The sequence below is a fragment of the Sminthopsis crassicaudata genome, chromosome 4 (assembly GCF_048593235.1).
Source record: "Sminthopsis crassicaudata isolate SCR6 chromosome 4, ASM4859323v1, whole genome shotgun sequence".
Classification (NCBI taxonomy): Eukaryota; Metazoa; Chordata; class Mammalia; order Dasyuromorphia; family Dasyuridae; genus Sminthopsis; species Sminthopsis crassicaudata.
This window is the reverse complement of record NC_133620.1, coordinates 131,982,727-132,126,292: the sequence shown is the minus strand read 5'-3', so window position 1 is coordinate 132,126,292 and position 143,566 is coordinate 131,982,727. Positions and strand designations below refer to the sequence as shown.

General features: G+C 37.4%; 5 protein-coding genes, 1 long non-coding RNA gene and 3 other non-coding genes across 14 annotated transcripts; 4 read left to right on the top strand and 5 right to left on the bottom strand.

The window, feature by feature from the left end:
• Positions 1–4,397: 4,397 nt before the first annotated feature.
• On the top strand, positions 4,398–36,227 carry WTAP (WT1 associated protein). Of its 4 annotated transcripts, none has more exons than XR_012489140.1 (8): positions 4,398–4,757; positions 14,683–14,720; positions 16,129–16,184; positions 19,441–19,499; positions 22,049–22,176; positions 28,774–29,517; positions 33,843–33,997; positions 34,971–36,227. XR_012489140.1 is itself a non-coding variant. In XM_074309399.1 (8 exons), the coding sequence occupies exons 2-8, from the start codon at positions 14,691–14,693 to the stop codon at positions 35,549–35,551; spliced, it is 1,188 nt and encodes a 395-aa protein (XP_074165500.1). In that variant the 5' UTR covers positions 4,398–4,757; positions 14,683–14,690; the 3' UTR covers positions 35,552–36,227. The 4 variants fall into 4 exon arrangements, 2 of the variants coding, with proteins under 2 accessions (XP_074165500.1, XP_074165499.1); XM_074309399.1 differs by having other exon boundaries at positions 28,774–28,952; XM_074309398.1 differs by lacking the exon at positions 4,398–4,757 and adding an exon at positions 4,879–5,161 and having other exon boundaries at positions 28,774–28,952.
• Positions 36,228–50,878: 14,651 nt separating this feature from the next.
• Positions 50,879–65,935, top strand: ACAT2 (acetyl-CoA acetyltransferase 2). The gene is made up of 9 exons (XM_074309397.1): positions 50,879–51,309; positions 52,956–53,090; positions 58,685–58,866; positions 60,293–60,410; positions 61,551–61,694; positions 63,244–63,366; positions 64,671–64,825; positions 65,187–65,297; positions 65,582–65,935. The coding sequence occupies exons 1-9, from the start codon at positions 51,255–51,257 to the stop codon at positions 65,750–65,752; spliced, it is 1,194 nt and encodes a 397-aa protein (XP_074165498.1). The 5' UTR covers positions 50,879–51,254; the 3' UTR covers positions 65,753–65,935.
• TCP1 (t-complex 1) lies at positions 65,880–84,903 on the bottom strand. Of its 2 annotated transcripts, none has more exons than XM_074309395.1 (12): positions 84,243–84,903; positions 81,953–82,038; positions 81,615–81,743; positions 80,328–80,425; positions 79,684–79,794; positions 71,551–71,732; positions 69,489–69,615; positions 67,996–68,171; positions 67,555–67,678; positions 66,714–66,906; positions 66,457–66,620; positions 65,880–66,262 (listed from the first exon to the last, which is right to left on the bottom strand). In XM_074309395.1, exons 1-12 carry the CDS (start codon positions 84,304–84,306, stop codon positions 66,037–66,039), a joined length of 1,680 nt encoding a protein of 559 aa, XP_074165496.1. In that variant the 5' UTR covers positions 84,307–84,903; the 3' UTR covers positions 65,880–66,036. The 2 variants fall into 2 exon arrangements, with proteins under 2 accessions (XP_074165496.1, XP_074165497.1); XM_074309396.1 differs by lacking the exon at positions 84,243–84,903 and adding an exon at positions 83,070–83,214.
• On the bottom strand, positions 67,373–67,495 carry LOC141542048 (small nucleolar RNA SNORA20). Its single transcript, XR_012482052.1, has one exon. It is a non-coding gene; the product is annotated as a small nucleolar RNA SNORA20 (small nucleolar RNA).
• Positions 79,901–80,037, bottom strand: LOC141542057 (small nucleolar RNA SNORA29). Its single transcript, XR_012482061.1, has one exon. It is a non-coding gene; the product is annotated as a small nucleolar RNA SNORA29 (small nucleolar RNA).
• On the bottom strand, positions 80,665–80,800 carry LOC141542058 (small nucleolar RNA SNORA29). The gene has a single exon (XR_012482062.1). It is a non-coding gene; the product is annotated as a small nucleolar RNA SNORA29 (small nucleolar RNA).
• Positions 84,904–90,431: 5,528 nt separating the features above from the next.
• On the top strand, positions 90,432–93,212 carry MRPL18 (mitochondrial ribosomal protein L18). Its single transcript, XM_074309392.1, has 4 exons — positions 90,432–90,580; positions 90,894–91,080; positions 92,041–92,272; positions 93,030–93,212. The coding sequence occupies exons 1-4, from the start codon at positions 90,529–90,531 to the stop codon at positions 93,099–93,101; spliced, it is 543 nt and encodes a 180-aa protein (XP_074165493.1). The 5' UTR covers positions 90,432–90,528; the 3' UTR covers positions 93,102–93,212.
• A 1,309-nt stretch (positions 93,213–94,521) lies between these two features.
• Positions 94,522–115,946, top strand: PNLDC1 (PARN like ribonuclease domain containing exonuclease 1). Of its 2 annotated transcripts, none has more exons than XM_074309391.1 (19): positions 94,522–94,628; positions 97,145–97,202; positions 97,921–97,994; positions 100,382–100,421; positions 101,645–101,768; positions 101,978–102,066; positions 103,901–104,001; positions 104,956–105,032; positions 105,349–105,492; positions 106,589–106,658; positions 107,619–107,704; positions 108,903–108,958; positions 109,696–109,760; positions 110,259–110,312; positions 111,920–111,962; positions 113,430–113,526; positions 114,464–114,639; positions 114,803–114,901; positions 115,413–115,946. In XM_074309391.1, the coding sequence occupies exons 4-19, from the start codon at positions 100,390–100,392 to the stop codon at positions 115,480–115,482; spliced, it is 1,383 nt and encodes a 460-aa protein (XP_074165492.1). In that variant the 5' UTR covers positions 94,522–94,628; positions 97,145–97,202; positions 97,921–97,994; positions 100,382–100,389; the 3' UTR covers positions 115,483–115,946. The 2 variants fall into 2 exon arrangements, with proteins under 2 accessions (XP_074165492.1, XP_074165491.1); XM_074309390.1 differs by lacking the exon at positions 94,522–94,628 and adding an exon at positions 95,791–95,992.
• Positions 100,229–125,336, bottom strand: LOC141565803 (uncharacterized). Its single transcript, XR_012489136.1, has 5 exons — positions 125,094–125,336; positions 121,097–121,177; positions 118,261–118,373; positions 107,068–107,151; positions 100,229–101,368 (listed from the first exon to the last, which is right to left on the bottom strand). It is a non-coding gene; the product is annotated as an uncharacterized LOC141565803 (long non-coding RNA).
• Positions 125,337–143,566: the final 18,230 nt, after the last annotated feature.

Sequence of the window (143,566 nt, the reverse complement as noted above, 5' to 3'; positions counted from 1 at the left end):
ACTGTTGCTCCTAGGACTGGGGCCACAGATGCTGGAATCTTTCTCTGATGCATGCTTTTTTAGGAAGTTTTCCTTCTTTCAATAGAAGTCTAGATTCTTAAATTCTTGAACCTGGGATTATCTTTAAAGCCATCGCTGAGATGGGCATTGCCCAAGAAATCCCTCTCCTGCTAGATTACTACTTGGTACTCATTCCTCAGAGAGTCTCACCACATAATTAAATGATTGCCCTCAGCAAGACTGCCATGTGATTGAAAGGCTTTTGCCTTTTTGAGGGTGGGACCAACAAGTGATTACTGACAAGGAACCATTCTTTTGGCCCACAAAGGTAAGAACATGGTCTATCTTTGCTATATGTCTCTCCAGCAACTCTGAAAGCAGCATAGTATAATGGAAAGATCATTGAACTTAAAATCACAGGATCTGAGTTTGAATCCTAACCACCTTGGCAAGTAGCAAAATCCCTTTGGGCTCAGTTTCATCATCTATAAAATAAAGTTAGTTGGGCTCCATAATTTCTAAAGTCCCTTTTAGTTTTAGAGCTAGGATCCTCATTACACACTGCCAAAATTCCAGTTGCTACTCATTTTTTTTTTTTTTTTTTGGCATAAAGGCTTACATCTCTGGGCTGAGGTAAAGTGGGATCCTGGTGTCCAGGATTTTTCTTCCCAGGCACATCATATCATAATGTACCTAATGCCTCTTCTCCAAAACATCCACTAACATCTTGAGCACTCTTAGTTCTGCTGTAGTCTTAGGTCTCTCCAGAAGAAAGGAAGAAAAAAAAAAAAAAAAAAAGGAAAGCTCTGGTCAAGTTCTCACTGAAAACTCACTTTCAAAAGCTGGTTATTCTGAACAACTTATTCCATCATAACTCATTTTCTGTCCCTGTAAAGCTCTTCACCAATATGTCCATCGAACAGGGGTCCAAGCCAACAAGTTTTGTTAGTAAAACATGCCCTTCAGGAGATGCCTCTATGAGAAGATACAATTAAAATTTGATAAGCTTACCTTCCCATAACCTCACCAAGGTTATAAGAAAATGCAAAATCAAACCTTTACAAAGTGAATTTTTAAAAAATACATAGCTAATCAATAGTTAAGTGTGGGAACAGAAAAAATTTTGATCAAGAAAATTCTCTTTAGATTAATATATTTTAAAAGTTCTTTAAAAATCACTTTAAAGGATTTAAAGACAACTAGGTAGAAAAGTGGATAGGGTACCAGGTCGGAAGTCAGGAAAACTCCTGAGGTCAAATCTGACTCAGAAAATTATTAGCTATGTAACCCTGGACAAGTCACTTAACCCTGTTCGACTCAGTTTCCTCATCTAGAAAATAAGCTAAAAAAGGAAACGGGAAATGACTTCAATATTTTTTCCTCAGAAAAATCCAAAATGGGGTCATGAAGAATGAGACAACTATTTTGAGTTTTGTTTTTAAGTAGGAAGTATTTATTTAACAAAGAAGATACTGTCTTCAAAGAATTTCTCTACTTGTGAGAAATCCTCTCCCTATTGAGAACCCTTTAATTTTGCTAGTAACTGACAGATGTAAAAAGACATGTTGAGAGGGAATCATTTTTAGCTTTCATGGCAACATGACAAATTCAATGGCAAATTCATCTACAAATACTTATATTTGGTCATCTAAACAAAAATTATAAAAAAATTCACATTTTTATAACATTTTAGAAATGGGAAAAAAAAAAACAACCTGTTTCCTCTTTGTGACAGTCATTTCAATATTTGGAAGTAGTAACCCTCTCTCCAAGTAGTTTACTAACCAATTCTTGTCAACTAAATTTTATGTAAGACAATATCAGTATCAATTTGGAACTCACCAAATAAGAGTAGTACCTTCTCTCTTTTACCATGTAATTGGTTTTCACTTCAGTTTACCTTAATGGGTATCTTCTAAGTGATTGCTGTATGCCCAAGGCACTGTCCTTGGTGCTGGGAGTAAAAAGAAGTATAGGAATCAAGAAATCCTGAATTTAAATTCTAACTCAAACACAAGCTGTGTGATCTTTAATCCTTAGCTTTTTATTTTTTTAAGTTTTTTTTATGTTTACATTTTTTTTTCTGACTATACATGTACATTAATTTTTAAAATACAAATTTCTTTATGAAACAACTATGTTTAAAGTGAATTTCCTGTTATGGCAGAAGCCAAATGAAAATATCTAAGAAAGGAAGAAGGGTTGAAAAAAAAGAGAGAGAGAGAGATTTATTCAGTACTTCTTACCCACTGAGCACTAAGGTAGACCTTTGGGATTTTGTTTATTTCATTGCTCTATTTATGGGGTTTTTGTTGTCTCAAGGGTATTTAAGTAGTTTGCCAATTCTTTCTTCAACTCATTTTACAGATGAGCAACTGAGGCAAACAGGATCACACCGATATTATTTGAGGCTTGATTTGAACTGAAGTCTTTCTGATTCTAGGTCTTCTATCCCTGGTACCTCCTATCTCCACTTGGGGGTATTGATGTAATTCATCAACTTTTAAAAAAGCATCCATTGACATTTCAGTGATGTCTTGATTAGCATGTGAATTGTATTTCAGTGAGCACAAAGTGTGTCAAACTCTCCCTTCCAGGATCATTAAAGTGAGGCAGGCCATGGCAGTGAGTGCAGGAGATGACCATGGCAAATTCTAAGCACTACACAGCACCTTTGGTAGTTCTCATCTGACCACTTCAGCAGGAGAAATCTTCACATACTTGGGGTAGACATACCCCTAAACACACAAACCCACTAACCCTGGTCCGTACTCAATCTGGTTTATCCTATCTGCCAGAACCGTTTTTTGTTGTTTACACGTGTGTAGCATAAACAGGCCACAGCTTCTTGGAGCCACAGGTAAGAATTCAGTGACAAGGTGATGACAAAGGTGGAATGAGCTCAACAAGCCCTCACACCAGACGTACTACTGGTCCTCCTTGAACACATCATCTACTCCTAGAAGAGTATTCTTGAAAGTCCAAAAAAAAAAAAAAAAAATTCCCAACAATGCTGCTCAAAAGAAATTTACATTCTAATGGAGAGAGAATATAGAGTGAATAAATATAAAGAATACAAATTCAAGAGTTTGAGCGGGCACTAGCAACGGGGGAATCAGAAACTTTTATGTACTTGAATTGCATCTGGAAGAAAGAAATTCCATTAAACTGAGGTGGAAAGGATGTGCATTCCATTCCTGGGGAACAAGCAGCACAAAAATAGAGACGCGTGACAGACAGAGATGGCCAGTTTAGTTTGATCACAGAGCACAAGGGGGCTGGTAATGTCCAATGAGTCTGGAAAAATAGGTTGGAGTCAGGTGGCAAAGAGCTATATAATAGGAAAGGACTTTCCCAATCTCAGCTTCAAAACTATGACATGCCAAGAATTCGAGACTTTTAAAAACATAATGCCCTAAAAAGTTCCCCAGATTAGTTAATACGAAAATGTTGGGGAAAACTGTACGCTAAAGCTAAAGAAATGCGTTTCACTCTAATCGCTACTTTTCGGCAATATCGACAGATTTTATCGTTCCTTTCGGCTTTTCACAGGGACTTCCTCCATCTCCAGCAAAGCGCAACTTCCCTTTAATTTTATCCCGAGTAAACACAGGAGGCCAGTTTCCTTTAAAGTCAGCGCACTGAATTTTTGTGCACACCCCCACAACAGAAAATGATTTTATAAATACAAAGTACAGTACAGTGTGTGGTTCTACTTGGGGCTTTTTGGATTCTACTCTGGAAAGAAAAAGCACAAAAAAGGAGGGTAGGGGTCGGGATGTCGCTGATTTCTCACTTGGTTCGTTTCTCCTTAATGAGCTTTATTTCAGGGAATTTGGAACGACACAATACAATTAAATCGGAAAGCCTGTAGCTTCTGGGGAGCGCTGGGAAGTACACCCTCTTATTAGTGTTAATTTCCCCAGCCGTCGAGAGTCCGCCCGACATCTCGGGACTGCAATCAAGTCCCGATGAAAACAATGGCCCCTCCACCTTCCCCCGGGAGACTCGGTCTCTAGACTCCAGAAACAAGAGGTCGGAGCAGCCCAGAGGTGCAGGGCCACTTTCACGACACTGTCACGTAAGAGTGACATACGTCTCAAAGTTCTCCGAAGCATCACGAGCCGCGGCAGCAGCCAGCCTAAAGGCGGCTCGGTCTACACAGCAATTTTGCTTGCAACTAGAATAAGAGCGCACGAGCAAAGACCCATAGGCGCGGAAGGACCAAAGGTTCCTCGCGACCTTTGAGAGACAGCCAGTCAATGAGTTTCTAAGGATTCCTCCGCCGGCGGGCGCCCTCCAGCAGCAGCAGGTGGCGACCCCAGGAACGTTCCTTCTCCCCGCCGACCCGCCCGACTGGGAAGGCAAAACCCACCCCACCCTCCGCCTCCTTTCCCAGGATGCTCTGCGACTGAACTCCAACCTTCTCCCCTCCCTCGCTCTCCGCCCGCCTCCCTCCGTGACCCTATCCCTCCACGTCTGTCCTCCTCCTCCTCCTCCCCCCCACCCGTCACTGGGCAGACTGGGCGGCCGCTCCGGGCTTCTCAGTTAGGGCTCCGTGGGGGGGGGGGGGGGGCCGGGAGCTAGGTGAATCCTAAGCCGCCGCGGCCCGAGCTAGCCCCTGTTAAAGGCTGCTACCGCCGCTAGTCGTCTCTTCCCCGCCCCGCCCCCAGGCCGGGAGCGGCGAGGCGAGGGCGGGCGGCCCACCCGCGTGTAGCTGGACGCGAAGGTGACTGGTCGGCCACCAAATCCTCCGGGTGAGTGAACCCAGCCAGAACGAGACTAGAGGAGGGAGGGGGCGGGCCCGGCTCGGTCGCCGCGGTTCGGAGCCGGGGCGGGGCCGGAGCGGTGGGGGCGGAGCCGTCCGGCGGGAGGAGCGGGAAGACGAGGAAGGGAAGGGGGGGGTGACGGAGCCTCATTTCCTCCTCCAGCGCCATTTTGTAGCAGCGAGACCCGCAAATAAAGGGGAGAGCCAGTCTGCGGCGGGAGAAGGAGGAGGAGCCGTCGCTGGGGCCGAGGGCACCCAGGAGGCTTGGGGTGGTGGGGTCGCCCGAGCCTGGCCTCCCGCCGCTCCGTCCGTCTGCCCGTACGCAAGGAGCCGGCTACGGGATAGGTCTATGTGACAAGCCGGCGGCGGCAGCGGCGGCCTCGGCGTGGAGAGGTAAGTGCGGGACTCGGGGCCGCCGCCGGAACAGACCTCGCCCGCTGTGGGCCCGGAGCGACCGCGTCCCTCCTGACGCCCCCCTCGCCCCACCCGGCTAAGCCCGGTCCGTCAGGCCGCCCCTCCGGCGTAGAGGCCGCAGGCGGGAGGGGTTCGAGGAGCGGGGGCCTGCGGGGCCGCCGACTCCGTTAACTGCTTCGCCTCCTTTGAAGCGGGGACGCGGACGCCGCCGCCCGAGGCCATTTTAGCCTCTCCTCCGCCTTCTCCCGATATCTGCGAGAGAACGGACGGATCGCCGGCTCGAAGGCGCGGGAGCGGGGTCGCCGCAGGGACCGGCGCACGGAGCTCCAGCTGCCCACCGGCCGGGGCTCCAAAATGCCCCCACACTCTTAGCCCGTCCCGCTTCGTTCGGCCAGATTCTGGCTGTCTGGGGTTGAAAGAAGAAAAAAATTACGCAAAAAAAAAATTAATGTTTACGTTTTTTCCCAAGGCGACTAAATTTAGATTTATTCTAGTAAAAAATAGCTTTGGGGAGCACTAATGGACTTCTCTTTGCCCTCCCCCCCAAGGAGTTACTCCAGCCTAAAGCTAGAATGGGCTTTAACCCTTGGAAATAGTAAACAAAGTAGCTTTAAGGAAGTATTCATTTGTTTACGGCTTGAAACTTCTTCAGGATCCCATGCCTCCTCCCTCTCCCCAGTCTTTTTTAGATGAGGGTCGTTTTATATATATAAACAATTTGAACGAAGGAAAAGTAGGTGTAAGAGTGTCTTGATTTCTGATACTTTTTAATATACTTGGTCTTACAAAAAAAAAATCTATTAAACTTCCAAGTAATGTTAGTTGCATTGTGGTTTTGAGTTGTTCTGTGTACATCTTACTCTTAAAATTGATTAAAAGTAATGTTTAAATTATTTGGTTATTAGAGAGCCCAGCCTCTTAAATTGTGGGTCGAAATCCCATGTAAAGTTTCCTAATTGAATGTGAGGGTCGAAAAATTGGGATTCATTATCAGTAAATGTTTGACTTGTATATTTATTTTACATACTTGTAAATCCCGGAGTCACAAAAAATTTTCTCGGGCAAAAAAGAGGGTCTTGAGTAGAAAAAGTTTTAAAAAGCCCTGCTACCGAAGATAAATGAAAATCGTAGGATAGCTCCGCCCTCCAAGTCTCTTTTCTCCTCTCTTAAATTCCCAGCCCCTGTAGTGATAAATTAAGCATTTTCTGAGTGGTGGAGTGTTTATTAGCAACATGTAAACAGTTTTGAGAAAAATGTTCTTTAGATTGTATTCTCTGTAGTGCTTTTCAAATAGCTGGTTTAGGAAACTGTATTTGAATTTGGTTTTGAAAGACCTGAGTTTGAATCTTGGCTCTGTTACTTGTCCTTGAAAAAGTCACTTAATTTCTCTGGGCCTTAGTGTCTTGAAAATGAGAATGTCAGGCTAGTTTTCTAATTTTTTAGTTCTTTGAGTGGTACAGTTTATGAAAATGGTTTACTGTGGTCCCATTTCAAGTAGTAGGAAAGACCTATTCCATCTCATTTCACTTTTTTTCAACAAATATTTATCAAGTATTTTATGTAATGTTTTGACTGATTGCGTGAGAAACTAGTTTCATGTGGTTTTTGCAAAGTAATTTCATAAGTTTAGCTTTATTCTCAACCCAGTGGTCCCCATTTTTCCCAAATGAGGAAACTGAAGCTTAAAAGATGGTTTGGCTATTGATTTTACCCAAGGTTGGACAATTGTGATAATAGTGGAACCATAACTACTATGTTTTCTGTCTTCAAGTTCAGTATTTTTTCTACTATTTCAGGATACCTCCAGTGTAGAATTTAATCCACAGATTTTTAGACTTGGAAGAGATGTGAAAGATGAATCAAACTTCTTTTGGAAAACTGAGGCCAAAATAAAAAAGTGAATTAGAAAACAGTACAGTTCAGAACCCAATTCTTATGTTGCTTCGATGTAAAGGTTAAAATGAGGGAATATTACTTATTTCAGAATAATACTTTTACAGGTTATTTTCATTCCATGTTTTATTCAGATGAAAGAGGTAACCGAATAAGCCTTGTTCACCCTGTTGACTGATACAGAAACTGGGGGAGTTTGAGCAAATTTTTCTACATGCCCAGCACAGTGGTGAATACTTGAAAAATATTATCTGATCCTCATAACAACTTGTGAAATAGATGCTATTATATTTCCATTTTAAAATGGACAAAACTGAGGTAGAAAGGTCATGCTTCTAGTGTCTTGAGACCAGTTTTGAACTCTGGTTCAAAAGTTGAATCCAACTTTTAACTCTGTAACCATTGTGCCACTTAACCTGTCATCACAGATTCACCATCATATCATAGTTGAGCAATAACACTCCTGGATGGAAATCCATAAGATTGATCGTCTCTTCCATCTAATATTTAAACCATGCCCTACTCCCAACATGTTTAAATGAAATTCATTTGTGGGTGCAGTTATGTCTAAAAAATATGTAATAACCCTGGAATTAAAAGATCATCCTGGTACAGGCGTCCATCACTTATACTAAGTATTGTTCATAGCCTCTTAATAAGACTCCCTGAAACCAGGCAAATCCTTTTCCAGTCCAAATTTCATCCAAGTACAAAAATAGTCTTCCTGAAACAAAGACTTGAGCTTGTCAGTATCCTGCTTAAGAATTCCTTTTGACTAAAATGCATTCTTCACACTTTGGCATTTAAAACACTTTGTAGTCTGGCTCTAGTCTACCTTAACATGACTCCCTTTCATGCGCTCTTTGTTCCAACCAAACTGGTCTTCACTGTTCCTTGAACTCAGCATTCCATTCCCTGCCTCCAGATCTTTGCACAAACTCCCAAGTTCCTGAAATGCATTTTTTCCTTACTTCTCTGAGAATCCTTAACTTTCTTCTAAGTGAATTTCTAGTGCTGCCTCCCTTAAGAAAACTTTTCCATATTTACCCCCCCAATTATTTTCCTTCCTCAAATTATATACCAGTAAAATGTAATCTCCTTAAGAACATTAAGCTTTAAGGAGCATTTTAAATATTTGCAAAGATTTTTATGCATATTTATCTAACTTGATCCTTACAAAAGCTCTATAAATTTGATACAAGAATATCCTCATCTTGCACTTACAGAAATTGAGGAATGTATTGAATGATTTAGTAAAGAACATAGTTAACAACTATCAAAAGTATGTCTTGAACCCAGGTCTTTGTATTATCAACTCCAGTACTTCTGTCTATTACACTGTATTACTTGTGAAAAAGGCCCACTTTTACTTTTGTTTTGTATTCTCTTGTCTTTTACATGTATGTTATACTTAAATGCTGTTGAATGAATATATGATAACAAAATTTTATTTATGTTATTTGGTCAGTAGGATTTCTTAGCATCAGTTTTAGTTGTGGTTTTGTTTTTTGTTTGTTTTTTAACTTTACAAGTTGAATTTGAAAAGATCTATAGGTTCATAGATGAGCTGAATTACCTTTGAGGTAATGTATTCCCAACTCTCATTTTACAAATGAGGAAATTGAAGGCCCATATGGATTAAGTGACTTGCCCGAGATCATTTGGGCAAGGTAATAACAGAAATGAGGATTTAGTTCCTTTGACTTGAAATGCAATGTTTGGTGTTCTTTCTATTCTATCTTTCTACTTCATTATTTTGCCTGTGACTTGGTATACCAAACTGGATTTTTATGGTTCTTGTTTAGAAAAAAACAAAACAAAACAGAGTAGTATATTAAAGCAATAACACTTCCAGTTAAGCTTCTTTCTGTCCCAGGCATTATACTAAGGGTGTTATGGTTATCCCATTTGAACCTCAAAGCAACATTTTTGTTATCCTTATTTTATAATTGAGGAAATTGACACAAAGGTTAAGTGAATTACTCAGGGTCATATAGCTAGTTAAGTATTTGGTTCTTGATTTGAACTGGGGTCTTTCCAACTTCAGTCCCAGTGCTATCTACTGTCACCTAGCTTTCTCCAACTGAAATTGCCTTAAAATATGCTAAATATTCAGATGTTCTTTTCTCTTAGATTTCACTTTAGAGCAGTATGTGAAAAAGCCTTGAGAGAATAGGAGGTACTGTTTTCAATGATTTCTCAGAAATCTGTTTGATAATAGGGCTTAAAGAAAAAGTTTCTAATTTAAGTATATCCTTTTTGTTGTTAAAGCAAGTTTTCAATGTGAACCAGTACTAGAATTTTTCTAATTTTGCATCTAGAGGAGGAATATAAGTTGTGCTTGTCTTGAAGTTATGTTTGTGATAACAGGCATGTATTTTTATGTTTTTGTACCCTTCAACTTTGTACTCTAAGCAGGTTCCTCAGTTGACCTTTAGCGCTCTCTTGTCAAGTATAACTTTTTTTTTTTTTCTGGTTGTTGGTTGTGTTTTTTTTTTGTTTTGTTTTTGCTGAGGCAATTGGGGTTAAGTGACTTGCCCAGGATCACACAGCACTCTATTATACCATCTAGCTGCCCCAATATTATTATATTGTTATTAAAAATAATAATAACATCCTTCAGAATTGAAAGAATTTCTAAAAGTTCTGTATTTTCCCTTGAGTCTTCTAATAGGAAATCTTCTAATGGTTATATAAATATATCCATAGCATATTTTAATTATCTTTTACTAATTAGTATTTTATTTTGAAAAATGGAAATTACAGTGGGTTTCTTTCCAAATTTCTTGAGATACAGGATCAGCTTCAGTCATACAACCTTTAAAAATTCACTTACCTTGGGTCTCTGGCTTCCTTCTTACTCAAACTCAATTAAGTTGAATAGCCACTAGTCAGGTATATTATAATGGAAATTGCTTTTACAAATTGGACTTAATGAGAACCATGGAAGTACCTTCAGATTCTCAAATTTTGAGTTTTTGTGTAGTCAGTCAATCGGTATTATAATCATCAAACATGTATTAAGCACTTTCTTTGTGAGGCACAGTATATATTAGGTGATAAGAATATAAAGACAAAAAAAAGTAGAGAAAAGGACAGCTGTGAGATGTTATGGAGGTAAAAATGGCAAGTTTTGGTCACTGATTATTTCTGTGGGATGAGGGATAGTGGTAAAGTTAGGAGCTTTTGAAATTAAAAGGAGGGTTGTTGGTATATTTGACAGAGTTAGGAAAGTCCATTCTAAGAGTACTTTAGGGGGAAAGACATTGAGTTCTGTTTTTGACATGTATTTGAGCTGCCTCCTGAGCTTCAAAATGCCTGTAGAAATTTGGTATAGAACTAGGACTATCTAGAGGTGATAGCAAAATTCATGGGAATTCATGAAGTCACCAAATGAGATTTAGAGAACAGAAGAGGGCCAAGACAGGGCCTTGTGAAGGTATACCTACATTGAGTCTTAGGAGGGGCTGGCACATCCATCCACATATCACTGCTAGCCTTCCAGTTAAAAGGCAAACTTACTCCAAAGTATTATCAGAAATGTATAAACCTAATAAAATAGCCTTTTTCATAATGCATTATGCAGCCCACAAATATCCTTATATATAGTTTAACACAATTGATCTCATAAAGGTCCTTTTTTCTCTCTTTCTCTTTCTCTCCTTGCCATTCTTTATACTTCTAGAATAATCTTTTTTAACCCAGAGATTTATTTGTGTCACTCTGTTGCTCAAAAATCTTGAATGTCCATGTAGACATTCAGTAAAGTTTCTATTCTCCTGCCCAGCATTCAGATGCTCTCTCTTCATGCTAGTACCTGTCCAGCACTTTAGAACTCCAGCCAAATTTCTTTTTTCTCCAATACACAAGAGACCTTTCTTGTTATCTCTTGTTACCTTTGCACAAGCTGCTTTTTGTGGTTGAAATGTCTTCTCAGCCCATTTAATTCCTTCTCCTTGAAAGTCAAATTCAAGTGTATAACATTTTGTTTTCTAATTTCCTGGGACATTTAGATTATATAACATATTAAGGATTTTAACTATAATATAACCTTTTTATACTCTCAAGTAACTATTCTGAGCCATAGATTCCAGAATGGCCTGCTGCTTCTTTACTTTATCTCTATGCCTTTGCCTAATGTTGTCATTATTTGTGTGTTACAGAAATTAATCCCTGCTGGCTGCATATTGACTTATAAAACCACAAATTAAGTTGTCTGTTGTATTAGAGAATATTTTCATTTAATTTGTTAAACATTTCCAAATTACTTTTAATCCAGTTTGGAAGAATATGACAGATACTTCTGTTTTAGGCTTTTAAGCTTCATGGATCATTCTCAACACCTAGCATAGATCGTATGTTCTAAACATAGTCAACATGTAATCTTCAATGAATTGAATAGGAAAAAATTTTGTGGTTTGCCTTCTCCCTTCTATCCAGCTTTATTCCATTGGAGGAATTATTCCCTCTAATTGAAATAACTTGTGTCTTCTCTTACATTTGGATAGCTGTGGATGTTGTGCACATTCAAATATTCATATATATTATATGTAATGTCTTCATAGAATCTTACTGTTTTAAATTTTAATCCTTCCTTAATTTTACAGAAACTGAGAGACAGGTTAAGTGACTCTTCCAAGATTACATAGCTAATAATTGTCTGAGGGAGAATTTAAACCTGGATCTTCCTGACTTCAGTATATTTTCCACACCATGTGGCACACCTTTTGAAAGAAGTCCCATTTTGACTCAATTTATCATGTTAAGAGTAAAAGAAAACTTTATTTCCAAATGCCTGTGGTATTTGTACTCCCACCCATGAAACCTAAAAAGACAAAAAGGAAGCAATTTTGAAACAAAAATTATTTCCTTTTGATTTATAATAGCTAATAAAAGGGATTGGATTAAATTTTCACAATTTTCTTGACCAAATTTAACTTCAACAAGCATTTATTGTTATTTATTTCAGTTATGTCCAACTCCTTATAGTCTCATTTGAGTTTGTCTTGGCAAAGGTGCAGGAGTGACCTGCCATTTCCTCATTTTACAAATTAGGAAATTGAGGCAAACAGTTAAGTGGTTTGCTTAGGGTCACACAGCTAGTATGTGTGCTGAGGCCAGATTTTAACTTAAGAAGATATCTTCCATACTCAGCACTCTACTAGGAGAGATACATATATACATTAAGAAGTAGAAAGCAAGGTAGAGTGTGATGAGACAAAGGACAGTATTGAATTTGTGGTAAAATGTTTCCAGTCTGATTACTGATGATCTTAATAAGATTTTTCCCCCCAGTTTTATTTCTTTGCCCTCTATTGATGAATAGTCTTAAAACATTTTGGCAGACTAACTTATAATGGAATTTAGTCTGGTGTTTTCTTTCTTTCTTTCTTTCTTTTTTAATAATTGCTTCTTATTTTCAAAATATGTGCAAATATAGTTTTCACTATTTATACCCCTGCAAAACTTTTATGTTCCAGATTTTTCTCCCTCTCTTCCTCCTATCCACTCTTGTATACAGCCAATAATCAAATCCAATGTAGGTTTACAAATGTGCAATTCTTCTAAACATTTCCACTATTATCATGCAGTATAAGAAAAATCAGATCAATAAGGAAGGAAAAAAACAAGCAAACCAACAACAAAAAAGGTGAAAATACTATGTTGTGATCCACATTCAGTTCCCATGGGTCTCTTTCTGGATTTGACCTATTCTTAACATTTATAATTTGTATTTGTATAGTATTGTATAATTTGTATAGTATTTTCTGTATATCAAATCAAATTTTCTTCTCTTCCCTTCCATTTTAAGTAGGTGTTATTTGCTTCTAGTTAGCAAAACTTTCATTTTCAGAATTTTAATAGCTAAGAAACAATTCAAAAGAAAAAAATAAGCCTACTAATCTTTAGATATTGTATGTAGTTTTGAATACTGTTCACATAGAAACTCAATTTTGATTAACAAATAATCTGAAATAGGAGGTTTTGGGGTGGTATACCCAGTGTCTAAATTGCTGAGAGTTAAATTAGAAATTTAATCATATGACCTATTTATAAATTACTCTGTCCACCAGTAATCTTGCTGGAAGATGTTAAAATTTTAGTCTAGGTGAGTCAGCATGCTGGCAGGCTTCAGATATTTAAACTAATTTCTGACTAAAGTAGCACTAGGACTATATTTATATCAGTACTGTAATGTGTGATGGTACTTTGGAAGGAACCCTGCTGACAAAAAAAATGTTGAAGATGGATTTTCTTTTGAAAGAATCATAAGAATTCTTTAATAAATAAGGAGAAAAATTCCTTTAAGGAGTCTTAGTTAACTTCCCCCAATTCTTAAAATCACATTTCTAATGATCTGAAATTGGTGATATAAAAAAGTAAAACCAGAAGGAAAAAAAAAAGTAAGCATTCACTTCTCAAGAAAATGTCCAAGGTTGTATAATTGGAAAAGAATTGTGTCTTGGAAATGTTGCTTTGGTTTGGTTGTTACTTCTTTTGTTCATCTAGCATTAAATATAAGTGTTATTAATTACTTGAAAAATCTGAAGTTTAGGAATAACTTCTGAGTGTGAATAGATGGACCTGATGATTCCAAATCAAAATTAAGTGCCATTTTAAAAGTTCACAATACTCTCAGATATATTTCTTGGTATAGCTAACATTTTTTGTGATGTTTTTAAAGGTTAATCTTGGTCTACAGATGTTTTCCTATATTTTCCCATTTGTAGCATCAATTTAAGAACTGCAGCTTCAGATTTTTCACATCTCATGTAACTCAATAGTTAATGGAAATAAAATATTCTTTTGACCTCTGGCTTCATAATATAAAGTTTACTAACTTACATGTAAAACAGTGTAGTCAGTTTTAAAATATATCACTTGTTACATAGTTCTATTATTTTATTGGCTTTATGTTACCATTAGATGTAATTGAAAGCTCTATGAATACAAGTTTATAAATTAACTCGGAGTTGCTATAAAAGTTTCTTTTTAATTCCATATATTAAACTATCACTTGTATCATATATTGGTTGAATTTCTGTGATTGGGATATAATGTTTGAGAGAGATACCAATCTATAGTATTGATTAAAATTTCCTTAACATTTGTGTAATAGAAGACATTTGTAATATTGATATGGAAAAAAATGTGTGTTGCCATCAACCAAAAAATGTATAATACATAAATAGGAAGGAGGTGTTTAGTTTGTTGCTACCCCTATTATCTCTCTTCTGCTAGTTTGAAACCTAGATAATTACACACCTGTTTCTTAGATTTTATGCTTGCTTGTGGCTTTCAACAAGCCTAATAGAGCTATTCCTAAGGGGCTTGTGGGAATATACTGGGAAATCATCTTTTTCCCATAGCTAGAAGACTGAAGTGTTGAGAATGGATAGGTTAATAAACAATGTTAGGAGAAAGGTGCCAATGTGAGTGGGATCTTGAAAGATAAAGCAACTGATCTGTATCATGGAAGTTGAAATAGAATGAATGGGATGAATACTCCTGTAATTTAAGAATGACAATAATGAAAAAATTATTGTAATTCAAGTTCTATTAAAATGTTATATTTATTTTCTCATGTGCCTTTTTTTCTTTCCTAGAAAACAAAATGACGAACGAAGAACCTCTCCCCAAAAAGGTAAGTTTGAAACAATTTTAAAATACAGCATTTGTGATGCTATAGAGCAAAGTTTCTTCATTTTTTTGTGTGTCATGGAAGCCTTTGGCAGTCTGATAAAATGTCTGGATTTTTTCCCCCACCTCTCTCAGAAGCTCAGTTTTCTAGTCTCTGTAGCTTTGTGGAATAGTTCTTCCATAAAATCAACCCAAGATAAGTTCAGTTAAGGAAATATTTTAGATGACATAGTTGCTCAGTCTTACCCTCAAAATAGCTTTACAAAAAAACAGCTTTATCCTATAAACAAGATGTCTTCTACATTTTAAGTTTTTTTGAGCCCTATATGCTTGGTATCAATCTTAGCTTTCCTTTGTAATCTTTTTGTTCTTGTCCATCCCCTTAGATTCATGTTCACTTGGAAATACTTATATTAAGGGAAGATTCAAGAAAGGCAATCTTTTGAGACAAATAAGCTATTGTTTTTATTGGATTCTAGAAACCTGCCTTTTCACTTTTTATCTTCAGTGAATATTCCAAAATGCTTTATCCTATAATTTTGATAAGGCAAAGTTTAGTGACCATAGGACATTATACAGATGTCAAGAGGCCCCAGACGTTTCCACTTTTTAAAAACCTCTTCAGCAAAATTAAATGTAAACAAAGGAGTCATTTGTAATAAGTAATATTCAGTACTTCACCTAACATGGTGTTTCACATTTCTGTGTACTTCAAAGGGATATTTGACTGGTCATTGACAGAGGTTAACTTTCTGTAGGAATGTTTTTCCTGTTCCCCCAGCTGCTAGGACCTTCCCCTTTTTGAGATGACTTTATATGTATTTTGTATATACTTAGTTATCCCTTCCACATCACAACTTTTTCCATCTTGGTTGTAGTATATAGTGGCTTGGCATAAAAAATTAAATGAGAATTTGAGGGGAATTTTCTGGAAGCCACAGAGGGTACACAAAGGCCAGAAGATGACACAGAAAATGCTGGTTTAGAAACTCAGAAAAGCAATAAAATGTATATAGTATTGTATGATATCAATCCATTTTTTACAGTAACTAACTGGTGCTGTAAACACCCCATTAAAAAAGGGGGGGGAAATAAATTCAGATTTTTTTCTCTAGTATGAAGAGAGGGCCAAAAAATTTTACTACAATTTTCCAGATCCAGAGAGTGCCTCACCCCTTAGAATGTAAAATCCTTAAGAGCAAGGATTGTTGTTGTTGTTGTTGTTGCTTTGCCATTCTTTGGATCCTTAACATCATATGGGCTTGATAAATGCCTACCTATTTGACTGCTTGAATGAGTTTTTAGATCCAATAATAAGTTCTTAAGTGGAGCTAACACAATGTTTTTTAGGATTTAAAAATAATAATAAATGTGCATCCAGTTCACATTTTTTACTTATTTTTTGTTTAAAGGTTCGACTAAGTGAAACAGACTTCAAAGTTATGGCAAGAGATGAATTAATCCTAAGGTAAAGTAATTGATACTAGCCAACTAAATACTTGAAAGTCTTCCTAGTATCTTTTCCTCAGCCTCTGTTTCTTAATATTTTTATTCTATATTATGACTACAACCAGAACTGGTAACAGCTCAAGTTTACATGCAGCTTTAAAATAGTTCACAAAATGCTTTCCTCATGGCAACCTTGTTAATATATTAGGGTATTATATAATAGTTCCATATGGTCCTACTGTACCTTTGCCCCTCAAACTGGACTTTTTAACAATATTTAGTAGAAAAAGTACAAACCTGAATCCATTAATGCAAATTAGCAACTCATCTGTAACTTAAGTCTCAGAAAGTTGCTCCAGGACATTAAGGTTAAGCGAAATGCCTTTGGTTTGTGACAGAATCAGATCCAGGTTTTCTCAATTCTTGTCAGCTATACTTTTTTCCCCCTTTATTTTAGATTGATAAATAATGTTGGATATTTTAAAAATTATTTGAATCTTCACTTTTAAACTTACCCTGAGATAAATAAACTATTATGGGTAAGCCAAGGCTATTTCAGTGCTCTCCACCATAATAATTTCTTAGTAATGCACTTCCTCCTCCCTCCCATTTACTTTCTCCCTGCTCCTTTCGCCAAAAGGGAAAAATAAAACCAAATTCTACAACTAATGATGGGTAGCCTAAGTTACCTGCATACTATGTTGCTATTCAGGCCTTTTCCCTCATTGTTTGTTTTTAACATTTGAAAATAGGTGCCTTAAAAATACTTCTATTTATAACAACTTGATTATTCATTAATGAAAAGCTAATCAAATAGAAATATAGAGTTTATATTTGGCTCTACCACTAACTAGAATTTAACCTTGGGCAAGTCTTTTAGCTTCTCTGTATGCCAATTTCTTTTTAAAAAATAAACTAATTGGAGTAGGGGAAGTTCCAGGTCTCATGCAAAAATGTAAAGATCTGCCACAGTTAAACCAATAATGGGGTGATGGTTTGTTTTAATTTAAAATTTGAAACTGTATTGAAATTAATGTATACCTTTGTATATAAGAAATCAGTTGAACTAAATTTAATTATTTTTGATGGGCTTTCATGGTGACTTGATACTAATAAATAGTTTTTCTCAGTAACCTTGGAGGAAAGTAATTTAACCTCCCTGTTTTCTCATCTCTAGAGATTACAAGAAATCTCTTAATTGTGAAGAACTAAGCAGGTTAAAAAGGCTGAATATTAAAAGAGTGAGAGAGAGAGAGAAGGTTTGTAAACTGGAAGGATACCTAGTACCGTGTCCCATTTTTATTGCTAATCATCTTCTTGAGCCACCCTCTTTTCATATTATATGCCTATGACAGTTTCTTATTTTCCATATTTATTTTCTTGAAAATAAGTTGTAATTTGTAGTAACTTAGATCAACATCGTTCAGGAATCTACTTGTTCCTATGTAAGGAGACAACCTTAGCTATCTTTTAGGTATATTCTTGCTTCTGTCTTGGACTTCTCTTGAGTTTTTCCTAGGCATGGAGAATTAATTTACAAAAAAGGCACATCTTAGGGCTCATGATTCTTGTACCACTCATACCCTTTAAAGTCACTTTTTGTCTCTCTTTTTTTTTCCTTAGGAGAGACAATTAGGGTTATGTGACTTGAGCAGGGTCACACAACTAGTAGTTGATATTAAATGTCTGAGACTAAATTTGAACTCAGGTCCTTCTGACTCTCTCCACTGTACTGTCTAGTTGCCCTCTTAAAGTCATTTTTAAAGAATCATAGAAAAAGGAGATAATGAGATGTGTGTGTGTAATCTCTGCATGAGATATGTTGCTTTTCTTTCTCCTTTGTTTTTGGACAAGCAAAGATCAATTTGTATTTATAAAATTAAGAGAATTGGACAGAATGACTCTTAAGGACTTTTCTAGCTCTAAAATTCTTAATTTTTAAGATGTCTTAAAATTTAAAAAAAAGTTGGGGGCAGAGGAATCCTTAAAATTAAAAAAAAAAAACTGGGATTAATTTGTGCCTGATAGTTTCCCACTAGCAGTAATTTTGAAGTGCAGTTTTCTGAGTAGTCAGCTTCTAAAGCATTGCTGCTTGATTATCATCAAGGGACAGGAGATGGCATTTTCACTATTAGCAACAAAGAGATCTTTGCTACCCAACTGCTGTAACTATTCAGCATCTGTAGCAACATTAGGACAATGGTAACATTTATATTGAGCTAACATATATGAGTACGTAAATACTACTATACTATTGAATTATGATATTCACATAAGTAAATAGTATTTTATGTTCAAATGAGTTGCTGAAACTTCTAGAATTGTGCCATAGATGAGCTCAGAATAAGAATCATTTGCTCAATATACGGATCAGTATTGGGATTAGAACCCACGTTCCCCAATTTCAAATCCAGTATTTCCAGTGCATCTTTCTATCTCGGTGTATTCTCTTCCTTCTCCGCCCCCCCCCCCCCCCCCTTTAAACTAAATAATACCACTTACAGTAAACATTTCTGATTACTTTTTTGAGAGAATATTTTCCCCCAGTTTATCTATTATCTCTTATTGATAAATGTTTTGTTTTTGTTCTTGTTCAATTATTTGTCCGTTTGACACTCTGTGACTCCATTTGGGACTTTCTTGTCAGAAATGCTGTAGTGGTTTGCCATTTTTTCTTCAGCTAATTTATCAGATGGACTGAGGCAAAAAAGTTTAAATGACTTGGCCAGGGTCATACCAACCTACTAAGTATTTTGAGTACAGATTTGAACTCAGGAAGGAATCTTCCTGACTTCAGATACAGCACTCTATTCACTCTACTGCCTCACTGCTCATAAGTATATAGTACATGCCCAGCCTGTATCTACATCTTTAGTTCTTCTAAACCAGGGGTCCTATGAATTACCATTGTGATAGTAAAGTAGCTTGTCTTTTTTTGTATATTTAAATGGCATCCATACATGGTATAAAGGATTTAAGTCCCAATTCTGACATTAACTGTGTCCTTAGACAATTTATTTAATCTTCCTAGAGTTTCCTCAGTTTAAGTTGAGTTAGGTATTTAATAGTTGATCCAGGAAATATTTATTGTCTACTCAGTTCTTAGAATTGAACTTAATCTTTAATGTGAGAATATTATTTGTACTACTGTATACCTCACAAGATTGCTTTGAGGAAAGTGTTTTGTAAGTTTTTAAGTCCTATATAATATAAACTGCTATTATAAAAGCTTCTTCAACCTGTTTAATAAACCGAACAATTTGTTTTTGTAATAGGTGGAAGCAGTATGAAGCATATGTACAAGCTTTGGAGGGCAAGTACACAGACTTAAACTGTAAGTAATCAGAGTTTCAACCTCTGAGAATAAATTTCTATAATTTGAAAAACAAGATTTTGGAAATAGCAGTACAGCTATCAGTGTGACTATGCAAAGACAACATAAAATATTACACAGTGGTTCTAATTGGAACATATATTCAAATAGGTTTTAATACTTCAAAAGATCTGTGACGTAGTCTTCATATAATATAATACGCTTGTTCCAGGCCCAAACTTGAAGCTTTTGAAACATAGTGAGATCTGCCAAAGAGTTTGCATCATTGACATAGCCTTCAAAAACTGAGTCATTTTTACGCCATATTAGACATCAGAGTTAAAAATGTAGAATAGTTCTTTACCAGGGGTTCACAGACCTCTAAAGGGTCCTTGAGCTAGATTTCAAGGGATCATCAAACTTCTATCAGAAGAATACTACATCTGTATTTTCACTGACTTTTAACTTAAATTTAGCATTGTCTTCAGTCTTTTAGAAACCTTATTCTGAGAAAAACTCCCTTAGGTTCATCAAGGTGTCAAAGGAATGCATTCTCTCACATTCACATATACACATGCGCACACACATGCACACAGTTGAGACCCCCTGGTGTAACATATCATGTACTATTAAAAATTAATGCCAAAATTGGATAACCAAAAAATATTGTTGTGAATGTTTAATAGGTCACCTTAAACAAGTCAGAGTCTTCAATTCACAACAAATGGTAACCTATTTGTCCATGGTTCAGGAAGTTATATCCTAGCAACATTTATAAGTTGTAGGGTTCTAGTATATAATGTAAAATATTAGTCAGTATGTTTAAAATTTTATTTTGTCTAGAGTTTCAAAACCCAAAAAACTTAAGTTTAAGTAAAAGCTTATTTTACATGCTTCCAAAATAGTATCCATCTTAATAGCTTTTCATGCTAATAAAAAATGTATAATGACTTATTGCTAAAATTTTTAGAAATTATAAATTACTTGACAGATTTTTGATACTTCTTAGAGGCAACTGATAATGTTTTTGTTTTGTTTTGTTTTGTTTTTTTAAAGAGCATTAGAACTGGAGTTGGAAGAATCTGTTTTAAATCTCTTGAGTCCTTTATCTCCTAATCCTAAAATGAGGGTATTTAATAACTACCAATTTCATATTTGTAGAAAAACTATTTTATAAAAATTCAACAATAAATATGAGCAATTAGTGGTGTATGATGAATACAAAAGTATTTTGTTGGGGAGTGGAACTGGGATTAGATTATTGAATTTTGTTCTTTTACATTAATTATTAGGCTCCCCCCCCCCCTTTTTTTTTTTTTTTTTTTTTTTTTCTTTAAATTTATTTTATTTTATTTTTTAATAGTTTTTATTTACCAGATATCCGCATGGACAACCCCACAACATTGACAATTGCCAAACCACCTGTTCCAATTTTTCCCCTCCCCTCCATGGCAGGTCAACCCAACACATGCCAAATATGTTAGCGCACAAATCAAATACAATATATGTATACATGACCAAACAGTTGTTTTGCTGAACAAAAAGAATTGGAATTTGAAATAGTGTACATTTAGTGAAATAGTGAAGGCAATCCAAAATGCAGGCGGACAAAATTAGAGGGATTGGAAATTCTATGTAGTGGTTCATAGTCATCTCCCAGAATTCAGTTCATTACTGCTCTATTGGAACTGATTTGGTTCATCTCATTGTTGGAGAGGGCCACATACATCAGAATTGATCATCATACAGTATTGTTGTTGAAGTTCGTATAAGTCTCTCCGGGCCTTTCTGAAATCATCCTGTCGGTCATTTCTTACAGAACAATAATATTCCATAATATTTATATACCACAATTTATTCAGCCATTCTCCAATTGATGGGCATCCACGTAGTTTCCAGTTTTCGGCTGCCACAAACATTCTTGCACACACAGGTCCCTTTCCCTTCTTTAAGATCTCCTTGGGATACAAACCCAGCAGCAACACTGCTGGATCAAAGGGTATGCATAGCTTGACAACTCCTTGAGCATAGTTCCAAATTGCTCTCCAGAATGGCTGGATGTATTCGAGGTTCCACCAACAATGCACCAACGTCCCGGTTTTTCCACATCCCCTCCAACACTCTGCACTACCCTTCCCTGTCATTCCAGCCAATCTGACAGGTCTGTAGTGGCATCTCAGAGCTGTCTTAATTTGCATTTCTCGGATTATTAATGATTTGGTAGGCTCCCTTTTTTTTTGTTTGTTTGTTTCGTTTCCTTTATGAAACTATATTATATCTTTCTGAAGGTGACTTAGAGAACATATGCCCTATTTACAAATGGCACTAGGATACTAAATTTTGATTTGGAATTTTTAATCTTGTGGTTCAAGTTCTGTGTAGTTTTAAAAAGGTGTAAAGACCTGGTGGGAAATTATCCTACCTGGAATGTTGTTAGGATTCAATACTGTTGCAATATCACTAAAAGGCAAGGAGAATAAGGAATGGTCTATGTAGTGTTCAAATAATGCTTCAGGTACTACAATTTTCTTCCTCTCTCATCCCCTTTCTATTTTTACCAAAAACATTAGCTAATGATGTAACTGGCTTGAGAGAATCTGAAGAAAAGCTAAAGCAGCAACAACAAGAGTCTGCAAGAAGAGAAAATATTCTTGTGATGAGACTGGCAACCAAGGAACAAGAAATGCAAGAGTGTACTGTAAGTATTTAAAGTTTCGTGTCTTTTAAAAATAGGTTGCAAACTTTTTTAAATTCAAGTATGTATTATCTATATTAGGCTGTGTTCTGAATACTTAATATTAAATATTTTCAACATTAGAACAGATAAACTTTGCTCTGAAAATGTTAGGCAAAATTTAGACTTCCTCCAATTTAAGAATACCTTTTAACACTTTGTGGTTGGATTTTTGGTTAGTTTTGGAGTTGTTGATTGGGGTTTGTTGTTGTTTCTTCTAAAATGAATTTAAAATTCCCAACCCTAAAGAGTTAATACCCTATTTCATATTCTATCAATGATCTTATCTCAGGAGGAGATATTAAATTAAATTTCCTCTTTTTCTCTCATTCTCTGAGCCAATCATATCACTAATTTCTCTTCTGTATCCTTATGATCCTTATATATTAATTTTTTTTTCTCTTCCCTTTATCATTTCATTTTCTCACTTTTCTTTATCCGAATTAAACCAACCTACATTTTTAAAATCTTTTTTTCAGACTTAGTTTTCCACCAAATTAGCTGTATGTGGGGTTACTTTTAACTTTACCTTACTCTAGACTAGATTAGAAGAACAAGTATTATTCTGTATCCTGTACTTTACTAACTTGTCAGTGGCAAGAATCGAATGAGTCATTAGCAGAATCAAATCTAGTCCCATCTTTCTAATTCTCCTTTAAATTTCTGTAAACTGACTATAACTACTTGTTGCTTATAAGCTTTTGTCTATTTCTGTACTTCCTATACCCAGGATGATTGGACTAGTTACTGTAAGGTTTTCCCCAACCCCAATTCCTCCATTCCCACTTTACCCCCGTCCCAGTCTATGTCTTGACCATCTCCTTTCCTTCAAAACTCAACTTGAGTGTGTCTACTATTCTACAAAAAATTTTCCAGCTGATTGCCTTCCAGCAAGAGATCAGATTTTTATTTTCCTTATCTGTGATATATTTAATTATGTGCTTTAACTTTATCTGTTTTGATCTCTGACTCGCCCACTCCTTCAGTAGAATGTGAACTTAAGGGAAACAATTTTTTCACTTTTTTTTTTTTTTTTTTTTTAAATAACCCTTATATACAGAAGACATTCAGTAAATGTTCAGTAAATTTAAATTGTAGGGCTACTTTGTAGAATTGTAAATTCCTTGTCCATAGAAATCTTGACTTCTCAAATTAGAGGCTAAATCACCACTCTGAAGCTTTGATTATGAAATATATTAGATGGTTTCTGGAGTATCCTTCAACTTTTAAGATTTCTAGGATCCTCAGATTTATTCTTCATCATACAGTCCTTTACTTTGGCCCTCTTCCCTTCTGCCCATACCTGTGAGTTGTTAATAGCTTCATTTGTATCACTTTAAACAAACTTAGGAAAGATGTTTTCCTCCTTTGGAGCTTTCTGTTTTTTCTGGGCTATACCTAAATATTCTCACTTGGATTTTTCTTCATTTTTGTTTTACAAAGCAGTCACTTTATTTACAGATGTGTTTTGCTTTCAAAGAAAACATCAAAATTGCTGCTTCTTTTTTCCGTTTCTGTTCTTATTAAATCTTGGCTACAGCTTTCTCCATAAAATTATTTTTTATTCTCCTTACCTTCAGTGATAACTCTATCATCATTGCATTTTTCACTAGTTCAAAATGGCTTTGGGAATAAAGGTGAAATTTACTAGTTTTCATTATTTTGGAGTCCACCTGCCTAAAATCCTAATCTCATTCCAGGCAAGATAATTTCCCACTAATTCTTTATGCCTTTTTAAAAACCATATTTTTCCTAATAGCATAGGACCTGTTAGCCAAATTATAATTGTTAATTCAAAGTCTACCTCTTTTTAAGTGGGCTTTATATATGGAAAATTTAGGATAATGTCTGAATAGAACATCTAATCTCTACTCCCCATGCTCCAAATACAGTCAGTTTTTAAAATTTATAATAAAATATAATTGATCTGTTTAAGAAGATTCTAAATTTCTAGAATTCAGGAATAAATTTTGTTTTATTTTCTATAGCACATTGTGAATGTCTGAAGATGATGCATCTATGTATACAGAATACTATTTCTTTGTTATCCAACATAATGGTTAAAAAAATTAAACTATCCCTCAACATATGTCCTTGCTTTTAAGGAGCTTACACTCTAAATTGGGAGGAATTTATCTGAATCTGTAGGGTAGATAGGGAAATTATATTCTAACTCTAAAGAGGTAGAGAACATGAACAGTTATACTTAGAAAATTTTCTGTGGGAGATGGTCCTGAGCTGGGGTTGTAAGAAAGTAAATGAAATGACATTAAATGATAGAAGTGAGAAACATCATGAAGACAGTCCATGCAAAACAAAGCCATGGAGGAGGGAAGAGATAGAACACCCCATTTATCTAACAGCAATTAGGCTTTTTTGGGAGCATAGGTAGTGTGTAAATGGAATGGGGGGGGGGAGCTGGAGTCACTCTGTAAAGAACTTTTAGATGCCCTTAGGAAATTTGTGTTTTGTTCTAGAGATAAGAGGGAATCACTCCAGGTTTTCAATTGTTCCTACTATGGTTAGATCAATGTTTTTGGCGGCTCTGTAGAAAGATGGATTGGATTACCAGTATCTTTTCATTGACTGAGGTTTCTAATGAGACCCTATCAAATAATCCAAAATAACCTACAGTATTAGGTTCTTAGAAGTTGAATTTTTTTTTTGTTTGTTTAAATTTTATTTATTTATAAATTTTTTGACATTATATTTGCATGAGTAATTTTTTTTATAACATTATCACTTGTATTCATTTTTCCAAATTATCCCCTCCCTCCATCCCCTCCCCCTGATGACAGGCAATCCTATAAATTTTACATGTGTTACAGTATAATCTAGATACAATACATGTGTATAAATACCATTTTCTTGTTGCACATTAAATATTAGATTTAGAAGGTATAAGTAACCTGGGTAGATAGAGAGTAGTTCTGACAGTTTACATTCACTTCCCAGTGTTCCTTCTCTGGGTGTAGTTGGATCTTCTCCATGTTGAAGATATCCACCTCCATCAGAATACATCTTCATACAACATTGAAGTGTACATCGATCTAGAAGTTGAATTTTTGTCAGAATTCCATAAATACTTAGCACATTCTCAGTTCTGATTGAGATCTTGGAAAATATTTGAGATTTAAAGGCTTTTTATGCATACCTTAATTTCAGATTCCCCATCTTAAAACATTACTGTTCTATGTTGTTTGATAAGAAGCCTAAATTTCTAACTAGATAAAATTGTGGGCTAAGAAAAATGAGCTATCATACATCTGTCTCCTTCGTTTCTTGTTATTTTAAGCAAAGAATTTGATGTATATTATGTTAATCATCTGCAAAATATTTCTTTAGCTTTTTCAAGGAAAACTGAAGAGTAAATGAATTTTGTTTTTTAACTACATAAGTCTTTAAAGAGCTACTTCCAAATCATGCATTATCAGTAATCCAAAAATTTATATTTGGAAAATATTTTTGTGTTTAATTGAGTAAGAATATTAAAAACTTGACCTCAAAATGTACTTCGAAGACAATTTCATTTTCTGTTTTAAATCCTCCTTGTTTCCACTTCCAGATTAGGAAAAGATAGATAAAGTGAGGGGAGGAATTTATAACCAGACACTGTCTGAAACTTCCTTTTATGCTGTTATGAGAATTATTAATTAAATGTGTTAATTTCAGAGATTCTCCCCTGCTTTGCAGTAGTCATTCAGTGTTTGATATTGTCATTAAATGAAAATGAGTAGGTATTTAGCCTCTAAGTTCTTACAAAGAGAGATTTCACTGGCAGATGCTATAAATTATCATCATTGTTATTAAGAAGGTATGGTAACTTGTTGATACCATTAAAATGTTCAAAATGTTGTGAATGAGTTAACTGATTTTATGTTTTGAATAATTTCTTGATTGGCTTCAATATTGAGAAGCATTAGTCCAATATATTCAGGTAGTTTTGTCCTAATTGTATTTTCATATCCACAAATAAGGCAAGAATTCATTGTATCTTTCTTATTCTTTTTGTCTTAACTGATTTTTTTAAACTGTCTTTGAAATTAGACTTATCTTTTAGAATGTAAACATTCCCATAAGCAATTAATTTACAAAAACAGCACTTTTCAAACCTTTTATGAATTGTGGTTGTATGTGAATTGGCATTGTAGTTAGCAGTGGTTATGTGTTTAAAGGCTTTATGGCAGGGGATAGAGAGCCAGTTTCTGAGCCAGCAAAACCCTGTTCAACTCCCACCTTGGACACATCCTGGCCATGTGACCCTGAGTAACTCATTTAATTTCTTTGTGGTCTAAGCAACTCTTAAGACCATAAGTTGCCGAGAAGTTGCCAAACTTCATTGACAGAAGTCCCTCTTTTAGAGCACCCTTCACCAGGGAAATCATAAGTCAGTCCACCTTATCCTATTTTGGCCCTATATGTTGTACAATCCTAAATGTATGGTCAATGTGATAAAAACAGATTCCCCATAAGTATTTTTAAAGATTTAATTTTAAATACAACAAACGGGATTTAGAAGATAGCCCCAAAAGAAATGTAAAATGAAATGTTAGATGATCCCTAGAGTGTGCCACTTAAAGAAAAGAATAAAGTGTTTTTAAAAACATCTGCTATGTAATCTGTTTTTAGTTTTGGGACAGGTCACTTGAACTAATCCACTTTGGGGTAAGAGGATTAAGTTAGTAGAGTTGTATTTTATAAATTGCTAAATATAAATTTATATAGTGTGCCCTCTAAGTCTTAGTGCAGTTTTAAGCTTTGATAACTTTAGAAATATGAATACTACAAACTTACTGCCAAATAAAATATTTAAAACTTTTAAATATTTTTGTTTCATACTAAAATTTAGCATAACCATTTTATGCTACACAACTCTATTAATTTTCAAGCTTTGTAAACTTTCATCAGCTGTTGGTCAGTAAATTAAAGGATTGCATTTGTAATTTAACCTTAAAATTATCCAAAGAATGAGGTTTTGATTCATACTTTACAGTTTTGACAGTATCCCATGAAAAAAAAAATTTAATGGGGATAGATTAAGTGACTGAGGTGGCCAAATAAGTGGGCCTTATATTTATTCTCCCTCTCTTCCCCCTATGCTGATACTGTCTGAAAAAGTATTGACAAACTATCTCATGCATACATCAATGCCTAATGACATGATGCTATCTCTTAAATAATTTTTGTAGTTTGTAGCATTTATACTTCACTAGGATTTTAGGGACACCCTGGACAATGGGAATTGTACTATGCCAATAAACAGTCATGAAGTGGACAATTTGGAACTTTGTGTGCAAGTATGCTGGGGTGGGAGAGTTGGGGTGGAATATACTCTGCTGGTGGGGTGACACATGTTGATTGTATTTTTTAAAATTTATCATACCATATGTTTTGTCTGTTTGGGGTTTTTTAATCAAATTAAAAGCCAAATGTTTTCACTTTTTTTTATCTATTTCCACATTTATGTTTGAGAGACAATGTAACATAATGGGTACATGGCCACCTAAGAGTCAAGACAACCTGAATTCAAATCCTGCTTCTGTCATATACTAGTGAGGGGCAAGTCACTTAACTTCTTAGTGGCCTAGATGACTCATGTTATATAAGTTGGCAGATCAGGATTTTTAGAGAAGAATTAGTCTCACAAGAAGTTCTTTTTACTAGTGAAATCACATTGATTATCTAGCCCTTACTTCAAAAGTTTTAGTTTAATAAGTGTTTTTTAGTTATATTTTTGTACTGGGCTTTATACTTAGTAGCACAGGGGTGCGTGTGTGTGTGTGAATATATATACATACATACATACATATATATATATATTAAATTGAATTAAAATGGGGTTTTTTTGTTTGTTTTTCAAAAGACTGTGAATTCAGTCTTTACACTATTTTTATATGAGAATTATTCCACTTTAAACTGCATTCCAGTGTTAAGACACTATCCTAATTAGTTAAGGTTACATGGAAATTCTTTTTCATGTAATATAATTTTCTATAGACTTGTATTTTTCTTTCCATGATGTTACTATGTTTTGAAAACAGAAATTGCTTACTCGTTCAGAAGCTATTTAGTTTCTGTCCTATGAGTTTATAAATAGTTGAACAGCATTTTATTTCTTAATCCCAAATGTCATTGGTGTGGGTGCTTTTGAATTCAGGCTTTCTCTCTCTTATTGGGGGGAAGAGGGAGAGACAGACTGAGGCAATTGGGGTTAAGTGACTTGCCCAAGTTCACACAGCTAGGAAGGATTGAGTGAGGTTGGATTTGAACTCAGGTCCTCCTGACATCAGGGTCAGTGCTCTATCCATTATATCATCTAGCTACTCCCAGGCTTACATTTTTAATAATAAAATCAAGCTGCCTAAGAAAGATTATAGCAATTTTTTGACTTGAAAGCATTTGAAGAGACTTTTTAATGGGTTTTGTTTATTTAATCAGTATTAATTTCTATTGGGAGGAGGATGGCCATTGTTATTTATATTATTTGAATTGTGTTCTCTGACACTAACATTAGCTCTTTCTTTGATGTGGTAGTAATAATTTATTTTTTATTTTGCACAGACTCAAATCCAGTACCTCAAACAAGTTCAGCAGCCTAGTGTTGCCCAACTGAGATCAACGATGGTAGACCCAGCAATCAACTTGTTTTTCCTAAAAATGAAAGGTGAACTGGAACAGACTAAAGACAAACTGGAACAAGCCCAAAATGAACTGAGTGCCTGGAAATTTACGCCTGATAGGTAAACAAAACATACTCCCCAGTCAAGACTTCCCTGACAGTCCCACTACGAGAATGCTATGGTGGGACAGCCAAGTACTCGTTTCCACACCAAGACTCAGACGTTTTGAGCCAAAAAAGCCACATTCTTATACTGTCCAGCTTGTAATGCTTAATGTAAAACTTACCAGATGAACCTTGTGTTTCAGCTTTTTCTCTCCTCCCCCCCCTTGCTTCAGAGGCCTGACAGCGTCGGACTATTCCGAAGAAGTGGCCAACTCCGAAAAAATTCCCTTTCTAGAACATGTAGACACTTTGACAAGTGTTTCTGTTTGAAGAAAATAGAGGGAGAAACAGAAGTCTTAAGTCTGTGGCACACTGTGTCTACAGACAGTTTGGAGGAAAGAAAACCTAGAGATTTTAAATCATGAATTGAACATGTAAAATTCCAGTAAAATGTAAAAATGGAATATGCTTCGCTCTTAACCTTGAGCCTAGTGACTTAGAGACACTAGAAGTCAGTTTTGCCAATAAGACTGTGGACTTCCTGCTTATTCTTTGAACTTCTGGGTCAAAACTCAAATGAGGTGAATTTTGCTATATCTATATATCTATATATATATAAAGGGTTTATTTGCTTCAGTAGAGATGACAGGATCAAGTAACACATACCAGTCATAGTTCTTATGCTTATCTTTGGGCCCATCTAGTTCTGGGCTCTTTTGTGGTTTTAAGTAATGGTTTGTTCTTTGGATTGCAAATGATGTAGATAATTTGATTTAGGACTGTACAAAATGAAGGTGTAGTATCTATAGATATAAATTGTCTGCAGCATTTTATATATACATATATAAAAATAATTTTCACAACTAAACTGTTTAAGGTTGTTGGTTGTGATAAACCTCACTGCATTATTTTTTTTTTTGCAGTGTTATGAGAACTATTACATCTCCAATCAATTAGGCACGTTATAATGGCAACTGTTCTTCAGTGTAAATGGGGATGTGTTTTTATTTCATATTGTATTGGGGCCTTTTGTAATTATTTTCTTGACTTAAAATATGCCTTGAAATAGTTGTAATAGCTCAAGGAATTCTATTGATTTATTCTGTTGTATTTTGAATAATTGGGTATTAAGGGCAGTTGGAAGAGTATTGTTATGCTCTTCAAAATGAAGGGGAAAGGCTTTTCTCACTACTTAAAGATCTGCAATTATCCAACTGATAACCAGTCAAGGAGCTTTGTCATTGTTGGTACTTTTTGTCATTTTGTCCCAAAGACTTTGCAGTAATATTGTGGGACAACTTCACTGAATGCCTGCCTGAAGATTGGGGTGTCAATCTTGGAAATGTGGGCTGGCAGAATTTTGATGTTTTGTGGATTGGCAAAGGTCTAGTGTTCATTGCTAGCAAAATCCATTTGCTCACTTAGATAAATAAGTATTACTTCTTCATGTCTCCATCCGACTATCCTGGAGGTGAAGTTTTTTCTTCAGATCATTCTATAAATCACCAATTCAAGTTTTCATAAGGTGATATTGGATTCTAAGGTGAGTGGAAGATAAATGTTCCAGCATGTCCCAGCGTTTAAATGTAATTTTTATGAAAGGTGACCTAAGTTCTCTCTTAATCATTCAAATCAATTGTAAGTATCTTGAATGTGTATGATTTAGGGAACTGTTATGTGGGGCAGTGGGAGGGCTGGTGAAGGGGGGTTGTTTGTATTATTTTCAGCAAAAAAACCACCATGGTTCCAAACTTTTAAAAACAATCAAATCTGTGTTTGAAATTAGCCAATTGTGATAGCCATGGAGACTTTGTATGAACATTTTACCATTAAAGGTAAAGGGGAATGATTTCAATATCATAGGAAATTTTATTGGTATGTATTTACTTACAGTAATATGACTTTTTTTTTTTTAAATTGCTACACAGGTAACTAGAAAAAGGTAACTTTGAGGTATACTTTTTTAAATTGCAGAATATAAAAGAGATCTCAGATTTTATTAATTATGTGATTGCCTTTAAACAGATTATTATTGGTTTAGCAATGTCTTGTAGTTTAATAGAAATGTTTTTATATATGTAATTTAATTCTTAATTTTGAGAAGAACTTAGAAATGTTTGCAATATGTATTCATGTGAACATAAATTTTAGAAACATCTCTACTAATAAATGCCAGTTGTTTTTTTAATTAACCTTTTTAATTTAAATATTTAAGTAGCTGTCTCTCAAGTGGTCAAATTCCCTTTTTAAAAAGAAAAGAAAAAAATCAGGGAAACAATATCATAACATTATGAATCTTTTTCAAAATAACTTGTTGAATTGCTTTTTGTATTTGATTTGTGAGTTGAAAAAAGTTACTTCTGAATTGTAAAATTATTCCAGAGATAGGATTTCCTTTTTATCATATAGTCTCAAATATAATTCTTCTGAATTTAAGTTAGATCTAGTTTAATATTTTGGGTATAATTAGCACTTCATAATGGGAAGCTCAAATACAATACAATGAAAAATCTAGTAACTAGAATCATTGTACCAATATTAAAAATAGAAATGTAATTAAAACACTTCTAAAAAGATTTAAATTTCTTTTGTATATAAAACAACTCCATATTTTATAATACATGGAGTTAAATGTCATACTTAAAACTGAAGGAGAAAAAAATAATTCAGTTGATTTTATAATATCACTTTATCTTTGCATATGTTGACATCTCAGGAATAATTCACAAAATAGTCAAAAATACCAATCTTGCTCATTTCTACAGATATTACAAGGAAAGCAGGTTGCCAGAAAGTATTTGTGAAGAAAAATTTTATAGTTTCTACTTCTGTTTATGACCATAACATCCATTTCAAACAGCATTTTTATTACCATATTTTCCTGGTTAATTGTTAATTAGTAGTAAAAATTTAGGAACTATAACATTACAAATAACAGGTTACATTCTGGGTCAAGATTCTGCAAAATTTGGAGCTCTTAATGGCAGTGGTATGAGCAACAATATTAAATAAGAATCAGATCCTTTTTTTTTTTTTTTTTTTAATCCAACAGAATAATTCTGCTGCTGAGTGTTGGCTTAGTAGTTTGGCTATATAAATGTTATGTGTTTGTAATTGCTTTTGTTTTGCCTAAGCCCCAGTTGTCTAAATAATTCATCTTTCTTGAGAAAATTCAGTTAACTACTTGATATTTCACATTTGTAACTGAACATTTACTTGAACTAACTACCAGATCTGGCATTGGACATCGAATCAAGGACAGAGATCAAGCGGTTGTATAGTTCCCATTGTTAAGTTTTCAAGAATTGATTGGACCAAATGCCATTTGGAGCAACACATCTGGAAAGCATGGGAAGCCTAACAGAAAGACTAAAAAGAACAGTGTTGGCACTGATTTTTTGGAATATATAACCTGCTTTAAGTTCTTTTCAGAGAAAAAAAAAAATTGGGGGCAGCTAGGTGGCATAGTGGGTAGAAGACTAGCACTGAAGTCAGGAGGACCTGAGTTCAAATGTGGCCTCAGACACTTGACATTTCCTAGTTTTATGACTCTGGGCAAGTCACTTAACCCCAATTGCCTAAGCAAAAAAAAAAAAAAAAAAATTGCAAATTGAAATGTTTGATTTAATTTTGAAAGGGAAAAAACTTTGGATTATTTTTAATAGTTTAACTTCTCTTTTTTATTTTTCTTTGCCTAAGATTTTTATGAGTTTGAAATAATGATAGCCATACCCTTCTGCATTCAGGTTCTAAAAGATTTTTTAAAAATTTAATCATCTTTTTTTTAAAGGGATTTTGAATTTATATGATAAAAACGTTTCATATTTTTTGTTGTTGCTGCTGTTGTTGCTTTTCCTCCCAGATTGCAGACAAGCTACATTGAGGGGGATTTAGTTTTACATTTTCTGGTGCTGCATTTTGCACATAATTCCCTGTCATGGTTTTCAGAAAATATAAATAGCCCAGTTTGGCACATATCCATTTTTTCATTATTGTTTGAAAAATATATCCCCAGGTAATTAATTTTGTATGCAGAATAAGTATTTTCACAAACTCCAAATTGACCTATAGATGAGTTTTAAGTTTAGGAAGAACTAAATATACAAAAAAGTTATGTTTAAAATGGTAAGTTAGGGATCATGTGCTTCTACTACTAATAGATTTTTTTGTTTTAGGAAAGAGCCTAATGAATTTCTTTAACTGTCTTTATGAAGTGGACTCATGATCCACAAAGAAGTGTGTGTGTGTGTGTGTGTGTGTGTGTGTGTGTGTGTGTGTGTGTGTGTGTGTGTGTGTGTGTGTTCGTGTGTTCGTGTTCCTAAAAGGTCAGGTGTAAATTACTTTAGAGTAAGGGGTTTTTTATATGACTTTTTTTTTTTTACCCAATATAACCCTTTATGCAAACATGCACTTCAATGTGTGTGTTGAGACAGATTTTCACAGTTTTCTTTAAAATATTCCTGACATATACCTATTTTGAGCATCAAATTCTCCTCTTTCACTATTTAATTATTATTCACTAATCAGAATATTTTATTAAATTTCTTGGTAATATCTTCTCATTTAGATTCTCAGGTACATATTATTTTTGTTAGCAAGTTGAGGTAGAGATGAATGGTTTCCCAGTTGGATTTATTACTGTGATATGAAAGCAAGAAATGGCCATTTTAGCCATTTATATTTATTTTGCTTTCTTCTTCTGACATCAAGTAACTGAAAGCTGAAGATCAACATGCACAAGAGGAAAAAGTGGTAATTATAGGGAGATTTACTGTTGTGACATTTAGCTATAATGTATAAATTGTAATGTCTGGAAAACATTTGCTGTCGCTATTAAAGTGATGATCAAGGAAGATTACAGAAGATTTTGTCTTCATTTTGTGATGGATGGCTCTTTCCTTTGCAGCCAAACAGGCAAAAAGTTAATGGCGAAGTGTCGAATGCTTATTCAGGAGAATCAAGAACTTGGAAGACAACTGTCCCAGGGACGTATTGCACAACTTGAAGCAGAATTGGCTTTACAGAAGAAGTATAGTGAAGAACTTAAGAGCAGTCAGGATGGTAAGGGTTCACTTTCTGAACAGTGTTTGTTTAAAAATTCTGCACTGGGTTTAAAAAGCTGCCAGCTCAAATATAATAGTTCAGGTTGCAGTACAGGATCATCTTCTTTATATAATGACTATGTAGAAAGAAGTATTAGAAGGAAGGGGAAGAGAGCAGGGAGCAACAAAAGGACATTTAAATTTTAGATTTCTTATGACTACAGAGCCTGTTCCTTTGCTGTCCAAATCATTAAATGAATATACATGTATAATAAGTGCTTAAGAGAGGCAGGGCAACACAGCGGTCCTCTGACCAGTTTGTATAGTTATAGTCGTTCTAATTCTTCTTTTCTTTAGCATCTATGGAGACAGTAGAAATGAATAGTGGGAAATATCCAAGAATTGATTCTGCATACTAGAATTTCTATTTGAATTATGTATGAACTTAATTAGAATGAATTGCTCAAGTAACATCTTCAAATATATTATCTGATACTTTATTTCTAGTAAACATAATGTAGTAAGTTTTATAAAGCTGTAGTTTATGTAGCCTGCTAAAATTGAGAAAATGTTTATGAAAATATGTGTAAAATTTTCCCTTTCCCCCCTCCTTTTTTCTAAATGTGTTTTATAACTACTTTGCAATTAAATAATGTTGGTACATTTAGTGGATTTCTTAATTAGCTCTGCTTAAAAATAAAAAAGATTTTTCATGAATTGGCTTATTACTCAAAATATGTTTTTTTCTTCTAACCTACCTTTTAAGCATCTTTCTGTATGGTTTAGTAAGATAACATCAAATGGACCATCTATGTAGTATATATAAAATGTGGCTCATCTGAAATTAACCATAGATAAATTTCAAACTTCATTTGACAAGTGTTTTAATTGAATATTCTTGTTTGAATTCTAGATAATAATATTGCTATTCTACTATATGAAACTTATTTTTATGTAATATTAAAAGCAAATTTGACCTTCTCTTTGTGCAGAACTCAATGACTTCATTATTCAGCTTGACGAAGAAGTAGAGGGTATGCAGAGTACCATTCTAGTTCTTCAGCAGCAACTGAAGGAGACTCGTCAGCAGTTGGCTCAATACCAGCAGCAGTCCCAGGCCTCAGGCCCAGGTACCAGCAGGACTCCATCTTCTGAGCCTTTAGACCAGGGAGATGTCATGGGGAAAGACTGCAGCCGTCTGGCTAATGGACCAAGTAACGGCAGCTCCTCCCATCAGAGGACGTCTGGGTCTGGATTTTTTAGGGAGGGTAACACAACAGAAGATGACTTTCCTACATCTCCAGGGAATGGTAATAAGGTCTCCAACAACTCTGAAGAGAGAACTGGCAGAGGAGGTAGTAGTTACATAAACCAACTCAGTACGGGGTATGAAAGTGTAGACTCTCCCACGGGCAGTGAAAACTCTCTCACACACCACTCAAATGACACAGACTCCAATCATGATCCTCAAGAGGAAAAAGCAGTGACTGGGAAAGGTAACCGAACTGTGGGTTCCCGTCATGTTCAGAATGGTTTGGACTCAAGTGTAAATGTGCAGGGCTCAGTTTTGTAATATTTTTCCAGCAACATTTTTATACAGTGTCATTTAATTTGGGAGAGGATACTGTCCAGAAACAATTTTAATTAGTGCATCCTTTTTGTCACAATTTGCCTTTTTGTGCAGTGTGGGGTTTTTTTTTGTTTGTTTTTTTTTTTTTCCTTGCTTCAATACCTCTGCCATTTTGGAAATTGTAACAGTTAATTACGTTGAACGTTGCTAAAAGGACGTTTGTGTAGGCTCAAGTTATTTTTATATGAGTTAATGTGAAGTTGAAAACGGAAATAATTTCCACAAAGTATAACACAATGATGTCTGTACAAATCCATGTATATCTAGAACCCGTGCTGTGTAAGGGCATTCTTACTCATACTGTTCTTATCCTTATGCAACATTCAGACTTGTCATAGTAGTTGTGGGTTTATGACTGCCAAGTTTGCCCAGTACAGTAGTTTTATCACTAAAAGTTGGACTGTTGATGGAGTCCCGTAGTAGTTTCAGTGTTAATTACAATTTTTTCCACCATACATCTGTGCATTTTCTCTTTAGGTGACTGAATGTTTAAGAAATTTGTGTGCATAGTTACTCAGTTTTTATGAACTGTTGTATCCTGTTAATGCAGATTGCTCTGTGACTCCACTATATCTTACCTGTACTGACCAAACCTAAATAAAGATTTTTAATAATGTAACTCCTTCATTAGTTGTTTTTTAGTATTCAGTAGCACTGTTTTCCATGAACATCTGAATTCCAGTTTATCATGCTTCAGTTGCAAGACTGAGACTGAAGTTTGTGCTAAATCTAGGATTCTTTTAAAGAAGGGCAATTAGTGTTTATGGTTTAATTTTAGTTCAATCAAGCAAATTATGTTGTTGATGCTTGTTTTGAATATTGAATCAATGCTATTTCAATTATATTTCTGCATCATTAATATTATGGTGTATTAGAATTTGTAATTGTGTAATATGCCAGGGGGAAAAATGCCTTTTCTGGTCATAAGATCAAGCCTAAATAGTTTTTTATTTAGTAACTAGCCATCTCTGGTCACAGGTAAACATGATTTTGGAACTTTTATGTAATGGGAATGAAACATTTCTAAGAATTTAGTTATATTTGGATGATTTATTTAGGGTAACTTTAAAATGTATACTCTTAAAATATTTGATTTAGTCTTATTAGATTAACTGAAGTATTACAGAACTTGTCAGGAAAAGTTCAAATCTAATAGAAATATTAATACCTGATGATTAGCACAATGAAAGTCCATTAAAAAACAAAACAAAACTGGTATATAAGTAAGTTTTAAGTCTTAAGTGGTATGTAAAATGTTCCACTAGACTGCCTTAAAATCTTGGTATACATGTAAGATGTCAAAATGAATTATTAGTCTTCTGCACTTGTAATTTTCTTGTTTTTTGTTTTAATATTTAAAAGTAATGATTGGTTTTCCCCAAAATATCCCATCAGAATATTGTGTTTTTAAAATAATTGTACCTGTTCTTGAAATCACTGATTCCCCCTACTATATTAGTAGTGCAAACATAGTAAATGTACTAGAAACATTTGACGTGGTAAATGTTGATAATTTGTTTTTATTAGGGTTGTATGCTTATATTAATGAGTAGTATCAAATGTAGATGAACAATTCTTGAATGTTGTAGGAACTTTTCCCATGTAAATGCATCAATATAATTTCATCATATGAATTTCCTTCATATGAGCCAGAATTATCAAAAAGGTTGATCAACTTGTACAAAGTATTCCTTATTCTCTGGTATAATTTTTTAAAATTATAACTTCATGGCTTTAATTTAAAAGATTCCATTAGTAGTCTTCAAATAAGCAAAAAGGATGCTTTTTCAATGTTGTGCTTTGCTTCTCTCTGAGGATGATGGAGAACAAATGACAGTATCCTATAAAATTATTCTGTTGTGTTTCCTCTGGGAACTCATAAGGAGAAAAGGTTTTTTATTGAAGCTTCAACAAGGTTAATTCAACACATATGCATTGTAAATCATTGAAATAGAAAAAAAAAATGACATTCTGTGAAAACTTAGAGAGGTCATCTGTGTCTTTTATGTGTGCCTTTGGAGAAGTGTATTTTCCTCCTGTGATGAGCTGTTACAAATTCTACACTGGAGGTTAGTTACAAATGAACATCTATAATCAGCTAAACACTAAGGAAATTTCAGTAATGTATTTGAGGATTTACTTGGCTTTCTAATCATTATACTAAATTTTGTTTTTAACAAAGTAGTCTATGATTTCTTGTCTCCCTTATAAACATCAGCGAAAGGATTTTTTTTTTTTTACCCTAAATATCTTTTTGCAAAGTATTTCTGAATGGAAGGAAAGAATATGCCTTTGCCATATGTTTTTGCATAAGTGCTAGCATAAAGATGAGTAACAAGGTATGAGTTTAATAGGCAAGACATTTTGGAAGTTGTTAATTAAAAAAAAAAAAAATGTGTAAAATAATTGTGACCAAAGGTAGATTACTCTTTTTGTCTACTCTGTGGTATGACTTTGGTCATGGAAACCATTCAATCTCTGAACAGGTGTATTTTTCTAATGCTTTTTGTTTGACTAAAGATGCTGAGTTAAAGAAAAACAAGAGATCTAAGAGAGCCCAAACATGAAGTTAAATTTTAATATAGGTCACGGCAGATAAATGACATGGCTTGGACATGGATGGTTTTTGTAGAATAGAAAGGAAAGCTCCAGTGGCAGAATTTGAGAACTCAATGGAGAATAAGCTAAACTGGTGGTAGAGGAATCGGATGTTTAGAGGAAAAAAATGATTTTAGTATTTCCAGCAGCAACAATACTAGTTGAGATATAACCTGTAAGCTAAGCAATTGCAAATACAAATATTAGATGCTGGAAGAATCAGAAGAAGGTAGGAAATGAAACCATCAGAGGACGAATTTCCTTGAAAGGAAATAGAATGGGACCAGTATGGGACCTAGGCTTAGAATCCTGAGAATGCTCTCACAATTGGGCAAGAAGGTGAAAAATTATCAAAGACAATTAATTACTAGGGAAGTAGAATTTCATAGAACTCAAGAGAGGGAAGAAAATGGAGTGTGATGGTCAAGAAGAGTAAAAAGGCATATGTATTAGAACAGTAAAATGATAGTTTTGCAAAAAGTTGTAGAGGGAATTAGGAAATGGGACCTTTGGAATAGAACATCTAAGAATGTTATAAAAAGTACAAAGATAAGGATAATAGAGAAAATAGTATAGCCAATATATTGGTTTTTTTGAAATAAATGGATTTTTAAAGCCAGTGAGAAAAAGTAGATAGAAAAAAAGATTAAAGATGCCAAAAAGAAGTGGGTGAAATCTTTTCCAAAAATTGCAAAGGAAAATAAGGAGACTTAGCTGTGAGGGACTTAGAATGACCATTGGTTAATAGGGTCAAAAGATTTGGGGCAGATGATGGGGTGGAGTCAAGATCCTATAGATTGAGTTCATCTACGGACTGAAAGGTGTCATGGGTCAAATCTTTGTTCTGGCACTTAGTAGTGATGTGTACCATGTAGAAGCAAAGAAAATAAAAATCATGATCCTTTAATCAAAAGACCAGACTTTTGGCAATGTCTAAAGATCAGGAGGGTGAAATAAAATGCTAAGTTAAATGTTGAAATTATTAATAATGTAACATTTATGTAGTAATAAGGCTTACAAATCATCCCAAAACTCAGTAAACCTTCTGAAGTGGGTGCTGTTCCTCTCAGTAATGTTCAAAAAGTTATAGTCATACCTTGATCTAGGATATGGGAAAGTAGGCAAGCCCAGCAAATTCATTCTATGAATTATGTAGATGATTTGAAGAGTAATAATGGGAAATATTTAGTAGGATTGTTTAATTCAAGTTCTGATAAGGAATTAATCAATTAACTTTTTGATGTGATTCATAGAGAATTTTAGACAGCTGTAAGCAGGATTTGTTGCATGGTAGAGATGAAGAGACTAATTCTCAAAAAAACACAAGCTGAAGAATGGAATTGATATTGAAGGGGCAGTGGGGAGCATATTTTTAGTCATATCTCTGAGCCTTAAATTCTTCTGCAAAATGGGGGTGATCTTTGCATTATCTATCTTGGGAATTGTTGTGAGGAACCAAATGATATAACGTAAAAAAACTAAACTGAAAAGCACTACTGTTTTTCTTCCTTAAAGACATGATCACAATTTAACATTTTTAGTCTTTAAGTAAATGTTGGGGAATAATCTGTCCTGGATTGCCTTGAGTCACTTATGCTTTTCTTATTCTTTCAGTATATATAGTAAACCAAAGAACAAAATCTGTTTGAAAGTGGAACACAATTTTACTGTGAAGTACTTTGTGATTTTTTTTTTTCCAAATAAAAATCTATGAGGACAAAAAAAAAAAAAAAAAAGTCTCCATCATTGAGAGACAGTTAACAGAACAGGGGCAGAGGAAAGAAGAATAGAAAGGCATGCAGTGAATGTAAAGAAGGAATTGGAGATAGAATATCCAAAATGAAAAGGTAGGATTTGGGGGACATAAAGATGTCTATCATATACTCAATGCTATCCTATCTCTCCTCTCTTTGATGACCTAAACCCCTAGAAAAAGTTTTCTGTCTTGATTGCTTCTATTTCCTTGCTTCCCTTTTGTTTCTCCACCCCTTGAGAGGCAATAAAAGCAGAGTGGAAAGAATACTTGAGCTGAATTCAAAAGACCTGCATTCATACCCACCTGTTACCTAGACCTGCATAACCTTTAGGGAAATCTATCTCTGGGGACCTCAGTTGTTCAAGATGACCTCTGAGATCCCTTTCAGTTCTAAACTTGAGATCTGTGATGTTGATAGAGGTTTCTATTTAACTTCACTCAATGACAATTACTGTCTAAAAGAATATTTCTTAACTACTTAATCTTTCTGGATACTTTCTCTTTGATGGCTTTTTGTGATGATGCTCTATCATCAGTCTCCTTTACAGGTGATTCATAATATCTTTCTGTATTAGTATACCTTGACATTACGTCCTCAGCCCCTTCTCTATGTGGCCTACTGTGATACTATTACCAGGCCCTTTGGATTAAATTATCATTTATATAGATGGCTCCTATCAACATATCCCATCTTCCATTTCTTTCCTGCATGTCAATTCTGAATCCCTAACTGCCTGCTTCACACCTCTACCTAAGTGCCCCATAGTCTTCTCAAACTTAACATGTCCAAAACAACTCATTATCTTTACCCTAAAATCCACTCTGTCCTAACTTTTTGTGTTGAGGGTACTACCATTCTTGAAGTCATCAAGGTCCCTCAACCTAAAAGTTAACCTTTTTTTCCAATCTTAACTCACATATCCAAATAGTGACCAAGTCGTGTCAATTCTAGTATTTGACATCTCTTAGCTCCATCTCTGTTTTTATTCACAAAACCAGGTCATCACTTTTCCTTGGACAGTTGCAATAGCCCAATTAATCTCACTGCCTCCAATTTTTCCTCCTTTCTCATTTTCATCTTTAAAACTCTTCATATTCTAGCACAAAGCTGTTTTTCCAGGATAATTCAATTTTTTTCTTTGTAGCACTACTCGTATATGCTCTCTTCTAAATACTATTACCACCCTTGTGCAAACCATTATCACTTCAATAGCCTGTTGTTGGTTGGGTTCCCTCAAGTCTCTTCCTGACTCATCCATTCTCCCTTCAACTATAAAATTGATCTTCCAGGTCTGACAATGTTTTCCTCCTATTCATAAACTCCAGTGTCTCTTTATCATCTAAAGGATCAAATACAAAACTTTTGTTTTTCAAAGCCCATAATGACCTAATTCCTTCCTGATGGATCCAGTGATATTACATCCTTGCTGTTACAGTGCCTCCATCAACTAGTAAGAGTGAATAAAATATTAGACCTAAAGTCAGGAACACTCAAATTCAAATCAAATCCAGTCTTATGTGTTAGCTGTGTGACCTTGGGCAAGTCACTTAACCCTGTTTGCCTCTGTTTTCTCCTCCATAAGATGAGATGGAGAAGGAAATGGCAAACTACTCAAGTAACTGCCAAGAAAACTCCAATGTCATGAGTCAGACATGTTTAAAATGACTGAACCAAATGTACTACCAATTGGTGGTCACCGCCTCTCCTCCATCCTTGAATTGTTCTCCATCCTCAGCAAGTTTTAGCTAAAATTAAATCTTTGAGAGAAGCCCTTCCTGATACTCCTTAATGCTGGTATTTTTTTTACATGTTTCAGGAAGGGATTAGACTCAGATGATTCTGCATAACTTTTTAAGATTCTGTGATTCTAATGAACATATAAACTTTTCTCTAAGGTTCTGACCACATCTAAAGCCTATCCTCTTGTGAATTCAGAACAAATTAAGGAAATCTAGGTGGTGCGGTGGATAGAACTCCAGATCTGGAGTTAGGAAGGCCAGTTCAAATGTGCCTTCAGACACTCACTATCTGTGTAACTTGGGACAAAGCACTTCATCCTGTGTACCTCAGTTTCCTCAAGTGTCAAATGAGCAGAAGGAAATGATAAACCACTCCAGACTCTTGGCTAAAAAAAAAAAAAAAAAGTCATGAAGAATCAACTGACTGAACAATTGTACCTATTTACTTGGAAGAGGGGTAGTGAAGATCAAATGAGATGTTTTAAAAGTGTTTATCAATGTTTAGCACATAGCAAGTGTTGTGTAAATATCAGCTCCTATTGTTATCAAATATAAGAAGCTGACAAAATTATGAGAGAGTAATCCTAACTTAAATCTCTTTGGTTCTAGGCTTCTGGCTTGGGTGGAATCACTGTACTCCTAATTCAAGGAAGCATCCTAAACATATAAATACAGCTTTCCAAGGAATCAGTGCATCTGGGATATGAGGAAGGAATTGAGAGAATTTTGGAGAAGCTGATAGTTCAAAGCACTGCCTTTAAGAAAAAAAATTCAGAAATATTTTGATTAAAAATATCACCATGAAGCTTTCTAGAAAATACATTCATCCACTTTCAAATAAACTCACAAATCTTAGGTTATGATCCTTGAGAATAATTTTCTTCCATCCTCTTCTCTCACCTTCCATTCTTCACCTTCCACTCTACTCCCAAGTCCCCACTTAAAGCCAGCATTTTTGCTGCCCTTTCGTTTACCATAATTTTAAGGATATAATTAAGCCATGATAACCTTCCTGTGGCCTTGGTGGGTGAGGTACAGAGAGAATGCAAATGCTCACAGGATCACAAGTTAAGCAGTTTTATTTTTCATAGGTATATAAACATGGGACTTCTCAGTGCTACAGTCCTAAAATAGTAAAAAATGATAGCACATACAATGGAATAAGGTATCCCACTTGGAAACCTAGATCTCTGGATTTCTGCCCTTTTCTCCAATTGTGACTGAGCAGATTCATAAGAACAGGAGAGAGACCATAAGGGACAGCCAATTATCAGGAAATCTGGATTCTGACCAACCCCAACCCTTTTTATTGATAAGGACTTTGTGATTAGGAAAGTTTGCTAAACTTACATGGATTAAGGTCATTTACTAAATTGATTATTAATCAGTAGACCCTTGCATTCTTTAAATGTAGCTGGCTCAACTAGTATTGCATACTTTGGAACTTCCTGGTACATAGGTGGATCAATGGTCAAATATGAAGTTACTTCTGTGAGCTAAGGCCCAGCAACTGGCCAGTCTTCACAGGCAATTGTTGTATTTGTGGGCAGTGATTTCTTCAGGATCTATATTTTGAGTGCTACAGCTGCAACTATAACTGGAAATTAACTGAAATGTGACCCAACAAGAAGGATAAACAATTTCACAGGGAGAAGTAAGAGAAATATTTACTATGTGGCACTGCCCAGCACTTTAAAAATATAATCTCATTTAATACAAATAACTCTGTAAGGTAGGGGCTTTTATGATCCTCATTTTGTAGTTATGGAACCTGAAACAGACACCAGCTAACTGACTGACCCTGACTCGAAGCCTAGTGTCTATCCATTCTGCTACCTAGCTGACTCAATAAGCATTTAGAAAAGGATTTAAGGTCTGTCCATTCAAGTAAAAAAAAGTGACCCAGATTGCCAGAACTTATCATTTATCCAAAGTTCTAATATTCAAAACTGTTAATATCATAGTGATTTCTGAGGAGCTTGGTAATACAACAAATGTTTTAAAATTTTCAAGTATGAAAAAAGGATAATTTGCTAAAAGTCCATGGCAAGTTTCAAGGATGTTAATGGGAGGATGAATGGAATAAATTCTCACACCTGCTTGGGAGCTGATTATTACAGAGAAGAGTTCCTTTCTGGCATCAAATACATTTTTTAAAATAAAATGTTGATGTCATGACTGAAAAATTATTTGGTAACTCATTTGGCAATGAAAATTCTTCAGCCACAAAGTACTATGGACTATCAAGAAGTATGACATATACTATTATCCTGTGCCATCTTCTGTTTTTGAATTATACTATTTGTCACTACAGAGGGTACAGAAATCATTTATTTAAATTAAATTTTATTTGTTTTCAATCAGCAGAAATCTGACTTCTTTGCCTCTTCTCTCCCCTCATTAAGAAAGAAAAATCAAAATCCTTATTACAAAAATATTTACAATCAAGCAAAACAAATTTCCACACTAGCCATTCTCCATGCCATAATCCTCCCCTGCTCCCAGAAAGTCTCATTCTGATACACTGAATCTTTCATTGTTTCATATGGATAGTAAATTTCATTCTTAGTTCTCCGGAATCTTGGTCATTATATTGCTCAGAGTGCTCAAGTCTTTCAGTTTTTTGTCTTTACTGTTATCACAGAACAGATTATTTGGGATTCCTAACCTAGCTATTCGAGATCAGTACCAACTGCATTTTTACAACTGAATTGATGATGTTTTCCCCAAATCTACCCTTCTTCTAAATTTCCCTATTACTGTTGAAAAACTCACAATTCTCTCACTCAGATACAACATTATCATCCTCAGCTTTTTCTTCTCATTCTCACACTCCCCCAGTTGCCAAATCTTGCCACTGTTATCTTGATGGCATCTTTACTATATATTCTTTCTCTCCTTTTAGTCATGCTGCTCCTCTACAAAACAACTTCTTTTCAGAGTTTTTCTCGATTAAGGGGATCTCGTCTTGAAGAGAATTTAGGACTGCTAATTTCTCTTGAAGCTGGAAGCCAAGACCAGGAATTCTCTTCTCCCAAGCTTTCTTAAACTCAAATCTTAAGTAGATGTAAATGTGGTAATCAATATCCACCAATGAGGGAAGTATTAATAACTGGGCTTAAACGCCTTGTTAATTCCATTTGTTGAGCTGAATTTGCAATCTTCTTTCTAGATATGTTGCTATGATAATTGTATAAATATGTATGCATATGTTGGATTTAACATATTTCTACCATGTTTAATATATATTGGACCACTAGCCATCTAGGTGAGGGCATAGGGGAAGGGAGGGGAAATTGGAACACAAGGTTTTGCAAGGGCTAATGTTGAAGAATTGTCCATGCATATGTTTTGAAAAACAAAAAGCTTTAATAAAGAAAAAAAAATATGTTGCTAATCCAGTTGGCTTACAAAAGTTTTTTGCTTTTCCACTTTGGGCAGAACTGGTATTAAGAAATGTGTAGGAAGATAGATGACATCTGCAAATATCCTATTTGCAACTATAACTGAAACATTGATGAATCTTACCCTTGATACTTATCTTGGAGAAAACAGCAACTATAGATGTGATCAAGCTAATTAGCTAATTTTAAGTAAGTTTTAAGTTGATATATAAATGCCTTTTGTCATTGTTTAGTCAATTTGTTGGGTCTGACTCTTTGGGATCTCAGTTGGGGTTTTCTTAACAAAAATACTGCACTGATTTGCCATTTCCTTCTTCAGCTCATTTTACAGATGAAGGCAATAGTGTTAAGTTGTAAAGTTCTTGAATTGTGAGGGTCTGGTCATCTGCTCAATTATAATCCTTCTCTGGGAGGAGATCTGTAAATTCTTTTCCTCTGTGCGCAGGTTTCTTGGGAGCTCTGAATCTCCTCTAGCTCTTGTCCTTCCTCAAATCAGACTGGTCTCCTTTCAGCCTGCTTGGCGTCAAAACTCTATCCCAGAGTCGATTCTCTCAGACACCATGTTGCCCTTCTTTTATCCTCCCAGAGAATAGGCATGTGAGAATTCAACGGGGCGTGAGGAAATACTTCCACCAATGAACTTGCTCCTCTTAGAATTCCTAAGGTGTAAACTCCCTTTAAAGGCCGGAACCAAAGGTCTAAGCCAGAGAACTGTCAAGTCAACCTGAGTTCTCACCTTGTAATTGTCCAGACAACCTGAGTTCTCACCTTGTCACTGTCCAGACAACTTGAGTTCTCATCTTGTAATCCTAACATCTCCCCCTTTCTTTTGATTTAGAACATAGGGTAGTCATGACCTTGAAACATAAATCCATCAATATGGGAAATATTACACATAATTACATAGATTACATAAACACATAGTAACATAGTAACATAATACATACTAGAAGTATATAACAAATAACATGATCAAATAATCATAAATTGAGAATTTATAAATGTCCATAAGTCCATTGTCCATTATTACAAAGTAATTTTACAGATCTCCTCCCAGAGAAGGATTATAATTGAGCAGATGACCAGACCCTCACAATTCAAGAACTTTACATATTGGAACCCAACGTGGGGCAAGGACTTTTGCTTATCTTGACAAGGACTTATTCTGAGCCCTTCAGAGGAGCTAGACCGGACCTTTGCATTAAGTGATTTACTCAAGAGCACACACAACAAGTATGTGGTGGCCACATTGGAACTCAAGTCCTTTTGACTCCAGACCTAGTAATCTATCTGCTTCACCACCTAGCTGCCATAAATACTCTTAGCTTGTCTAAATACCAAAGATAGAGAACAAGGGCCATAATTTGGACAATTAAACCTGCCCTCTTCCTTTCCCTAAAAAAAGATCCCAAAATGATTAAGACAAGTATTTTATGGACTGAATTATCTAGATAATTTTCTTAATATCCAATTGACTTATGCATGGGCTATAATCAAGGGTATGCTGGAACCAGCTTGGATCTGCTGCCTAGAAGATTGTTAAATTTTCAGTGGGAACATTGACACCTCAGAAATAGGCAAACACTACAAGTCAGAGTTTTATTTGTTTTGTTGATCATCCAAATTTAACAAAATGATTTATAAAAAATTTCCCCCCAGAGAGTCTGTTATTGAATATTTACTTGGGTTCCACAAGTTATAATTTTAAGTAGAACAGCATAGGGCAGTTTCCATAAAGTTACAATTCAATCTTTACTTCCTCAATATAGATGAGAACATTTTCTATATAAATGGACTTTTTAGGAAAATACCAAAGGAAATCTTTCCGTAGAACATAAAATGCCTTGAGGACACAATAAAAAGTTAGCTGAGAACCTTTGAAAAGCAGAAAATGTAAAGGTAAATTTGATTTTACATTTCTCTTTCCTCTGTTCTCCTTCCTCAGTCCCTGGGCTTGAACTCCATGACATACTTGTCTTAGGCTTTTAAGGTCTACACAGGCATGAAATTATAGTTGTCCTCCTGTGTTTATCAATATAGGCTTCCCAGAGATAACCTTGCTGTGATCAATCAACTTATTTCCAAGTTAAGAATTAAGTGAAGGGAAAAAAAAAAAAAAAAAAAAAAAAAAAGGAATGAAGAAACTGGCTGCCTTTCAGTTAACTTTGCATGTTTGCCAATAATCATTGGTAGGAGGAGGTTTGCTGTCCTTAGGAGATACTAAGTAACCCAAGTCATACAATAGCATTCTAAACTCCTGACAATGTCCCTATATGTTAAGAATGATAACTAACATTTGCCTTTTCAATAGAGAGCCACTGAAGGCTTTAAACAAAGACATGATTCAATGAAGCCTGACAGTAATGTGGAGGATGAATTGGAAGGATGAGAGAAGGGAAACAGAATGATGAGGAGTCTATTTCAATCATCTAGGCAGGTATGTTGGAATATTGGTTATTAAAGAATAGACACTCAGATGCTATAATTGTTTGGATATGAGAAGTATAAGAGAAAAAAAGGTCAAAGCACCAAAATTTCCAACATGAAAAATAGGATAAATCCTCTCTCATGGACAGAAATGGAGATTTCAGAAGGATCAAATTTTGAGAAAACACTAATGGTATATTAACCCAGTTGAGGACATACTGAATTTTAGTAATTCACTGCCCCACTGTGGTCCTTACCCTTTACTTGAGTAAATTGAATACTACATTTCCTGTTTTTAATATTTAATTCCCATCAGCAATCTATAAAAATTATCTGCATCTCACTTTAATTGACCCCATTTTAATTATGTCTGGGGTCTTTGATACACATAACATAACCAATAAGGCAAGAATTGAGGATTTTATTCCTTGGGTATGGTATAAAGAACCCAGGAACCATGAAATGATTTTGTTTTCGAGTAATGAAGATAAGAATGACTCAGAGGTTCAAAAGCTTTCAAACAGAACCTTAAAGGTCATCTAGTCTAAATCTGAGAAAATTTAGGCTCAGAGGAATGAAGTAACCTGCCCTTTCAATTTTAGGGATGGTTAGCCTAGGAACTGATAAAAAATCCCTGAGGTGGCAAGGAGAAGGCTCTGCTAGAGATCAGGTAAGCTCCACTGTCTAGCCTTTGGAGAATCTGGCCAATCTGAAATTCCAGTTATATCATGTAAAGTTCTATTATCTCTAGATTTTGATCGTTATCTGGGAGGTTTCTTGGGAAGCTTCTGGAAGTAGCCTTAGTTTCAGTTAAGTTCAATAATCCCAAAATGCAGCCAGGAGTTAAAAGTCCAGATCCTTTATTGTGTCCTTCAAAATCCTGAATCTTTTCCTGGCCAGTTTCAGTCTCTAGCTCCCTCTGAATCGAAAGCCTCCAGCCAGCACGAAGGTAGATGTGGGAATGAATCAGACTGTGCCTCCAAGAGTGGGATTGTGGGTTTCTGTGTGCTTGGCCCTGAGAGCTTCCTGCTTATATGGTGCACACTGAGCATGCATCAATCATTTCATCACTAGGAAATCATTATTTGTTGTAGGATTAAGTCAATGCTAAATTAGACTTAATCATTGTCTCCTCACTTCCACTCAGTACCTCATTTCAAGATCTGGACCATTACATCTCCTTGTAGGATCAAATCAATTGTCTCTATTCATTCCAGTGACTTAGCATCTTGTAAAAATCCTAACAATATCAAACCCCTGAGACCCATCCTCTGCCAAGGTCTCCAACATTCCTATCTTCCCTGCCCTGTCAGGGATCTAGTCATGTCCATGAGGTTAAATTTTCCCTATAAAATCTACTTATGGGCCAAACCATGGCTGCTGCCTTCCTTTGGGTCAGTTCACCACCGCACTCTGCCTCAAGGTGTTTTTCTTACATCCTTCCCCCAAGCCAAGTGATATTGCTCCTAACTCCACTATATTCTAACCCCACTTTTCCTCCTTACAGCTAACTACATTTTTAGGGTACTAGATTCCTTTCAGGATTTAGCCTGTCCCATAAGGGAATGCTCTAACCTCATGGGATGCTCCCTTTATATTGGGTAATCTGAGGAACTTGCCTTTCCTATGATCTCCCAACTCTCATATTTACCATTGCTGGTGTTTATTGTATCCTTTCTGTTTTGCCAAACAGAATGGATATTGTGAATTCTTCCCATGACCAAACTCCAACTTTTGGTGCTCATCATCATCTGGTGTCTAAATCACCCACATCATTTTGATCCTTGAACCTCATCAGTTACACAGATAGGAAGTAGGATTTGAATCCTTCTGATATACCAAATTTAACACTTTTCCAAATAACTGCTACCTCATCTTCCAGGAAAATTCAAATCACAAGCAGAAGAAATGCTTAAGAAAAATGACTTGTCAGACTACCTGGGAGGGTAGAGATAGTTAAGAAACACCCGCTGCCTTTTACTCCTGTGAATAAATTAAGATATATTATACTTGGCAGGGGCATTATCATAGTTACCCAATCGGCAAATTAGATCAACATTAATTTAGCAATAAGGAATCAGCTATCTGTCTGGGGCCATATGAAGCACCAGGGATGCAAGAAAAGCAAAAAAACAGCCCCTTCCTTCAAGGGCTCACAATCTAAAGGGGGAAAACATGTATACAATACATACATAAAAGACGACTGGGTGAGAATCCCAGAGGGAAGGCATTAGAGGGGAATCTGAAAAGATTTCCTGTACAAAGTGGGATTTTAGGAGGCAGAGGGAATTCAAAGCCTCAGATAGAGTTGAGAGACAGCCATGATGAGAGGCTGTTTCTGGTACAAGGGTCTTTGGAACGCAAGCAGGAGAAGCGCTAGTAAGGGGGTTTTAAACCAGTTCCTCCAGCTGGAGAATAGCATTCCACTGAATCCAATAACGATATATATAGTACAGCATTTTTAACAGTTCTTGCCACTTCCTTCACCAACACAAAAGGGTGGAATAAATAAGGAAAGAGAATGAGGTTTCTGAAAAGGTAGGAAGGGATCGAGTTGGGAAGAACTTTAAAAGGCAGCTTTTTGGTTTTTCCATCGGGGCAAATACAAACCCCTCCCCCTTCCCGCCTACCTTTCCACTTTTCTTACACCTCACTCCTCTACGTGTACTCTCCAGTCACGTGGCTCGGGCCTCCAGGTTGTGCCCCAAGCAAACTAGACCCTCTACATCTGTCCCTCTGCTTTCTCTTACTGACCTCCCTGTCTTCCTCCAAATACCAACGAAAATCCCATCTCCCACAAGACCCCTTTTAATTCCAGTGTCTTCCTTCTGTCAGTCACTTCCTATTTATTCCGTGCATCGCGTCTCCTCCATTAGAATTTTTGTCTCTTTTTTTTATCCCCAGCGCGTAGCCTGGGGCATTGTAGGCGCTTATTGGCGCGTTTATTGAACTGAAATTTTATATTTGGTCCTAGAAGTAATACAGAGCGATAGAGATTATTGGATGGCAAGGTGGTGTGGTCAAATTTGACAGCTGAATTAGAGACTATTCTGGAAGGGGGAAGTTTCCTCCTATGATAATTCTATTGAACGAAATGAACACGCAATTATACAAATTTGGAAAGACTAGAAATCTTAAAAAGGAAGTCCGGGCTCAGGAATACGTAATCATCGGATGCCGCTCTTTCAAAACTCATTCCCATAAGTTTTGCATGATTTCGCACTTCGATGGACATCATCGCCTTCACAGCCGGTGGGAAGAGACAAGAGAATTTAGATCTCAAAAAAAAAAAAAAAAAAAGATAAACTTCTCCCGGCGTCCAGTTCTCCTGAAGCCTTGTCTCGTGCTCGCGATCGGGAGGTCCCAGGCTTCGTGGAGGCCGGAGCCCCGCACTGCACTAGCCTGACGCAGGTCTGCCTTCGTACATGGAGTGCGTTCAAAGAGCGGGGTAGCCCCGGAGGGCTGCGCTCCTCCTTCAGGGTTCCTCCCAGGTCCGGGTGGGCACCGCCCACCAGGAAGTGCGCACGGGTCCGGGCGGCGGGCCCGAGAGGAAGGGGCGGGGAAGGCGCGAGGAGGGGGGTCTTTCTCCCAGACCCCTCCTCCCAAGGTGCAGTATCAGCGCTCCACTCAGTCACAGAGAGTCGGGACCTGAACACGCTCCGGGCAAGGCCTCAGCCTAGCACCTCCCGCCGCCGCCGCCGCTGTCCGAAACCAGCCGAAGATGAGCGCAGGCTCGGACCCCGTGGTCATCGTCTCTGCAGCCAGGACTCCCATAGGTAAGCGGCCGTGTCCCCGCGGGGCCGGGTGGGCCCCCAGCGCCGGGGCTGGGAGCGCTTAGCTCGCTCCCCTACTCTATGCTGGGACCCTGCAGCCCAGACCCAGAGGCTGTGGGACAAGGGGTGCTTTGCGGACTTTCCGCACTACATGACTGGGTTCCACGTCCTCAGGGAAGAAGCCGGGGCCGGCGAGAACCTGCTCTCGAGGGAGGTGGCCCCGCCCCCAGCCGATTCCGGCATCTCGGGTAGGGATTGGCTCGCCGAGATAGGACCACCTCGAATGCTGACCTCACCATTGGCTAGTGAAGACATACACCCTCGGAGCCGGCCTCTGATTGGTCAGCGCCAGTAGAGCCATCGGCGTGTCACATTTTCGAGGAGCGGGGTGCTTCTGTTTTGGGGCTCGGGGAAATGTTCATCTAATTAAGAGCTGGCAATTTCCTCCTTGGGAAATAAATGTTCATTGCATCCTAGTTTTACTGGGTATTCATAAGCAAGCAAGGGTGTCATTCATGAGGAAATTAATGGAGGGTTCTTTGGATTACAGTTTTATTCGAAATGAATAGAAGCTTCATTAAATTAGTTTTACTGTGGTGTAGTAAGACAAATAAGGAATAATTGAGAAAATAAGTGGAGGTTTGTGGGAACATAATCCAGTTGGAAACAAAGTTGAGCTGATAAATGTTAACGGATTAGGGGGTAGGGAGCGTGTATGCACACTTTCAAGTTGAATGAGCGTCATTAACAAGGTCTTCCAGTTAGAACTGGTTCCTGCAAACCCTAATCAGAAGAGATTGTGAGCGGCCTAGAGAATTGTTAGTTCCATGACTTACATAAGGCCATGACTTGTAGTTAATTGCAAAACAAGATATTGAGCCACTGAACTGATAAAACCAAACAAGAAGTAGGTGAAAGGTAATTGAAAGCATGCTTAAAAAGTTGATTAATAATTAAAAGTTAATTAATAATAAATTAATATTCTCTTCTTCAAAGAAGGAGTTTTCTGACACTTTTTGAACATCGGCTGTATGATAAGGGAGGGGGAACATAGGCAGTCTATAACAGCCCATCATCCCCCACTGATGGGACGCATTCTCACCTCACCAAGGGCATTCATCCCTGAACTGTCTCCTTCTTTCAAGAATTGCAAATAAACAAATTTAGGTCATGTGAATCCTTTTTATCTCTGTAGCACATTCCTAATGGAGACCTTAAAAAAGGTCATTTTATAGATTAGGAAACTAAAGAACAGAAATTAATCAGGATTGCACAGTTATTGTCTGTGGCAGAATTTGAAAGTTGAGTCTTCCAGACTCCTAACTCCAGTGTTTTGTTTATAAGTAGAATTTTCATTTTAATGCCTCAGGAATTAGGAAACTATATAATGTATCTATTTGTAGCATCATTTGTGAACAGTTATTGAGTCATAATTTGGAACACAAGCCCTAAATAAAAACACCTAAGAGGACCAAGCTTCCTTTAAAAGAGAGTTCATTTATTGTAATTTAATGCCTAACATTGATTAACAATGGGCTGGGGTTGGAGGAGGTGACAGCACCTTTGTAGTGTGTTATCTCAAATCTACTGGTTCCCTGTGAGGAGCTCCACTAAGTTTTCAGAATTAATGTTTTAATATTTTCTTTCAGGATCCTTTAATGGTATTTTATCTACTGTACCTGTCCATGAGCTGGGTCGAACAGTCATAAAAGAAGTCCTCAAGAGAGCCAGTGTTGCTCCAGAAGAAGTATCCGAGATCATTTTTGGGCATGTTTTGTCAGCTGGTAAGCCCAACATCAAATTTCAGAAGTTTGGATTTGTTAGATATTTTGGCCTTTTAGTACCTATCTGCTCTTGTGCATTCTGCTTTGATCCACTATTGGCACCTCCATTTCAAGACTTTCAGAAAGCCATCTCAGAATTATGGCAGATTCCCTTTCCCTGATTACTCTTTCCATTAATGTTCAGGTGACACAGAGTTTCTTCTTTATAACTCTCTTTACAAATTCATAAAATTTTACATTAGAGATTCATTCTTTTATGTTTAAAAATGTTATTTTTTTCTAGAATCCTCTTTAAAATGTAATTATGCCTTGAGAGGCTAACATCTTAATCGAATAAAACTAGCAAATTAATTTTTCAAGTGTTAGGGGATTTGAGATACATAGGAGTAATTGACATTCACCACTATTCCTTTACCTTGGAGAAATAAAGGAAATGAAGCATTTAAGTATCTCTTACATACCAGGTAACATGCTGAGTGCTTTAAAAACATCTCACTTGATCCTCTTGAGGAAGGTAAGTGCTATTATTACTACCTCATTTTGCAGTTGAAAAAACTGAAGCAGGCAAAGGTTAAGTAAGTGATGTGCTCAGGGTCATGTGAGGCTAGACTTGAGCTTGAGCTTTCTTGACTGCACACCTGGGTGTTCTTTTGTAGTTTACCTAGGAGCTGCCAAACAGGCATAAAGGAAAAAAAGAGAATCTCAAATTTGACCATAGTTAAATCTGCTGTCTTGTTTTCTTTCATTTCTTTTTGTTCTTTAGTCATTCCATAGTTGATTGAATCAAATAGAAATAAAGATGGAGGCTAGATTTAGGATTTCATTGGTTAAAAAAGGAATTTCCTGATGAGCAGGATGTTCTCAGGGGTGGGGATAGGGATGGGGGAAAGCCTGGAAAGTCCTCCAAGAACTCAAGCAAAGTGAAATGTACTGTACACAAAGTAATAGCAATGTTCTGAGATAACTAACTTCAAATTACTTTGCTATTCTCAGCAGTGCAGTAATCCATTACTACTCTGAAGGACTTAAAATGAAAAATCCTATCCATATCCAGAGAAGAAACTGATTGAATATCAATTGAAACATTGTCTCTCTCTTTAAAAAAGAAATTAATTTTTCTGGAGGGTTTTTATTTCTATTAGGGTGGGAGAGTTATATTTTTTCCCACAACTTGACTTTCATGGAAATGTTTTGCATAACTTCACAAGAAGTTTCTTAATGGTGAATGGGGAAAAGGGAGAATTTTTTAAAAAACAAGTGTAAAATTTTTTTGTGTGTTTTGAATGTAATGGGAGGTTGGGGGTGAGGTTTAAATAAATAAATTAAATTAAAAGGAATTTCTGAAGGTGGAGCTAAAATATTGCCTGAGGTCTTCCTAGCTTCCCTCAGAATCAACTCTAGATCAAGCCTCTTAATGGATTTCAGAGTGACAGAACATACAAACATTTAAAGTGTAATAATTTTCCACCTTAAGATATATTGGAAGGATTTCAAGAAGCCCTGTCTCAGTTGGGCAGGGGGAAACGTGACGTAGCACAGGTGGGGAGCAGGAAGGCTTAGCAAAGGGAATCTAGCAGGAGCCTCTTAGCCAAAATACAACAGCATTTGGCTGTTCTGTCCTGCTTCAGAAAGCCAATGGATTAGCAGACTAGCTGTGAGAATTCCAGTGCAACAGCAGAAGGCAAATTGTGAGCCCCCAAACTCCAGCATAACCAACAGGACTAGGCCAGCCCCAGTGCAATCACTGAGGTACTCCTGTGTCCCTGCAGAGAAAGCTCAAGGCAGTCTTCCCTGTGCCAAAAGAACAGAGTTCAGTCTTTAAAAATGAGCAAAAACAACAAAGATCTCTGACAAAAAAGAGCTATGGAGACAGTAAAGATCAGAACACAAACTCAGAAGACAACAAAGGCAAAATGCCTTCAGGTGAAGTTTCAAAGGGGGATATGAACTGGACTCCAATACAAAAGGATCTTAAAAGAGAAATAGAAGAAAAATGGGGAAAAGAAAGAAGAGCTCTCCTGGAGAGTTAATGAAAGTGGGGGGAGGGGGAATCAACAGCTTGGAAAAGAAAGCACAGAAATTGGTTTGAAGAAAATAATGCCTTAAGTAATAAATTTGGTGAAATGGAAAAAAAAAAAAAGTATAATTGACCATATACAAAAGAGGTTTAAAAAAAGCTAACTGAAGAAAACAACCCACTAAAAATTAGAAAATGGAAGTGGATGACTCAGTAAGACATCAAGAATCAGTCCAAAGAATTGAAAAAATAGAAGAAAATGGAAAAACAACTGACCTGGAAAGTAGATCCAGAAGAGAAAATCTAAGAATTGGACTACCTGAAAACCATAATGATAAAGAGCCTAGACAACATCTTTCAAGAGATCAAGAAAAACTGCTCTTGCATCATAGAACCAGAGAGCAAAATAGTCATTGAAAGAATCTACTGATTGCCTTCTGTGATCCCAGAATGAAATCTCCAAAAAATATTGTAGCTAAATTCCAGAATTATCAGATTAAGGAGAAAATACTATAAATAGCTAAAAAGAAACAAAATTAAGCAAAATCAAGGGAAAAAGATAGACATTAAGGGAAATAGGTAATTTTCAGTCATTTCTGGTGAAAAGACCAGAGCTAAACAGAAAATTTGATCTCCAAATATAAAATTCAAAAGAAACATAAAAAATTAATGGGGGAAGAGAGGACATAGGCACTGTTTTTTAAAGATTAAAATGTTTCCATCCCTATATAAGAAGATGATATGTATAACTCTTGAGAACTATATCTTTGTCAAGGCAATTAAAAGGGGTATACTTAGAGATATAAGTTGACTTTATTGTCAACTTATTATTAGGAATAGAAAAAGAATTGTACTGGGAGGAAAAGAAAGGGAAGGTACACTGGGATAAATTTTGTCACATGAAGAGGCACAAAAGACCTATTACAGTTGAGGGAAAGAAGGGAATGGGATGAACATTGTTTGAATCTTAATCTCTCTTTTTTGTTTTTGTTTTATTAACATTTTTTTAATTTTATAATTATAAAAGTTTTTTGACAGTATATATGCATGAGTAATTTTTATAACATTATCCCTTGTATTTATTTTTCCAAATTTTCCCCTCCCTCCTTCTACTCCCTCCCCTAGATGACAGGCAATCCCATACATTTTACATGTGTTACAATATAACCTAGATACAATATATGTGTGTAAGTCCAATTTTCTTGTTGCACGTTAAGTATTGGATTCCGAAGGTATAAGTAACCTGGGCAGATAGACAGTAGTGCTAACAATTTACATTCACTTCCCAGTGTTCCTTCTCTGGGTGAAGTTGTTTCTGTCCATCATTGATCAACTGGAAGTGAGTTGGATCTTCTTTATGTGGAAGATATCCACTAACATCAGAATACATCCTCATACAGTATTGTTGTTGAAGTGTACAGTGATCTTCTGGTTCTGCTCATTTCACTCAGCATCAGTTGATGTAAGTCTCTCCAAGCCTCTCTGTATTCATCCTGTTGGTCATTTCTTACAGAGCAATAATATTCCATAACCTTCGTATACCATAATTTACCCAACCATTCTCCAATTGATGGACATCCATTCATCTTCCAGTTTCTGGCCACTACAAAAAGAGCTGCCACAAACATTTTGGCACATACAGATCCCTTTCCCCTCCTCAGTATTTCTTTGGGATATAAGCCAATAGCAGCAATGCTGGGTCAAAGTGTATACACAGTTTGATAACTTTTTGGTCATAGTTCCAAATTACTCTCCAGAATGGTTGGATTCTTTCACAACTCCACCAACAATGTATTAGTGTCCCAGTTTTCCCACATCCCCTCCAACATTCATCATTATTTGTTCCTGTCATCTTAGCCAATCTGACAGGTGTGTAGTGGTATCTCAGAGTTGCCTTAGTTTGCATTTCTCTGATCAATAGTGATTTGGAACACTTTCATATGAGTGGATAAAATTTCAATTTCATCATCTGAGAATTGTCTGTTCATATCCTTTGACCATTTATCAATTGGAGAATGGTTTGATTTCTTATAAATTAGGGTCAGTTGAACCTTAATCTCATTGGATTTGGCTAACCTACATACTTGATTTGGTATAGAAATTTGTCTCATTCTGTAGGGAAGTAAGAGGGGAAAGAAAAGGGGGAGGCTAATAGAAGAGATGGCAAATGTAGAAGAGGAAAGGGAAAAGAAAAGGTAGAGGGGCTGAAAAGGGGGCAAATAAGGGAGGTGGTGGTCAATAGCAAAATATTGGTGAGAAGAGAACGGGTGAAAGGAGAGAAAAAAGTATAACTTGTAGAAAGTAGGATGGTGGGAAATACATAGTTAATAATTTTAACTGTGAATGGGATGGACTCTCCCATAAAACAAAAGTGGCTAGCAAATTGAATTAAAAGCTAGAATCCTACAATATGTTGTTTGCCAAGATAAAGTTGAAACGGGTCCATGATTTTGACACAAAGGGTGATTGATGATATAAGCAAATTAGGAGAACAAGGGATAGTCTGCCTTTCGGATCTGTGGAGAAGGGAGGACTCTATGGCCAAAGAACTAGAGAACATTAATCTTGATTTCGTTAAATTAAAAAGGTTTTACACAAACAAAATGATGCATAGATTAGATTGGGAAGCAAAAAGCCTTATAGCCAGTGTTTCTGATAAAGGTCTTGTTTATCATTAAAGTCATTTCTAGTAATAATAATGATGGAATGTTCAAGGGAATGTGAGAAAACTGGGACACTGCTGCATTGTAGATGGAATTGTAAACTGATCCAACATTTTGGAGAGTGATTTAGAACTGTACCTAAAGTGCCGTATAACTATGGATACCCTTTGATCCAGCAGTGTTTCTTCTGTGGAGCTGTATTTCAGAGAGATCATAAAAGAGAAAAGGACTCCCAGGTGCAAAAATGTTTGTAGCAGACCTTTTTGTAATGGCAAAAAACTGGAAATTTAGTGGATACCCATCAATTGAGCAATAACTGAATAAATGGATATGAATGTAATGGAATGTTATTGTACTATAAGGAATGACAAGCATGCTGATTTCCAAAAACTTATACTTACATAAGCTGATACTAAATGAAATGAGCAGAACCAAAAGAACATTGTACACTGTTACAAGAAGATTAAATGATCATTGGATTGCTTGTTGACTTGGGGAGAGGGGAGGAAAAGGAGAAAATTTGGAACACGAAGTTTTGCAAAGGTGAATGTTGAAGACTATATGTATTTGGAAAAATAAAATACTATTCAAATAAAAATTAATTAAACAAATAAAAAAGAAGGGAATTTCCAAGTGAGGAAACTTCTTCTATCCTTGTAGGTAGGCATCTTCTCCACAACTTAGAAATTTAGGGATTGTTTAGGACACAGACTTGCTCAGTCTCAAGGTCAGTATAGAGAACAGCCACACTTCTCAGGAGGACTCTAATCAACCTCCCACTTATTCTTTCTTCTGCTGTCATTGAACACTCTGCCCATCCTGCGTCAAACCTTGCTTTCTTCAGTAGTCCCTGAGAGTGTTTACTACTTTTTCTAGTTCTAACTCTTGACTCTGGCAATCCTTCCTTTTTTTAGGGTGCGGTCAGAATCCTGTTCGACAGGCCAGTGTGGGGGCAGGCATCCCCTACCCTGTGCCAGCGTGGAGCTGTCAGATGATCTGTGGGTCAGGCCTCAAAGCTGTGTGCCTTGGGGCCCAGTCTGTTGGGACTGGGGAGTCCAGCATTGTCATAGCTGGAGGCATGGAAAGCATGAGCAAGGTATGGCCAGTGACCCTTCCCCTGACAAGGAGAAGTGCTGCTTAATCAGCAGCATGACAGACTAGCCACACTTCTTTTAAGAAAGGTTGTGAACTAACCCAAAGAGTGAATTTAGGAGGGAAGTTATGAATTGCCCTGATTTGCTGACCTCTGAATCCAACCTATTTGTTTAATTAGTTTTTGAGTAACAATCACTTGAACTGAAAGTCAAAATAATATATACACGTGTGTTTGCCCTTTTTAGGGGGTGGTGGGAAGAGACTGACTCACTTTTGAATACTGCAGGGAGAAAAGCTGTATAGCATTTCGTTTATTTGAGAGTCAGTGGTGCAAAGTATATTTGTATGTCCCATTCTGCTACTTTTGTGACTTTGAGTAAGTCAGTTGATCCCTATGGGCCTCAGTTTCCTCATCTGTAAAATGAGGGGATTAGACTAGCTGGCCTCTGGGTCCTTAAATCTGTGACCATTGTTACTTCTTGTTTGCTTGACAAAACCAGCTCCACAAATTCCTTTCTGGAAACAACTCTATTCTGACATTATTGACAACGAAAAATGAGTTATGGTCAGAAAAAAGTACAGAAATCATATAATAATCTTAAAAGCGTCATTGAATAAAAAAATTGGTATAACCTGGAAAGTAAAGGAGCCTGTTAGGTAACTTACATGTGACTTAATGGCCAAGCAGACTAAAATAGAACCATTATGATAACACTAAATATAAACTTAGTTGTAATATTTTACAGAAAGCACAAGATGTTAAAGATTATGAGAAGTAGTACCAAATAAGCAGAGGAAAGCAATGAACTGTAAAACCAGTTTAAAGAAATCTTGGAAAGACACTGCTCTAAAAGTCCTCTAGAGAGTACTTAACCTGTGAGCTAAGAACAGTTTAAAGTTGAAGATAGAAAGGAGAAGCAAAAGCAGATCTGAAGATATTACAAATAATTTTATCACAAACTTTATTCTCCATCCAGGGTCATAGAGCCAGCACACTTGAACTCAAACAGGACAAAGGGCAAAGAGATAGGGCTGACCATGGTGAATGTCCATAATCCCTGCTATTGGGGAAGCTGAGGCTGTAGGCTCTTTTGAGCTCGGATCTAATGTACAATGAATTTAAGCGGTTCAACTCTTATAACTAAGTTTGACATTAATATAGTAAATCCCTAGATTTCACTGCTGTAACTATATCTATAACACATTATGCTCTCTACACTTCTCCCAAATGGGGCCAGCTGCAGAATGTCACCTGTATTTTTATTAAGATCAGGTCATCCTTTCAGGTTTTTTCTTGTAGTGCTTCTTATACTTGTGTTCAAAAAAAGCAAGCTTATGTAGCATATGTTTGCCTAACGCCCTGAGGAAAGGACTCAGTTGGACTTTTCCAGCTCAGTCTAACTCAATGGTGTATTTCTTGTTCCCAGGCTCCTCATTTTGTTCACTTGAGAACAGGATTAAAAATGGGAGAGACCCCTTTGAAGGATTCTGTGATCTATGATGGTCTTACAGATGCATTCCACAATTATCACATGGGTATTACAGGTAAGGTAGTAAAATAGTTTTGGTTAGAAAAAATGATAGAGGGGCAGCTAGGTGGTTCAGTGGATAGAGCACCAGACCTGAAGTCAGGAGGACCCTGAGTTCAAATCTGGTATCAGACACTGAAACCATCCTAGCTGTGTGACTTTGGGCAAGTCACCTAACCCAAATTGCCTCAGCCCAAAAAAAAAAAAAAAAATGATAGAAATGTATGATTGTTGTGAATCAATTATAATTATATCCCTGTTATTATAGAGTATTGGAGATGGAAGCAACCTTAAAGATGATGTGCAGCTCCCTCATTTTACACGTGAGGAAACAGGCCTAGGGAGCTTACAGGATTTACCATAGGTTAGTCAGCTAGTGCTTCTATAGGACAATCTCTACTCATCTCCTTACCCTCTCTGTCTCTTTCTGTTTGTTAGCCCAATGAGGTTAACCAGATCTTTGGGAGGGGCATTCCTTCTACCCTACCAAAATTATGTTAGATTGGTACATGATGGTTTCAAGTTCTCAAATACATAATTTCCTTGTTTTAGGAGAATTCTTAAGTTATAGCAAGTTGTATTCAGTTTCCCTGAAACTGTTGTTCGAGGCTGCAAAGATTAATGTTAATTCACCCTGAAGTGAGTATGTCTAGTTCCTGAAGGGTTAGTGATGGTCACAGAGGCAGGGAGTAGGGAATAAGAGCAGGGAAAGAAGGACAAGTTCTCAGAGAGAAGATGCTTCCTTTTCTGATGAGCCGGGAGTCAGACTCTGGGCTCCACTGGGAAACAGAATTCCATAGACTAAATTAAATGTGTTTTACTGTGTTTCTCTCTAGACTTAGATATCCTTGGCCTCAATCCAAGCTGACTAGTCAGTCAAATCACATCTGTGCCTCCTACATGTCCCCAACATTACTTTTTCATTTTTTTGTAGGTGATGGTATAAATTGTATGGGAAGAAAATAGTTCTGATTAGACCAATTTCCAGCCTCAATGGCTTAAAAATAATATAGAGCAAGGATTAGGAGAAATGGTTTAGATAAATCTGTGTAAATGTTGCTGTTGAACAGTAGATATTTGTTTTTTAGTAGAAGACATTTCTGCTTTTAGAAGCCAGCCATGTTATGACAATATATTTTATTGCCTTCTCCAATAGCTGAAAATGTGGCTCAAAAGTGGAAAGTGAGTAGAGAAGACCAAGATGGATATGCTGTCTTGTCACAGAATAGGACAGAGAATGCTCAAAAAGCAGGCTTTTTTGACAAAGAGATTGTACCTGTTTCTGTGCCTTCCAGAAAAGGTAGGTATGAATTGCTACACATAAAACACTTTAAGGGATATTTAAATTTAGAAAGAAAATCATATAGTAAGGACATACTGGAATTTCTACAAGTACATTTTTCTTAATAGCTTTTTGTTTTTGTATCATTCCCCCTTCCTCTCCTAGACAATTATGTCATATAATAATTTTTTTTTAAATTAAAAGTGAGAGGTGGGGAAAAAATAAGATCACCTAAAAGTATTTGCAAAGTTGCACTGCTTTGGACATTTCCCCTCTGTAGAGAAGTGGAAGGAGGCCATGCTTACATAGGAATGTTTTAGAAATCCCTTAAATCAGAGAATAGAAGCTCTCTTATAGAGGATCTTAGCATCTCAATAAAGGGACCAGAAATCATTAGCTAAGTTAGACAAGCATTCGTTAAGCACCTACTAGGTTCAAAAGTAAAAGATCACTTCAGCCCATCAGTTTATCCAATACTAAAGGACTTGGTACACATAGTATGTTAGTCCAGCCTTTGATGAGGAAACAGAAGTTTAGAGATTAAATGTATAATCCCAGAGTTACACTTCTTGATTTGAAATGACAAACTTAAGTCTGCTAGTCTGTCGCAGCATCATGCTTTTTACCAGGCTCGGTAGTTTTGTCATCTGAAGCAGCTGCTGGCTGCTTTTTTGTTTTTTTGTTTTTTCCTTCCATTTTTCAAGCAGAAAAATGCACTTTTAAAAAACAGCCCTTGGAACATAATAGATTCCTCTAAAGATCACATTAATGGTTATTGAGCACATTCAGTACTGAAAATTTTTTTGATTAGGAAAAGGCAAAGGTTTTGTCTAAAGAAATTTCAAAATGGATTATAAGGAATTATACTAACTAGTCTCACTTTGTAAGCAAGCTTTCAAAAATTCTGTTTGCCAGTTGAGTGAAATTTGCAAATTCATTTGAGATTGTAGTTTTCATGTCTTTTGTCGTAAGAGGTAAGAAAATAGACCGAGAGAGAAAGTGTGGTTTATTCCCTGTCACACAGATCTCCTGTCCCCTTTAGAGAATAAAAGATGAAATTTAACTCTCACTTTTAGAACTTTTGAGATCAATTCATTAGCAGGTTGAAGCCTATGCAATAGCAGTTTGGCCCAGAGCCTTCAGCTTGTACCAAAAAAAAAAAAAAAAGGGAGGTGGGCAGGGGTATTAGCAGGCTATATAAGGAGATTGAACTGATCCCTGATTGAGTAGCTTTAAGCTTCTATGCCAGTCATTATTGAAATCTAGCACTTAGAGTATGGTCAAAATTAAAATGCTTTATCTCTTTCTCCTCTTCGAATTAAATTAGTATCTGTTCACAGTATTAATAATACTTTGTTAATTATTTTTTGTTTATTATTTTATTATTAATTAATGATATAGTATTTTAGGTTTATATACCATTTTCCTTCTATGGAAGTCTGAACTGTTTCTAATGTGGACTATATTCCCCAAAGATCACTAGGAATATGATCTGAAGTTTCTCCTCAAGCTCAGTGCCATGTCAGTTTATGAAAAACTCTCAAGAAAGTTGCTTTTCATTTTTAAGGGCCTGTGGAAGTTAAAACAGATGAATTTCCCCGCCATGGAAGCACTTTAGAAGTAATGTCTAAGTTGAAGCCTTGCTTTCTGACAGATGGATCAGGAACAGTAACTGCTGCTAATGCTTCAGGTGAGTTTTTGGGGTGAGTTGGTAGAAAAGACCCCAATATCACTGATTTTTATGGCTGTAGTCATCTATTCATTTCTTTCATTGTGTTGCTATGGTTTTAGAATCATGAGAAACTTGGGATTATTTATTACATGGCCTTGGGCCAATCACTTTGAGGTTCAGTTTAAAAATGGGTACAGTTAACATGCCATACCTATTTTGTGGTAATTGAGAAAAAACAATAAAGCATTCCCTTAAGGCAACTAAGTTTCTTGTAACTTCATTATTGGTTCCTTTCAAATATATCAGTCATTATATATTCTTCATCCAGTCCTAAAACTGAACTGTTTCTTCTAACAAAGAAAGATGATACAGTAACATTGTCCTGAAAGACCACTATCTTTCTTCCAATATTAGGAACTTTCTTCTCAGTGACCATTTTTTCAGAGTGAAAACTTTTTTTATATTTTCCTAGTCATTTAATGTGTTTTCCTTCTGATTTTGCTTATTTCTCTCCCATGTTTTTCTGTATTCATGTTTTCATTTAATACTTCTATATCCCACCATCTTCATGTTTGCTCAACTGTTCAATTGATCAGCATCCACTATAATGTTACTAATTACTTTTTTTTCAAATTTTGTTACTTTAATTTTATCATTGAAGTACCAATCCAAGTTAATAGGGTCTCTGTAATCTACTCATAGTCAACCAGCACAGATGATTTTTTCCCCCTACACAGCTTGATGGCTCAGTAGAAAGAATGCTAGGTTTTAAGCCAAGAAAATCTGAGTCCAGGTCATGCTTCATGCTTACTGACTGTATGGTTAATACTATTTCCCTAACTTTATAATGGGTAATAATATATACTTTGAAAGATTGTGAGGATAAAATGAGCCATTTGGAAAAAGTGCTTAGCATAGTGTAGTTGTTATTCCCTTCTATTTATAACTTCATTTTTTTCAGTTGGAGATTCCTAGGAATTTGGAATTTTACTCAGAGCTTTGGTTAAGGGGAAGTCAGGGTTATCTGAATACTCTGGGAATAGAGTGGCGATAATAAATGGAATAAAGTGATGCTTAGCAAACTTATATATATATATTTTTTTTAAGGGCTACTGTACTCTAGGGCATTATTATAATTGTCAGTTATCTTCCATATGTAAATTTTGGGATAAATCATCTGCAAAGCATTTCACCTGGAGATGAATCTGATAAACATTTTTTGAGAATTTATACTGTATAGCATATTCTATTAGTTGATAAGATTTGGCATGGTTTGAGAATTATATTGTTTACCTTGAAAACATCTACCTAATGTTATATAGGAATGAATGATGGAGCTGCTGCTGTGGTTCTCATGAAGAAGTCAGAAGCAGAAAGACGAGGTCTTAAACCATTAGCACAAATCGTATCCTGGTCACAAGTTGGTGTAGAACCTTCTATTATGGGATCAGGACCAATTCCAGCAATTAAGCAGGCTGTAAGTACTGATTTTCAAATTTTAATCAGGATTTTATGGGTGGAAATGACTTTAAAAGACAGTGATTGTAGTCTTAACCTTTCATTTTATTTAAGATTTAGGAGCTCACACAATTTATCCAAAATGACATACCTGACCTTAGACTCAAATCAGGTTTCAAACTAGTCCAAATCCTACTCATTCTTTTCCTTTCTGGACTAAATCTTTTTTTAACCATCTATAAACACACCTGTTCTGTGATTTATAGCTTTAAGACAACAGCATGACAGGTTAAGTCACTTGCAGTTGGAAAAAATTTTCAAGATGGGACAACGAAGGGAGACTATTCAACAATATATTCAATATTACCCTTTTCACTTAGGTTGCCAAAGCAAATTGGACACTAGAGGATGTTGATGTGTTTGAAATCAATGAGGCTTTTGCATCCCTTGCTGTGGCAGTATCAAAGGAACTTGGATTAAACCCAGAAAAGGTAAGTTCATTGTTATATATATGCTATATGGTCAAATGACAGTATTTGTAAAAAGTCCTCAAGCATGGTAGGTGCCCATACGTAAGTTCCATATACTTATTTCTTTGCCTGCTTCATGGAACAAATAAATGATCCTTCTATCAGAAGGTTATCAGAGTTAAGTTTTCTAATAATTTCTTCCATTCTTATATTATAAGAATAAGCTAAATGTTCTATTCCTCTAAGCAAATGATCTTCACTTATAGCAAATTTGGAGATTTAAAATATGTTCTTCTTTTTTAAAGGTCAACATTCAAGGTGGAGCAATAGCTTTGGGACATCCCATTGGGGCATCTGGATGTCGGATTCTCGTTACTCTGATACATACCCTGGAACGAATTGGAGGAACTCGTGGAGTTGCTGCTCTCTGCATTGGAGGAGGGATGGGAATAGCAATGTGTGTTAAAAGAGGATGAGAGGAAAAATTTTAATAATCTTAAGTCTCAACAAAGGGTTGAACATGTTGTAAAATTAACCACATTTTAACTTTTTAAGTTTTAAAATGAATTTACCTGTGAAAACATGTTTCAGGGACCAAAAAGAGCAGAGGAAAGATGTTTTATTTTCTCTTTCATCTCCCTTATAAAAACTCAAATCAACATGACAGATTGTTGTATTTTTTATGTCTATACACTAAGTGCAAGACAAAATGGTACAGGATGAAACTAATCAGTAACACGTATAAATAAAGAAAATCACATCAGTCTTCAATAGCCCCAGAGTGAACTGCATCTTCATAACTCCCTCCTCCTCCTCTTTTATCATCTTTATTTTCTGGATGTAACTTAATGAGGTCATCAATTCGAAGAATGGTAATTGCAGCTTCTGTTGCAAATTTCAAACTCTTAACTTTAACCATGGTAGGTTCAAATACACCACTCTGCCTGTTGTCTCGAGGCTTGCCATTGACTAAATCAAGACCAATCCTGTCAATTGAAAAAGTATTAAAAACAGTATTAAAGTATTAAAACAGGCTGTTTCGGTTGTTACAAAATCACCTCCCTTCCCAGTCCTACAACTATCTTGTATATTAAAACAGACTTCTGGAAAGCTATATTCACTTCCCTAAAAATTTTGGGGGTACATTCAAGGACAATGAAAGTAGAAAATTTGTACTTGCCATTTTAGGTTCTTGCGTTCTGGGTTAACCTGAGCTTCATTATGAAAAGCTCTCAACTTGGCAACCAAATCTGTGGAGTCTTGGGCAGCATTAACAGCCAATGTGTTGGGAATAATGAGAAGAGATCTGGCAAATTCTGCAATAGCAAGTTGTTCCCGTGATCCCTGAAGGAAAACAAAACCACCAAATTTTACTGAAAAAAAAACGGGAGGTTCCCCTCTAAAACACCACCTTCCCCTCCCTGCCACTCTTCTTACCATACTGGTTGCATAGTTCTCCAGATAAATGGAAAGGGCTGCCTCTACAGCACCACCACCTGGCACTACAGACTTTGACTCCAGGACTCTCTTAACCACACAAAGAGCATCGTGCAAAGAACGCTCCATCTCATCACACATGAAATCATTTGCTCCACGTAAGATAATAGAAGCCGACGTCCGAGCTCTTGTGCTGCAACAAACAGGCCTGGTTAACTAATTCTTTACAATAAACCAGAATTTAAAAAGACTTAACAGGGCAGCTATTCAATACTTCCTTCAAACTTACTGAGGTATATTATAAAGCCATTTTGCCTAACTATTAATTTATCAGTTACTCAAGACTTTTGAAAACTCAAATGAAAATGAAGGTCAACTCAGAATTCAAGTCCTATCTACAACATGCCTAATGAGTAGTTATTCACTCCCTACTTGAAGGTCTATAAAGGGGCCAGCCTCTTCACTGACCTAAACAGGCCCTTTTCTGTCACCCACTGCTGTTCTGAGCCCAAGCTAACAAGACAAACTTTGAACCATCCCCACCCTAGTCTTTGGTAGTAGTGCTCTAAACTAATTCTCATGTGACATAAACAAGATAAGGTTCCTCTCTAGATGACTTCTCGATGTCTCCTAAAATGTGTGAAAGTGTTGGCAAATAACATGTGATAGTCTCTGTAGCACAGATGAAATAATTTCATCTTAATTTACAGGACTAATCTTAATGTTTCCCATGCGTATAACTGCTCATACTACTGAAAGAATGGCAGCAAATAAATGGGAAATTAGGTGATTCCAATTTAACGAGAATAAAAAGAACTTATATAAGCTTTGGTATTCTTACTTTTTGATTAAAATTAGCTCATCATCACAAATCCTCTCTTGTACTACCTCTTCTGCTTGTCCCAACATTGAAGCTTCAAAACTTTCTTCACCTTCCAGATTAGCCAGGGTGGACAAAATGGTTGCTTTTAAATGAAAAAGAATTAAAAATTTTAATCCAATTTTCTGATTTTTCTCATACAAAAAAAGGTGAATCAAAAAGAATACTTAGCCAAAATGAAATTTTCATAAGGCCAGTATTACATTTTTATTTAGTAAAATTAATTAAAAATTAGGTTGGCAGTATTGACTTTGTAGAGTAACTTATTTCAGAAGGGCTAATAAATTTCTCATTAAAGGTTTTAGAGAGATGACAAAGCACCTTTTAAGGTCATAATTATGGAAAATCTTTTAAGTTTTAATTCCCACAGAGAAGAATTAGTCCCTAAACATTCAGACTTACCTCCAGATGCTTTAGCAATTCGCTTAAGGTCCCTTTTTAAAACTCTTCGGACTGCTATAGTTGAAGACTCAACAAAGTACTTTAGACACATATCATCAATTCCACCAGTGGTTAGAATAACATTGGCACCAGTAGCCAGTATTTTTTGAATTCTCTCCTTCGTAATATCTGATTCTCTAAAGAGACAGGATTATCACCATTAATGTAAATTTCTTTTAATATAGAAGTTTTGAATAGTTTGAAATAAACAGTTCAACAAAAATACTCATAAGCTACTTAATTTCAATAACTAAAATCACTCAACCAAATTATTCCCTCATACTTTTAAGATAGTACACTATCTACCTAAACCAACCTGCTTTGCAGAAAGTTTTAAAAGGCCCTAATAGTTTTCATGTGAAACTTTATTTCAATTTAAAATTTTCAATATCTAAAAACTGTATTTTTCAAATATTTTAGCCTTAAACTGTCAACTTTAGTCAAACTGTTCATTTGTTAGGTTTTGTACTAACAAATAATGCAATATTCTGTATATCTACCACCCAAGTTATTTGCTACAAATTGTGTGCATTTATGTGTATATATACATATGCACTATAAAAAAAACATAGCTCAAGATTTATATAAAGACAATGCTATTCCAATAAATTTCATATTTCTTCAAGTGCTTCATTTTTTACACGTAAAATTCTCCACAATAATTTTAATAATTGTGTTGGCACAGTCAAGTGTAAAGAAACAGAAAAACATGCTCAAGGCAGAAATTGTATGCTTTACAAGCCATTTGTGGTAGCAGGAAATAAGCAGGGTTTCCATGCCTTTAGGACTAATCTTAAAACAAGTGTGTCAGTTAGGATTATCCCACAATAGGGGCAGCTAGGTGGCGCAGTGGATAGAGCACCAGCCTTGAATTCAGGAGAACCCGAGTTCAAATCTGAACTCAGACACTTAACACTTCCTAGTTGTGTGACCCTGGGCAAGTCACTTAACCCCAGCCTCAGGAAAAAAAAAAAAAAAACTGCACTCAGGATTATCCCACAATCTCACTTGCTATATATTCCTTGTTGTTTTTGAGTAGCTTCTACAAGTAGCACTTGTTTTGTCTTTTCACAGAATTGGTGATTGTCACCTGCACAATTATATTTGTAGTTCAACAAAATACAAAATGCAGCTTTAATAATAATTTGAACCTCATGCATAACCAAAAAAAAAAAAAAAAAAAAAAAAAGGGGGGGGGAAAGGAATAGATAAATCTTTTGGAATGTGTTTGCTAAATTTGTACTATTTTGGTTTCTCAAAGATTTATGTAAAATAAATTATTAAATTCTAAAATACTTATTTCTTTGAAGCCTATTCTCAAATTAATTGTATAAGTTCCAGTTCAGTTTACTGAAAACTCTCATATTATCCTGCTCAGATAAAAGCAAAATATTTATATATCTGCATCCTTTAGACATTAAAAAAGAGAGGAAAGAGGGAGAACTCCAACCTACCTCTTTCTAATTTGATCCAGTTTTTCTGGGTCTGTAATAACCACCTGCACACCGAGTTTCATTTTTGTTTTCTGTAGGCTAAAGTCCAGGCAAGCAATTTTTGCATTAACTATTCTTTTGGGCATACCTACAAACAAAATGGAAAAAAAAAAAATCAGATTTTTTAAAAGACATATTTCCTCTAAACTAAGTCAATTCTAACTTTCAACTTCAACTCTAATTTTAAAAGTACAGATTTTCTAAAAATAGATATGTCTTCTACTTTAAGGAAGAATTAGACTTCTAATCCAAATCAAGAGTTTCTTTAAGAGAATTCATTAAAGCTCTTTATTGTTAAATAAAGTCATTTTCCGAATTGAATTCTCCCAACCACCAGTTCTGAAAAATAAAACACAACCATCATGACATATTAGCTTAAATTATAGCATACAAAAGAAAACACCTGACTAAAAGGGTAACCAGGCACAGAAATATACACTCAAAATGTCCATGGTGTTTTTGCTATTTTCCCTACACCTTTTAAAGAGTAAAAGCACTTCTACAGTGACCTGAAAATACACGAATGAATCAAGCATGTGCTATGATTTATATTATTTTTCTGTCAAAAATTATTTGTAATGTAATTATTTGTAATTGATCTGTTAACTGGGATCATGTTTTAAAAAGGGGGGGAGGGTAAAGAATAATGATTGCCAGTCTCCCTTACCTGAAACCATTCATTCAACAATTATTTCCCTACTACCTATTGTGGATCTGGCAGCAGAAATCCAAAACCAAAACCTCACTCAAGCTTACATTTAAACAGTAAAAGTAAAAAACAAAATAGCTATGGGGATTCAAGAGAATGAAGATCAGGTAAGATAGGAGATAGAAATAAGGATTGCCCCTCAGGTAAGAGGGCAATAACAGTCCTAGCAGCCAAAAGCACAAAAGGCAACATGGAAGTGCACAGCCAACAGTAGCATAGTTTGGCTAAATTCAGACTTTGAAGGGCTTTAGGATAGTTTTCTTTCTTATTCTATGCAACAGGAAGCCACTAGATATTCTTGAGCAAGAATTGTATGGTCTATCTTTTGATCTAGCAGTGTCACTACTGAGCTTATATCCCAAATAGATCCTAAAAAAGGAAAAGAGATCTGTATGTGCAAAAATGTTTGGCAGCCCTTTTCGGAGTAGCTAGAAACTGAAAATTGATTGGATGTCCATCAATTGGAAAATGGCTGAATAAATTGTGGTATACGAATGTTATGGAATATTATTGTTCTGTAAGAAATGACCAACAAGACGAATACAGAGAGGTTTGGAGAGACTTACATGAATTGATGATGCTAAGTGAAATGAGCAGAACCAGGAGATCATTATACACTTCAACAATACTACATGATCATCAAATTCTGATGGACATGACTCTCTTAAAAAATGAAAGGATCCAAATCAGTTCCAATTGATTTGTAATGAACAGAACCAGCTACACTCAGAGAAAGAACACTGGGAAATGAGTATGGACCACAATATAACATTTCCACTGTGTTTGCTTGCATTTTTGTTTTTTCTTCTCAGGTTATTTTTACCTTCTTTCTAAATCTAATCTCTTTTGTTCAACAAGATAACTGTATAAGTATACATAAATTGCATTTAACATATACTTTAACATATTTAACATGAATGGGACTACCTGCCATCTAGGGGAGGGGGTGAGGGAGTAGAGGGAAGGAGGGGAAAAGTTGAAACAAGTTTTTGCAAGAATCAATGTTGAAAAATTACCCATGCATCTGTTTTGTACATAAAAAGCTATAATAATTTTTTTAAAAAAGAGTTATATGTTCAGACTTAATTAGGCTCTTAGAATTTTATTTTGGCAGTAGTATGGAAGAGAAGTAGAACGAATGCTAACAATTAAGAGATGATTTTGGCCTGAGCTCAGGTGGTAGCCAAAGGAATGGAGGGGGATATGATAATACAGAAGCAGAAAGAAATATACTCAAGATGCCAAAAATGAGGGGCTAGCAGTAGAAAAAAGTGTCAAGAGTTAAAGAGATCAAACTCCTTGAAATTTACTTACCCTGCGATGCCACCACACAATTCAGAGCATAACCATTTATAAGCATACTTTCCTTCTGACTTCGCCCATGGGCCTTCAAAACATTAATAGAATTTACTGGAAACCGAGGTTGACCTTTCACATCTGTATATTTAACTGCAAGTACTGCATCTACCACCATATTGGCAAAGAAATCACCATCACTAAACCAAAAGTGTCAAGGATATAAATAATGTGCAATGAACTAACTAAAAGGGAATTTTTTTTTAAGTCTTTGCTATTCAGCTTTCCAACATCTCAAACCCCCTAATAGTAACAAGCACTAACTCATAAACCAATAAAAACTGTTTTCCATTGATGTTGTTTTGCAAGTTACAAATCATTGATTTGTATTTCTGTAAAGTATCATCACTTCCATTTTACAGATTAATTCAAGATTAAATGAGTTGCTCAAAGTTACAGGACTAACAATTGGAAGAATGAAAATTGAACATCTATTTTCTGACTCAAGTTCAGTGTATGATTATACTTGTCTTAAGAAATGGCACCTTACACATTGCATATAGGACTCAGGAAAAATGTGATCCATCTCCAGAGAAAGAACTGTTGAAGTCGGAATACAGATTAAAATATACTTTTTCTTTTCGAACTTTCTTAATTTTTCTTTCTTTTTTTGGGGGGGGGAGGGTGGGAAGGGGAAGTGTTTTTATTCTTTTTTCTTTTACATGTTTGGCTTGACTGACTATATATAATATCAAATTGCTTGCCTTCTCAATGAAAGAAGGAAAAAGAATTTGGAACCTACATTTTAAAGAAACAAATATTAAATATTAAGAGGGAAAAAAAAATCAGTTTTTGCCTTCCCAATTTTTATATCCAAAGAAATGCTTACATCTCTCTACACAGGGTCTTCAGAATTATAGACTGCTTCTTGTTCTCATCTTACCTATATTCCCTATTCCAAATTCTTTTGTCACAACTTCTCCATACCCTAAAGCAAGCTTATTGTCCAACTATTTTACTCAATATATTCCACTTGTAGAAAGAAATGGCATGACTGATGAATTAATTGTGGCAAAACAATGCTCATAATAAAGCTAAAGTACTGGTACACTCCTTTTACAAGCAATTATTAGCATTTCTAGCTCCCCTTTGGAAACATTTTTTAAGCTATGAACCTTTTTTTAGTCCCTTTGGTCTGACAAGCATTCTTCCTTATTCTAACCAGTGTAGGCCACAACTTAGTAGTAGGCAAAAAAAAAAATCTCCCCTTTTAGACAACATTCATCTAAAACTGCATATCCAAGAATAGACTCTTCAGTCTTAAAATTGTATTTCATATTAGTGTGTGGAGCAAGTATGAAGTAAGGATATGGTGAAGAACTTACAGCAAGGTTAAATTCCTTTTCTGTATTCTATCTTCTCTAGGTCTCTGTGACCTGCATAGGTATGTTCAATGTTTAGGCTACTAATTGCTTAGATTTTGAGATATGACATTCAATTAACTCGTGGGGAAGAGGGGGGCACCTATCTCTTAAATGTTCCCTAAACTCATGATGTAATCCTTTTGCAATTAAAACTATAAAAACTGTATATCTTCCCTTAATTCTTTAGCCCTTCTACCATGAGCTTTCTTTCTTTCCCTCCTCATGGTGGAATTGCTCATTCTCATGAGAATTTGTTAAATAAACAACTTTTCTGCTTTTTACTTCGAGAGGTCTCTGAGAAGTCATTTTTGGATAGGATTTTCTATCCCTCACAGTTTGGGGGCTCAGTCCGGGATGAGTCTTTGGGGGAAGATGGCTGCACATCCTGAATGGGGATAGGTGCCCATGGATAGTTTTTTTTCCACGTTCTCTGGCTCTGAGTGTGTAGCCTCCCTCTCTCTCTGACAAAAGACCTGAGGCGGAGATACTCAGGGGAAAGCAGAATTGAAGATAAAAAGGAGAAATAGAGTCCTGACGAGCCGGCGGTGGTCTAAGCAAACATGTGTTTCTCCAGGTGAGCTTAGAAATCTGGGGGTCTATTGGCTGGGTCAAGGGAGACCCGAGGGATTAGCCCTCCTAAAAATTGCTTTGTTCAGACTGCTTCTCTGACCCCAAGGGAAGGATTTCCTAAGATGATTCTCTCTGGAGTGACCACGCAGCAAGACAATTGGTCTTTGCTGACAATTTGGTTTGAGACCAAGTTGGAAAAATGGGATAGAAGCAGTCAAAAGAATTTGTCAGGACAGTAGCTAGGTATAAAAAGAAATGTAAAAGGGGAAAATAAGAGCTCTACTTGTGTCTGTATGTTTGTGCTTTGTATTGTTTTTGTCCTGTGTTAAAAGTCAGCAAGTTGGTAAGAGATAAAGAGTTCAGCCTCTGTTGCAGGCTTAGGAGAAATAGCAGGCTGAATTGCTGGGAGTTGGGATTCAGTCAGAGTAGTAATTCTTTCAGAGTGGCTCAGAATGCATTGGTCTTAAATCATGCAATATCTAGGCATTCTCTGGGAAGGCAGAGAGATGCACTAAATGGGCTTGGAAGTTTAGAGAAACTCCGTTTGGATTCTGGGAGGGAAGAATGGTCAAGGTGAAACATTCTCTCCAGGGGCAGGGGTCCTGGGAAAAGCCCCTAGTCTGTTTTGCTGATTTAAAAGCCCTGTTAAGTTGTAAGAATGTTAAGAAGTTTGGAAATTGGTTATTTGCTCGTGATTTTAAGTCTTTTTAACCTGATGTACTAATTTGTAAGTAAATGGAACTTGGCTATTTTAAACTGGTGGGGGAAGTTTTCTTTGAAAAGCAGATTTTCAAAGTCTGCTAAAGAGGAGTAACGGCAATACAATCTTATCTGCTTAATACCACATGGGAAGCTTCTTACTAGTGGCCTTGAAGCATTCAGGCAGAAGAAAGAAAAAGAAAAACTTTGGTTCGCTTCTGAAACATTGGGTAATTTGTTATCATTATGGGTTATGAATCTTGAAGTTTAAAGTTTTTTAAAAAAAAAAAGGTGATTAAAGAAAAGGGACAAAAGAGATTGATTTACAAAAGCAATTAATAGTTTAAATGAAGCATCTAGTCAGAAGAGTTATTGGTTTGGAAGTGTTTAAAGTATATCAGAGAAAGTTTGAGCAAATAGGCATTGGGAGAAGAGAAACAGAGATGGGACAGGAGAATGAAGGTGATTTAAAGAAGGATTGATTAGTGGGAGCAAATGATTTCAAGAAGAAATCAGTGGGGAAAAGAAGGAACTTATTGAAAAAGATAGTCACGGAGAGATGACTGTGAGATGGGATGTATTTTTGCAGGAGGAGAACAGCAGTGGAAAGCTGCAGCCGTTTTTTGGCTGAAGAAAGCAAACTGATTTAAAGGGTCTGGTTACTCATACAAGATGTTGAGTGAATATTTGTTTCCAAAATACATAATGGTTTTTGTGTTTAAAGAATATGATCAGAAATGTTTTATATATATATATATATATATATATATATATATATATATATATATATTCTAAAAGGGCTATTTAAAAAAATGTTTAATTAATGTTTTTAAGAACTTTTCAGATTCTTTTCTGTGAAAATAGAAAGTTTTAATTCACTATATTGATGTCAATTATTTAGAGGGACTCCAAAGAATAGTAGTTTTTGCCTTTGTCCTTTTGAAAATGTTTTTGTTATGGACAATATGTAGTTTGGGATTTTTCTGTGTATTGGGTATTAAAAAAAAAAAAAAAGCAAAATGATTGATATAATATTCAATTTATGGAACATCCACTTGAGTATGTAAGAATTGTGTGATCATTCTGGGATAAATTTCTTTTTGTTAAAAGTCTTACAATATGTAGATAATCTTCTTGTGGCAGGGAGGAAAAAGAGTGGCCTTGTCCAAGTCACTATCAGTTTGTTAAATTATTTAGGAGCACAGGGACTGAGAATTTCTTAAGACAAATTGCAATTTGTGAAATGTGAGGTAAAATATTTAGGTCATTGTATAAATGAAGGGAAAAAGAAATTAGATCCTGTAAATTACTTGAGGGAAAGAATGGGAACAGTAAAGGAAAGGGATTGGCACACAGGGCATTGGTCACTGAAATTTTGACTAATCTTATGTTGCCTAAGAATATTGCAGTGATTCATGTGCAGGGGCACTAAAGAGGAGATTCATTTGAGATAAGGAGAAACTGCTTTGCAGATGAGGAGGTGAAACGGCCTGGAGAAGAGGAATCTGTAAGTATGATGGTGCTAATTCTGGCATTTCTGCCTCCAATGCTTCCACCTTCCTTTATCCCAGAAGAGAAGCAGGAAACCCAAAGCCTTGACGCTCAGTAGGATAAAGAGGGCACTGGCTCCTCCCTGACGGCAGAGAGGTACTGACCATAGCAGGTATGAGACATGTACTCCAACATTTACATCAGGGCAGTCATTGGGGTGTCCAAGGCCTGTGTGATGTGGTGCTAAGTTTGTGGCATTGGCTTGTACATAATAGCAGGCAATTGGTCAGCGGGTGTCCTGTTTGTCAGAGGATGAATAGGGAGGCCCAATGACAAGTCCAAAAAAAGAGGAAGGCCCCCTGGTATCAGGCCTTTCCAAAAGCACACAGGCGGACTTTACCAAGCTGCCATCAGTGGGGTGTCTCAGATAAATGCTGGTCGTAGTGGACCATCTGACCTCATGGGTGGAGGCCTTTCCCCTTACATGGACAACTGCCTCAGCAGTTGTAAAAGTACTCCTTGAGCATATCATTCTGGGGTATAGGATGGTGGAGCAGGTAGATTCGGACCAAGGCACCCGTTTCATGACTAAGAACCTCCAATCTGTGGCCCAATCATGGGACTTATATACCCCATGGCATCTGCCCTCATCAGGTAAAGTGGAAAGGATGGATAAGGAAATTAAATAGCAACTGACTAAATTTGAGTTAGAGACACAATTGCCCTGGACCAAGTGCCTTCCCCTTGCCTTAAGAATTAGAACAAAACCCCGAAGGGATGTGGGATTATCACCTTATGAGTTATTGTATGGTCACCCTTATCTAAAAGGGATTCAAAATTCCTCCTTGGAGCCAATGTTTGAGACCAAGGATTTGTTTTTAGGAAAATGTCATGTCTTTATTGCAACATCTAAAAACTTTACACCTAAAAGGGCTTATTGTTCAGACTCCTCCCTTAGGATTCACAGTGCATGAGTTCCAGCTTGGAGCCAGGGTCCTGGTTTGGACATGGAAGGACAAGCTGACCCTGAGCTGGAAAGGACCGTTCCAGATTTTGTTGACTTCAGATACAGCAATACGTATCAAAAAGGAAGGTTGGATACATCACACTCGAGTCAAAGGTCCCGTGGATGCGCCAAAGAAGTGGGCAGTAGAGACTGATCCAGGAACATTGAAAGTGTGGCTGAGCAAAGACTGATGTATTGTGCATGTAAAATCTTTTTGACTTGTCTCATTTGGGGAACTGTCTTGGAACTTTTCTTGTTTGTATTAGATATTACAATTTGTTAAACTGTATTGTTAGGAATTAGGGGTATTATATACTAGTAAGGAGAATTGGGTGTGAACCAAACCCAAAGGGTTGGAGACTGTACCTTGTATATGCATATATGATTTTTATGTGGGTACATCCTTTGTACTGGTACCTCGAGAGCCGTGGAGTAAAAGCATCACTGGACCCTGACCAGTACAGTTTTAGGGAGACATTGCCTACATCAGACTGGTACAGGGCCATGGATGGGAGAAAATGAATGTACATGGACATTTACTTGCAGGTCAGAGAAGGGAGCTATCATAGACTACAGTAGGTATGTGAATAGATGGAATCAAACTAGTATAACTTGTTATGATGGATCAGCAATTTGCTGTATCCAAAGTTGTAATAGGAGTGAGGGGTGTGCAAGGAAAACGCCATCTGCCTGTTTAATCCCTGATCGAGAGGGACTCCAGATATGGACATGTATAACCTTGAATAGCATAGCAACAGGTTCAACCTACACTTCAATGGAATGGAAGTGGGAGAATAGAGAAGGCACTGTTAGGAAAATGTTTAATAATTTCTGGAACCGTCAGGATCTAACTGGAGAAAACGATTGCATCTGCCAGTGGGTAGTTGAAAGTCATCTTTGGAGATGTAATTCTAATACGGGAGAGGGGGACCTTTAAGTCTCTGAGATGTGAGGTATTTTCCACCTTCAAGTGGACCCTTCATATTTTAGTATGAAAAAATCCTTCCCTGAAGGGGCATTATTGGATCTGTAGTCAGACAGCTAATACTCATTTACCCAAAAATGGGACTGGAGTTTGTTATATAGGTATAATTAGACCTAAATTTTTCTTTCTCTCATCAAGCGTTGGCAGGTAATTGGGGATACGGTTATACAAGGATTTGGAAAGGGAAACACGAAGTGTGGACCGCTCTCTAACCTGCATTGATTCTTCTTTGACCCAAACAAATGATGCCAATGGGTGGGGAAATGCCTGGACTTCAGAGAGAATTATAAAAGAATACAGACTGGCAACATGGGCCCAGGATGGTAATCAGGGAGGTATCAAACACTGATATATGTGTTAAATCGGTTGATTAGATTACAGGCAATCCTTGAGGTAATAATTAACCAAACTGCTCAGGCCCTTGATCTATTAGTCGGTCAGGCCACCTAAACAAGGGAAGCTGTTTTATAACATAGATTAATTTTAGATTATCTGTTAGCAGAGGAAGGAGGGGTCTGTGGAAAATTAAACTTGTCCACTTGTTGCATGCAAATCAATGACAACGGACAAGTGGTAAAAGAAATTACTAAAGCATTCACAGAATAGTTCATGTGTCTGTACAGGTGTGTAAATCCCCTTGTTCTAATAGCTGGTGGTCTTGGTTTGATGGTAGCTGGTGAAAACAACTTTTATGGTATGGACTAATTGCTATCAGTGGTATTATATTGTTACCATTATGTTTACCCTATATGATTACACGAATAACCAAAATAGTCCACTGATCCCTTTCAAAATTATTGCATCCAGAGGATGCTGTTAAAATGATGATTCTCCAGAAAAGAGGTTGGAGAGTATTGGAAAGGGATAAATCTGATAGTGAACTTGATAAACAATGTGTGAGCTTGTTAACTGACTTTGATCAATGTGTAAGTTCTTCATAGAGCATGTGATAAAAATCACATTATTAGGAGTGGGGAGCTGTGTGGAGCAAGTATGAAGTAAGGATATGGTGAAGAACTTACAGCAAGGTTAAATTCCTTTTCTGTATTCTATCTTCTCTAGGTCTCTGTGACCTGCATAGGTATGTTCAATGTTTAGGCTACTAATTGCTTAGATTTTTTGTTGACATTTATGTCTGTCCAGGCTATTGATGTTTTAGGCTACTAATTGTTTAGTTTTTGAGATATATGATGACATTCAATTAACTGGTGGGGAAGGGGGGGGGCACCTATCTCTTAATGTTCCCCAAACTCATGATGTAATCCTTTTGCAATTAAACCTATAAAAACTATCTATCTTCCCTTAGTTCTTTAGCCCTTCTACCATGAGCTTTCTTTCCCCTCCTCATGGTGGAATTGCTCATTCTCATGAGAATTTGTTAAATAAACAACTTTTCTGCTTTTTACTTCGAGAGGTTTCTGAGAAGTCATTTTTGGATAGGATTTTCTATCCCTCACATTAGTATCCAGACTGCTGGAGTCTTTAGTATGTATGTTTGAATATATGTAAATACAATATTACAACTAATCTGTTTTTCTAAAAAACATGATGTATTTCTCCACCCAGTCCTTTATAAGTAGTTCAAAAGGACAGAAACTTCTAAATTCTTAAATCTATAATACTATCAATAAATAATTTCACCTTCCTTTTCCAAAAATGCAAACCACTATTCCAAGGACATCTGCCACTAGAATTCCTTTCATCTCAGGTAACAAATATCAGGTAACACTGATAGAAGAAATATTCAATGACCTTCAAATAACTGAGAAGTCTCAAGTATGAAGAAATTTTCTTCTAAATTATATCTCATTTTCAAGACAGAACTTTTCCTTGGAAATTACCTGCCAAACTCAGATATTTCCAAATATAACTTCCATATGCTAGGACCATAGAATTGAAGCATCAAAACTAACATATTAAAAGGGTTCAGTTAATTTAAATAGCTGTAAGCTACAATCAACACTACAAAAGGATACATTCCAATGATCTTAGAAGACATGGACGTTTTTGCAGCACTGATGAGACAATCTTTTCCAAGTTCATCTGTGTTAATGATGAGGTTTTCATTGATATACCGCACTGCTTCCCTATTTAAAACATTTTTAAAATACAGAAATCAATACTTATCAATTTTGACAAGGATATCAGTAGTAAGTAGTTGTGATTAACAAAACCATTTTTATATGAAATACAACTATATTGTTCTGCCATTTCATATAGGAAAAAAAGACATGGCCACTCTTTTTCCATCAGACCATGGCAGCTGTATTTTATCCCATAAGCATAGCCACTGAATCTATTAAGTGAAAAAGTGGTAGTCAAATGGGAAGATACTAATTTGTTCTCTGAGTTATTCAAATATGACAACTGCCAACACCATAACTTTTTCATCTTATCCTAAAGTAAAATTAACAAGACAACTAAAATTAACTAGTCAAGTTTTCAATGAAAATTTTAAGATTCTTTTTCCTTTTCATCTTATCCATAAAGTATTTCTCAAAATCAGCCTCTGAAGGAGTTGAAGATATCACATAGTATAAGAACTATCATGTTTTACAGACAAGCAAAGGGAGATTAATGAGACATTTCAATTAATATGAATTTTTTTATGAATGCATACTTGCAAGCAAGTCGATAGCCACCAATAATTGATGTAGGGTGAATTTTCTGCTTGACTAATTCATCTGCATTTTTCAGAAGTTCTGCTGCAATAATAACCTGTTGAAAGAAAAAAATGTCCATAGCACATCTTTTAATATTAACTATATAAGGGAAACATGGAAAGTTTTTGTTCTACACCATTAACATATCTCTCTTAAATCATAGGAAGAATTCTTGAGCTTTTCTGTTTTCAGCTACTCAATCAAAAGATTGTCTCTATTTTTAAGGTTGCCAAGGATATTACTGTAATGGTGGTTAATTAAACATTATTTTTTATTTGTATAACATATGGTAGAGCTAGACTGTTCTGCCATTTCATATAGGAAAAAAGGTAAGGCCACCCTTTCTCCATCAGATAATGGCAGCTATATTTTATCCCATAAGCATAGCCACTCAATCTATGAAGTGAAAAAGTGGTAGTCAGATGGGAAGACACTAATCTGGTATCAGCTGGTCTCCTTTTAAATTGCTCCAATGTAATGACTGCCAACAGTTGCCCTGTTCAGGTTTTTGATCTCTTCTCTATTAGAGAAGACCAATTTTGTGAAAGATGGGTCATCAAAAGTTTTAACTCACATGCCCAAAAAATATCTTAGGAAATATCATGGCTCCAGAAAAAAACTAGATGACCCTGACTTTATTTAGGTTGTCCTGAGATTGAAAACTAATGCCCCACCAATGTCCTTTTTTTCTCCTTGAAAGATCATAAACTCATCTGGCTCCTTAAATTGGGACTAAGTCCTAATCCAAATTTGAGGATCTCCAAACTATCATAGTAAACATGGTAAAACAAAAGGATTAATGTAAGCAAATTACAATCACTTATATAAAGTTGTCCAAAATTTCATGAATTCTTAGTACCGGGGGAAATAAGCAAATTCTAAACGCTGGCATTTGAAAATTCTTCAGAATCCAAAACAGACACCTTCTATATGCTAATCCAATTATCACATCTAAGAAACTAACCATTTGAAAAACTTATAAAATGACTCAAAAATCATACAATGATATAAGTAAAATTTGATTCCAAGACTTTCGCAACCAGCAACCCAGAAATTAAACCAAATTGATTTTCCATTTCTTTTTCGTACTATGTAATTAATACTTATCTCTCTTCCCAACTTTTATTTCAGATTCAATACATCAAGATGATGTATTTATTTAATTTGCAAAAAAAAAAAAAAATAAACAAACAAAAATCACAACTTTTTGATCCAAGTACCACAAATTTTTAGTGTCTACCTACCACAGATGTAGTCCCATCTCCAACTTCTTTGTCTTGCAAATCAGCCAATTCACAGAGCACTTTAGCTGCAGGATGTTCTACCTCTAGCAATTTCAGAATGGTTGCCCCATCATTAGTAATAGTCACATCCTATTTTGGAAATTTAAAAAAAAATGTTAAAAGAAATTAGCATTTAATGTGCCCATGACACAACATTTAAACCTTTTTAAGGAATTTCTCATAAACATATATGTAGTTCCACAGTACTAAAGCATTTATGTGACAATCTATTGAACAAAACCCTACAAAATATCTTATTGAAAACCACCAGAGTGTTTTAAAACTTTATCTGTACTTACACCAATATCATCCACCAACATTTTATCCAAGCCAACTGGGCCAAGAGAACTTTTTACAATATTGGCAATGGAAGCTGCAGCCATAACTGTAAAAATATCAAAACAAGATAATTAAGTGAGGTACACCTCCATTATTTCAAATGTTATCTGTTGCTAGTATAATGCTGGCTTCAACTGGCCTTTTCACAAGAAAAAATACCTATGAGAAAGAAAAATCTTAATAATCTCAGAAGCTCCCATGTATAGCAAGAATTAGGATACAATTATTTTCTCCTAGAAATAGATTGGTATAAAATATGTATAAATAAAATGCTGAACCTGGGATTAAGATGTGAATTCAAATTCAGTCTCCCATACTACCTAGTTCTATGTAAAATGAGGATAAATAGTATCTACCCACTAATTGTGATATTAGTAAAGCCCTTAGCAAAGATCCTGGCATTTAATAGGTGCTTAAGAAATACTTGTGGGTCAGCTAAATGGTTCACTGACCCTGAAGTCAGCAGCAGACAGTTAATATTTCCTAGCTGTGTGACCCTGAGCAAGTCACTTACTCCAATTGCCTAAGGGGAAAAAAAATTAAATGCTTGTTCCTTTTCCTCTTTACATCCCATAGTATATCAGATAGGCAGTTATTGTTACACCAATTATATTATATTTGTATTGCACTTTAAAATAAGTCAATCAATATAACCCACACTTCCTAAAATACAATCATTTCAAGCATTTCTGTTGAAAATTAGACCCATGAAGCTTACTAAGCCAACCTTAAATCTATTCTCTGGAGAAAAAAATGTTAACTGTTCAGTTATTCAATCAAAATATATTTACTATGTGAAGAAGCTTTGATTAACATTGCCTGTTTATTATAGTCTACAATTTCACATAGAAAAAAAAAAATAAGAATTAGCTTTCTCCTCCAAACTTTGGGAATTAAGGAATTATACCATTAGCAGATCCTCAATGTAGAAAAAGCTTTTTAAAAAGTTTCACTGATAAAGGATCTTTACAATTTATACTTGTCGTTTATGTAAATGTACTCCTTTTAGCATTCTAAACTGAAACTGCTTGCGCTTTGCTTTGAGTAATAAAAACTAGACAAAAACAAAAGACATACAGTATCAAAGACTGGCAATCGCCTTGTCTTCCTTCTTCTCTTAAAAGATAGGAGTATTTTTTAAAATCACCAGTTCTCTAAACTTTCATTCAAAATTTATCATAGGTCCCATTCAGACATCTTCAGAATACTTCATCAAGCAGCTCTGCGTAAAATGAATTATGTGGTAAGCAACTTTACAAGTCCGTAGTTAGAGAAATAAATTAACAAAGTTATCCAATTAACTAAAACTAGTTCCTTTACTCATAACTCTTGGAAATCAATAAAACTTGTCACCCAATGTTAAATTTCGGGCATTTTTAAAATGAAAAGCTTACAAAGTTAAGAGAAATCGAAGGGAGGTGGGTAGGGCTGCCCTGGACTGGGCAAACAAGGCATGGGAGTCCACAATCGATACCATCCCGTCCTCAATCACCTGGCTTTAGGAACCCCACTCTCACTCTAGGCCTTTCCCAAACGTGTTGAGAGTTGTGGAAGAAAGACTCGGAGCCACGCTTTCTCCGGGTTTCCCTTCTGGAGAGTAAGTCCCGAGAAGCTGGGGAGGGGGAAGGGATCGGCCGTCCCAGAGCGCTACCACGTTCTCCGCCTCTCGGAAATCAGAAATGCAGTCCCCCAGTTCTAACTCTGGCCGTACTCTTAACTAAGGGCAACCATGGGGGTGAAAGCCACCGGCGTCCATTCGCCCAGAACTAACTGGCTGATTAGTCTTGATCAGGTTTCGGTCCAACATCGGGGAGTAAGACAAGATAGCGGAGGGAATAGGACGAGACGCGCGCCACCTCCTCGTGCCCCCAACAAAATGTACATAGGTTCACGTTCCAATTTAGATACCTAAGAGGCTCGGCCTAGTTCGGCAAAAGCGTGCGCGCTTCGCAGGCCACGGCTATCTCCGGGCAGGGCCGCGCTTCCCCCGCTTAGAAAACGTGGCCGCCGGCGGCTCCCGGGCCTCCCGCCCTGCCAGGCCCAGCTAGGTCCTGGAAGCTTTTCCTTGAGATTGGAATTCACCCCTTCCTTCCCCCCACCGCAGGCTGACGGACCGGGCCTTCACGGAGTGGGGGGTTAGGGGTGGGGCCCGTTCGGCTCCGCAGGCTAGGCCTTAGGCTGCGCCGACCCCGGGAAGCGCGCTGCCCCTCCGAGTAGGCCTTCCCCACCACCCCCCCAGCTCGCCCTCACCGTTCTGGGAGCGGATAGACTCTCCGGTAGTCCGTTCCCCGAATACGGACAAGGGCCCCTCCATCTTCCCTGCCAGACACACACGCCCGCGAAGCGGAGAAGCTGCAACAGCGTGGAAACAGGGAGCGGGGCAGGAATGGTGAACGGCGCCGCAGGAGCTGCTGGGTAACCCTCTTTCCCCGCCCCCTCCTTTCTCCGGTCTCGGAAGAGGGGAGGGGGGGGAGCGGAAGCGAGCGAAGTCACCCAGCCTAAGGGAATTGACTCCACGAAGTAGAGAGGGTGGAGAAAGCCATCTAGTGACGCGGGGGAAGTTTTGGTCCAATTAGAGATAGGATGTGAAGTCAAGCGCTCGAGGATGGGAGGAGTTGGTTTCTAGTGCTAGCGGAAGAAGGAAGGACAGTTCGGTTAGGACCGTGGGCGCGCATGCGGGCTCGGAAATTCTAGTGGTTTCTAGAAAGCGGTTGCTGGGTGGGGCACGTAAGCTTAAGATCAGAGTTAGAGTGAAGCTTAAGGTTATAGTGAAGATGTGTGGGTTTTTTTCCCCGCATTTTCTATATTTACAAATTTTGGATTAATGGAGCACATTCCAGTATTGTAATAAAAACTCCCCAAGGGCAAAGAAGTGCATCCTCTTGCGTGTGTCCCGGGGTCGGCGGGTGCCTGGTCCCTAAATGGAACGAGGAGCTCGCCCCTTTGTGAGGGCCTGGGAGCTGAAGCCCAGAAGAGCTTTGCCTCCGACTCCTAAATCACCAATATTACACTCGGTGATGCAATGAAAGAGCTATTGCATTTGGAGGAGTTGGTTCAAATCTTGCCTGGATCCAAGCACTGGGGAGGGGTTACACAAAAGAAAGGAGTGCATTGTGGACCCTTCCCCATCTCCCCCACTTGAGGAGGGAGACCTTCTTGGTGCTCCTCCACTTCGTCCTCCCCTTCCCTGCTTTTCCCTGACTACCTCCTCTTCGGCTCTTAGGAAGGCTCCGAGCTCTCCCTCCTCCCTCCCGAGGAGCCTGAGATTTTACCATGTAACTGTCCAACAACTCTGGTGCTCTTTGACGGACTACTTTCTCTATGGGTTCCTGGATCTTAGTGTAATGTCTGGAACACAGTCAGTGCAGAAGCACTGAAGGCCTGTTGGCTGTGGAGGCTTGTTGGGATTTAGAGGATCAAGAGCTTTGAGTCTCTCATTCCTAATATCTGAATACTTTAAGAGTATCTGTGGTAAGAGTATTTACGGGCTAGCGAATGTCCAATGTCACCTCTCCAAGAAAGCCTTTCCTGATTACACCAGGCATGATCAGCCTCACACACTTTTAAGATAATTTTAGGGGTAGAATGTTCTGGAGCTGGAAGAGATCTCAAAAGTCATTGTATTCTCTAGAATAATGCTAAAAAAAAAAATCGCATCACAGATTTTGATCCAGGAATCCCACTGCTAGGCATAGTCAACAGGCATTCCCTAAGTGCCCATTATGTGGCAGGCACTGTGCTAGGAGCTAGGGATTCAAGGAAAGTCAAAAACTATTTTCTTTCAAGAAATTCACAATCCAATGGGGCAAACAACCTATAAATAACTATGTACAGGCAATTATATAAAGAAAAAATGAAAAATAATCAAAGAGAAGGCACTAGAATCAAGAAGCAGGCAAGTCTCCCTGCAGATGGGATTTTAATAGAGAACTGAGGGAAACCCGAAGGCATAGATGAAGAGAGAATTCCAGGCATGGGAAAGGACAGAATACCCAAAACTGGGAGATGCAAATTCCTGTTTGAGAAACAACCAGGAAACCAATGTCCGCAATCAATGGGTTAGGCATAGGCTGAGATAAATGATCTCTTCAGGAGACCAAGAAACTCCAAGGGACAGGATTGCAAAGGACCCCAAGCCAAGCAGAGAGCTTTGTATTCTATCATGGAGGTGACATGGAGTCACTGCACTTTTACTGAATATGGAGGGAGACCACACTTCAGGAATCCTACTGGCTCGGGAGTGGAGGGTGACTGGAGTGAGGGGCTCCTCATAGGCAGGCCAACCAGCAGGTTATTACAATGGTTTAGGTGGAAGGAGGTGACGGGCCTGTGTCTGGGTGGTGGCAGTATCAGAGAAGAGAAGGCGTATAACATTATATATATACATGTGTATATGTATATATAATGTTACTAAGATAAAATTGACAGGCCTGGGAAACAGATGGTACATGGAAGGCAACTGAAAATGAATATTCTTGAGAATATTAAATGAGTCATTAAGAATTGCACATAGCTTCTCCAATTGATAAATGGTCAAAGGATAAGAACAGACAATTTTCAGATAAAGAAATTGAAACTATTTCTAGTCATATGAAAAGATGCTCCAAGTCATTATTTGTCAAGTCCTGATTGTCTCTCAGTTGTAATCCTTCTCTGGGAGGAGGTTTCTTTTCTCTGTGAATCTTTTTCTCTGTCCTCTTCACTTGTGAATCCACAGGACCTCTTCTCCTTGACCCAATCCACAACTGCTCCTCCAGGCCACAGTCCCAACTCTGGCCCAGACTCCACTCACTCCTTGCTCAATGGTGTCTTCTTTTATCCTCCCAGAGAATGGGCGTGTGAGAACGCAAGGGCTTGTGGAAAATTACTTCTACCAATGAACTTGCTCCTCTTAAACATGCAGGCTCCTCCCCAGAAGTTCAAAGGGGTAAAATCCCCTTAAAGGCTGGAACTAGAGAATTGTTAAGTACTGACTTAGCACTTAGTAAGAACCTAATATCACATTATCTCATTAGCATTTAGAAGCTAACAATTATTAATCAGAGAAATGCAAATTAAGACAACTCTGAGATACTACTACACACCTGTAGTGGTCAGATTGGCTAGAATGACAGGGAAAGATAATGTGCAATGTTGGAGGGGATGTGGGAAAACAGGGACACTGATACATTGTTAATGGAATTGTAAATATATGCAGCCATTCTGGAGAGCAATTTGGAACTATGCTCAAAAAGTTATTCAACTGTGCATACCCTTTGACCCAGCATTGCTGCTTATTGGGCTTATATCCCAAAGAGATCTTAAAGAATGGAAAGGGACCTGTATGTGCAAGAATGTTTGTGGCAGTCCTCTTTGTAGTGGACAGAAACTGGAGACTACGGGAATGCCCATCAATTGGAGAATGGCTGAATAAATTGTGGTATATGAATGTTAATAGAATATTATTGTTCTGTAAGAAATGAACAGCAGGATGATTTCAGAGAGGCCTGGAGAGACTTACATGAACTGATGCTGAGTGAAATGAGCAGGACCAGGGGATCACTATATACTTCAACAGCAATACTGTATGATGATCAATTCTGATGTATGTGGCCATTTTCAACAATTAGGTGAATCAAATCAGTTCCAGTAGAGCAGTAATGAACTGAACCAGCTACACCCAGTGAAAGAACTCTGGGAGACGACTAGGAACCACTACATAGAATTCCCAAATCCCTCTATTTTTGTCCACCTGCATTTTTATTTCCTTCACAGGCTAAATGTACACTGTTTCAAAGTCCAATTCTTTTTGTACAGCAAAACAACTGTTTGGACATGTATACATATATTGTATTTAATTTATACTTTACCATATTTAATATGTATTAGTCAACCTGCCATCTTGGAGGGGGAAAGAGGGGAAAAATTAGAACAAAAGGTTTGGCAATTGTCAATGTTGTAAAATTGCCCATTCATATATCTGGTAAATAAAAACTATTAAATTTAAAAAATATATATATATAAATGGCACCTAGCTTGTGAGCCTGGGTGACTGGGAAATCAGGTGACCTCAATAAGGTGACAGAAACATTAGGGAAAGGAGAGGGAGTAGAAGAAAATTATGAATTCAGTTCTGTACCTGTTAAGTTTAAGATATCTATGAGAGAGAGAGAGAGAGAGAGAGAGAGAGAGAGAGAGAGAGAGAGAGAGAGAGAGAGAGAGAGAAAGAAAGAGGAGAGAGAGACAGAGAGAACGAAAGAGATAGAGAAAACAAGAGAGAGAGAGACAGAGAGAGAGAGAGAAAGAAAGAGGAGAGAGACAGAGAGAGAGAGACAGAGATAGACACAGAGAGAGAGAGAGAGACAGAGAGAGAGAGAAAACAGAGAGAGAGACAGAGAAAGAAAGGGGAGAGAGACAGAGAGACAGAGACAGAGAGAGAGAGAGACAGAGAAAGAAAGAGGAGAGAGAGAGAGAGAGAGAGAGAGAGAGAGAGAGAGAGAGAGAGAGAGAGAGAGAGAGAGAGAGAGAGAGAGAGAGAGAGAGAGAGAGAGAGAAGGAAGGAGAGCACAGACTGACTTGAGGAACACCTGTAGTTTTAGTGGATTAGCCTTAGATGAAGATTGAACCGAGGAGACTGAGGAGTAGGTTATACAAAACTCCAAAAGATATCAAAAGTTTATTTTTAAAAGTCATTTATAGTCCAACCATGGTATCTTCTGAATTCCTGTTCATTATCACCAACTGTCTGGTGGACATTTTGAATTGTCTGTTTTTGTAAGTTTCTCAACCTGTCTAAAACAGAAATCATTGTTTGTTTGTTTTTTCCCCTCTAAGATCCACTCTTCTGAACTTCTCTATTCCTTTTTATTTTTTTGCATGCCTGGAGCTTCTCTATTTCTGTGGAAAGCTTCACCATCCTCTCAGTCATCTTTGTTCCTAACTTTCCCTCACCTTCCAGTTCAATGCCATTTGATTCTATTTCTACAACATCTCCATCCTCTGGAGCTACCACCCTAGATAAGGTTCTTATCACTTTTTTTTTTTAAAATAATGCTTATGTTTTACAAATTTTGCTTCTTTTTTCAATTCTGAGTTGTCTCTCTCTCCTTCCCAGTCTCACAAGAGAAGGCCAACATTTGTGTATATTATATTTGTATTGTTATGACTATAAATATTTCTCTAATTACCTTGGTAATCTAATAATATTATATTACATGGTGTATTATATATGTGTGTATATACACATCTAATTATATATACAGATACATACATATATTTATAGATATACATATCTATACTTCTATATATACACATATTCCACTATGTGTGTATATATATATGCCATGTATGAATGTACATATAAATATACATGAAGTATGAATTTCCATACTTCTGTAGAAGACATGCTGGATCCTAACCCCGGGTCTAGGCTATGAAAATTACTAACATTAGTATGTTTAGACTTTCTGGGCCCACTTGCATTGTAAACTGTTCCTTGAACCCAGATAATCAAGTTGTCTTAAGACAACTAAATCAAGACTTTGTTTTAACAGATCTTGTGGCTAAGCTACGGTCTTAAAAAGTTTCTATTTTTAGCAATCTCAGTATTACTAAGTAATTACTAATTACTAAGCCCATCTTCTTCAGGAAGCCTTGCCTCCTCCCCTTCCTTCTTTTGCCTCTGTTGATTACCTCCAATTTCTCTTGTATATCCTGAATAAAGCTTGTACATAGTTGTTTACTCATCCATTAGACTCTGAATTTTTTAAAAGGAGACACTATGCCCACTTCTTAGCTCATTATTTTTATTAGACCAGTTATTGACTCTTAGACTGATAGACCGAGGCAATCAAAATTTCATCTTTTGTAATTGTCTCTTTAAGAAAATATCGATATGTAACTGAGCTTTATATGATCTGCCTCTCAAAGTTTTTTTATGGTGCCATCTTTAATATTGTGGTGCATCCATTTGAATTTATGATGTCATCAAAAACTGATGTAAGCCTAAATTCTACCAAGCTGCTTTCCAGTTTCCTCAGTAGTTTTTGTCAGATGGGATGGACTTTTTTTTTTTAAACCTGTATCAGAAAGTGTTGATGACTGCTGCTTTATAACACAGATGGAAATCTAAAAATGCAAGTCCCCTTCATGACTATATTTCAAAAATTATTTCCCGTGATTGTCTTTTTTGTTTTTGTTTTTTTTAGACTAAGTTCCGTTATTTTCTCGATTTATGTAATCTCTTTGATAATTTGATTGGTTAAGTATTGGCCATTGCTCTATTTTTTCAGTCTTAATAAATTCGCGTGAGACGCTTGGAGGCTGTCCAAACTAGCAGTGGGTCAGACGTCCCACTGAGGCAAGGGGAAACGGTTGCTTTTGATTGGTTCGGGGCAAGTGGCCATCTTTGTTTTGGCAGGCGTCGGGCACATTTCGGTAATGAGCATGCGCCGCATTCCCAAGACTCTTTGCCCGCAGCAGTATGGCTGCGCCCAGGCAGTCCCCGCTGCTCCTTTGAGAGAGCACTCTAGTCGCTTCCCCGGAGGTCAGCGGCACGATGGCGCTGCGGGCGCGGGGCCGGGACCTGTTGGCTCTATGCAGGAAGCCCGGTAAGAACCGAGGTCCCGGTGCTCAGGACGATCCCGAGGTAACCCTCTCGGGAGTGGCCCGCGCGGTTCGAACTAGAATTTGGACTTGCCGAGCCGAGAAATCCGGCGGGGAGGTGCGGACCGGGATTGGTTTGGTCGGGAGCCCGAGTCCCGCGCTTCAGTTTCTGCAGTTCTGGAGCCAGGCCGGTGGGCTGGGAGGGAAGAAGAGGGCAAGTGGCCTTAGTTGTCCTCTGCTCACGGGCGGCCGGCTCCGGGTTCTGCGGCTAGGTGAGGGTGTTTTAACGAGCTCCCCCCATTTTGCTGGGTCCTGCAGGATTTCGATTGGCGTTCCTCACCACCGGCCCCAACCCGGCCCCGGCGCTCGAGGGGGACACGAAGGAAAATGAGGCAATCGCGCCGGAATTTACCAACCGGAACCCCCACAATCTAGAGCGCTTGGCTCTGGCCAGGAAGGAACGGGGCTGGGCCACTGTGTGGCCGCCCCGGGCCTATTGGCACAGGTGAGTGGGGGTGGGGGCGGGGCGCGCCGTGGAGGGGAATTGCTCTCGAGGTGGCCGGGGGCTCGGGACTCTCGGAGGTTTGCTGAGAGCGAAAGGTGGACCTCGGCAGACTTCTGTTAGGCTCTCTGTTGAGAGTGTACGTAACCGTAAATGACTAGTCAGTTTCTCGACAGGAGAGTCTCTCAGATCTTACCCGAATTTATGATTTAAGGACAAATTTGGCTGAGTTTAAATAATTTATTGTACTTTTCAAGTACAATTTACATTGAGGATTTACTTTAAAAAATTCTTCCTGCTCTAAACATGATCTTGCGATTCCCTAGGAGAGTGCTGGAGAAAACTGAGGCAAATTAGAGATTAGAGAGTATTTCCTTTTTTATTTGAAGGGAGAGTTTTACTGGGACCAAATAGATCCATGATCTGGTCCTGGGGCTGACTGAGACTATCCTCTCCAAGAATGCAGCACCAATGACATATATACAGTGGCTCAGACTCGGGGGTGACTGAGGCAGGGGCGGAGTCAGTGCTGGGAGCAGGAACGGGACTCTGACCGGGTGGGGTGAGGCACCCCGGAGATGGGGAGAAACCTCTTGATAAGACCGGATCTGACATTCTGATAGCTTGGGATGGGGAGAGGCATTCTGATATTCTTAAATATAAGCTCTTTTATCCTTATCAAATATTCTGATGAAGAGGGAGAGGTGGTTTTGCAGGATTGAGCGATACTGAGTCTGAGGCAGGACAATTTAGGGAAACTGAGACAGGTTAATAAAAGAGAAGTAGTAACAATCTAAGTCAGACTTGCTGCAATAAATGATAGTAGACATCATTCCTAAAAAGACAGCCCTTTAAGTCAAATATTTCCAGGAATCCACGTTGAAATGCTAGTTGATGAAATCTCTAGGCAGTTCAAGAGTCTATTTCAGCAATTCCTTTCTTTTTCTTACTTTCTCTATCTAGGTTGCGAATTAAGCGCACCCAGCACCATGTAGAAGCATTTGTTGAGCATCACAATGGAGATGTGGTGGTTTCAGCCTCTACCCAAGAATGGGCAATCAAGAAGCACCTGTACAGAACTCGAAGTGTGAATGCTTGTGAGAACATTGGAAGGGTTCTGGCCCAGCGGTGCCTGGAGGCGGGAATCAATTTCATGGTCTTCTACCCCACACCTTCCGAATCATCCTCTGAATCGGCATGTTGTTTTGAAGTTATTTACATGAAAGTGAATTGTTTTTAGATAAGGTTGAGGAGCTATACATTGAATTTTTTAACCAGCAACAATCCTAGTATTTGGGACATATCCTTAATACTTTTATCTTTTACATATCAAGAATCTAAAGGTTTTTGGCATATTCATGTTAGTCAAAGATTATCAAGACCAATTTATCAATAGTAGGTATTAATTATATATCTTCTCCCCCCCCCAGCTGGGGGTAAGTGACTTGCCCAGAGTCACACAGCTAGGAAGTGTTAAGTGTCTGAGACCAGATTCCTTAAAAAGTAATATTTAATATTACTGATATTACTCCTTATTATTGAGAAATAATATTTCTTATTACTGAATTACTACTCCTTATTACTGAGACAATAATATTTATTACTGAAATATTATTCCTTATTACTGAGAAATATTATTTAAGGAAAATAGGGAAGCAGTAAATAGAGCACCAGCCCTGAAGTCAGGAGGATCTGAGTTCAAATCTGGTCTCAGACACTTAGCACTTCCTAGCTGTGTGACCCTGGGCAAGTCACTTAACCCCAATTGCCTCAGCAAAAAAAAAAAAAAATTCTTTAATGGGAAAAATTACCCTAAATGCTGGTATTATTTTGTTTAACTATTTTTTGGGGAACACCAATAGGTACATATATTTTCTTTATGCTATTGCTTTCCTATTGATCCTCAATGTAATGCTAACAGTCTTTTTTTTCTTTCCATATCTGAAAACCAGATACAGCGATTTCAGAATGCCATGAAAGAAGGTGGAATGATACTACAGGAACCCCGAAGAATCTATGAATAAAAGAAATTTAATTTCTTTTGGACTTTTAACTTAAACAGTCAGCTGATACCCTTTTATTTATGGGATATTCATCTTGGTATTTTACAGTATAATAAATGTGATGCTTTTTAATGTTTGTTTTTTTTCTTTTGTCATTTTCTTTTTTCATTCAAGCCAAATTCACCTCTCTTTTGAATCTAATTTTAATTCTTTCAGACACGTTTTCTTTCAAGCATGAGATCTGGCTGATTTTAAAGTACCAGTTAAATGCTATAACTCGCCAATTAAGAAAGTCAGAAGATTTTTAAATATTTTAAAGAAATTTTTGTTACTTAATTCTTTTATCTTTAACATGGGAATAATACCTGCCAGACTCAGAATTTTTGTGAGTAGCAAATATGAATTTATGTGAAACATTTTATATAATTTGCACAATGGTATATATTAATGTTAAGTTCTGTGTGCCTAATTTACTAAATTCTGGGTTCATATCAAGACACTGGTAGGTGTGGCATTTTTTCATAAGTGTACGGGGAAATCAAGACAAAAAATAGGAATTCAGGCAAAGAAAATTAACAAGTACAAGTGATATGGATGGGAGTGTTGAGGCAATATTATGTTTAAAGGATTGAACAGAATGGGCTGGATTCTAAAATATAGTTAATTATGGAAGAGATTTCATTTGACAGAAGGTAAGTGATATAATTAGAAGAGGCATTTTCTGAATGAGGAAAGGCACATATGAAGGTAAAAGAATCTACTGAATCACAAAGTAAATTTCCTAGCTGAGCAAATCCAAACTGGGCTTGCCATGATGTGAGTTGTCTGGATTCAAAAATTTGGGAGAAAATAACAAAAGACCTTGTACTACAGAGTAATTACCACTGATTTTCCTCCTGATATGTTAATAGGCTTTAAACAGGAAATAGTCTCCTTGTCTCCTTCCTTCCCTAAAGTGGTAAAGGAAAGAATAAGGAAGGAAGCATTTTTATTAAGTACCTACTATGCTAGACCCTGCTAAGCACTGGGGAAACAAAAAAGGAAAAACAAGTCTTTTGACTCCAAGGTGCTCCTACTCTAATGAGGAAGGCAACATGCAAACATTGATGACCATAGATGTATATGTGGTAGTTGGATGCTAATCTCAGAGAGAAGACATTCATTAGAGATTAGGAAAAGCTTTCTGTAGAAGGTGAGATCTTAGCAGTAACTTGGAAGTTAGGAGATAGGTGAGGAAGATTTCACAATGGGGAATGGTAAGTAACACAGACTAGAATTGGGAGGTGGAGAGCCTCATGACTGCAGTAGCTAAGGGGCTAGAGTCACTGAATTTTATATGAAAAGATCTGAAAGATAGAAAGGGGCTAGGTAATGAAGGGTTTTAAAAACCTTACATCCTAGTGGATTTTTTCCCTCTTTTTCAGAGGCTAGAAGCATTTAGACCTGGAAGAGACCTTTGAGAGTACTGAATCCAGGCACTTACTTTACAGAAGAGTTTATTGACCCACAGAGATTTACTGCCTTTTCCAGGATCACAGAGCTAGTAAGGTCAGAAGCACTAAAACTCAGATCACTTTGACTTTTGAGACCTCTATGTTCTATGCACTATCCCATGCTGCCTCTTTTCTCATCTAAGACCCTCATTTTATAGAAGTTATGTATCTTACTGGGTTGCAATGAAGATAAATAATACCAGGTCTTGACTTGTCCAACAACCCAGGCTACATTCTGTAATTATTGATGTGCCTTCATTAGATAGTACTGAGGTATATACTAGGAATCTTGAGTTGACAAATATAAGGAATTGGGAACCACCGTAACTTGATAAAGCAAGAGGATGTATTCAAAATGAAGCACTCAAGCTTCTAGCTGCTGTGCTAAAATAGATTTGATGGGAAAATATTATAAAGGGAGCAATATTACATTGCTAAAAGAAATTCCAAGACAAGCCTCAATATGTGGGGAAAATACTAGTTCTAGACTAAGGTTACAAAAAGCAGATAGAGATTAGGGACTTTATCAGATTTATTTTGTCACTTCTGACCTTTCCAGCAGACCAGGTATGGAAAGAAGTGGCTGTAACATTGAGGCTGGTGGAGAATTTGGAAAGGGACTAGGGGTTTAGAAAATTTGGCATTTGAATTGACTCTTTGTCTATTCAGCCTGGCTAGAGATGAAGACCACAAAAGGAAAAGACAACTCTTCCACCTCTTTCCCCTTTCCTTTGTATTTCCTCCCCTCCCTTCTTCCTCTATCCTTTTCCTCTCCCTCCTCCACTTCTCTTCCATCTTATTTTCCTCCCTTCTCCTTTGCCTTCCTCTTCCTCCTTCCTGTCCTCCTTCTAGCTTTCTCCCCTCCCCCTCTTCATCTCCTCTTCCCTTCCCCCTTCTCCTTCCTCATTTCTTTCCCCTCCCTTTTCTCTCCTCCCTCTTCTCCCTTTCCCCTCCCCGCTCTCGTTTCTTTCCCTCTTTCCTCCCATTCTCCCCTCTTCCTTCACTTCCCTTTTCTCCTCCTTTTCCTTCCCTTGTTACCTGTCCTTCCCTCCTCTCCATCCTCTTGTTACCTTCCCTTCCTCCTCCCTTTTCCCCTCCCCTCCTATCTTTACTTTCCCTTCCCTTCTCTTCTCTCTTCCCCTTCCTCCTCCTTTCTTTTTCCTCCCTCCCCTTTTTCCCATCACCCCACGTGCCCCTCGAGTAGCTCCTCGGGAAGGAAACCCTGGCTGGGCCTGGCCTACGGGCCGGGGGCGGCGCTGGGGGCGCTTCCCCTTTAAGAGGCCGAGGGTCTCCCGGCGCAGGAAGTGGCCCCGCGACAGGCTTCAGTGAGCACGTGGTCGGCCATGGAGCTGGGCGCCGACGGCTTTGAGCAGAAGTTGCCCATGCTGGAGGAACTCATTTTGGGCTCGGACTTCTTGGGTAAAGACCCCCCACGGCGGCTCTAGTCCGAGCCCTCAAATGCACCGGCTCCTTGAGGGCCCTGACGGGGATCTCGGAGGGAAAGAAGGGCGAGCACCTGTGGCGGGCCGAGGCGGGCCGGCCCGGGCTGCCTGCTGCCTCTGGGACCACCGAGTTAGAGGGGCGGCAGAGCGGCTTTGGTATCCCGGCTCGGCCCCCCGGGGAGAGCAGCTACTGGTAGGCTTCCTCCTCTGTAACTTCAGGGGTGGGGGAGGGCTGTCAATCATCTGCGAGGACTCGTCCTCATGGCCCACGGGCTTGTCCCCTCTCCCATTTTCCAGGCGAGTAAACTGAGGGAGCAGATCTGGGAAGCGGTCCGGGCCTGGGTCCTGCAGCTAGTGAGTGGCAGAGGCAGGATCAGAACCCACCCCCTTTGCCCTCCCCAACCCCCCTCACCGCCCCGCCTTCCCTGCCGTTAAGCCTCGTCTGCCAGCTGGAAAGTACCTGCTCTTAACCAGCACTTTAACGTAAGCCTCGGAGCCCCAGGAGGAGGAGGATGCAGGGCCGGGCTTGAGGCTGTTCCGGTCTCCGGCCGCCTCCTACACTTCCTGTTTCTCCTTTCCTGGCCTTCGGAGTGCCTAAGTTTTGCAGGATCCTGCCGGACCGGCTCCTGCCGCCCCTCCTCGGGCCCACTGGTCCAGCTCCGCCCAGATCCGAGGCCTGCGGCCTGGGCCGCCCCTTCCGCCCCTCCGACTCTGGCCAAGAGACTTTTGTTTTTTTTTTGTTTTTTTTTTTTAAATACACCATGTCAGTTCTGTGGAGGGTCATGGGCGAGAGTTAGAGGGGACGGACGGGCTTTATTAGAGGAAACAGACACACATGAGATCACAGAGCCGTTTGAGTGTGCCCCCTTGAAGGGGGACAATTTGGGAAATATGTGTATTCTGTCTTGTGTTGGTCTTTTTTAAAAAATCAATTTTTATTTTAAATTCCAAATCCTCTCACTCTCCACCATCCACTATAAAGGCAAAACCCCACAATTCCCATTATACACTTGAAGCCGTTTGTTTTGCATTAGTTTTACAGCGCCCTGCTACTGAGGGCTCCCTGGTGAGTCATGGGATGCTGCTGTTCACAAATGCATTTCTTTCCTTTTGTGAATTTCACCCGTAGGTTTGGACATAGAATTTACAGGCCTGAGGTCCATCTTCCCAAAAGGCCAGCAGACAAGGTAAAGTGGTGAGACTTACTTGAGGCATATGGGGTGGCCAATGGGTAGAGCATTAGGTCTGCAGTCAAGTCTTCTTTTCAAGTTCAAATTTCATCTCAGATCCTTTAACTGTAACTCCAGGCAAATTATTCCCCCTGTTTGCCTAAGTCTCCTTAGTTGTAAAAGGAACTGTAACAGTATCTACCTGGGGAGGTTGTTGTGAAGATCAAATGAGATAAGTTTTTTATGTATTTAGCCCAATGCCCGGCATATGGTATCTGCTGTGTAAGTGTGTATTAGCTTATTCTTCTTTCAGAGACTTCATCTAGTCAAATTGAATCCATAGTTGAATAGAAATTCTTTCTACAGAGTGATCTTTTAGTATTTGTGTGGATTAGTGCTAACAACAATAATGATGATAAAAGTAACTCAGTCACATAATGTTTTAACATTTACAAAGTTTTCTTAAAGATTCCTAAGGTTTTCTTATTAAGTTCTTAAGGTATTCTTTATAACCCTAGGAGGTACATAGCATATAATTTTACAGATAAGGAAACAGACTCGGCAACATTTAAAAAAAAAAAAAAAACTCACTGTTATAGATCTAATGAACATTAAAGTCAAAACTAGACTCTTAATTTCTGTGCTCTTTTTACTACTTGATACTTCTCTTAATAACAATAATGAAATGATCTTATTTGGAAACATTGTGTTTGTAAAATAATGTCTCTCTTAACAGTCTCTTTGACTCACCAGCAGAGTGGTATCTAAAGACCAAGCGGAGCATTCAGCAGTTTACAGTGTGTCAGATTGGTGAGTTAGTTGCTTCAAGATGATAGTAGCCTTCACATCTCTTTAAATTCCCTGATGTTCTAAGGTATTAGATATATGGGAGGTGGAGAGAGTATTAGGTTTGAAACCTTGTTTTGCTGCTTAATTCCTATATTGGCCCCATTTTTAAAATCTACCATCCCATCATCTTTAGGAACACAGAGGAGTAGTGTTATAAAGTTGGTTTATCCTGTAGGTTTGTTGTTCGCTTGGGTTTGGTGCCTTATTATTCACAGTTCCTTAGATTAGGGTTTCCCTTCCTGAATTGAGCAGTTTCTTTGGAATAATCTTTATGTAGCTAGAAGTATTAGTTTAATTTTGACAAATATTTGTTTAAAGAAGGATCTGTTGATTGTCAGGTTATTTTTTTGCTTAGAAATTAAATTTTTTCAAGTTCCTTGCTCATCCTTTGATAAATCTAGAAGTTTTAAAAATGTTTAACTTTAATTTTGAAATTTGAGATTCTCATATTTTCAGATTATCAACAAGCTAAAGTTTAGTAACATAAGTGTATATCATGCTTTATGTTTCCTGTAATCTTGACATATTTTCCTTTTAGATTTCCATAAGTTAACAAGCATTTATTAAATGCTTGCTTTGTGCCAGATACTGTGCCAAGTGCTGGGAATACAAGGAAAGGCCAAAAATAGTTGCTGTCTTCATGAAGCTTACAATCTAGTAGGGAAAATACATCGTGCAAACAATTAACATACTTATGAGTAGTATACAGGATAGATATATAATCTCAGAGAAAGAACCCATTTTAAAGGGGAGGAAGATGGATGGAGGTGGGGTGAGAGATATTTGTTGAGACTTCAGGCAAGCCAGAAGGTAGAGATAAAAAGGAAGAGAATTCCAGGCATGGAGACAATCAATGAGAATGTGCAATGAGGAGAAAGCAAAATTTTCTTTTTTGTTAACTTTGCCTAAAAATTAATCTGTTCTGTTGACCTAATCTTTTTTTTTAAATAATATTTTATTTTTCCAAATGCATGCAAAAATAGCTCTCAACATCCACCTTTACAAAATCCTTCATTCCAAATTCTTTTCCCTCTCTTCCCCTCTCTCCCCTACCCATGACAACAAGCAGTACCATATAGGTTAAATGTGTAGTTTTTCTAAACATTAATATCTATATTTGAAATACTGCACATACACACACACACACACACACACACACACACACACACAAATCAAATCAAAAGAATAAAAAAGGGAAAAATAAGAAAAGAACAAAAAGGTGAGAATACTATCCTTTGATCCACATTCAGTCTCCACAGTCTCTCTCTAGATGCAGATGGCTGCTCTCTTCATCACAAAGTCTATTGAAATTAATCTGAATCAACTCATTGTTGAAAATAGCCAAGTATATCACAGTTGATCATCACATAAGCTTGTTGTTGCTGTGTACAATGTTCTCTTGGTTCTACTTAGTTCACTTAGCATCCAAACCTTTCTGAAATTATTTTGTACAGAACAATAATATTCCATAATATTCATATACCATAACTTATTCAGCCATTCTCCAGCTGATAGACTTCCACTCGTTTTCCAGTTTTGTTTTGTTTTTCCCACTACAAAAAAAGAGTTACTACAAACAATTTTGCAGTGTGGATCCTTTTCCCTTTCTTATGATCTTTTTGAGATACAGGTCCAGCATCAAAGAGTATGCACAGTATGCACAGTTTGAGAGCTCTTTGAGTATAGTTCCAAATTGTTCTCCAGGTTGGATCATTTCACAACTCCACCAACAATGCATTAGTGTCCCAATTTTCCCACATCCCCGCCAACATTTATCATTTTATCTTTTCTTGTCATCTTAGCCAATTTGAGCGGTGTGAGGTATCTGAGTTGTATTGACCCAATCTTAATTTTTAAACAAGACACATTCTACTTCATAGAAGTGTGAAGTCTACCAACATGAAACAGTTTCTTCTTGGTCAGACTATTGGGATATGTTCTATCCTCTGCCTGTCTCCTTTCTATTTTGTTCCTAAACATTCCCATAGAACTATTGAAACTTGACCTATTCCTGATTCTTTTGCATTTCTTGTTTTCTTATCTGTGAAGCCTTTGTCTTGAATATGCATTTCTCTGCCTAAGAGAAGACTTAACTGTTGTCTTCAGAGACTTAATTAATAAGCCTTTACTCAGATGTGAGTAGAGAACAACCTCTAGGGGTGCCTTATAGCATGTTTAGGAACTATGTTTTCTTTCTTTTTTTTTTTTTTTTTTTTTTTTTTTTTTTTGAAATGTGGATACATGGAGTATTAAAAATGTAACTTAATTTGTGGCTTGAGGAGATGAAGAATGGACACTGTTTGTTATAACCTCTGCCTTTTCCCCCCAACCTTCTGTTATTCTTTTAGGATTATCAATGTTTTCAAGTATGGGAAGAAAGTCAAACAAGTAAGTAAAAATTTTTTCAGTAAAATTCAAGAAATAAGTATGAACAAGGTATACTTCATATACATAGCCAGTATAAAATGTGGTATATTCTTTCAGACTTGGTCAGCATTTTGGTTTATTTTATATACAAATAGACATTTAATATTTAGAGGAAAAGAGCATTTGCAAAAAGAAATCCCTTAAGAAGGAGGCCTTAGTGGTGCTAAGGGTACAGCCATTTATATACATGAAAGGGGTTTTCTTACAATATGATCATTCATAGATCTTGAGAGAATCTTCATGGTTAGCATTTTTGGGAACAATTCAGGTGACCCTTTGGCCCTGTGGGAATGGTTATTGTCTCATGTTTTGGGGATTGTGGCCACATTTCAGGGCACAGAACCAGAAGTGGGGGAATGGAACAGAAGTGCAGTACTTGTCAGTGACAAGTTACAGGGATTGTAAACATGTGTTGAATGACTTGGGAAATAAGAGGAGCCAAATCCGTCACTGAACACCTTGATTCTGGTTCAAGTAGTACACTGCCAGAAGATGATAGCCTGAGCCCAAAGGATTGTTGTTATGCCAAACTCGGGGCACAGCCTGCTTGCAGAGCCTTAGTTCTGGGAAACAGGGTATCTCCCAAATATTTTGAAAGTGTTGATAAACTGAACTTTTCTGTAATTAAAAAAGAAAGTTCTTTTTTGGTGGTGAGACTGGGAAATGTTAGCAGTGCATATAAATAAATAAAGCCACAAGAGGCAGCATGGCAAAGTGAATTGAGAACAGGCTGCAGATACATAGACAAAGGGTTTGAGCCCCACTTCTGACATATACTGGCTTTGTGGCCCTGGAAAATTTCACTTAATCTCTCAATGTCCCTGGAAACCCTTGGTAAGTTGTAGAGGAAGTGCAGAGTTGTTTTGGTGGAGAAGATTTCCTCATTGAGATGAAATGACAGGTCTCTGCTAAAAATTGTTAAGAAGAAAAAAAATTAGAAAGTGCTACCACTAAAATATAAATCAACCCTTCCCCTCCTAATTTTTTCTTTAAATATCTGCCCTTGTTTTATGTTTGGCATTCTGAAAGGCCACTGACCTTGGTCTTTATTTTATTTTATTTTATTTTGGTATAAGTCACATTTGAGTTCAGGTGACTGAAAGTTACTTCAGTCTACAAGTGTCCAGTATGTAGAAAAAAATTTCCCTTGTGTTTCTTTTTTTTTCTTTTTTTCTTTAAAATAGGTATATAGCCCATTCATATAACTTCTTTCTCTTCCCCACCACACTTGGGATTATGGATTCAGAGTTCTCCTTCCAGGCCTCCAGTATTCTATTTTTGAATCAGTATGGTTTCGATTATAATAAGGTATGTTAGTTGCTTTTTTTTTTTTTTTTTCCTTTGCTCAACTTTGGCTAATGCATAAGGTGGGGAGAATACAATATCAAAAGGACTTATTTATAAGGAGACAGGACTATGACTTTTTCTTGACTGTTATTAATAATCATCAAACCAAAGTCTCCTTTTAGCTGGCATATCAGATAATGTGTGAATTTTTTCCTTTGTATCTCCTTTAGTTTCTCAAAAATGGGATCCCATATATGAATGAAGAACAGGAAAAAAAGATTAAGCAAGACCTTCTAACAGGGAATTGGAAAGTTCGTAGGTAAAGTCTTTTCTTCTCAGTTCATATAGCATTCTCTAAAAGTATATATAAGTTGAACTTTTGTAGTTATATATTTAGTACTAGTGTACTAGAGGGAAGTATACACTAGCATTTGGGAGAGCAGTCTATCTTACATAAAAGTTAGTTTTTAGCTATTTGTGAAAGTAGTCCATGTGTGACATCAGTTTCAGAGTCAGAAAACCAGAAGGGACCTTCAAATTCATCTACCTATCTTTAGGAGTGTTGAAGTTTCCCCCAACATTCTGATTGTTTTTATTTCTCTAATTAAAAAGTTTTCCTTTTTAGAGAAAGAACCCTGAAATTTCAACCTTATTCTCCTTTTTTAAAACTTCAGAGGTAGGTAGTTGCCCTTGTTTTCTAGAGGTTTTTTTGTTTGTTTGTTTTTTTCTTAAATCCAAATAAAAAAATAAAAAGGTATTTAATAATGAGCACTTTCTGGGTACCGAAAACACTTGGCTCACATGCAGAAAAGCAGTACAGTCTCTGATTTCAAGCAGCTTATAGTCTAAAGGAAGGTAACACATAGAGAAGGGCAAACAGAAAAGCCCTATAGTCCTGTGGGTGCAGTGGCAAGTTAGATGATAATCCATTCTTTTTGATGTCTCTTCCATTGGTAATAGAATATTTCTTTCTGATGTCAAACCATTTAATGATGCCAAGGACTTTGGTTTCAAGAAATTTTTTTTCTTGTTTTCAGTAGCTGTAGCTGTTGAGGAGCCATAGTTTATAAGTACCAGGTTGCATCTCTACAAAGGATTATTCCTCTAGATGTTGGCTATGAGCTTGGGTTTCAAGCAAGGCTGATGAGATGAAAGGATAGAGGGCTGTTATTCCTAGGGCCTTTGGGCATAAAATTCTGGACTGTCTTTTCCAGACTTGGAGCACAGGTGGTGGTATTTTTGAGATAGATGAGCCTGTATTTATCAGGCTCTTTGTTGCTAGCTTTATAATTATTATTTTTTAATTATATAATTTTTGTCCTTTGGATGTGATATCAATAAGGATGCTTAGCATTGAATAAAGCCCAATTTTTTTTCTTCTTCCTAATGTCCTTATGAGGCAGGAGGGGAATCAAGAAACAATCCCTTTAAAGGGAGAAATAAAGATCTTTTTTTTAAAATTTTATTTTTTTTATTATAGCTTTTTATTTATAAGATATATGCATGAGTAATTTTTCAGCATTGACAATTGCAAAACCTTTTGTTCGAACTTTTCCCCTCTTTCCCCCCCATTTCCTCCCCCAGATAGCAGGTTGACCAATACATGTTAAATATGTTAAAGTATAAGTTAAATACAATATATGTATACATGTCCAGACAGTTATTTTAATGCACAAAAAGAATCGGCTTTTGAAATAGTGTACAATTAGCCTGTGAAGGAAATAAAAAATGCAGGCGGACAAAAATAGAGGGATTGGGAATTCTATGTAGTGGTTCATAGTCATCTCCCAGAGTTCTTTCGCTGGGTGTAGCTGGTTCAGTTCATTACTGCTCTATGGGAACTGATTTGGTTCATCTCATTGTTGAAGATGGCCACGTCCATCAGAATTGATCATCATATAGTATTGTTGTTGAAGTATATAATGATCTCCCGCTCCTGCTCATTTCACTCAGCATCAGTTCAGGCCAGAAATATAGATCTTTAAAAAAAAAAACAAACATTGTTTACTTCTTGTATATCAAAGTAGCCATAGGAGTCAGTAATTTACTTTTGGAGTCATTTTGTTTTATTTGGTTGTCTAGCTTACTTGAAATTGGTTCATTTTTTTTGGTTGTATTCTCATCTCCTTTTCTTCTTGAAATTTCATTTGCAGTACATTGGACAAAGACCAAATGAAGGTGGTGATTGATGAGGTAACTCGGTGGTTAGAGATGGCACAAGAAGGCGATTGGATGACTCTTCCTGATATAACTGGTAGGCAGGAGAATTCCTTTTTGTAGATAGGAGAGGGGTATTCTGTGAAGACAAAGATTTTTCTTTACATTCTAAATCCTGCCTATTGGGAATGGGTGGATCATAGAAGATAGGTCTTCTGATATGTATCTTCTCTTTGGATAGCTTAGGGTCATGCTGTATAGAAGTGTGATCTCTATCTTGAGAATAGGATTCATTCTGGATTGGGGATTCATAAATGCAGAGGCATTCAGGGACCTCTTCCTATGGGTAATCCTAAGTACTTTTCATATTGATCTGTTCTGTTTTTCCTTCCACATTTCCTCTTTGCTTAAAACTTCTCTTGTGTAACACAAACAGAAGATGCTGCTGGTTCTGACAGTTTGTGTTAGACATGTATGACTATAACATATCATGTGGGTATAAGAAGATAATTTTTTTCATTGTAGTAAGTTTATTTTTAATACACGTTACTGTATGAATCATGTTGGGAGAGAAAAATCAGAGGAAAAGAAAAAAACCATGGAAGAGATTAAAAAAACAAAACAAAACAAACAAACAAACAAAAAAAAAAACAGAAGTGAACTTATGTGCTCATTTACATTCAGTTTCCTTAGATTTTTTTCTGGATGTAGATGGCATTTTCTGTCCAAAGTCTATTGGGACTGCTTTGGGTCACTGAACTGCTGAGAAGAACCAAGCCTTTCATAATTGATCATTGCACATTCTTGCTGTTATTGTGTACAATGTATTCCTGCTTCTGCTTGTTTCATTCAGCATCAGTTCATGTAAATCTTTCCAGGCCTTTCTAAAATCAACTTGTTCCTATGAAAATGATTTTTCATTTGTTCCTACTGTAGTCTAAAGACTTTGAGGTTGTAATTTAGGAGAGAGAGTGGAATTTTTTCAAAACTGAATATGTGACCTGTGCATTCAGTGCTTGTTTTCCTTCTTGCTTCTTCTTCTTTGTCTCAGGGTTCCAGGCTTTTGAGGTACAGTTGGTACTGAGGCAGGCTCTCCCCACAGTTTGGACTCTTATGAAAGACAGAGGGGTGAGTTGGGAATTCTGTGCTTTGAGACCAAAGGATGTTTTCTGCCTTGCTCAGAAGAAGCCCTTGGTAGCCTCTTAATTCATCAGTCTTTGTTACCTAGACAGACCTAGGGTGAATTCCTTTTCTATGAAAGGCCCATCTCCATAGGCCAGATGCCACGGTTCCTCAGTGCCAGTCTGGAAAAAAAGATTGTTTTGGGGAGGCTGGACTAGCCACAAGATTACAGCTTGCCCTCCAGCTTTCCTTCCTCTCCCCACCCCCACCTTCTTTCTTAAGCTGGAGGGTTCTTGTTCTTGTTCTTGTTCTCTCCTGGCAGGTACTAGTAAAGAAAGTGAGCCGGCAGTACCGCTGGTGTCTGGAGAACTCCTCTCGTGACCATGATGACTGCAGGAGGGAGAAGATCCTCCTCTCCGCCCGGGGTTTTGCTGTCTTTTTCCAGATGCTGGTAAAAGCCAAAAAGGTAGAGATCCACATCTGTATTGCCACAACCAGTGATGCTTCTGGCCAGATGGAGCTCCATCTTCCTGTTACTTTGGTTTGGGCTGGTAGGGGATGATTTAATAGCATGGACTCTGTCAGGAGTTTGAATCCTTTGGATGCTTGCTGTGTGGTTCTGGCCAAGTCTCTTCACTACTCTAAGGCTCAGTTTTCCCAACTGTAAAGGGATGATAATAACAGCCCCTCCCTTCTTCCCTTCTGGACCTGACCTTTCTTGGTTTTGCTATATTGTATCTTGATTTTTCATAAAGTTATTAGCTTCCATTTATTAATTCTATTTTTTAAGGATTCATTTTCTCAGTGGGCTTTTTGTATTTCCTTTCCCAATTGGCTAATTTTGCTTTTTTAAGGCATTCTTCCCCTCATTAGCTTTTTTTATTCTCTTTTGCATTATTCTCAATGATTTTCCTAATTTTTTCTTCATTTCTCTTACTTGATTTTCAAAGTCCCTTTTGAGGTCTTCCTCAATTGACCTGAGCCCAATTCTTATTTTTATTTTTGGAGGTTTTGGATGTAGGAGTTTTGAATTTGTTAGTATCTTCTGAGTGTGTGTTTTGATTGTCCTTGCCACCATAGTAACTTTCAATGGTCACAGACTTTTTCTGTTGTCTGCTCATTTTCCCAGCCTATTACTTGGTTTTTAATTCTTTGTTAACATGGGACTCTCTTTCCAAGGGGGAGGGTTTACCCCAAACTTCAGGGGTTTTTGCAGTTGTTTTCAGAAATCGTCCTGGAGTGACCCCATCCCACTGTAACTGTAAGATCTAGTGTGCTAAAGCTCCCTTGGGTTGGGATGGCATGCTGCAGTCTTACCCTGGTTCCACAGACCTTTTCTGCTGACCTTCCAGTTCCTCTTTTGTGTCTTTGGAAGCCACCAAGATTGCTGAGGCCAGCCTGGGGAAAAATTTCTTTCTTAAAAGGAAGAGAATGATGTGAGAAACAGATTGGAGAGGTCACCTGTAGTTGCTAGATATACTGACTTGTTTGTAAGAAAATACTGATGACATTGGATGACTTTGATTCATTTCTTCTGCACCTCTTGGCCCTATTTTTTCCAGCCTTTGGTGGGACATAATATGATGATGGATCTTTTGCATCTTCATGAAAAGTTCTACAGACCTCTCCCAGGTAGGGAAAGAGAATGTCCTTGCCAGTTTTCCATTCAGCAACTTTAGAGAAGAAGTTGAGAAACCACACAATCTTTTAGTCTTTAGGGGGTTATGGGGACTGGGATTGAGTGGAGGAAAGAAACCCTGCCACACACTTACCTAGCCACACTCCCACTAATACAGACTTTTTATCAATATCTTGAGGATCTTGAGTCAGATAGGCTGCTTTATTGTGACTCATTTTTGTTATCTTCTTGGAACATAAGACTTTCATATCTTTCTGCCTTTTGCCTCTATCACTAGGCAGGTGGCTTTAGCTGCTTTTGGGAGGAAACCCAAGCTCCTCACTGGGCACTTCATCTCAGCCAGACTATGTCATTTTCAGCTTCAAACTTAACTAATGCAGTTTTTTAAATGAGCCCATTTACCTCTTTTTGAAGTGAAATTATGCATCCTTTCTTCAGCTGACACCATCTTAGTTTATGATTAGTGACCAAAATTTCATCTTCAGTCTAAAATTAAATAAATTACATTTTTTATTAGAAAACAGCCCATGTCTTCTCCAGTATACACTGTTTGTTCCATTCCAAAATGATGAACTGAATTTTGAATGGGAGAAACTGTTTCCCTTAGAACTCTGAGCAATTAGACTGCTCATTACTCCATGAGAAAAGATAAAACTATAAAAGGGGACAGTAGTTTATCCATTCATAGAGGGTCCCCAAAATCTTAGTACAGTTTTAAGTTTTAATAGCTTTAGAGACACATACATGCATATATGTATGTGTATATGGGTGTATGTATATGTAGTTTATATATATGTGTGTGTATAGTTTAGGCATATACATATACACATTAAATATACACAATTATGGATTTCCTGAGGACAGAGATTTCACTCTTAAATTATCACTCCCAGATCATACCTAATACATGGTAAAATACTTAATAAATGCTGATCGATCAAATTTCTCCTTAGAATCCTACGAGCAGTTTAAGTTGAACATCCATAGCTTGTTTCCTGTCCTCATAGATACCAAGAATGTGACAAAAGAGATCTGGAAGGTAAATGAACAAACTGTATTTTGAAAATTTGTTAGTTTCATATACATATTTCCTTTTTTGTCTTTAGTTTCCTAATAAAGTTTAGAATTCAGACTCTATTACCTATTATTATTTCGCCCTGTGCAAGATTATGAATGATGACAAAATTAATTCTGTCTTTTATGGAAACTTCTGTGCTTTTTCCTATTCATCATGCTTGGTCTTTTTTGTTTATTGAGATTGTCAGGGCAAGGACCCTCTCTAGTCTTTAATATTCCTCATATTACAGAATTCTACAACTATCTATATAACCCTAAAGGGAAATATTTGCCTTTTAGGTTTGATATCACTTGAGTTACATTTAGAAAAAATGATTTAGAACTTAGATAGAAACTTTATCCATCATGTTAAGAGTTGGAAAATGAAGAAGGAATTGAACAAAATTTACATGATTTGGGGAGGATAACAAAAATGGCAAAAATATAACTGCTAGGTCCCAAAGCTGGCCACAGTTGTTTACTGAGTGAGTAGTCCACTTTCCAAAAGAAATGCATTTTTTCCCTAGGAAGCAGTATGACTCTGTTCTAGCAAGTGGAATGCTATATACCTAGATTCAGAAAAACTTGTTCAAATGCCCCCTTAGGCATTTGGTATTTATGTGGACAAGTTAATTCACCCAGAGCCTCAGTTTCCTCACTTTCCTTACAGGGTAGAAGGTGAGACCCAGATGAAACAATTCATATAAAGTGCTTTGCAAAACTTTAGAAGGTTATGTAAATGTCAGCTGTGATGATGGGGATGGGGATGGGGATGAAGATGCAAAATGAAACTTCTTAGATGCTATTGGACCAAAATTCCCTTCTTGACTCTGAGGTTATCAAGTCTTGCTAAGACTTGGAAATCCTTCGGAGTACCCTGGGTCTCTACCTTGAGTCTCAGATCATATCTTTAGTAAACTGCTCTCCTGGCATTGAGGTGTGTCAGTCTGCTCTATATTGTGGTGATCAGTCTTTCTACTGCCAGTTACTTGGTTGGATGTGTATTCGGTCTTGATTTGGAGGAACAGGGATGGTTGTGGTGTTGGGCGGCATTAGAGGGAACAAAAGGGCTATTATATAGGTCCTGTGGGGGCATATTTAATATAAAGAGTTTATAAAATCCCGGCTGACAAGTCTCTCTCGTGGCCCAGTTTTGTCTCGTTTTTTTACTCCCTTTATAGGAACTCAGTTTCCCAAGAGCTTCAAATCTATTGGAGGTTTATGAAGTCCTAAACAGGCAAGCAAGACTTTGATGCTGTTCCTTGAGGTCAGGGACTGTGGCACCTCAGGCCCAGCTCCTTGGTGGTGGGAGGTATCTGTGCACTCTATGGTTTTTATTTTAGTTATTTTTTGATAAGAATAATATAAGCCATAATGCAGAAAAGTGGAAAATACTCGCCAATCTTTGTTAGGAGGAGGAGTTGCCTGAGTTTTGCCTAACTCCTTGAGTTGATATGGATTTGAGATTGACTGAAAAGCCCACTTTTCAAAGAAGGGAAGCATCAGAATTTGTTTCTCAGTGGGGAACCTAGCAAGTTGTGGGGTGGGAATGGGAGAGGTATGACAGCTACAGCTGGTTTAGAGACTTGGTAGGGAAAGCTTCTAGATCTGCTTTGTCAACTATTAACTAACTGGGGATTAATGATCTAGATACACTTTTACTTCTGTTCATGACCAGGGCCAAAAGGTAGAGTGTGTTTATCAGAATTCAGGGATGGTAGAGGAATTCGGCAGCTGCCTCAGCAGTGGGGTTTGGTCGTAGCCAGTGTTCCCATGTAATTTGTCTTGTCCTTTTTTCTCAAAGGTCTTTATGTGCTTGAATTCAGAGCTCTCCCTTTAAGAGTCACAATATTTTAGGCTCAATCTTAATTTAGTCAAAAGAATAAAAGGACATGTGGCTGTATTCATTGTTGTAAAAGAGTTAACATTTGCAGGTAAGAGAAAAGCCCTAACCTTTTGTTCTTTTTCCCATAGTGACCTGAATCCTACCAAGAATTCTTGTCCAGTGATCATCCATGCAAGCGAGTGTATCAAATATGGTATGTTCCAGTTAAAGTAAGGCCTGCTTACAGGCACACTGATTAGAGAGCTAGATTTCCCTGTGCCTTATCCCAGCAAATGTTGGGCAAATGGGACCTTCTTACCCAGTATTCCTCACCTGACTTAATTCAAGAAGCATTTATTAAGCAATTACAGTGTCCTAGGTACTAGGGAAATTGTGACTGCTTTTATAACATAATTTTTCCGTTTTCTTCTGTAAGTTATTTAGCCTCTTAGGAAGATCTTTCCTGCATCACTCCTTTTCTTCTCTATTTACTTTTTTCCTTTGGCACAATTAGGAAGAGAAAAGAGGAACCATTAGATAGGGTTTGGGGGAAGGGCTGGTATGGGCTAGGCATTTGTAGTTCTTAATGCCAAAGTTGATAGAAACTTGGTTGAATTGGGGTCAAGAGTAGATAATTAATTGTTGGTCCAGATTTTGTATCTAATAATGGCTCAATTCTTTGTTTTTCTACCTTGTGGGGGGAATGTTTTAGTTGAGACCAAATACCCTCATGAAGCAGCATATGACGCCTTCCTTTGTGGATCAGGTAAAAAAAGAACTTTAAAAAAAATTCCATTCAGTTATAAGATACCTACTGTGTGCAAAATATTGTGTTGGGGAATTCAAGGTAAAAGAAGACACAGCTCCTCCCCTCTGAATGCCTGTGTCTGTGAGATAGACATGTACAAGCCAAATAATGCTCATTATAGTTGATAAGTACATAGGAGCAGTCCAAAGAAAATGTTTAAGAGATTCCAGTAGGGAGAGGTCACTTAAAGCTTGAGAGACTTGAGGGGAAGGGCTGAGCATTTGAACTAGACCTTGAGAAAAGGAAGGCATTTCATTGTTGGCAATGTGTTTTAGGCATGTGGGTTTGGCAGGATATGGAGTATATGAAGGAGAAAAGCTAAGAGGAGGATGGAAAAGTGATGTGGAACCAGGTAGTTGAGGCTGAGGATCCCAGCTAAGACATGTATGTTTGGTAAGCTGAGGAGAAGCTTTAGAGTGGGAGTGATGTGTTTAGATCCTGCATTGGGGTAAATGATAAAAGAAAGGAGAGACCAGAGTGAGGAATGCTGGTTAAAAGTCTAGGAATATTGTCCACAGAAAACTGGGGCTAGTGATCTTGGAGGCAGAGATTGGCGGGTTGCATATGTTGGATGTATTTTGAGCTGTAGTAAGGAATAGAGCCTGGGCAAGATAGGAAGAGTTAATCTCATAAAAACTTTTTAAAAAATTCCCAAACAACAAATGATAGTACAGGACAGAAGCAACTGAAAGCCTATGAGAATGATAATAGAGGCATAGGAAAGAATGACTAGGAACAGGATATACTGTGGAATTAGAAGACCTGACAGTTGTTTGGGAATTGGGATGGAGGATAGATGGAAGCTAGTAAGAACTTGGGGGGTTTTGAACTGGAATGACTTGAGAGGATGGTGGTACCATGAGGAGAAAAATTTATATTTACATACATGGAACTTTTCACCTTTCAGGGTAATAAGAAAAATCATGTGGAGGCATTCTGAAATAGGTGGAAGATAAAAAATGAAACTGGAGAGTTAATACTTAAACATTTATCAGATGCTTGTTTTGTGAGAGGCACTGTGCTAGGTATTGGGAATACAGAGTCTAAAGGGAAACAGTCTGCCTTCAAGACACTTATCATTCTATTGATGGAGAAAAGTATAAGTACATTTTATATAAAATAAATACAAGGAAACTTGGGAAGGGAGGGAACAGGGCTGGCAAGGGGGGGTGGAATCAGCACAGTCTCCATGTAGAATGCCAGGCTTGTGCCAAGATTTGAAGGAAAAGGGAGATTTATAGATAGGTGGCCTGACTAGTACAAAAGCGCATAATTGGAACCCAATTGTCTTCTGTAAGGAATTGCAAGAAGACTAATCTGTCTGAACCTTGGAGTTTGGGGCACAATTTATTCACAGGCTGTGAAGGGTTTTAAATGCCAAACAGAGGGATTTGTATTTGTTTCTGGAGGCTATAGAGAGCCACTGGAGTTTATTAAATAGGGGAGTAACCTCCTTAGACCTGTATTTCTGGAAAATCACTTTAGCATTTGGATAGAAGATAAATTGGAATACCTAGAGATGTGAGCTGGGAGTCACTTATATTTCATATTTTCTTTCCTTCTAGTTCTCTTGAAGGTGGCACACTTACTACTATATAGATCAACTGGGTAAGTATTTTTCATCTTACACTTTTTAACAATAGATCAGCAAATATTTTCTGAACATTTACTATTTACCCAGCTTGGTTTTGATTATGGGAAAATAATGAAGACGGAGTCGTCACTAGTATGGGAAACCTCTGACTTGGCAAGTTCTTACTGATATTCTCTTTCTCAAGGACCTCTTTGCTTGGACAAAGCTTGCCTTCTTTTCTCACAAGACTGCTTACCAAGGATTTCTCTCCCCATGTTCTTTCCTTCTGCTTACACACCCCTCTTCTGGTTATCACTGCTCAGATTAATCCAGTCCAAAGCAGACAGTGGGTAGGAGAAACATAATGTTACCAATAGCCCTCATTTCAGCTCCTTTCTGCCCTAACCCTTCTTTTTATTCTTGCTCCAAACCTGAAACTCCTCACCCTTCTTATCCAGCCTTTATTTTCCCTGCTCCTCTTTGGAATGTCAGTGACCCTTGTCCTAAGGCCAGGTCCCAAGCCAAGAAAACCATTGCTGGTAGTGTGGAGCCAGGGGAATCCTTGTTTTAGGATTTCAAGATAGAGATCTTGAATACATTTTTCCTGTGGAGTTGATGAGAACCAACTGGTGCTAGAATAACCTTGAGAAAACCGAGGGCACCCCTATGCCACAGTGAGCTATCAAAGGTGTACTATTTTAGTGCAGGTAATAATACAAATTTTATTATTTGATATGCTATAGCTCATGATAAATTATCCTAAAAACTTAGATTTTGTAACTGAAAAGCATTTATATTTAAAAAGTAAATGCTTATTATGTGAGTCATTGGGGTTAAAAAGAAAAAGCAACATAATCCCTGCCCTCAAGGAGCAGTTTACTTAATTATAAATTATTATTTATTATTTATAATTAATTATAAGATATATAATCATAATTATAAATATTAATTATGCAAATAAATCAAGCTGATTGCTAGATCCATACCTAGGAGACAGAAGGTAGCTACCAGAAGAAGACTTCATTGCTAGTGGGATCAAGAAAGGCTTTATGTAAAAAGTAGCATTTTTGCTATCTTGAAGGAAGTTAGTAATTTAAAAAAATTTTAATCTCTTCATAATTAACCTTGTGAAGTAAGTAGTATGAATAGTAGTGGCCTTATTTTTTCAGAAGAGAAAAAAAGAAACTTCTTAAATGTGAGGACAGAGTTCCTGGAAGAGCATAGAGCAATCTTTCCCAAAGACCCATGGAAGGCAGTGTGCTGTAATGAAGCATTCTGGATCTGGGGTCTTGAGACCCAGCTTCAAATCCTGGATCATTTACTTAATACTGATGTGACCTTGAGCATATCTCTCTAGACCTTTGCAAAATGATGAGATCTCAAAGAAGGGCCTAGTTCTTAATCTGTAGCGCCATACTGTATTCTTTATTGGATGCAGAGGATTCTATGATCAACTCTATGTGTCGAGACTGACTGGGGGCTTCCTCTTTCCCACCTAACAGTGGTATAAAACTGGAGCCCACCTTTCCTCAATATCTTGATGTGCTGGCTCCCTATGTGAACCAGGTGAACCTTATCCGAGCATGTATCTCTAAAATCGTGAGTAGTTGTGTGTGTCTGCCCCTTTACTTTATTTGGGGGGCTCCAAGTGGGGAGTCACTTGGTGGTGGTTGGGGCTGGAGAAGGGGTGGGAGACTGGGCATAGGGATCCCAGCGGCTTCTCCCTGTCTTCAGCATAAGGGCAGTCCTGGATGTAGGCCACTGCAAGCTCACTGTGTGTAAGCTGGGTGGGATGGATGTTCCCTCAGGGCCAGAGAGCAGGAAGGCCTTTTGGTAAGTTGTTTGTGCAGACATGAGTCCAATCCCTAACTCCTTAGTCTCCAATTTGATTGTCCTGAACTATTGAGGTCTCATCATCTTGTGTTTACATGTGTATATTCTTTATATTTACTTGCTATCTGTGCACATGTTTTTCCCCGGTAGACTGTAAACTCCTTGAGGGTAATGGCTCTAAATTTTCAGGCACTTCACAGATGCATGTCAATTTTACCTCTTCATACCTACTCAGAAACCAGAACTCATGGTAGAAAGAAGAGTGCCAGCTTGGGAACTATATCCTGACAAATGTGTAAAAACTGAGCTGATCTATTAGTTGTTGGGTCTAGTCTCTCAAGTTTTCTTGAGCATATGTGATATGATAATATTCTCTCAAGGCTCAATCCATCCTGGCTCTGCCATTTTCTAGCTTTGTGATGCTGGGCAAGTCACTTAACTTGTCTTGCCCTTAGTTCCCTTGAAATATAAAATAATTGAGATAAATTCAGTGGTTTTTTCCAGCTCTGAGTCCATGATCCTGTAACCTTTTAGTTTGTAAGGCCTGGGAACTGATGGTGATCTAAGGATCTCCAAAATAAAAAAGTGACTAAATGTAATTTGTGGCCTTTGAGTTTCTAGAGATAATAGCAATATCAGATTTGAAATTTAAACCATATATTTCTGTGCACAGTTCATTTATAATGTTTTCCATGTTTTCCAGAATTTCTCTGGCCCAGATTCTCCCAGCAGCCGGCCACCCACCCTTATCCTCAAAGTCAAGAGGTGGCCCGGAGTAGATGAAGAACAGATCTATTATGAATTCAAAGACCTCTGTAAATTCGATGTTCGGCGATTCACCCGGAACCAGTTTTTGCTTATGACCAACAAGTTCAAGGAGTAGGTGGCTCATGGGTTCACTTGTCCCTTCCTTGAAATTGCATCTTTTACCCATTTTATGTGTTTTTAGCCTAATGGGTGTAATTTTATCTCCTTACTTGTGTTGTACGTTGCCAGTCACTAAATAACTGAGGAAATTCCTTTTTTTTTTCCCTTTTTCAAGTGTCAGAATTGTGTTGCAAGAATACAGATATCACCCTGACCTGCAAGTGACCCTGTATCGATATTGGAGGCATTCACCTAATATCAACTGCATTCTACAGTAAGTGACAAGGATCATAAAGTGGCATTTTGGTGGCATTATCTACTTGAAGATGGAGATGTCAGTTTGTTGAAAGATGACATGTTCACTAGTTGATTTATAATGAAATGGAACAGCTAATTAATGTCTTTGAGCTATATAAATGAACAAAACTTTTACTTTGCATGCTTCTATAAAAATTGCTCCCTTGGAAGCCAAAGAAATCAACTTTTAATTTCCATAAACCTCTATAAATTTATTAGGGAAATTAATTTTCAGATCATAAGAGCACCATCTTAGGGATATATATATATGTATGTTTGTATATAAGTCTGTGTTTAGTGTGATAGCACTGGATCTTCAGGGATAGAGCATTCTCTTCTATATAAACAAGACTCAGGAAGTAAAGAGAGAAGAATATTCGATCCAAGTTATCCCCCTGATGGGTTCTTTTACCCATAAACTCGTGTAGGCCAGAAAAACAAGTAATCCTTGGTTTGATGGCCATTTATCTTCCATAATTTCCTTGCAGAATCTCTGGAGTTGTTACTGCTTGGGCCTTTCTGGCTTTTATTCTCGGAGGATCTCCATCGAATGTATAGTGATGTCTTCAGGAACTATTGCCTCGTCTCAACTTTGCCCTTGGAATGCCAGTCTGCATGATTTGACTTTTAAGAGTGTTTTGAGATGGCTTGTGAAATCTTTACCAGGTTTCTTCTACCTCACATCTCTTGAACGTGTCCTTCTCCAGAGCTCTGGTGCCATGAAATTGTGGATTGAGCATTGGATCAAAGGAGAAAATTCCCTCCCAGAAATAAATGGGAAGAAATGTACTCTTGGGACAAAAGCCCAAATCATTTTGATGACTGCATTTGTCAAGTGAATTCATTAATCAGATTCCAGGGTGGCTGGTAAAAATAGATAAAAGGCTATGCTAACTTTTTAAAAAATATATACTTTTCAACATCATGAGAAGAGTAAATGACTGATGGGTTTAGGGTAATTTTGGTTCTGTTTAAGACTACTTTTCCAAGTAGATTTAATAAAGAAAAAGTTTAATTGGGAAGAATAACTTGTCAGTGGTCTTTTGGTGCCCAGGGTCACACAGCTAGGAAGTGTTACGTGTCTGAGACCAAATTTGAATTCGGGTCCTCCTGACTTCAAGGCTGGTGCTCTATCCTTGAGCCACCTAGCTGCCCCTTGATCAGTGTTTTTAATTGTAAAACATATTTAGACTTTTATAAAATACCCAGCAGGCATGATCTACACTACTGGTATCTTATATTTCAAAAACTCAAGAGTACAGTAAAGGAAATTTATTTAGGTTTCCTCTAACTTAATTAAGTTACTTAATCCATACTTAGCTTCATAAAAAAATCTTCTTTATAATCTCCTATTAAATGACATGTTTTCCCAACTCTAAGCATTTCTTTGTGTATTGATGCTGTTTCTCCTACACTTCCTCTCTGGGAAAAATAGAAGCAATAGTTTTGAGTTATTGCCCAGAATTGCCTGTTCCAGGAGAAAAGACATATCAATCCTGAAGGGAAATGTCTTGTGATTCTGGCTAGGACATTCATGTCCCATCTGTACTTCATAGCCTGGATTTATAGCCATTAGTAACTGGAGAACCTGAAACAGCTGACTTTTTAGCAGTTGGTCTTTTATACACTGGCCTAAGCACAAATCAATGATAATTTCTCCCTTCTTTCTTCCTCCATCTCCCCCCACCACCTTTTTTTCATGATTCTACTATAAAGTTTTCTTTTTTGGTTCATATATTGGGTATATGGTCATCGTCATCTCCTCCTCCTCTTCCTACTTCTCCTCCTCCTCCTCCTCTTCCTCCTCCTCCTCCTCCTCTTCTTCTTCTTCTTCATATATAAGAAATTCTTCATTATAAGAAATTCTTCATATTCTTCATTATAAGAAAACAAATGGAAAAATCCATCTTTTAACAAATAAATTAGAGAGTGACTGACAATTCCCTTTACAAAATGGATTCACTTCAGGACTATAATCAGGAACTCTTCTCAAACATTTAAGTATTTGCTTAAAGAGAGGGAAAGATGTAGGCAAGTGAAGCATAGGATCACAGCATCAAGAATTACTATTCCTAGAACTTACTGAAATAATGTAGACTCTGGGTAAAATTTGTAGAAACTGAACTTATACTTCACTTCTTAGAAATACTTCCAATGAATTCTCAATAAAATCCATATTTCTTTGATTAAGGAAGAGGGATAGATCAGGAGGGGGAAAAACAACATTCAGATGTGCTTAATTCAGGGAAACCACAGAATTTTGATTGTTTATGCTGTTTTCTAGTCCTAACCTCAATGAAGAACAAAATTAGAATGTCAGAATTCCCTCACAGAGGTGCTCTCTGTTCAAATCTAATAGGAATATGCTTTTTTTAGAGAAGCTTTTTATGTCAAAAGATCACTACACTTGCCTACCCATTTTAAAAATTGCACTTGAAGTAAAGCTTTGGATTTTGAACCTTTGGAGTTTCAAACTATATCTGACCAACCAGCAGACCTGTTTTAGTACAAGTAAGAATGACTTATGTATTAAAATATACTAACACTTTATTTTAAAATATGTAAAAAAAATTCTCAGCTCAAAAGGGCAAGAAAAAATAGAATATGGACTATAAGTCCTAGTTTCCTGACCCCTTATCTACACAGTGGACAAACAACCCATGTGTTTTTGGTAGGCAACTTGAACCTCTTTTTTTTTTATCCCCAGCTTTTATCACAGTACCTGGCACAGAATAGATACTTAATAAATGTTGACTGATTAATATCTTTGTGTCTAGTAAATAGTAGGGAATCAAATGTTTGTTGAACCTCTTTTTTTTTTATCCCCAGCTTTTATCACAGTACCTGGCACAGAATAGATATTTAATAAATGTTGACTGATTAATATCTCTTTGTGTCTAGTAAATAGTAGGGAATCAAATGTTTGTTAAATTGATAAGTGCTACATTTCTTTATATATCTACCTCTATCTGTAGATTATACATATTTTCTAACAAGGTCTTTTCATATGGTAGTGTGTTGGGGGCCAGGACCGGTCACAGGAAACCTCAACGGTGACTGCCTCTTCCAGCTTCCCTGACCCGACCGGGCTTCAGACGTCTCTGGCCCTCCTCGTTGAGAAGGGAGGAGGGAATCACCAGACAGAGAGCCGAGGTGGATAGAACACAGTGATGTTTATAGAAGTTACAAGTCAGCAGTGTCTCTCTCAGCCCTTCCGTGTTCGCTCTTTTATAGCCCATTTGTGTTTTCCGCATTATTCCCCGTTTGAGTTTGGACTCCTCCCCGAAGGTGGAGCCAGTCCTTACTGTGCCTCCCCTGCACCCACCCAGATCCTACCTGTCAGTTGCCACGGTGACAGATCCAGGTTCGGGCGGGTCCTGACACAAAGGCGTCTCAACTCTCCCCCAGGAGGTTCAGGTCCAGAGCCTCTTACAGTAGTGGAAAGAACTCTAGATTTGGAATCAATTCAAATTTGGTCTCAGTTATTTATTACCTGTATAGTCATATAGGGCAAGTCATTTAAATCACCTCTCTGGATCTTAGTCTTTTCATATCAAACCAAATCCACCTGGAGAATGATGGACTAAATGACCTCGCATGTCCCAGCTCCAGATCCATGATATTATGATCTTTTATTGTACTTTTTGGCTGATTAGTTAGATAATCTCAGTGGGTCTTTTGTGAATTTAGGAATGAAAATTTTACAAAATAACAAAACAAGACAGTAATCCTTGATTAATCCACACATGAACAGCTTTTGAATAACCACTGTTCCAGTTCTCTTGGAGTTTTTCTTTTAACTTCCTAGATCTTCTCTTTCTCCTTAACCTCCATCTGATGGAATATAAATGTGAAGGGCAGGGACTAGGACACTTAAAATGTTGATAATTTTAGCTGAATGTATTACATTATCTTTTATTTCTTTTCTTCATTGCTAAAAGTACATATTTGATGTTTTGTTTTGTTTTTTTTTAATTTCTAAGGCGACAAAGCTACTTGAGTTGTCTTTTGTCATTAAATATTTTACCCTTTTTATCCAATTATCACCCATCTCTTTTGAAATCTTTGAAACCACCTTGTCTGTTGCTGAATAGTATTGGAGGAAGTCATTCCTTTGCTGACTGGGTCCACTATATCTCCAGTGGTGGGGTCTCCATCTGTGGGTGATGGCAAGTTCAGGGATATGATCATCTCTCTGAGATAAAATGGAGGAATGAGTCATGGAAAAAATAGTGGACTGAAGTATTGGGAAGTCTGGATTTTGAGAGAATTATTTATGTTGAAATCCTCCACTATGAGGAGGCAGAACCAAGATGGCAGAATAAAGGCAGGAAGGAAAATCCTAAATTCTGTTAAATGATGACACCAAACAAATTTTAGAGCATCAGCACACCCAAAAAGACAGAATAGATCATTTTCCAGCCAAAAACAACTTAAAAGATAAGCAGAAAAGGCCTGTAGTCCCAGGCCTACCCCCTACCCCCTGCCAGCAAAGCCTCTAAATCAGCAGCAGAAAGGCTGTTTCTAGAAATCTTAGCCCAGAAATACCTAAAATGACTTGGGAAACTTGGCAGAAAAAGTTTATCAGTGGGGTTAGAGGGCCTTGGAAAACTAGCAAACCAAGAGTGGGCAGGGGTAGTGATGGTAATGGCAGCTTCCGGAGGTCTCAGCTCACAAGGGGTCTCTTTAAAAAAAAGGACTCTTAAAAAAAAAAAAAAAAAAAAAAGGCTATTGCTTTAGCCCTTTAAAATTATTAAAGTATATTAAAGCCCTATTGTTAAAGTATAAATTGTTGTATTGGTTCTGCAGATTCTACTCTGTATCAGTATTTATGAGTCTTCTCTGGTTTCTGAAACTGCCTTTTGTTATCATTTCTTAGGGAATAATGTATTTCATTACATTTGTTCAGTCGTTCACTAGTTGATGTACACCTTAAGTTTCCAGTTCTTTGATGATACAAAGAGCTGATATATTTTTGTGTAAATGGGTCCTTTCCCTCTTTCTTGTCAGTCTTTTTTATAAAGATATAATTTATCATTTATGCCACTTACCTTCTCTATGAAAATTTATTTTTGCTTGCAATTTTTACAAAATACTAGTAACAATAGAAAATAATCACCCTAAGGTAGTTTATATGGCAGAAGTAATTTGGGGCTGCTTTTCAAAGGGAAAAGAAGCTGCCCTTTTTAATCTTAAGAATTTGAGTATTTAGAAGGAAAATTACCAATCTTCCTCTATTTTCTTTCCATTTTGATATCTTTCTATATAATGGAAAGTCATGGGAAACTAGATATAAATTTTTTTTATTTCTCTTTTGAGTGGTGGATAGATTGTTGACTATTAGAGGACAAGGATTATTCTTTACTGTTCTTTGTACCCATGGTGCCCATTTCTTGGCCTACATGCTTAATAAATGTTAATGACCGATTGGACCAGATAGACTTACCTGCTTTGTAATTATGCTGAATTAATTTAATTCAATTTGATGACAGTTTCCTCTAGATTCTTTTAGGGAAACTATTCTATAATCTAGTAGATTCTAGCATTGGGGAAGATATCCTGAAATGCTGTTCAATAGTACTCATGATCCCATTTAAGATTTTCTTGGCAGAGATACTGGAGTTATTTGCCATTTATTTCTCCATCTCATTTTACAGATAAGGAAATTGATGCAGAAGGGGTTAAGTGACTTGCTCAGGGTCACACTGCTAGGAAGTATGTGTCTGAAGCCGGATTAAGTATCTGAGGCTGCTTGCTCCATATCTTAAAACATCTAGGGTTTAATCTTTGAAGCTTGTAAATGATATTAGGATAACCCTTTTCTACTTCTTCCCTTCTTTTCTTTCTCTTTCTGCCAAGTCCTATTTGACTTAATTTTATTTGTGTCTCTTAAAGAGGGTTTCTTGTTTTGTTCTCTTTTTTTGGGAGGGGGGTCTTTTTTCTTATTAACAATAATGAGAAAGAAGAATGAGAATCAGTGAGATTAGGTCCTAATTCTGGTTAGTACATTTTTGAGTTCCCTTTGTAAGGGACACATTAATGTTACTCTTATTAAGAGTTATTATGAGATAAGAGGGAATAACAGTTGTACTTGTGATATCTTCTACTGCCCCTCCTTCCAATTACTTAGACTGCAAGCTATCAGTCTCTTAAAGATTCACATGTTACTCACGGGGTTCTAGTGGCAATCAGAGAGTTGTGGAAATCCCCTTTTGATTGGAGTTGCAAGGCCTTTGTGAAAGAATTCACAAACCTGAAACATTAAGTGGAAAAAATGGAAGTTTATTGTTGGATGAGAAATCAGCTTTGCTAGGAGACTGACTTCCTAGTGGCAAAGTCCTATCAGGGAAATGGAGGCTGGCACTGAGAAGAGAATGTCTTCTCAGTAGGCAGGAGTCCTGGCAGCTATGCCAAAGAGGCAAAGCATGCTACTTTGGACATTCTGCAAAGAACGAATGAGCAGAAACCTAGTTTATGGGCAGATCTTGGTGGGGGGCTGGGAGCAGTTTGAGCAGATTATCAGACCAAGATCTTTTTTGAGAATCTGTGGCACCCCCAAGAGATCAATGGAGTGCTTTTGACCAAGATTTCCAATTGAATAATGTTATTCCACTTGTCTAGGGAGCTCTATGAGTCTAGGAGGCCAGGAATCAAAGGGGACAGAATTTAAGAATATTAATTTTACAAATCAAAAGGGAACACAGTTTCACACCCCCATCATCACCATGTAAGAACTTTAATTAAAGAGAAGTGGTAGAGTGGATAAAATGGGTCCTTGGTCCCTGATAGGTAGGATGGGCATAGAGAGGGCATTGATGGGAGAAAGGCTGAATTATATATACAATCAGGCAAGCAGGGTTATCTCTTAGGTGGCCTTTTGGTCTCTGGTCCAATTTCTTGCACTGACATCATCATCATGATTCCTGTATTCATTCAGAAGGCCAGGTTATGATGTCAGCCTCCAAGATGTTTTTTCCCTTATGAAAGAATCTTACCAGTACCTAAAACCCCACTAACTTCTTTAGGAATTTAGTCCACTCTCTGGCAGCAAGTTCTCTGCCTGCCTTATGGCATCTTCCCCATTGTTAACAGTGAGTTTGCTGGAGAACTTATCCCTCAAACTTCCCCTTTGTTAATGGTGTTACTAAAATCTTTACCTCTTGATTTGGAGATGGTCTAAGCCTGCAAATGCTTTTGACACCAGCCTGAGTCCCCATATATTTTGGGGCCCAACTCCCACTTCTCTTACAGGGGTTAGCACTCCTGCATTCCCTCCTTCTTGGCACCCCATCAGATTGAATGCCAGGCTTGATGTCTAGAAAATTTATCTTCCTAAAATGGAAAAGGAAATGGCAAAACACTCCAGAATCCTTGCAAGAAAACTCCCAATGGGGTCATGAAGAGTTGGATGTGACTGAAAGGTCTTTACAGTTGGCTGGTCATATCCAGTGAAAGACAACACATGGAAGGGTACTGAAAAAAGGGGGTGGAGCAGAATGCAGCCTCCAGGAATGAAGATGGGGCTGGCCTGAGCCTCCCCCTGGAGGGAGTCTCTGAGGTCAATAAGGCAGGGGGAGGGTATTTCTAATGTGTGAAATCCTCCATCCTTCTTCCAGGGTGAAGAGGTTTCTGGGCTGCTGTAGTTAAAGATCACAAAGGTCAGGAGTGAGCCTGGGAAGAAGTGAAGGGTCAGAGGAAGGGATTTTGTTGTTTAGCCATTTTCAGTCAGACTTCCTGATTCCATTTGGGATTTTTTGAGCAGAGACTTGCCATTTCCTTCTCCAGCTCATTTGACAAATAAGGAAATTGAGGTCCATTGGTGAAAACCGTAACAAGGGCTTCAGGGTGGGGATATGAGGTCCTTACCGGGGTGAAAGCCATTACAGGGACATAGTATCCAGCAAATAACCTTGTGTGTGTCTCAGAACTTACTCAAACAGGCCAACATATAGCTTCGAGTTCTGAACATCTAACCACCTGTACTGGTCTTGTACCGGGGTCCTAGGAACCAAGTCCAGTTCCCAAACAGTAAATCAAAATGTTAACCAGGCCATATTAATGTACCCATGATGTGCTGTAGCTCCTCCCTTTGTCTGATTTTTTTAGTGATTATGAGATTTTTGGGGGGTCTTTTGCCGCGATCCACTGGGTGATACCCCAGCCTGCATGATGGCAGGGATCAGAGATCCAACGAATTGTCTGCCAGCTGCCCCTGACAAACCACACTGGAGCTCTCAGCCTCTTTCTTTGGTATCAGTCACCCCCTTTGTGGAGAAATATCCTTTGGCTGTGAGTGGGGAGGCTCAGAGTTCCCTTGTTTGAGGAACATCAGACCTTGCACAGGGTTAAGTGACTTGTCCAGAGTCACACAGCTAATAAGTATCTGAGGTCTTCCTGACAACAGACAGATAGACCATTTTCTATCCATTTCACCACCTCAGCTACCTTAGAGTAAGGGACAACAGGAAGGAAAAGAGGGAATGAACACTTATTAAGTACCTACTACATACTGGGCACTATGCTAAGTGTTTTATAAATATATTTTTTAATCTTCACAATAACCCTGGGAGGTAGGTGCTATTATCAGCCCCATTTTTAAGGCATCCAGGTTAAGTGTTCTGCCTAACTAGCATGTTTGAATTCAAATTTGAAGGGTCTCCCTGAGTCTGAGTACAGATCTCTAGTAACTTCATGCCGATCTGCCTCCAGTTGAATAGATATCATGCTGTAATACAAAGTCCCTAGTAATCTGAGGCCCCTTGGATCAGAACTGGAAGAATCTTAATGGTCATTTAAGTCCAGACCTCTTATTTTACAGAAGAAGTCAGGAGGTGCCTTGTGATAATTCTAATGAAGTGTTAGAAGGACTGGGGAGGTTCAGGGGCTCTCTCATGCAAACAGCCCCCTGAGCTCCAGAGCATGCATTCTCAGTACCAGTGTCTGCCCTGGGAAACCCGCCCTCAATCACCTGGGAAAGTGAAATGTGAAAAGTTCGTGTTCTCAAGGAAGCACAATCCAAAATAAAATGTTTGCTCTAAATTTAGCCGGACTAGTTCTGCTCTGAGTAAATTTGTACTTAACCTTGGGCACCCCAAGCTGCACTTGTAACTTTAGATAAACAACTCCTTTAACTATTCCTACATCCAACCATTCGGCTTTACTTCCTGTTGAGGGTCTCAGTACTCTCCACCTGAGAATATAAAGTTATGAGGTCTTGAGAAGGGAAGGCAGTTAGCAATTCCATGACCTAACCTATTCTTCCCCACATCCTTCCTCCTCTTCTTTCTCCTCTCCCTCTTCTCTTCTTCCTTTCCTCTTCCCCCTCTCTATCTCCCATCCCGCAAACTTCCCTACCTCTTCTTTCTTCCCTTCTCTCCCTTTCCTCTCTCCTCTTATTTTTTCCTGTCCTTTCCCCTTCTTCCTTCTCCCTTCCCCCTCTTTCTTTTCCTCTCCCTTCTTTCTCTCTTCCCTTTCCAACTTTCCCTTCTCTCCCCCTCCTCCTTCCCCTAGCTTCCCCCTTCTTCCTTCTCTTCCCTCCCTCTTCCCCCTCCCTGTTTCCCCCCTCTCCCCTATTCTCCTTCCTCCTGTTTCTTTCCCCTTCCCCCTTTTGTTTTTCCTCTCTTCCGTCTCCCTTCCCCCTTTCTCTTCTTCCCTTTTACCGCCCCCTTCCCCTCCCTCTTGTTTGCTCTTTTCCTCCTTCTCCTTTTCCTCTCCCCTTTTCCCCCTCCCCCCTCCTCCCTCCTCTCCTCTTTATTCTCCCCTCGTCGTCCCCCTTCCTTTTGCCCTCTCCTCTCCTTTCTTTCCCCCCTTCTCCTCCTCCTCTTCCTGTTTCCCCCGTTCCCTTTTCCCTGCCCCCTCCCTCTCTGATCTTCCCTCTTCCTCGCCCCTCTCTCCCTTTTCCCACGCGCCCCTCGAGTAGCTCGGCGGGAAGGAAGCCCTGGCTGGGCCTGGCGTCCGGGCCTGGGCGGCGCTTTCCCTTTAAGGGCCGCGGGCCCGGCGCAGGTGCGCACGTGGCCGTTGTGGCGCTGGGCGCCGACGGCTTTGGGCAGAAGTTGGGCTCGGACTTCTTGGGTAAAGACCCACCCCGCGTCGGCTCTGGTACGGCTCCCACATGCACCGGCCCCTTGGGGGCCCCGGCGGGGAGAACGAAGGGAGAGACGGGCGGCCACTGCGGGGGCCGAGGCGGCCGGCCCCCTGCCTGCTGCTGCTCCCGGGAACACTGGGGGAGGGGCGGGAGGGCGGCCGCCCGGCTTCCTCCTCTGTAACTTCAGGGGTGGGGGAGGGCTGTCAATCATCTGCGAGGACTCGTCCTCATGGCCCACGGGCTTGTCCCCTCTCTCATTTTCCAGGCGAGTAAACTGAGGGAGCAGATCTGGGAAGCGGTCCGGGCCTGGGTCCTGCAGCTAGTGAGTGGCAGAGGCAGGATCAGAACCCGGCCCCTTTGCCCTCCCCAACCCCCCTCACCGCCCCGCCTTCCCTGCCGTTAAGCCTCGTCTGCCAGCTGGAAAGTACCTGCTCTTAACCAGCACTTTAACGTAAGCCTCGGAGCCCCAGGAGGAGGAGGATGCAGGGCCGGGCTTGAGGCTGTTCCGGTCTCCGGCCTCCTCCTACACTTCCTGTTTCTCCTTTCCTGGCCTTCGGAGTGCCTAAGTTTTGCAGGATCCTGCCGGACCGGCTCCTGCCGGACCGGCTCCTGCCGCCCCTCCTCGGGCCCACTGGTCCAGCTCCGCCCAGATCCGAGGCCTGCGGCCTGGGCCGCCCCTTCCGCCCCTCCGACTCTGGCCAAGAGACTTTTGTTTTTTTGTTGTTTTTTTTTTTAAATACACCATGTCAGTTCTGTGGAGGGTCATGGGCGAGAGAGACGGACGGGCTTTATTAGAGGAAACAGACACACATGAGATCACAGAGCCGTTTGAGTGTGCCCCCTTGAAGGGGGACAATTTGGGAAATATGTGTATTCTGTCTTGTGTTGGTCTTTTTTAAAAAATCAATTTTTATTTTAAATTCCAAATCCTCTCACTCTCCACCATCCACTATAAAGGCAAAACGCCACAATTCCCATTATACACTTGAAGCCGTTTGTTTTGCATTAGTTTTACAGCGCCCTGCTACTGAGGGCTCCCTGGTGAGTCATGGGATGCTGCTGTTCACAAATGCATTTCTTTCCTTTTGTGAATTTCACCCGTAGGTTTGGACATAGAATTTACAGGCCTGAGGTCCATCTTCCCAAAAGGCCAGCAGACAAGGTAAACCCACCTTACCGGTGTACAGAACGCTGGTGGGATTCGCTGCGAGGCATTGGTGCTTCCACACACTGAGATCTGGCTTAGCTCAAAGCCGCCAAGGGCTTCCACTGCGTCTCGGGCCATTGTTTGTCTGAACTCTACATGAGAGTGAAACCAGCGCTTTTGTGCAGCTCTCTCCCTTAAACTTAACTAACTTGCAGTTTAAGAGGTCACCATCCTGATACCTGGGTCCTCTTTGAGAATGCAAGAATGAAAAATAACGACAATAAAGAGTAGATTACTATTTTGCTAAGGTCATACACCTAGTTAATGGGAGAGAGAGTACTGTAGTCAGCTAACTTCTACAGTAATAATTGCTGTCCCTTCCTTCCTTCCTTCCTTCCTTCCTTCCTTCCTTCCTTCCTTCCTTCCTTCCTTCCTTCCTTCCTTCCTTCCTTCCTTCCTTCCTTCCTTCCTTCCTTCCTTCCTTCCTTCCTTCCTTCCTCTCTCTCTTTCTTTCTGTATGTCATCTTATCCTATCTACTTATCTATCTATCTTCCTTCCTTCCTTCTCTTCCTCCCTTCCTCCCTTCCTTCCTTCCTTCCCTCCTTCCTTCTGTCCCTCCTTCCTTCCTTCCTTCCTTCCTTCCTCTCTTTCTTTCTGTATGTCATCTTATCCTATCTACCTACCTATCTATCTATCTATCTATCTATCTATCTATCTATCTATCTATCTATCTATCCCTGGACAGAATGAGAAGCAGCCTAATATAGTGAATAGAGATTGAGGACTTGGATTTAAGTCGTCCTCCCTCTGACACACACAGGCTATGAGACACAGACTATTTCTGAGATAAAAAGTTGTAGAGAAGATATTGACTTGCATTTGCTAGGGGGAAATCCTGTGTGTGTGTGTGTGTGTGTGTGTGTGTGTGTGTGTGTGTGTGTGTGTGTGTGTGTTTGTGTGTTTGTGTGAGCAATTCAAATATTCCCTGTGCCATGAATATTATGCTAGAAACAAACAAAAAAAAAAAGTTTGAGAATCACTGAGTTAAGCCAACCTAAGTGCATGCTGTGGGAACCTCCATTATCAATTGCATGCTTCTATATCCACCTAATATAGACTGGAAATCACCCTGCCTTAAAACTGCTCTAATGCTTACTCATCTTCCAATGAAGAGAGCCATTACAGCTCTGGAAAACAAGTTCCTGGTGTCCTTAGTTCACTCAGGAAAACATATAACACTTGAAACTTTTTTCTGCTCCCAACTATTAGTCCCCACTTCTCTTCAAACAGGGAAATTTTCTTCTCTATTGAAATACAGCATTTGTAAACTCTTTCAACTTATAATCACCCTTAAAAAGATGTTTAGAAATGATTACTATCAGTAGTAATTCTTTTTAAGCTTGAGAACTACTAAGCTCATCAAAGTGATTATCTCAGTGAGTTTTCTCACCCAGATGCTGCATTGTGTCATCAATCTCATAGCATAATTTATGTTATGTATATACAGATTTATATATATATATGAATATATATTTGTGTGTATATGTTTATATATGTGTGTGTATATATGTATGTATATGTATCTCTCTCACTTATAAGCCAGACCAACTGACCTAGCTAGCTACCTAAAGCAATAGTAAAGCCCTCTTTGCTTTCTTTCCTCAAGCCAGGGATGGTAGTAGAGAGCATCAGGCCCTTGAGAGAGGCTTCACCTCTCTCCAACGGTAGATGGCACTGAAGGGTAACAGATGACAGGAAGGCCTTGACCAAATCCGAGAGTCTCCCACCTACCGGCAGCAATCACTTAGCTGCAGCCTTCCAGCTGACAGACTCTTAGCTACCACAATCCTGACAGCACACACTTTAGCCCCATGCTGTGTGTCTTCTTGGCTTCCTGTTTCAGCATTCTGAAATTTCTATCTGTATTAATAGCTTAAAGGAGGCTCCTGCCTTTCAGTGACTCACCTTTCTCTTAAAAAGGAGTAATCCCAAATTTCCCGTATCAATAATCCTTTAAAAATCTTGCATCAGCATCTAGATGTTTCTATGGTTTCTCATTGTTAGTTTCATCCTCTTAAATCATGCAAATAAGGTGAGGGACCATAATGTTCTCTCTCTAAAGTCTTTATTCACTTGTTCTCTGGTGTCCTTGAAACTATTTCTCTACACTCCTTTCCTCCAGTTTTTAATGAATATAAGCTCTATATTAAAAAAAAAAAAATCAAGCTATTCCCACACAAGATTATTCTACCTCATTCACATTTGAGAGTTTTTATATTATCATACAATTCATTTTCTCCCTAAAACTATTCAAATCCCACCTGAAAGATGTTTCTTCATGTGCAAGTATTTAGCTTTTATTTTTAAAATTTTTTATGTGACTTTCCCAACAGTCATACATTTTCTTTTTTCTTCTTTTGCTTTAAGTCTTTATTTTTGTTATTAAAACTTTTTATTTTTAAAACATATACATGGATAATTTTTCAACATTGACCCTTGCAAAACCTTGTGTTCCAAAGTTTCTCCTTCTCCCTCCCCAATCCCTCCCCTAGTTTAACATGTTGAACTTGTTAAAAATATATGTTACAGCTTCTTTACTTTTTCTGTTGATATTTGCTCACATTTTGTTTTCTTTCTCAGGTTTTTTTTTTCATCTTTACCCAATTTTTCTTGTGCAGCAAGATAACTGTATAAATATGTATATATAGATATTGGATTTGACATATATTTTAACATATTTAACATGTATTAGACTACCTACCATCTAAGGGAGGGAGTGGGGGGAAGGTGGGAAATATTTGAAATAGAAAGTTTTGCAAGGATCAGTGCTGAAAAATTACCCGTGCATGTTTTGTAAGTAAAAGACTTTAATAAAATAAATAAAATATTCAAATATATATGTTAAATATAATATCTATATATATATATTTATTTATACAATTTTCATGTTGCACAAGAAAAATCAGATGAAAAAGGGAAAAATGAGAAAGAAAACAAAATGCAAGAAAATAACTAAAAGAGTAAAAATGTTATGTTTTGATTCACATTCACTTCCCACAGCCCTCTCTCTATATGTGGATTAGCTATTATTAAAAACAAAATTGTTTTCTTACACCTTTTAGGAATCAAAATGTTTATCTGTGACAGTTGCAATATCTTTCTTTTTTTTTTTTCAGTTGACATCTTTTCCTTCACTCAAAAATGCTTATTCTAACAGATTGAAGCATACTTTTAAAATTTTATTTTTCTTAGAGGGCTTGTTTTGTTTTTGTCAGAGCTTTCACAGCATGACTATTATGGAAATATATTGCAAGACTACCTATATATAACATATATTGTATTTAACATATACTTTAACATATTTAACATGTATGGGACTACTTGTCATCTAGGGGAGTGGGGTGGAGAGAAGGAGGGGAAAAGTTGGAACAGAAGTTTTTGCAAGGGTCAATATTGAAAAATTACCCATGCATATGTTTTGTCAATAAAAAGGTATAAGAAAAAAAAAGATAAGAAAAATGATAGCATCAACATTAGTTTAAAAAAAAAAAACTACCTATGTATAACTTATATCCAATTGCTTACATCCTCCATAGGGAGGAGTGTAAGCAGGAGAGGAGTGAAGGGGGGTGAAGGAGAGAATCTGGAACTTAGAGTTCTAAAATGAATGTTAAAAATTATAAATTTAACTGAGGAAATAATGAAATACAAACAAAATTTTTAAAAATGCTTATTCTGTCCTTTTCATCACTAAACTGTTTTATATGAAGAGGATCTTATAGGACAGCATACTTCACATCTTCCCACCAGTGAACATTTTCATTCCTCTGCAAATTAAAATTCAGAATGGGGGCCCTCCCCATTCTGACTGTGCAGCATTAGCTAACAAAAAAGTGAAATATTTTAAGTAACATTTTATATTATGTCAGCATTATTTTTTCTCATTCCAGATAACATATATGGGGAAAAATAATATTAAGAAATAATCTTGAGAAAGTGTATATGTGCATAGTTATAAGTAATATGTAAAAATAACATAAAATTCTACATTTGCAAATCAGCATTAATGCACATATTAGCATTTTCAAACAAAACATATGTATCAACAAATGAAGCATCAAATTGCAGTTGTAAATGAATATGTCATATGAAAGCATGGTGTTGAACTATATGTAAAATTACAGATTTTAGTGCATCATATTTAAGTCTAACAACTGACTTACTACTACTTATACTCTTAACCTTATTTTTAAAAATTTTAGCTAGTTTTCTGAACTTATTTTTTTGGGGGAGGAGACAGGTTCCTTCTATCTGGCATGCCTTCCCTTTTCTGGAATCTTTTGTTCTTTAAGTTTCCTTGTCCTATGTAACCTCACTAAATGGTACTTTTCTACTTTATAGAGTATAAGCTCTTTGAGGACAAATATCCCTCCCACCACCATTTACCTATTTCTCTTATAATTTTAGCTGCATTGCTTATGCAGAATTCTTCAATTTTATGTAATCGAAATTATCCATTTTATGTCTGGTGAAATTTTCTATCTCTTTTGGTCATAAACTCCTCTGCTTATCCATAGATCTGACAGGTCATTTCTTTCTTGTTTTTTAATCTGTTTATGACATCATCCTTTATGCCTAAATTGTACACATTTGGAGCTTGTCTTGGTATAGAGTGTGAGATGTTGTTCTATACCTAGTTTCTACCACATTGCTGTCTCATTTTCCCAAGTTTTTGTCAGATAGTCACTTATTGGGCCACTAACTGGGATTTGGAGGTTTGATAAACTTTCATTTCCATCTGTTTCATTGATCAGTTTTTCTGTTTCTTATTCCAGTACCAAATTCTTTTGATGGTTTCTGCTTCATAATATAGTTTGAGATCTGGTACTTCTAGGCTTTCTTCCCTCCCACTTTTTTTTTTCTATTAATTCCATTGATATTTTTGATCTTTTGTTTCTCCAGAATAGTCAGAAGTAGAGAGGTCAGATAATAGGTTTGGGATGGATAAACAAATCTGAGAATCATCTGCCTAGAGCGGATAATGAATCCCTGGGAACTGATGAGATCACCAAGTGAATGGAGGGAGAAAAGGACCAGGGCGTTGCCCTGAGGGACACCCTTGGTTAGGGGCACAGTCCAAGAAACACTTTGTGAGTTGTGTAGGCCCATATAAATATCAAGGCACTTCTCAGTGTCAGCTTGTGGAAGCAATACCAGACTCAAAGCATGATTTAAGTTCCTGGCTAGTCAAAGCCACACTTCATTTGGCCCCTATCCAGTACTCCTGAACCAAAGGAAACACCTATAAACTCAAAGCAAATGTACTTAATTAAATATTATAGTAAGATAAGTGATGAGGAGAAGCTGACCTTTCCCCTACCCTATAGTTAGCCAGTGGGAAAGGGCACACATGTAACCTGGCCTTCTCCTATTGGGCTGCATCCTACCTGGAGCCTTCTGCCTCTGAAGCTGCTGCTTGCTGCTTTCATGCAGGGCTGCTGAAATTGTCTGCTCTGTTACCAATCAACCTAGGAAAAAATGAAAGTACACAAAATAGCTAAGGCCTGTTTAAGAATCAGCACAAAAAAATTGCTTCACCCTGAAAGAGAGAGGCAATTTGAGAGTGCCAGAATGAAAGGTGCTACCATTCTCCACCACTTGCAAGCACATGAATCTGCTGTACTAATCTGCCAAGTGTTATTCAGAATTCTCTGAAGTTCATGTATGTTAGTAATGAATCTGAATTATTTACATAAGAACAGTAGCATTGATAAATAATAGCACACAGCAGTCAGGATATTTAAAGCCATTTGGTATTCTCCTTTGCCATGTGAATGTAGAACTCAATTTCTGCCTGAAGCCCTAAAATGGCAGCAGTGATACGTAGAATAATAGCAGAGAAATCTTGGGCAAGATTCTCTAATGTACAGACAGGTTTCTGATAAGAGTTTATTACACAGCCATACCTATGAGTACCCACAAAAAAATGATGTTTAGCACCTAGCTTTGCCACAGGATTTCTATTTGCTCAAAAATTACTTTACTTCTGGTGATACAGCCATGCTCCCACATTCTTAGTTTCTATTCCTGTCAATCCCAGCAGAGTAATTAGTTACAATTACAGGGGGGAACAAATAAGTTGTCTCAAATTCCATACCATCCTGGTAGAAGGGAAGGAAAGGCAACGCCAGCACAGATAAAAAATTGTCCAGTGGTCACCGGACCCCATGGCAGTTCAGGATTTTGACAGTTTCATTAGTGAGGTCACGCCCATTATAAGTGACAGTGGCAAAAGAAACAATTGTTATATATGCTTTTGGTCAATGCATGTACAAAAGAGGAAACATTAATATCAGGGATGGTAAAGGTAAAAACCACACTTTATTTTCCAATAAATGTGGAATAAATGTGAATTGCCCACAAATATTCCAGAATTTGTAATGTTGGGTTTGTTTACACAGAGTAAAATTTGGCATATGATGAGCTATTATCAGTGGAGAAAGTCTAGTTTTGTAGCTTAAGTCAGGTTATGAGTCAAGATATGGAATTTCATCTTAAAATATTGAAGAGGCCTAATCTTTATGGGAACTGGAAGAAGCATTCCAGGAGCCATCACCACTGGTACAGGGAGCCAATGAAAAAGGGCAAATGGCCCAATAAATGAGAGAAGATCCTAGCACTTGGGGCACAATATCTCCTGCTTCAGTGAGGACTTCTACCCAGGGCTCAGGCAAATCCTTAGGAACATGCTGACAAATCCAACCCCTATGTGTGTCAATCACATTTGCATGGTTTACTTTTTGACTTATTTGACCATGTATTTCAATAATATGATTATTTAAAACCTGCTCATTCTTGGATGTGTAAATGAGGATCTTGTATCACATGTGGGGCCTTGGGAGTTTGGTCATAGTTGATCCAGAGAAATTTTTCCTCCTTGGAAACAGATTTTAACTACCAAACAATTCCTGTTGTGGTTGCAGCTAGGAAAGCTCTAAGTTCCACAAGACTCTTTGACACTAACACAAATGAGACCTTTTATCCTCTCTAGGGGCACAAACATGCACAATGGAATTTAAAAACATTGTGTGTGGGATGAGATAGCTCATGATGATTATCAGTTTCTCTTCCTTTCCCTAAATAGAGATAGCTTTTTTTTAATAGCTTCAAAAACCATTATTCTTTTTTAATTTTTAAAATTAATTTTATAATTATAACATTTTTGACAGTACATATGCACAGGTAATTTTTTACAACATTATCCTTTGTACTCCCTTCTGTTCTGAATTTTCCCCTCCTTTCCTCCACCCCCTCCCCTAGATGGCAGGCATTCCCATATGTATTAAATATCTTATAGTATATCCTAGGTACAATCTATATGTGCAGAACCGAATTTTGTTGTTGTTGTTGTTGCAAAGGAAGAATTGGATTCAGAAGGTAAAAATAACCTGGGGAGAAAAAAAAATGCTAACAGTTTACACTCATTTCCCAGTGTTCCTTCTCTGGGTGTAGCTGATTCTGTCCATCATTAACAATTGGAATTGGATTAGCTCTTCTCTATGTTGAAGATATCCACTTCCATCAGAATACATCCTCATACAGTATCATTGTTGAAGTGTATAATGATCTCCTGGTCCTGCTCATTTCACTCAGGATCAGTTGATGTAAGTCTCTCCAAGCCTCTCTGTATTCATCCTGCTGGTCATTTCTTACAGAACAATAATATTCCATAACATTCATATACCACAATTTACCCAACCATTCTCCAATTGATGGGTATCCATTCATTTTCCAGTTTCTAGCCTCTATAAAAAGAGCTGCCACAAACATTTTGGTGCATACAGGTCCCTTTCCCTTCTTTAGTATTTCCTTGAGATATAAGTCCAGAAGTAGTATGGCTGGGTCAAAGGGTATGCACATTTTGATAACTTTTTGGGCATAATTCCAGATTGCTCTCCAGAATGGTTGGATTCTTTCACAACTCCACCAACAATGCATCAGTTTCCCAGTTTTCCCACATGCCTCCAACATTCATCATTATTTGAAAAAACATTATTCTTAGGGAAAAACAAAAGAAACCATCCTGGGTAACAGGTATAATGCCAGTTAACTTCACTTTTTGCTCCTCTGTGTTTCATTTTCCAGAGTCTTTTCAGTGGGGACTGCCTCACCAGTTTCACTCCTCTTCAGTTTTTAAGGTCAGAATTTCAAGATTCACTTCACTCATCACAAAAGAACCCTTATTAGTGTGATTATATTTAAGGAGAACAGCATCTGGCTTGAGATCTCATCACTTTTAGCTGAGTAGGAAACATACTTATCCCAAAGCTATAAAATGTCTATCATAGTAATAAATTCCTAGACCGCCCAAATCTATGGCCACCATTGATGCAAACACTCTATAGATCAAATTCAGAAAAATATGTTTTCCCAATTTCCCAAAAAGGCATTCTGGAAAGAAAGGATTTCTGTTTCCATTGTCTACAGTAAAATTAATTGTCAAATTGGCAGGATTATCGTGAAAAAGATACAGTGGTTGAATTTTCATAGGGAAACCCATTAGGAGTCAGATTATGCAAAGCAAGTGGACCTGACAAATTCCTGATCACAATTTCAGTTAGAGATGTAGGGAAATTATTATTAGTATCATAATGGAGGGTTGCATTATACTCAAGTGGTTGTTTATACATGCTTTTTAGTGAGGCAGTATTAATATTTGGCTCTTGTGTGGGCTGTGATATGGATGTAATAAGCTCTGTAGAAGGTCATACAGGGACAAAAGGAAACAGTACCTCTCATGCACAGACTGTCGCCTCCTTAAAAAAATTTTGCATCTCATCAACTATGATGGACTTGGCTCTTTTCAGCAATGAGATGGAAAAGTGCCATCTGCATCTCCAGAGAGAGAACTATGGAGCCTGAATGTGGCTGAAAGCATAATATTTTCACCCTTTTGTTGTTGGTTTGCTTGTGATTTTTTTTTCTATCTTGTTATTTTCCCCCCAATTTTAATCTGATTTTTCTTAAACAGCTTAACAAATATGGAAATATATTTAGAAGAATTGCTTTCTGTCTTGGGCAGAGAATAGGGAATAGGCAGAGAGAACAGTTTAGAGTACAAGGTTTTGTAGAGGTTAATGTTGAAAACGATCTTTGTGTGTACTTGGAAAATAATATAATAAAAAAAATTGTATCTCTATGGATAGGATGCAGTAACACTTTTAACTGTGTTTCCTTTGTCGGTTGTTGCTTTCTGAGAGCAAAAAAGAGATCCATCATTTTGTTCCTAGCATATTATGTTAGAATTACAAATAAGACTTCCATCCTTTTCAGCCTCACAGTTGTAGGGTAGATACCTGTGTAAAGCAGAGACATTAAGGCTACCATTAGCATTGGAATGTTTGTCGAGGGAGGCCTGTATCCCCAAATAGCCTTTCCTGATTCCTGTTTCATGGTGAAAAACAGTAAGAATGTTAGAACTACTAAAGAGCAAGCAGTTTCTGTCTGTTGCAAAGGAAATAAGGAAGCTGCCTTTACCTTTCCTTTACAAGGGCAGATATATGGCAAGTATTAGGTATCTATTAAAAACACACAAAGTAAGATAGGTTTTTAATTCATCTAATATAAATATAAAAGCACAAAACTAACAACTTCTAAAATAATGAAAATCACCCATACCTAATAGGACAACAATGATTTCTTTACATCTAAGGGTCTTATTAAGAAAGTACTCAGGGGGGCAGCTAGGTGGTGTAGTGGATAGAGCACCAGCCCTGAATTCGGGAGGACCCGAGTTCAAATCTGGTCTCATACACTTAACACTTCCTAGCTGTGTGACCCTAGGCAAGTCACTTAACCCCAGCCTCAAAAAAAAAAAAAAAAAAAAAAAAAGTACTCAGAAGAATCCCCTAAAATATTAACTGGAAAAAAACAGAAAACAGAACAGAAATTACGTGTGAGCAATAAATAGCTCCATAAGACCTTTTCTCCTATTTTTATGGCTGTTGAAATTGTCAGCAGGACTTAAAATGGTTCTTTCAGAAAGGGTTGATTCCACTGGTCCAATGAAAATTCTTAATGCAGAAGTCATCATCAGATTGGAGCTTGTAAAGGAAGAAATTCAGTGGCCTGGTTTGTACCAAAGCTCCTATTTGTTATCAGTCTATGGTGTAATTTTCTGAATCAAGAAGTGTCCCTTCCAGGCAGTGAAGTATATATTAAAGAAAAGGGTTTTGATTTTATAGGAGGGTGTGCAAAAAGCATTTCATAAGGGGAGATATGACCTTCACCCTTTGGTCTACTTCTGATGGAACAGGACTAAACATCAGGCTATTCCAAATGGGTTTCAGAACAGTTTTCCAATAAGGTACTTTAATTATTCATATGTACAAGCTGAGCAGAACTGAGGATGATATGGAGAATGGAATTTAGGAGAAGGCAGAGTCAGTAAAATGAGTTCCTCTATCAGAATTGATATAGGCAGGTGAACCATAATTGGAGACAATTTCGTTAAACAACATTTTGGTAACAAAAGAGCTGTGGCTTTTGAAGTAAGAAAAGCTTCTACCCACTGAGTCAATTTATCAACTATAACCACAGTGTTTTATATGTCCTGCCTTGAACATAATTATGAAGTCTCATTGTAAAGCCTCAAATGGAATGTAAGCAAGGGGATGGCATTAAAAGCTATAGTTTTTCTCCCCATTCCTGTTTTATTTTTTTTTCTGATTATACATGTATATTGATTTTTTAAATACGCATTTATGAATCATGTTGGGAGAGAAAAATCAGAACAAGAGGGGAAAAAGCATAAGAGAGGAAAAAAAACAAGAAAAAGGAAAAAAACATGAGCATAGCATGTGTTGATTTACATTCATTCTCCATAGTTCTCTCTCTGGACGCAGATAGTGTTTTTTGTCCAAAGTCTATTGAGATTGCTTTGAATCACCGAACCGCACCATCTTTTATAGTTGATCATCGCACATTCTTGCTGTTATTATGTCCATTGCATTCCTGATTCTGCTTGCTTTGCTCTGTGTCAGTTCATATAAATCTTTCTAGGCCTTTCTAGAATCACTTGTTCATTATTTTTTATAGAACAGTAATAACCCATTACTTTCATATACCATAATTTAGTCAGCCATTCCCCAATTGATGGGCATGTACTCATTCTTTTTTTTAATTAATTTTATAATTATAAATTTTTGACAGTATATATGCATGAGTAATTTTTTTTTATAACATTATCCCTTGTATTCATTTTCCCAAATTTTCCCCTCCCTCCCTCTACTCCTTCCCCTAGATGACAGGCAATCCCATACATTTTACATATGTTACAGTAAAACCTAGATACAATATATGTGTGTAAATCCAATTTTCTTATTGCACATTAAGTATTGGATTCTGAAGGTATAAGTAACCTGGGTAGATAGACAGTAGTGCTAATATTTTACATTCACTTCCCAGTGTTCCTTCTCTGGGTGCAGCTACCTCTGTCCATCATTGATCAACTGGAAGTGAGTTGGATCTTCTTTATGTTGAAGATATCCACTTTCATCAGAATACATCTTCATACAACATTGAAGTGTACAGCGATCTTCTGGTTCTGTTCATTTCACTCAGCATCAGTTGATGTAAGTCTCTCCAAGCCTTTTTGAATTCATCCTGCTGGTCATTTCTTACAGAGCAATAATATACTATAATTTACCCAACCATTCTCCAATGGATGGACATCCATTCATTTTCCAGTTTCTAGCCACTACAAAAAGGGCTGCCACAAACATCTTGGCACACACAGGTCCCTTTCCGCTCTTTAATATTTCTTTGGGATATAAGCCCAGTAGCAGCACTGCTGGATCAAAGGGTATGCACAGTTTGATAACTTTTTGGGCATAGTTCCAAATTGCTCTCCAGAATGGCTGGATTCTTTCATAACTAAACCAACAATGCATCAGTGTCCCAGTTTTCCCACATCCCCTCCAACATTCATCGTTATTTGTTCCTGTCATCTTAGCCAATCTGACAGGTGTATAACAGTACCTCAGAGTTGTCTTAATTTGCATTTCTCTGATCAGTAGTGATTTGGAACACTCTTTCATATGAGTGAATATAGTTTCTTCATTATCTGAAAATTGTACATGTACCCATTCTGATTCTTTGCTATCACAAAAAGAGCTACTACAAACTTTTTTTTTTTTCCCCACAGGCAAGTACTATTTCCTTAGGATACAGACCCAGGAGTAGCACTCCTGGGTCAAAAAAGCTAGTCTAAAAGCCATGTTGATTAAAAGTGAGACAGGTGGAACAATTTACTGAAGAGCATTTACTCATGCCTAATTAAATCAGCTATGGGCCATAATGATCACCAGAAGGAATTGAAAGACACTTCTGATGATAAAAACTCTGAGGGAGGAGTGGTTTACCTTTAGGGGTGACCCAGACCTCAGAGTCCTATTCTACATTTTATTGTTACTTTCATTTCTCACAAAGAAAGACTGGGATCTTTCTGTAGATTGAAGGAGAAAATTAAAAAGTTGATTCTTTGAGTACCCCTACTCAAATTCTAATCAGCATTAATTCATTCTGATTTCATAAGGGGCACTAATTATTAGAAATTATATTAATATATTAATCTAATAGTACATATCTAGTCAGTTATTTAATAAGTCTAAGAACAAGCAATATATTAATCTACATTTCATGTAAGTTACATAGGAATATAGATGCTAATAGGAAGGCTCTATAATAGGCCTCAAACTTTAATATAATGATTATTGCTTGTTTTTCAGTCATGGAAATTACTTGCATAATCATAAAAACACTGAGATGGATATCTCTATCCTATTTTGCTCAAATTCTGTGACCAAAACAAATATGGGTGATGGCACAGTATGGAAAGTCCACCCAAAATATTTTGGAGGCTTGTGTATAGTATCTTTGCTAGCTCAACCTAAGGAGGAGCTCATCCATCTCGTAACTACCTCATCAGCAGAGATACTTTCTGCTTCATCCAATCTGTGAGCCTGCTGCCATATTATTTTGTTTATTTTAGTTTATGTATCATATGTCAATCAATAGAATTACTCCATATTTGGTATAGACATTCTTGGATATCTAGATATATAGTCCTATAAAAATAGGGCCTTGACTGAAGATTTCCATTAGAAAGGGCAAGGTCTGGCTCAGAACTTTGCCTCAGTTTCTATTTTGGTAGTTTGGGGTGATTTTTCCCCACAAAATACTTTCCTCTCAGAAAATTGATTGTTAAATAATTACCAGCACATCCCTGTTTATAATCCACTATTTCAGGAAGCAAACTTCACCTTCAGTCCTGCTGCAATCTAGTTTAGATCTTTATCTTTAGGTTTGAAAGGATTAGAGAAGAGAAATAAAAGGTTTTAGTTATTTCTTTTTTTTTTTAATGGCTTTTTATTTATAAGATATATGCATGGGTAATTTTTCAGCATTGACAATTGCAAAACTTTTTATTCTAATTTTTCTCCTCCTTCTCCCTACCCCCTCCCCCAGATGGCAAGTAGACTAATACATGTCAAATATGTTAAAGTATATGTTAAATACAATATATGTATACATATCCTTTCAGTTATTTTGCTGCACAAGAAGAATCGGACTTTGAAATAGTGTACAATTAGCCTGTGAAGGAAATCCAAAATGCAGGCGATCAAAAATAGAGGGATTGGAAATGTTATGTAATGGTTCACACTCATTTCCCAGAATTCTTTCGTTGGGTGTAGTTGGTTCAATTCATTACTGCTCTATTGGAACTGATTTGGTTCATTTCATTGTTGAAGAGGGCCATGCCCATCAGAATTGATCATCATATAGTATTGTTGTTGAAATATATAATGATCTCCTGGTCCTGCTCATTTCACTCAGCATCAGTTCATGTAAGGCTCTCCAAGCCTTTCTGAAATCATCCTGCTGGTCATTTCTTACAGAACAATAATATTCCATAACATTCATATACCACAATTTATTCAGCCATTCTCCAATTGATGGGCATCCACTAAGTGGCTATTTCTTTTAATGGAAATTTGACCAGCAGTAAAAAAGAATTCTTAAAGCAGGAGTTCTTAACTTTTTTTATGTCATGGACCCTTTGACAATCTGGTGAGGCCTTTGGGCCTTTTTTCAGAATAATATTTTTAAAAATAAAAAGATGCATAGAATTATAAATGTATAGCATTACATTAAATTGATAATCAATTAGCAAAATATAAAACAAACAGAAAAATTTACAAACTAGAGTTAAGAATTCCTACTTAAAGGGAATCTTCAACAGATTGAATAATTTCAAGAAAATGATTTTCTAAAGGTATGCAAAAAAAGTTAAATGGTTGTTGTTTTGTTTAATGAACATGTATTAATTGAACTTTACTCAGAGATTTGAAACTATATTTTATTATAGTGAAATTGTTTTGAAAATATCATATATGGACTCAGTGATGGCTTTTTAGAGCATAATTTTTCAGGGCCATGGGGTGATTTTAGCTATCCATTGTACTCTCTAAGTAAAAAGAGTTAGATTAGAATAATCTAAATTGATAAAAATTGTTTCTGGCAGACTTGTACTTAAAACATGGAGTACTGTATTTTTTCACAATGGCTATTAATATTATTGAACAATGTTATACATCGTAAAGATAAAATACTAGTCCCATCAGTAATATAAATCTATGACAAAATTGAAAAAATGTTGGGAAAAAGATGTTAAGACAACTTTAGCATGAACATATTTCCCCAGCCTTATCTGAGGATGAACAATATTTATATTTTGTTTTATTATAATTTTTAAAATGGTTTTTATGGGGTTTTTATGCCACTTTTCAGTGTCACCAAGGAAATAAGTGTGAAGAGCTGACTAAGGTGAAGCATGATATTTCTTTCTGAATCATGCTTCGTCTCTAAGGTTATATTCTTATTGGATGGTTCTAAGATCTGTTCCTTACTTTCTAAGCTTTTAGATATTCATTCTAAGGAAAGTCAATGTACAGAGATTCTTATTTCTTTCCAAGTTTGGTTTAAACATAGAGAACATTAAGCAGTCTTCTCCTGGGTTTGTCCCATTAGGTATTCCTTTATTTTTTAAAAAATATTTGGGGCAGAGCCAAGATGGAGAGCAGAGAGGACTTTGCCTGAGCTCTTCCTGGCTTCCCTCAGAATCAACACTAGATTAAGCCTCCAAGTGGATTTTGGAGTGACAGGAGTCACAAATATTTGGAAAGTAATCTTGAAAGACTTAGGAAAAGTCTGTCTCAATTGGACAGGGGGATGTGGCTCAGTGCAAGCTTGGCCCAGGGATCAGCAGACTAGTGATGAGACCTCTAGTGCAACTGCAGAAGTCAAATAGTGAGCCCTCAAACCCCAACATAATAGGTGGATCTTGATCAGGCCCACCGAGCACAATGGGAAAGCCTGCAACAGCACCGGCTCTAGCTCAGCATGAACTCACTCCAGACAATCTCCCCTGTGCTCTAGGAGCAGACCCAACCTTTAAAAATGAGCAAAAAAGCAAAAAAGAACTCTGAACATAGATAGCTTTATAGAGACAGAGAAGAACAGAACCGAAATCCTGAGGTCACTAAAGGCAAAATGCCTCCAAATGAAGCCTCAAAGGGGGATACAAATTGGTTTCCAACTCAAAAGACTCTCTTGGAAGAATTCACAAAGATTATTAAAAGAGAAGAAAAATGGGAAAAGAAATGAGAGGTTTATAGGAGAGTTTGGAAAAGGAAACAGAAATTGACTGAAGAAAACAACTCCTTGAAAAATAGAATTGGTGAAATGGAAAAAAAAAAAAAAACAATGAATAAAACAACTCCTTTAAAAGTACAATTGGCTAAATGCAAAAGGAGGTAAAAAAAAATCTAAAGAAAACAATTCACTAAAAATTAGAATTCAACACATGTAAGTGAATGACTCAATGAGACAAGAATCAATCAAATTGGGGCAACTAGGTGGCACAGTGGATAGAGCACCAGCCTTGAAGTCAGGAGGACCTGAGTTTAAATTTGGCCTCAGACACTTAACACTTCCTAGCTGTGCAACCCTGGGCAAGTCACTTAACTCCAATTGCCTCATGAAAAAAAAAAAATCAGTCAAATTCCCTCAAAATTAAAAAATAGAAGAAAATGTAAAATACCCCATTAGAAAAACAACTGACCTGGAAAATAAGAAGAGATAATCTAAAAATTATTGGACTACCTGAAAACCATGATAGAAAAAACACTCTGTATGACATTTTTCAAGAAATCATCAAGGAAAACTGCCCTGATATTGTACATCTAGGGAGTAAATTAGCCATTGAAAGAAACCACCAATCACCCCTGAAAGAGATCCCAAAATGAAAACTTCTAGGAATATCATAGCTAAAAAATATTCAATTTTATAGTTTCAAGGGGGAAGGGGAATGCATAAATATTGTAGTGACTACTGTGTACTAGGCTCTGAGCTAAGCACTTTATAAATAGTATTTCTGCATTTTTTTCCTTTTAATCTCTCCTTACTCAATCTTTCCCCTACCCTCATCAAGAAATCAAGAAAACAAAACTAATTACAAACATGTGTAGTTAATTAAAACAAATTATTCCTTGGTTATAATTAAAAAAAAATGTGCCTCAAAAAGCACTCTTGAAGCCATTACCGTTCTTAAGAGGTTAGTTGCATGAGATGCATCTTCTGCAATTATGGTTGGTCCTTGTATTGATCAGAGTCCCTAAGTCTTTCAGAATTGTTTAATTTTACAGTATTGTTTTCTTGGTTCTAGATATTTCATTCTTCATCAGTTAATATAAGTCTTTCTAGGAGTCTCTGAAATAATTCCTTTTATAATTTCTTTTAGCATAATAGTATTCTAACACATTCATATACCACAGCTGGTTCAGATATTATCCAACTTATAGATACCTCCACAATTTCCAATTCTTTGTCACTACAAAAAAAGCTGCTATAAATACTTTTGCACATATGGATTCTTTTTCTCTTTCATTGATCTCTTTGGAGTAATGGGTATAACTAGTAATGCTATAACTGGGCCAAGGGGTATGCCTATTTATTGCCTTTTTGGGCATTAGTTCCAAATTGTTTTTCCAGAATGGTTACCCAATTTGATGGCCCATTAATGTAAAAATCTTTAAGGTACCTCTTTTCCCATAGCCTTGCAAGCATTTTTCATTTTCCTTTTTTGTCAACTTTACCAAACTGATGAGCATGAGTTGTTTTGATTTATATTTCTCTAATTAGTAATGATTTAGAGCATTTTCATTTAGAACATTGAGAGCTTGTGTTTCTTCCTTTGAAAGCTATTTATTCATCTCCTTTGAATACTTATCAGTTGGAGAATGGCTCTTATAAATTTGAATCAATTCCCTATATTTTAGAAATGAGATCT

Bases quoted from the DNA above. Each gene is read 5' to 3' on its own strand.
- ACAT2 (XM_074309397.1), top strand. From the start codon at position 51,255: ATGAGCGCAGGCTCGGACCCCGTGGTCATCGTCTCTGCAGCCAGGACT. The intron at 51,310-52,955 runs GTAAGCGGCCGT...ATTTTCTTTCAG, and splicing joins TGCAGCCAGGACTCCCATAG to GATCCTTTAATGGTATTTTA. The intron at 61,695-63,243 runs GTAGGTATGAAT...TTCATTTTTAAG, and splicing joins TTCTGTGCCTTCCAGAAAAG to GGCCTGTGGAAGTTAAAACA.
- WTAP (XM_074309399.1), top strand. From the start codon at position 14,691: ATGACGAACGAAGAACCTCTCCCCAAAAAG. The intron at 14,721-16,128 runs GTAAGTTTGAAA...TTTTGTTTAAAG, and splicing joins AAGAACCTCTCCCCAAAAAG to GTTCGACTAAGTGAAACAGA. The intron at 19,500-22,048 runs GTAAGTAATCAG...CAAAAACATTAG, and splicing joins CAAGTACACAGACTTAAACT to CTAATGATGTAACTGGCTTG.
- TCP1 (XM_074309395.1), bottom strand. From the start codon at position 84,306: ATGGAGGGGCCCTTGTCCGTATTCGGGGAACGGACTACCGGAGAGTCT. The intron at 67,679-67,995 runs GTAAGTCTGAAT...TTCATTTAAAAG, and splicing joins AATTGCTAAAGCATCTGGAG to CAACCATTTTGTCCACCCTG. The intron at 66,907-67,554 runs GTAAGAATACCA...TGTTTGTTGCAG, and splicing joins GAGCTAATTTTAATCAAAAA to CACAAGAGCTCGGACGTCGG.
- MRPL18 (XM_074309392.1), top strand. From the start codon at position 90,529: ATGGCGCTGCGGGCGCGGGGCCGGGACCTGTTGGCTCTATGCAGGAAG. The intron at 91,081-92,040 runs GTGAGTGGGGGT...TTCTCTATCTAG, and splicing joins CCCCGGGCCTATTGGCACAG to GTTGCGAATTAAGCGCACCC. The intron at 92,273-93,029 runs GCATGTTGTTTT...TCTGAAAACCAG, and splicing joins CCGAATCATCCTCTGAATCG to ATACAGCGATTTCAGAATGC.
- PNLDC1 (XM_074309390.1), top strand. From the start codon at position 95,917: ATGGAGCTGGGCGCCGACGGCTTTGAGCAGAAGTTGCCCATGCTGGAG. The intron at 101,769-101,977 runs GTATGTTAGTTG...TATCTCCTTTAG, and splicing joins ATGGTTTCGATTATAATAAG to TTTCTCAAAAATGGGATCCC. The intron at 105,033-105,348 runs GTGAGTTGGGAA...CTCTCCTGGCAG, and splicing joins CTCTTATGAAAGACAGAGGG to GTACTAGTAAAGAAAGTGAG.